This window comes from Garra rufa, chromosome 3, assembly GCF_049309525.1.
Source record: "Garra rufa chromosome 3, GarRuf1.0, whole genome shotgun sequence".
Classification (NCBI taxonomy): Eukaryota; Metazoa; Chordata; class Actinopteri; order Cypriniformes; family Cyprinidae; genus Garra; species Garra rufa.
In genome coordinates this window covers 18,034,720-18,158,330 of record NC_133363.1, presented here as the reverse complement: position 1 = coordinate 18,158,330, position 123,611 = coordinate 18,034,720, and the positions used below count along the sequence as shown (strand labels likewise).

At 36.3% G+C, this 123,611-nt stretch overlaps 4 protein-coding genes across 4 annotated transcripts in view; 2 read left to right on the top strand and 2 right to left on the bottom strand.

Annotated features, from left to right (window-relative positions):
• The first annotated feature begins 2,558 nt into the window (after positions 1–2,558).
• On the top strand, positions 2,559–32,603 carry LOC141331997 (uncharacterized). The gene is made up of 3 exons (XM_073837059.1): positions 2,559–2,898; positions 22,114–22,166; positions 29,721–32,603. Exons 2-3 carry the CDS (start codon positions 22,135–22,137, stop codon positions 30,451–30,453), a joined length of 765 nt encoding a protein of 254 aa, XP_073693160.1. The 5' UTR covers positions 2,559–2,898; positions 22,114–22,134; the 3' UTR covers positions 30,454–32,603.
• A 2,313-nt stretch (positions 32,604–34,916) lies between these two features.
• Positions 34,917–69,689, bottom strand: rell1 (RELT like 1). Its single transcript, XM_073836880.1, has 7 exons — positions 69,352–69,689; positions 56,386–56,577; positions 51,953–52,027; positions 49,198–49,249; positions 41,236–41,481; positions 36,447–36,582; positions 34,917–36,368 (listed from the first exon to the last, which is right to left on the bottom strand). The coding sequence occupies exons 1-7, from the start codon at positions 69,377–69,379 to the stop codon at positions 36,345–36,347; spliced, it is 753 nt and encodes a 250-aa protein (XP_073692981.1). The 5' UTR covers positions 69,380–69,689; the 3' UTR covers positions 34,917–36,344.
• Positions 69,690–72,736: 3,047 nt separating this feature from the next.
• Positions 72,737–78,461, bottom strand: rwdd (RWD domain containing 4). The gene is made up of 7 exons (XM_073836573.1): positions 78,273–78,461; positions 77,946–78,026; positions 77,387–77,496; positions 76,280–76,430; positions 75,926–76,037; positions 75,790–75,839; positions 72,737–72,769 (listed from the first exon to the last, which is right to left on the bottom strand). The coding sequence occupies exons 1-7, from the start codon at positions 78,294–78,296 to the stop codon at positions 72,737–72,739; spliced, it is 561 nt and encodes a 186-aa protein (XP_073692674.1). The 5' UTR covers positions 78,297–78,461.
• A 5,091-nt stretch (positions 78,462–83,552) lies between these two features.
• The window catches only part of adam19a (ADAM metallopeptidase domain 19a), a 134,352-nt gene continuing 94,293 nt past the window's right edge, over positions 83,553–123,611 (top strand). Inside the window, exons 1-3 of the mRNA XM_073836879.1 lie at positions 83,553–83,895; positions 96,560–96,639; positions 119,195–119,271. Coding sequence (XP_073692980.1) covers positions 83,772–83,895; positions 96,560–96,639; positions 119,195–119,271 — 281 coding nt within the window. The 5' untranslated portion in view covers positions 83,553–83,771. The remainder of the gene's footprint in view (positions 83,896–96,559; positions 96,640–119,194; positions 119,272–123,611) is intronic.

Sequence of the window (123,611 nt, the reverse complement as noted above, 5' to 3'; positions counted from 1 at the left end):
CACTAAATAAAAATATTACATGTATTTTGTATGATCTCTCTTATTTTGTTAAAATTATTCACATTTTCACAGATTCTGCAAGGGGTTCCCAAACTTTTGCATGCCACTGTATGTATGTGTGTATATATATATATAATTATTTTATTAATTTTTGAGATGTCAACACTGAATTTTCAGCAGTCATTACTCCAGTTTTCAGTGTCATATGATCCTTCAGAAATCATTCCAATATGTTGACTTTGTGCTTAAGAAGCATTTTTAATTTTAGAATTCTTCATGACATCATGACCAATTGACAATTTAATGAGAAAAAAAACACAAACAAAATTATTATCATCTAACATTGCTATGAAGTCTTTTACTAATTAGAGTGTCTCAACTCACATCATAGTACAACTTTTTAGTGAGACTGGGATCAGGATGTGACATAAACTTAGCGGTTGTAAAATACACTCATATCATGTCAGATGCCCATTATGTTGCACTTACCTTAAAGGATTAGTTCACCCAAAAATGAAAATTGTCTCTTTAATTACTTCATTATCCTCATGCTGTTCCAAACCCATAAAACCTTTGTTCATCTTCGGAACACAAATTAAGACAGCAAGACAGCATTGAATGTGGTTCTTCCACATTCAATGCCCAGAAAGGTACCAAGAACATCAGTGGTTCAACTGTAATTTTATGAAGCTATGAGCGAACTAAATTAAAATAACTACAAATAACTACATTATTTGACAATTATAATCCTCTGCATCAGTGCATGCATGTGCACGCTTTTCAGAAAGCTCTCGGATTTCATCAAAAGTATCTCAGTTTGTGTTCCGAAGATGAACAAAGGTCTTACGGGTTTGGAACAGCATGAAGGTGGATAATTAATGACAGAATTTTCTTTAACATTTATGGTTGTTTAATAATTCCATAGTATTCACAATCTTAAATAAGGAATGTTGTCTTAGTGTGGACTACATTGGAATATGACTCCCATTTCCCATTGGAAAATCTATCATGATAAGAACATTTGAACAACAAGCTTGAAAAGGTGTGGAGCATTTACTTACGGCATACACCGAATGCTTTCATGTTGTACTACTGTAAAAGTAATTGTACAGTGCTGTTCAGTATCAAAGGATATCAGGCAGCTGTGATCATCTGTAAAAGGTCATGGCCTTATTAAAAAAAAATTATGTAACTTGAATAAATAAAAGTCTAACCAACCAATGGGTAGAGGAGACAAAAACAATAAACACAACCATGTAAGACTGTGAAAACGTGTGTCCTGTTGTCATCTTCTCCATGTACCATGGTCACATGGACATTATTTTGAGTGATAATCAAACCTGTGTTTTGATGTACAATTTTCAATACTCCCAGAAGTGTTATGTATACTGTACTCAATCTAAAACTGCTGAATAAATTCTGACATATTAAATAAATTAAAAGAGAAAAGAGGCACCAATAATACATGTACTGTACACATGTATATGTTTGTTTTTCTACCAAAGTGAGGACTTTCCATTGACTTCTGTTGTTTTTATATTGAGAACTAAGGTAATACTTCTCCTAAACCTGAAATGAACCCTCAGAAAAGCCTGTTGAGATTGCTAGATGTAATGAGAAAATGTATTTATCTGATTTATGGGCACTTTAAATAATGAGCACCATTTCAAATATTCTCACAAGCCATTTGGATATATTTAACTAGTGAGGACACAATTCCCTCACAAGTAGAACTAAACCTGTACACTGGCTAAACATACACGTTTAGTAATCTAATTCCATAACCCACACCCTAAAACTAATATAAACCTATATAAAAATACTTGATTTTAATACTATTTTTTATATTTATACTATTTTTTTACAAACAAGGTGTCCAAAAAAAGTATGGTTGGTAGATTTAGTTCACTTCTAGGTACAAATTTACAGTTAAGTAGGTACAAAAGCAAACACAATCATGTGAGAAGAAACAGCAAGGATGTTTTGACTTAAAATAGATACTCAGAAATGAACTTGTCACTCATTTACATGAAGCTTCCGTTGAAAGTTACACAAAGACCCTACTGTCACCTTCAGCTGCCATTCAAAGGTGAGAAGATCACCTCACAACAATTAAACCTATTGTCGATCACATTATTGCTTACCCCTCACACTCTTCCTGACTACTGATTAATTTTAAGCAAACACTGGGAGCAAAAGTATCCAATAATAGAGGGAATGCTAAGATAAAGCCCATGTAGTAGGCTAGCTATCTGGCTGGTTGATCATAACATGGTGGCCCCCATCCCATGAGGTGACCAGCTCCTTAAAATAACAGTAATAAATGTTATATTTAATACATTATATTTTATTGCAATAAACTAATATGTGCATAGTAGTTGTGTTTTTGTTGATTTACTGTTCATATGCACTTGAATGCACCTGCCCAATCTGTCTAACACCTGCTTAGACTGCATGACGGTCATTTGCGCTGCTGTAATTATTTTGCCTGCGTGCCAAACTGTGTTTCCCAGTCCGCTGAGTTTCCCTGATCCCTCGTCACATGGTTTGTCATTACCGTGCCGAGCACAGGCCCTTCCTTGGACTGCCATCTAAAATTCAAATGGACGTGTGGAGGAGGCACGGCAGAGCGGAGTCACGGGGGACCTTCCTTTACTCGGAAGCAGTAGCACAGGGGGAAAAAAAATAAACATAAGGAAGGAGGAGGAAGCGGCTGCGATGTACGCGCGATGTCTCCTGGTCATGGAAGAAGTTTTTGGGACACTTCGCTTCTTGGGATCGCTTCTGTTTTAACTATTAGGAGATACGAATTGGGAAAATAAATGAACGCCGGAGTTATCCGTGAAATTGTAGCCCCTCTGGCAAAGAACTGCCACACCTTCATCATCAGTGTAACAGGTAAAGGTTTTCTCTTAAGGCGCTACATCATATAGCTAAAGTTTGTCCTCGCACCTGTTGCGCAGAGCTCAATATAGACGGATTTAACATTTGGACAATATGAAGTAAATAAAGTCTACTTTATTGCCATTAAAACTACATTTTGGCTGTATCATCCCTGTTTGGGGGGAATTTGAAGGAGTTAAACAACAATAACTGAGTCAGATCGATAACCTGGAGTTATTACCTGATTATTATTTGTTTGTTTAGTTGAAGTTTGTACTTGTACTGTGACGGCAGAAGAAACACGGTTTACCTTGTTAGATGGCGGTGTTGCGGTAAACAGGGTGTAGTTTTTCTTTTGCATTTTTAAAAGGATAGTTCACCTCAAAATAATAATTCTGTCGCCTTCTCACCCTCATGCCAAAACCACATGACTTTTTCTTCTGTGGAACAAAAGTGGAGAAGGTTATCTAACGTTTTCCATGCAATTACAGTGAACAGTGAACAGTGACTAAAGACGTAAGCTTAAAAACGGAAACATAAGTTGTCCATGAGATTTGTCTGCTGTATTTTAAGTCTTCTGAAGCCATGTGGTAGTTTTGTGGGAAGAGCAGATTGAAATTTAATATTGTTATTTACTGAAAATATTCAGCAAGCTATTGACTGTAAATGAATTATTAAATCACCAGTATCGCTTCTCTTTTGAGTCACCATTTGTTGTCATTGCATGATAAAAAACAAACAAAGCATTCTTTAGAATTTTTTTTAAAGGGTTCAAGGAAAAAAGATGAGTTTGAAACAACATGAGGTAGTGAATAGTTGCTTAAGTCTGTCTTTCTGCTTTGTTTTAGGAATATAAGTGAGTTGAACAACACAGGTGATTCAGACGAGCTGGTGTTTGGTTAATATTTGTATAATTTTAAATGCGGTTAAAGCCATTACTTTTACTTGAACCGATGGCAGAAGAGACTTGTACGTGACTTTTACCTTGTGTGTGAAGGTGTGTATTTGTAAAAGGTGTAGTTTTTCTGGCTTTGGTCAGTTACGGTTTGAACTAATTAAAAATATATAAGCACTAGACTGCTGCTTCTAAGTGCTTTCTAAAGAAAGCAGATATTAAGATGAGGAAGAAAGAGCATAACATGTTTGAAAATGTTTTGCTTTTAGCAATAATGTTTTGTCAGGTAACTTAAGTGCTTCATCTGATAACATCTGCTGTATATTAGCTTTTTTTAATCTAAATAATCATAACACATGATATACACTACAGTTCTCACTGTAGTGCTCAAAAGTGACAATACAAAGTTTGACATTCTTTTTTACTTTTTGTTTTTGAACAAATAAACACAGCCTTGGTGAGCATATGATACTTTCAAAAACATACAAATAAATATTAAATAACAACACATGAAACACTTCAGACTGCTTTACAGACAAAACTTAAGCCTAGTCCCAGACTACACTCTTAAAAATTAAGTTTCCAAAAGGGTGTTTTTGTAGTGATGCCATAGAAGAACCATTTTTGGTTCCCCAAAGAACCTTTCAGTGAACAGTTCGTAAAAGACCCATTTTAAAAATCTAAAAAAACCTTCAACTATAAAGAATCTTTTCTGCATTCAAGGTTCAATGGATGTTCAAGGTTATTCAAAGGACCATTGATGCCAATAAAGAACCTTTATTTTTAAGAGTGTAAAATAGAAATGTGCACTAATTGATCTTAAAACATGTCAGTGCAAACATGTATTTTGTCTGAAGATGCACACTAATAATGTTTTGTTTTTTGTTTTTTTTGTACTAATTGAACTATGGTCTAATCTCGGTTTAAGTCTAAGCCCTGTCTGTGAAACCAGGCCTTAATGTTAAACTAAAAGCTCCTAAGCATGTTTTGTTATTTTTATGTAGCTTTCACGTTGTAAAGTCCAATCTAGACTTAGACTATATAGGCTCTTTAGGCTTGTGTTACTGTTTATTGTAGCTGTGAGGGGGGCTAAGCAGGTTTATGCAGTTTGTCTAGGTGTTTACAGTCAGACTCATTGTTTACTTTTGAGCAAGGTCTACTGTGCTGAGTAAGGTGTGGTCTGAGGTGCCCTACAAAGGGCCACTGGGCCTTGTGCTCTGTCAGACTCCGGCATTTTACCTTGATATTTACTCTACTATGTGTGTACACAGACTAGCCTATATTGTACATCTGAGTGTGACGTTATGTAGCACAAAGCAGCACCTTTTTCCATGGTCCACTGTTCAGTTTTAATCTCTCCATCTCTTTCCTCTGAGCCATTTCCCACTTTGTAAGCATGACTCTGTTTGAAGGGCAGCACATTTAAGAGTGATAAGGATTTTTTTTTAAAGTACGTGGTACACCCAGGGCCTGTATGTTAACACATCTTCCATCTTTTGCGATCTTATGACTGTTGATCCCTGAGTGTGATCGTCAGTGTTGCATAGACTTCATTTGTAGGCCATGTAATGACGCAACATTCACTATAACGTATTTGTATGTAAACACTTGTATATAATTTATGTAATATATAAATATAAATATTTTACATATAAAGCTAACATTTTTCCTTAATATATACCTTTATGTCACATATAGTATGCAAACATAAACTTTTATTTTGAACCGATTAATCGTGACTAATCATTTTGCAGCTCTAGATGTAATACTCACTGTAATTTTAATCAAGCTGAATTTTATTTTAAGTTTCTATATAGAAGCACTTAAAGCAACTATGATATTTATTTATATTTATAAATAAATTGCAGTGACATTTGTTACTTACACTACAGTTCAAATGCTTGGCGTCTGTAAAACAAGATAATGACTAAGACTACATTTATCTCATCAGTAATATAGTGAAAACAGTAATATTGTGAAATATTATAACTATTCTATTTAAATTTGTTTTCTAAATTTATATTCAGCAGCCATTATTTCAGTCTTAGGCACAACTTGGTCCTTCGAAAATCATTCTAATATGCTGATTTGGTGCATTTTTTTATTATTATTTATCAATGTTGAAAACAGTTTTGCTGTTTAATATTTTTGAGAGATTTCTTTAAATAAAAAAATGAAAAAAGATTAAAATAGATTTTGTTCTAAATTTAATATGTTTTTACTGTCTTTTATATTCAAAGCATCAATTTAAAGCATCCCTGCTGAATAAATGTATTTCTTGCTTTGAATCATTTAACTTTAGTGTATATATTAGCTATTTATTTATTAAATGTGTGATATAATATATCATCTACAGTACAACGAGGAATCCTTTGGGTGAAGCTATTCATATATATGTGTATTCCTGTATCTCTATAAGTATGTAGTAGCTCATTTACTAATTCACACTTTGCGAATTTCAGTGCTTTCTCATTTTTAGTGCACATAAAGGGAACATTTTTAACAGATATATGAAATGTGGAAGCAATCAAACATGCTCAGTTTATAACATATTTTATTACTCTCTAGCCATAATCTTCTCTAAAATGTTTGATCTGGTGACATAAACTAACTTGTTTTATTGAAATCAGAAATATTATTTATCATGCATCAACTTAACTACAACAGCAAAAGTAATTTTCAAGGTTCAGATAAGGTAAAATTTACTTCTTGAGGTAACGACTACACAGTAGTTTCTATTCTTACAGTGCTTGGTAGTTAACTAGATTTATGTAGCTACATGATTGCGATTATCAGATATTTATTCATAAGACAGTAGGCATTTGTGTAAAAGAAAGCAGCATTTAAGGACGAGATGTCGGAATTTTTGCCCTGCAAACCACTAAATACTTCACAAAGAATGACTGTCTTGTCAGCGTGACTCACAGTTTTTATAAACAAACACTAGAGCCTGCATCATAAAATGAAACAGCTGAATAATTGCTGGCAGTGACTCTTGAGTGTTCGAAAGTGCCTCACACAGGATGTAAGGTGGATCCTTGTTTTGTATATTTAGCGCTGTATTAAGTGATGATATGGGCATTCTCAGGAGGGCTGATTCTGTACTCACTGGTCTTCTGGTAATGAGGCCATGGCAACAGTGTCCAGGGCAACACGCCCATATTTGGCCACATTTCAAGCCGTATTTAAAAGGAGCTTTGAACGCATTTATATTTTACACAGATGAGATGTTTACCTGGTTTAAAAATGTGGAGAAGAGGAATGGAGTTTGTGATTAGATAGTCAGCTTTAAATAGCTAAATAAAGATACTGACAGGGAAGTATTAACTCGAATTGCACTTTTAAATGTTTCCAGCATTGTGATGGATTTTTCATGTTTCTTCATGTTAATGACCCTTGTCGATTTCAAGCCATCTGGCTGTTTCCATATGGCATAAATGAAAATGAAGAGGGGCATAACACATGCTGAGAGAAAGAGAAATGCTAAACCAGTTTTCCCACTTGTTTAAACCACACCTTCATGAATCTGATCCCTCTATGTAGTAACTCTCCACCTGTACAAGACCTACACATCATCCAATACTTAGTTACACACACGCACACACCGTATACTGGTAGATAACCTAATATCCTTTACCGTCTCTCTCTCTCTCTTTCTCGCTCTCTGTTTTCATCTCTCTCTTTCTATCCCTTTCTCTCCCTTTCTCTGTTTGGATATTAGTCAATGCACTTTGTGAAACATTGACACTATCATTAAGGTAAAAAATAGTGTTTAAGAGTAAGCCATTACCCTAGAGGAGTATATCTACATTTAAGTCCTTGTAAATGACACAGAACTCTGTGTGCTTTTGATTTGTGAAGTATAAGTTTGTCTCTTTCTTGTCTTTGGATATAGAGGTTTGTGTAATGTTTGGACTCATAACATGAACCAGGATTTTAGACAAATAAACGTAACTGATTTGCTGCCACAACAGAGATGAACTTCCTGTACACTGGTACATTAAAGGAGTAGTTCACTTTCAGAACAAAAATTTACAGATGCCCCCGAGTTTGAACTTCCAAAATGCAGTTTAAATGCAGTTTCAAAGGGCTCTAAATGACCCCAGTCGAGGAAAAAGGGTCTTATCTAGTGAAACGATCAGTTATTTTCTAAAAACACAACTTATATACTTTTTCATCTGAAATGCTTGTCTTGCCTAGCTCTGCGTGAACTCTGTGTATTCCAGTTTATGACAGTTAGGGTATGTTGAAAAACTCCCATCTCATTTTCTCCTCCAACTTCAAAATTCTCCTACATCGCTGCAGAACACGACCCAGTGTTTAGAAAGTTAACATTAAAATATGATCAAACACCCTTTACAAAAAAAAGGTAAAACAGCGATGTAGGGCGATTTTGAAGTTGGAGGAGAAAATGAGATGGGAGATTTTCGACATACCCTAACTGTCATAAACTGGAATACACCGAGTACACACAGAGACAAGACGAGCATTTTAGGTTAAAAAGTGTATAAATTGTATTTTTTTTTTTTAAATAACCAATCAATTTGCTAGATAAGACCCATCTTTCCTCGGCTGTCATCGTTGAGAACCCTTTGAAGCTGCATTTTGGAAGTTCAAACTCAGGGGCACCATAGAAGTCTATTATATGGAGAGAAATCCTGAAATCTTTTCCTCAAAAACATAATTTCTTTACGACTGAAGAAAGAAAGACATGAGCATCTTGGATGACAAGGGGGTGAGTACATTATCTGTAAATTTTTGTTCTGAAAGTGAACTACTCCTTTAGATGCATCCACACTATAACTATTAGTTGTGCGCATTTAATGTAAAGAAATTATGAATATTAAAGGTTTTTATATGCACTTTATGCCTCGTATTTGACAATCAGCTAACATAATTCAATATTTTTCTATTTTACTGTATGAGAATACTGTAACAGTCTGCACGTGCTGGACGAGCGAGACGAGGTATAAACACAAAGATATTTAATATAAAAGGTTCAAAGTACAAGCAGGAACACAGAGAATAATCCACACACAAAGTACACATAACAATCAAGGACCGACAGAGAACTCAAGATACAGACAGACTTATAAAGGGTAACTCATAATTAAACACAGGTGATGGGAATCTTGACAAACGAGGGTTAAACCAAATCACAACAGAATGACAGGGGGAGACAAAGGGAGAAACCAATGACCAAAACAGACATGAAATGTAACATAACGCCCCCTCCGAATAGGCGCGTCCTCGCGCCGTAGAAAAAAAGAAAAAAGAAAAAACAAGAGAGGGGCGGAAAACCAGAAACAAAGTCCATGAGGGAGGGGGCTTCGGCGGAGGACGTCACCGAAGGAGGGGGACCAAAACAAAAGTCCAAGGGGCAAAAAAGACAGTCCAAGGGGGCGACGACGGTGGGAGGAGCCAGGGAGGAGACAGGAGGGACCTGAAGCAGGAGGAAATCAGCAGGACCCAGACCACAGCCATGATGACGGCCTGGCGCGGATTAACGCACAGGCTTACATAGGCTGCAGCCTAGGGGCCTCATGTGTTCAGGGGGCCTCGGATTGGCCAGACAATTTTTTTTTTTTTTTTTTTATACTTAAGCGCGAACCAGGCACGGCACGGCGCAGGGATTCCAGTTTGGATGGGCCAGACCAATTGTGAACGTTAAATTAAAAACGTTATCTAATCACTGTTTAACCTTATAAAAATTACTGACTAATATACTGTTAAATTATCTGTGACTATACATAATATAGATTTTAATAGCTTGCTCTTTAAATATTTTGTTGCATTGTAAAAAAGTTTCGGTGCATAGGACGGACTAGAGGTCTGCATTCCTGCAAACCGTGGACCCAACCACATTTCTTGCGGCGCGGGAATAAATTTCCAAATAAAAGCGGTTGCGGTTGGTAACTCTGGTGTAATTCGAACGGGAGCGGGCGGTAACAATATCCCGTTCCCGACGTCTTTTCTGAACAGCAAATCTGCGCTTTACTCACTCTTACCGAGCACCTGTAGGCTACAGCCTGCGCTCAAAACTGTTATACACTCGCTGCACTCATAGACCAGTGCTTTCTGCTTCATGCATTTTATTGGCAAGGTCTCATAGGCGCGGGAAGTGCGGGTACTGATGGTGTTTTTTTCTGTGGACAACTGTTTATCAGTTTATCAGCGTTACTCCAGAGCGCAAAGCCATGTTTGGAGTGCCCCCCCCCCCCCTTTGCCAAAACAACTTATACTACTGTTTTGGCAATTAAAATAGTTCAGTTTTGCATGTAATGGCAAAGTGGTTATAATTTTGTTTCTTTTTTATTAAGTTAATTTAGAAAAAAAAACGTTTGGAGCATTTTTTGTTCGTTAAACGTAAGCTTTTTGTTTCTTAAAGTAATGACCAAAGTTGACCTACTCTATGTTTGACTTTGCCTTCTCAAATCACGAATTGGCAAAAAAAAAAAAAAAAAAAAAAAAGTGTGTGTGTGTATATATATATATATATATATATATATATATATATAAATATATAATATATAATGTATATGTGCACTATTAGGCGCATATCCAATCGTTTGTGCGGAGAGTGGAAACGCGTTTTATATGGAGGCGCCAGCGTGATCAGTTACATTTTCAGTGGAAAGTATTTAACCGTTATTTTTTTTGTCAGACATGATAAATATATGTAGAAAGCTTAAACTTAGTACTTAACGAAATAAAACAAATAGAAAACAAAAACTCTTTTATTATGTAGCTAATCTGTAAAGATGTATCTCTCTCTAATGAGGAGATGGATGAGGACGATTGTTAACTTCATCATCACTGACTCAGAAAACACTAGTTTATAAATAAATAATTTAAATATCTCCTTGCTATTTCACAGTCATGGTAATTACTTTTGCCGGTGCTTTGTGGCAAGCTTTAGCCTATTGCATGCACTTGAACGCAGAACCCTTCTGGCTGCGCTGAAGATGCGCTCAATGCTGCTGACAGGACAGTCCGAGCCGCTCTTGATCATATTCATCGTAGTCATGCTAACATGGTCTGGTGTTTCCACCAGTGCTGCAATTTTTTTTAATCACCATTGAATGTCTAAAATATAATTTTGTTGCAACAGGGCCGAGGGCTGGGTTGGAAAATATGTGACGTCATTATGTTTTTTAATTTAATCAATGTTGATTATGAAAGTGAGCATGCAGTGAGAAAGATATGATACATCATGAGATGTGCAATATGTCTGGAGACATGGGTAAAACATTTTGACCACTTCATTAAGTTTTGTTTTGTAGTCTCTTTTTTAAAAGATTTTCGTTTTGTATAAATTGTATCTTAATTTTGATCAATGTTTTATCAACCAATTGCCTGTATTTAATAAATAACAAGCAAATATATAGCAGACAATGTAATAAGGCGCCGACACGATCTATACTAGTCGACTAGAAAAAACTTTAGTCGGAGGCAGCCCTTATTCCACATATTTGCAGTCCATTCTGGGTTGAGCCAGCGACCCTGAGTGGAATGAGCAAGCGGAATATTCAGAAATGCACTCTCCGCTCACATGCTCTGATCGGAACAAACCCGAACCACTGTCTGCTGAACTTGCGCAGAAACATCAAAGACAGGTTAGACATAACCAGCTTTTTAAAATTAACTTTTTAAAACTAATATTTAGACTATTTTAGCACAAATTATGAGCTTACTGACGATTTTTTTTATAATTCTTGACAAAATTAGAATATATTTTTTTGAAGAAAAATTTTGGATGGGCCTGTTGAAAAGTGGGTGGGCCTAGGCCCGTCAGGGCGCGAACAAAAGAAGACCCTAATTGGCCAATAAGAAACATTTAAAAAAAACAAGCAGGTGATTGGGTAGATGTGAATTGGTTATCCAATCAGCTGCTGCTGGTCAAATCATGTCAATCATTTTCATTTACGTCACTGCTATTGCTGGACGGCATAGTGGCAGAATGGCTGAAAGAAAGCATGAAAGTGGAGCACAAAAACGTAAATTACTAAAGTTACACTTGAAGGAAAGGGGGGGGGGGGGCTCACACAAAGAGCAGCCTAGGGGCCCCTGACGACCTTAATCCGCCCCTGATGACGGCCCACGGTGGAGCCGACGGAGGGAGGAGCCATGGTGGAGGGAGAACCGCCGACTCCATGGGGCCGAACGACAGAGGCGGAGCAGATGGAGGAGGAGCCCGAGGCGGAGACGGAGAGGATCCGGAGGGCCAAGGTGGAACGTGAGGCTCTGGCGCCCAAGGCGGAGGCGGAGATCCGGAGGTCCGCGGCGGAGCCGGTGCGACAGAGGATGGAGGCTGTGCCCGCAGGAGGGAGGAGTCCCTAGGAGCTGGTGGGATGGCGTGACGAGGTGCAGCCGGAGGAGCAGAGTCCTGAGGTGACGTTGGGGTGACGACTGACCAGGGCGGAGCCGGAAAGACGATGGAGCTGGTGGACTGACAGGCGACGATGTAGACGAGGGCGTCGAGAGCCGTGGTGGAACCGCAGGGTCGAAGGGCCAAGACGGAGTCCTGGACTCAGGAGGCTGGAGGCGGAGCAGAGGGATCCTCCAGCCTAGACACCGATGGAAGCTGGCAGCCCCGCGGCGAGCCCACTGCACAGGTGTTGGGCTGAGGGTGAGCTGAGGGGCTGTCAGGGGATAGCGGCGGCCAGACCGACATGGATGTGGATGACAGAGGGAGGGTGGGTGGGAATTCCGGGCAGACAGGACAGAAGGATATTTCCGTGAAAAAGTCAATCAAATCCCCAGAATGATGCTCAAGCTCACCCCCAGTGGTGGTGCAGTGGGCAGGGCTCTCTATCGCCCTCTCTTGCTCCACGTGGTAATCCACCGTCACGGATGTTGTAGTCGGCTCTCGCACCTGGTCAGATGGTTCAGGCTCTGGCTCTGTCGCTCTCGGCTCTGGTTCTCCATCTGCGGTGGGCACGGGCTGCAACTCCGCTTGTCGGGGTGATGTTTGGCTGGCTTCTGGGTCAGGAGTGGGGCTGACGTCCTCTTCGATGAAGTCGATGGTCCAGGATGATTGGCAGGACGCCAGCACCCACTCGATGTAATCCGGCAGGCTCTCTTGAGGACCCTCCCCGGATAGCAGCGCTTTGGTGGTGGAATTCAGTCCGATGTAGAGGAACTTACTGAGGCTGCTATCCGGAAAGTGTGAGTTTTCCGCCAGGAGGAGAAAGTCACGGATGTGGTCCTCAAGAGAGCATTCCTCCTGCCTAAGGAGGATGAGGAGAACAGTAGGGTCCATGGGGAGGAAATCAAAAAAAAAAAAACACTGAGACTAACAAACGGGAAAATAAACGTAGGGGAAGGTGCCGGATAAACTGTTTGCGGTCGGTCTTTCTGTAACGGTCTGCACGTCCTGGACGAACGAGACGAGATCCGAGATATAATCACAAAGATATTTAATATAAAAGGTCCAAAGTACAAGCAGGAACACAGAGAATAATCCACACACGAAGTACACGTAACATAATCAAAGACCAACAGAGAACTCAAGATACAGACAGACTTATAAAGGGTAACTCATAATTAAACACAGGTATCGGGAATCTTGACAAACGAGGGTTAAACCAAATCACAACAGAATGACAGGGGGAGACAAAGGGAGAAACCAATGACCAAAACAGACATGAAATGTAACAAATACATTATATATGGGCCATTCCACAGAACCAAAACCAACCAAAAACACATTTAAAAAGCATTTAAGTATTCAAATCTTAGATGTTTACTAAGATCCTGAAATTATTTATTGAATTATTATTTACTGATAATATTTAAAATATCAGTAAGTTCCAAACCTAACCCCTAATTTTCAACTTATTGAAAAAAGATATTGAAATTATTTTTGTATTTTACTCCGTTTCTATTCCATTGTTTTTCAAAAATGTTTTGATACATTGTTTTTTAACTTAAGTTACAAAAAAAAACTTTCTAAAAAAAACTTTCTAAAAATACAATATGAGAATTAACTGCACAATAACAAAAAAAGTACCTTGAATATTATACACTTTGCATAAAAAAAGATTGTGAAAAAATGCTTTTTTTTTCAAGACGTTTCCAATTCTGTAGAATAGCCCATATACTGTACATAATGTAACTTTCATAAAAAATATAAATGATTGCATATTGTGTACGTTAAGTGAAGTGAAATAATAGTGTAATTATTGTATGAAAATTATTTCTATAATTTTTTTGGTCACACTTTATTCACTTACTGTTAACTACAACCTTTGCCTCAAAACTCCTAATTTGCTGCTTATTAATAGTTAGTAAGGTATTTGTTAAATTTAGGAATGGAGTAGGATCAAGGAATAAACAAAATATGGATATGCAGATTAAGGCATTAAAATGCTTTCTAAGTGCGAATACACAGCCAATATGCTAGTGATATGCATGCTAGTTAATGGAGAGAATTGCTCCTTAAAATAAAAAATGTAAAATAAAAAAATTGACCCAATAATGCTTTGTCATAATGTGGTTGGTTATCAAGGAGTCAACAGTGACAGTAAAATATGAGACTTGATTAAAAATAAAAGTCAGTCATACATCATTTCCAATCAAGCTGTCAAATTATGCAAACAAATGTGGATTTTTTTTCATTATGTTTATGCAGGAATCATAAATTTCAAAGAATTCTTGAGTGATGCATATCTGTACTAGTGAGAAAAATTCAGTTATTATTTGCAGATTTCTCTGAAGCACCAATAAAAAGAGGACAATTTCTTACAGGTGTTTGTGAAAAGATTTGAGTGTGTAAGTGAAATCAGCTGGTCATTGATAGCTCTAATTATCTCTTGACACTGGTCTATCTGTCTGTTTCGCTTTGTTCTCAACAAATTGAAAGGAAATGAACCGTTAGTTGCTTTTGTGTTTGTTTGTCTTGGCTGTGGAAGGCCAGCGCATGTGTGTAGGTTTGTGTTGGCACACACATGGCAGCTGAACCAGTTAGGGGGATTTAAACATTTGAGTAATGCTCAGAGCAGAGCACCAAAAAGTGTGCTTGTGTCGATCAGTAATACTGTGTGTCTGCCTTTGAGCTTAAATACGTAAGTCTGTGATTTAATGCTGTGTGCATGCCTACCTGTTTGTGTGTGTGTCTTGAGTAGGTTAAGGGCTGAGGAATGGAAAAGCCCCCTCATTTTGTTGCAGGAGATTAAGCATTTGTCACTTTCAAAGCACAGGCCAGAAAGCTAAGCTTGAGGGCACGCATTCTACAGTGATGAGAAATTCCCTTCTCCAATTTATTCCAATGGCGAAATGTCTGCCAATGGCATATAGCTCAGATTTCAATCTGCCTCGGTTTCAGCCCGCAATCTCTGGTAATCTCTCCAGGAATCACCTTTCTCCAAATGGAACATTTCAATTCTTTTGATATAGAGTCCTGGATATGCCATCCATCTTAACTTCATATTAAATTCTCTTGCAAATCGTTTAATCTTCGGGTCATCTTTGTTGAGACTGTTCAGTAAAACCAGTAATGTGTTTCATAAAGAGCATGATTAGGGATGGAATTCATTATTTGGCAACCTAGCGCTGAGTAAATATTAGACGGAACACATGCTGGGTTATTTTGACCCAGCTGGTTGGGTTAAATGTTTATTTAAGTCAAATATTGTTTTAAAATTATTATGTGGCTGGCTTAAATCACACACAGAATTATAAAGGCAACAGGAATAATCAAAAGATAAACATTTATTATTAAGCAAGAACATCCATGGACAAAAATATAAGACAAATTGAATTTATTTGGGTAAATACATCATAGTTTACAATATTACATACAGTTAAACTCGTTTAACAATCTTTTTTTTTTAAATAAAAATGTAACATTTAAAAGTTGTTTTAATTTAAGTGTATATAACATTCTCTGTAATCATTTTTTTACCAAAATAGTGCTAATAGTGCTGGTGTGTCGGCGAAACCTAATCTGGCTGCTGTTTGCTGGAGGAACTTTGAAGCTCAAACCACCGCCTTGCGTTTCACTCGTAGCTGAAAGATGCCGTGACTGACTCCAAAACCTGCACATAAATAAACAGTACTGAGATTAGAGAACATATTTTAACATGAAATTAAATTAAATTTAGTATTATAAGGTAAAAATCAATTTATGCAAGGCAAAAGGCGTTTCCATCATGTGAAGCGATCGCTGATGGCACAGCTAACTGACATCTCAACTTTGTATGTTGCGTTGGGTAAAATAATATAATTTAGAGCATAGTAAAGACTTTATAAATAAAATAAAACATTTACAAACCTTTATTTCACTGAAAAAGTGCACCAAATCGGCAGCGTTGAAAACCGCTTTCTTCTGTAGAGGATGCAAAAAGCCAACACGCTGACTGTAACTGGGCAGCTGGGTTGTTTCGTCGGAGACCCAATATTAAATAACCCATTAAAAATGACCCAGCATCTTAGTTACAGAAAAACTCCCCAAGCCAATAAAACAAGCTGAACCCAGCATTTGGGTAAAGGAGTAGTTCACTTTCAGAACAAAAATTTACAGATAATGTACTCTTGTCATCCAAGATGTTCATGTCCTTCTTTCTTCAGTCGTAAAGAAATTGTGTTTTTTGAGGAAAACATTTCAGAACTCTCCATATAATGGACTTCTATGGTGCCCAAAAGTTTGAACTTCCAAAATGCAGTTTTAAATGCAGCTTGAAAGGGCTCTAAATGATCCCAGCCGAGGAAGAAGGGTCTTATCTAGCGAAACGATCAGTTATTTTCTAAAAACATTTGCAATTTATATACTTTTTAATCTCTACACAGAGACCAGACGAGCATTTGAGGTTAAAAAGTATATAAATTGATTTTTTTTTTTTTTTTTTTTTTGAAAATAACCATTAATAATCATTTTGCTAGATAAGACCCTTCTTTCCTTGGCTGCGATCGTTTAGAGCCATTTGAAGCTGTAGTTTGGAAGTTCAAACTCAGGGGCACCATAGAAGTCTATTATATGGAGAGAAATCCTGAAATGTTTTCCTCAAAAAACATAATTTCCATACTACTGAAGACAGAAAGACATGAACATCTTGGATGACAAGGGGGTGAGTACATTATCTTTAAATTTTAGTTCTGAAAGTGAACTACTTCTTTAAAAAAAATAGCCCAGCAATGATAAAAACTACTGATTATTTCCATATCATCGTTGGAAATATTGCCTTTGCATCTAAGCTGACCTGAAATAAGTTTAATTCATAATACTAATATTACTATAACTAAAACTGGAATAAAAAAATACATTAAAACTACAACTAAAAAAAAAAAAAAAAAAAGGAATGTGAAATTAATAAGAATGACAAAAACTAATAAAAAATTATTTACCCAAAATATTAAAACTCAATTTTTAGTGAAAACAACTTATCCAATAATTTATTCAGGGGTTTAGGTTTACAAAATCAGTGGTTCTCAATGTCCCTCTAGCCTGATTCAGGTCATCAGTTTATTAGCAGAGACTCTAACACCTGAAATGGTTGTCAGACTAAGAAGATATTCAAAATGGCCATTTCTCAATATGCTTTCTTAAGTACGTCTTTGTATTCTCATACTACATTATCATCAACCATCAAGGTTGAATTCCAATACTCAAGAACACAAGTACAGAGGATGCATGAAAGCGCCCGGATGGTGTTCTTGATGTTGAGGATGCATTAAATGCTGATTTAAGAGAATCGAACCACTAGAAATTCCCAAAGACAATGTGAGCGGTCGATGTACGGAAGCCTTTAAAAGCTTTCCTTCTCACTCAAGAGATTCCCACTGCAAGATTGGAGATATCTGATTGTGTGTTAAAGTAAAGGTTTTTTCTTACTGTATGAAGTAAACTTATTTATTTTATTCTGATTATAATTGTATTGTTACATTATAGAATAACCACACGATAAACTGTTTGTCACTGTATTTGGAAAGGAAGACTGCTATGTTGACTGCTGTAAAATGAAATAATCTCTAGCAGCTGACAAAGAGGTTGCCAGGTGCCTGTGTCATACTCCTGCTGTCAAACAGGTGTCTGCTGCGTACCACATCTGGCTGCTAATCACCTAGCAAAACTCAGTCCTTTTTTTCCTGTGTCCATGGCAATGGCCTGAAAGCTGTGAAGTGTGAGTTAAAAGTTTTAGGATCATTTTTGTAAAAAGAAAAATCCAAATTTTTTCTTAAAGGTCCCATATTGTCAAAATCGAAATTTCCTGGCTTTTTTCATGATAACTGAGGTCTAGGGGCTATGTAACTACCATATGAGTTTCAAAACAGTCAATCCACAGTAAACTGCACACAGCCTGCTTAAAGTAGCTGTTCATTTTCAGGAGCCGCTGTGACTTCCGTAAAGATGTGACGTCCGATCTACTCAGTCACCGCCTTCAGTCACCACCCCGAGCACCAATCACGTCCCACCCTCCTTTTGTCAAACCCAGACAATATCGTGTCCATAACATTGCTAAGCAACAACAACATGAAAACAAGTCGAGAAAACCCTGTTCAGTCGATAGATGTCGAAACTATTGCACAGGCTTCAGAACAACGTGAATATAAGAGACCACTGGCACGTCAACTTCAGCCTCTTTCACACAGCGATTCCGGTAAATACACGGATAATCTGTCCCATGATTTGTTCCGGAGTTGTTTGATTTGGTTCATTCACAGTTGTTTTCCGGAATCTGTGCGTGCTTTACACACAACCCATAAAGACATGTGACGTTTGGATGTGAGATGTAATGCGACGCGTACGTTTCACTAAACTGAAACTAACCTGAGCAAACTGTGCTTCAGCGCTGATAGTGAGGAGCTGGCTCTGCCCGATCGCTGCTTCATTCCACTTTGCATGTATTTTTTCGTTGTGAAGAGTCGCATGATAACGTGCATCATCACTACAACACTGCCTTTATGGTTCTGGCTTTTGTTCACACAGCGCTCGTTCCCGTAATTTTCCAGAATCAGCACGCATTGTGAAAGGTGCTTTACTAAAGCAACAGTTATGTAGCTTACTGCATTCGGTGTTTGAAAAAGAAAAAACATTAATTATCATTCTGAAATATCCTGTTGAGTATCAGCAGGCTAGGCTCTCTCTATGGCTCTGGGCTCGGCTAAAGCATACATGACCGTAGTTACCTATGGTTGGCCTGGCTGTGCGTCACTCAGAAAACAACAGGCCAATCAGAAGAGAGGCTCATGAATATTAATTAGATGGGCCAAAATCGACCTGTTTTTGACAGAGCTCCTAAAAAAGGAGCTGTAAAAATATATTGAGATGGATTTTGGCACTTATACCGCAAATATATATTCTTAAGGACATCAACAACTAAAATAAACCTCCAGAAATGTGTACAATATGGGACCTTTAATAGAGCAGCTCAGTAATACAGTAGTGCATTTTAAATTAGATTAATGTCACATATACATCAAAAACCAATGTGTAATTTAGTAGTAGAAGGCAAAACCAGTCTTAAGTAGCATGGGTATATTTGTAGCAATAGCCAAAAATACATTGTATGGGTCAAAATGATCGATTTCTCATTTATGACAAAAGTCTTTAGGATATTAAGTACAGATCATGTTCCATGAAGATATTTTGTACATTTCATACCATAAATATATAAAAACTTAATTTTTGATTAGTAATATGCTTTGCTAAGAACTTCATTTGGACAACTTTAAAGGCGATTTTCTCAGTATTTTGATGGTTTTGCACCCTCAGATTACAGATTTTCAAATGGTTGTATTTCAGTCAAATATTGTCCGAACTAACCATACATCAATGTAAAGCTTATTTATTCTGCTTTCAGATGATGTATAAATCTCAATTTTTTTTAAAAATGACTCTTATGACTGGTTTTGAGGTCAAAGGTCACATATATAAACTCCAAAAAAACACTGCTCATAGTGAAGAGTGTTGTATGTCGACGTCTTGTCTACGTGCAGTGTGTTTTGAATTTTTCCACTTGTTAAACCATTTGCCTTTCTGTCACAGTGACTGGCTCTTCAGTAAACCTGTACAACAAATATTGCCTAACTTGATATACCTGTTAAATTTTTCTTATTTGTCTTAGTTTCAAGCACATGTGATGCCACGAGTAAATGACGTAGGACTTGCTTCCTTAATACTAAACTATAAACATTTAATTGCATTCAGTTCTGGCTCAGATTATTGCTTTTACCTTTTATTGTTACTTAATTAAATGGAAATGTTGCATAAATCCGTTCTGTTAACAAAAATGAAAAGTATTACAAAACATGGCCAATTAAAAATCAGATAAAATCAGCCTGGTCTCATTGTTTATATGTAGGTATTAGTATGTATTGTTTAGAAGCATAAAACATGCATTTTTGTACGTTTTTATTGATGCCGAAATGTACAATTTGGACTTATTTTAATGTTCAAAATGTAAAAAATGTTTTAGCTGTGTATTTTTAGCTAAAAAGCATAAAATATATACAAACCTTTTATATAATTTAGATATGTGCATTTTTATCATTTTTATCGCCCCCTATAGATTTTCGCCCCTTATAGATTTTTAAACCCCCTAACCTACCCCCAAACTTAAACCTACCCATTTTATAAACGAATATAAAAAGATATATAAAATATAATTGACCGAAATATGCAGGAAAATAATCATTTTAGTAACAATATAGCATTAAAAAGATATTTCTTATAGTCGCTAATCCCACTCCTATACCTCTAAACCTAACCATAACTATTTCTGTACAGAAAAACATGACAGACAAATATATGTTCAATCACAATCATTTATTTATTGCAAAAATATCAAAAGCAGTACTAAAAGTAATAGTAATAAAATGAATGCAGTGATTTCAAGATTCAAAATGATTAATCTATAAGTCAGTAAAGTTGTTTATACGCAAATTTTAAGGTGTCATCAATATTAGACATAAAAATGATGAAAATACGTCAGTATTGTACGTTTAGATTTACATTTTAGTTAGATTTCCACATTTTAGTTAAAATACACTGTAAAAAGTTTTCACCAGTTTCATTTTAAAAGTTAAGTTTAGCAGCTGCCTTAAAATGTTAAGTTAAATCAACTTAAGTCATTTAAACTCACAAGTTAAACTAATTTTGATTTTAATAAGTTAAAATGACTTGACTTGTTGTTTTAAGCTGATTTAACTTAAAAATTTAAGGCAGCTGCTGAACATAGGTTTTTAAGTTGAATCTGGTGCAAACTTTTTAGAGTGTACAAATTATCATCACGTTGATAATATAAATATTACATAAAACATTTAACAAAAAGGACTGAAATTTCTAAAAATGAAAAAACTGAATAGAAATATTAAAAAAGCAAACTAATAAATCAACAAAAACACAAAATTACACAAAACTTAAATGAAATAATATCAAAACAGTGATGTAAATGATCGTCACTGTATGATTATATTGGCTTCTACTGCATTACTCTATTAGCTTCAAATGTTTGTTGATCTCGAACACATCGAAACACGTGAGGTGACTGTTTTCCATGCTGCTTTCCGTCTCAGGAGAAATAGAAGGAGTCTGGGAGTGTCTTTGTCCTATTAGACGGATCTTTTCCCAGACTGAACTATCAATTATTTACAAGGCTACTTGCTCATATAAAGAGCACAAGAAATGCCAACGCCTGAAGTGGTGCGACAGACCGTGGAAAGGTCAATCCATCTTTGTTGCTTTTCGCAAAATGAGGATGTATTAATAACATTTTATTTGACTGGCCACTGTGAGGAGTAATCCAAAATGTCACGAACACATGTGTGACTGTCCTTGTGTCCTGAAGCCACATACCTGACAATTTCATATGTCAAGTTAACTCCATATGTCACGTCAATATGAAACCAAATAAAAAAAAAACCTTTGGCCTAGCAGATATCACCGATATAGTTGTTCTGATAGAACAGAATCTGAACACATTAGCCAATCTGTCTGACATTGGATGGTGAAATGTAACTGGGTCCACTTGTAATAATAGTCTGCAATGGTTTGCAGTTGTTGGCAAGCAGGCTTTATCCTTGAGTATAAGATTTCTTTGAGTTTCTTAGTTCCCGTGTCAGCAGGTCTATTTACACAAATATAACCGTGATCACGTCCTTATGTTCCAACAGCTGAAGTGAAGAATTACCACAGTTACTGAATGGCCCTTTGTTGAAATCATGTTCACTCTCCTAAGCACTGATTCAGCAGCCAAGCTCTGGATTTTTCAAATACCTTTTTAACAAATGTATCTTGTGTATTTCAATCCACACAATAGTGGTATCTAATTGACTTTATTCAATTATGTATATATTTACAGACTAACACACACTAAACCTGTTTTGCCTTTCCACAGGTTGCCTACACAACTGTCCAGATGGGTTGCAGTTGCTGTAGGATGATAAAAAGGTAAGACGGAGAGTATTAACAGTAGAGATTCTTTATTTTCAAGTATTCTGTCTTGAAGAGCCTAGATATTTCTCACATAACTGCTGTTGTTCAACAGCTCAGTCAGACTCCAGTTTCTCTAAAGCTGACCTTGGATCGGTTTTTGCTTGAAACTGTGATTCAGTCTGCCAGCACTGCTCTGTCCTCTATCAATAGATGTATTATTTTAGTTTGTATTTTTCACTTCAAGATTTATGTCGGTTGTTTCAATGCAGGAAGTTAATTTCACGCTAAATACACACAGATATTCACACTCTTTCAAACCGCCCTTTAATTGCTCAGAATGTCACATTTCTGGGCTTAGTTTGAGCTGCAAGAATTGCCTCATAACAGAAATACATGCCTTCTTTTGGCATTTAACATTAGTGTGTAGTCTGATTGGCTTTGTGTCAAATCTGCTGAACAACACCCACACATTTTAACTTGATTTATGTGCGCAAAGTACATCAATCGAAGTGTTTAGTAAGATAGGCCTTTTTTACCTACTGCAAGTGTTTACTTTGACCCTAATCAAACATACCTGAACCAGAAAGTCAAGGTTTTCACAATCACAAGAAACATCTAGGCAGGTTTGTGGAGCAGGGTAGATATCTATAGAAATGTGGCCCTCCAGGAGCAGAATTAGAAACCCTTGACGTAATGTTCACACATCACAAAAACTCCTTTTCACATTGCGCAAATGGTTGTGGGAAATATTCGCTGAAAAGATACACATTTTCGAACACATTCCCCTGGGCAAAGTATATAATCCGGGCAACTGTTTAGGGTGAATAGAATATGAGTTCCCAGGCTTTTCTTGGATTATGTCAGATCCTGCTTCTGATAAACATTAGCATTCTATTCTGTTGCAACGTCTACCAGGCTAAAAAGAAATGCCTCGCATTGCTAGGCAGTGTGTGTAGTTTAAATGGGGGTAATGTTTACTACGGGTAAAATTTCTCATTCTGTTAGGTAGAGTGGAAAATTCCACTTTATCCACCCTCAAACTGTTAAAATGGAATGGATTACAACTTAAACGTGGAGCATTTATAATGAAGCTGTATGGGTCTATTGAAAATCGTCTCATGTGATACAGGTTTACATCCCCCTTTCAGAATCTGCAAAATGTTTAAATAAGGTAAAATAATTATTTTACCAAAATAAAAACCATGCATTAAGAGCCGGGGGTGAAAACTTTTTGAATTTGAAGATCAGGGTAAATTTAACTTATTTTGTCTTCTGGGAAACATGTAACTTCCTTCTGTAGCCTCTGAAGGGCAGTACTAAAGGAAAAAATATGATATTTAGGCAAAATAAGAAAAAAATTGTCAGAAAAAAAATAAGAAAAAAGGTTTTCACCCCCCAGATCTTAATGCATGGTTTTCCCTTCAGGAGCATCAGTGAGCATTTAATCCTTCTGTAATAGTTGCATATGAGTCCCTCTGTTGTCCTCAAAATAAAAAATGGATCTCAAAATCATACAGTCATTGTTACAAAGGAATTAAAATACACAAAAATGCAAAAAAGTTTGTGGGACCTGAAGGATTTTTCTAAAGAACAGCAGACGGTTTAAATGATCAGGACAAAGAAAACAAAAAAACACAGCTGTGGATCATTCAGATAAGAACACATTATTAGGAAAACTTTTGAACAGGGTCATTTTTATAAATTTATTGTTTTCTCTTGTGGACTATATGTAAACATATTTTATGTAAAATATCTTATTCAGGTCAGTACTAAATAAACAATAACATGCATTTTGTATGATCCTTTTTATTTTGGTAAAATAATTAACATTTTGCAGATTCTGAAAGGGGGGTGTAAACTTTTGACCTCAACTGGAATATGATAGAGGAGACATACAAAGACAGACAGATAAAAACATGAACACCTGAGTTTGACATTGGCTGAATAACCTGGTTATCTTTTTCCATGTGGATTTTCGTCTGACAAGGGACGTGAAAAACAGAAGGATCTCAGCAGGAAGTGTCTGACACAAACACACCAGGCACACACACAAGTTGGGATTCGTGTCTTTCATTCATATGTGGGATTCACACCTTTTCCTCTTTCCTTATTTAATACCTGTTTGTTATCTAATTTGGTGTAAATATAGAAATGTAAATATTGTTATGTAGTAGTTGAACAAAAAAAATCCTAAATAAGGAAAGAGGATACCATATGATAATATCATTCAATAGACTTGTATTTTCAAATGTTGTTTCGATTCACTGGCTGTGCTTTCGTCAGTAAGGCCCTTTGCCTGTGCTATGCAAATTATGTGTGCATTCAAATGTCCTGCACATATCAGGTTGCAGAACAACCTTAAAGAGGAAAAACATTTTGTATATTATGATGACATTGACAACGAGAGGGAACTGATATAGATGAAGATTAGGAAGGTTGGTCAAGATTGGAGGCCGGATAAATGGAAAACAATTTGGTTTGTTTGTCTACAGACTTTTAAATATTATTATTTTATTGCAGATTATTATACGGAAGACTTTTGACATGTTTTTACATGTTATTTAGAGACTGAATCTGAAATAAATCATACTGCAAAAACAGGCTGCCATGGAAAAACTAAACTATTATTCAAAATAATGTCTGCACAAACAACTATGTAGAAACACCAAAGAAACTCATGAGACTCTGAATTACAGAATTACTGATTATTTCACAGTCAGAAAACAATGATCTGAAAGTGAATGTACAATATGAATATAATACAGAAATGTCCATTCTGGAGGACCATCGTGCAGCTCTCAGTCGCATTGGCACATTGCTCTGAATTATTGCAACTGCTCTCAAAACAATTAACACAGCAAAGTAAACACTCTGTAACGTCTGCCAAACTGTTTAATTTTACTACATAATGAAGCACTGCATTGCAGTAATTCTAGTAATGCACTTAAAAATAGATACTATCATCAACACTAAAATGTGTGATCTGTTGATTTGATAACATATTCAACTCCATACACAAAGATATGAATTAAAATACATGTTTAACATTTTTTTAATGAGTTTATATCAATAGGTTTCCAGCAAAAAATAAATTATATAATTAAATATAAAAATTAATAATAATGTATAGCAGTCACGGAATTAACTTATTATGCTTCTCAATTACATCTGGTCAGAGAATTTCATGTGGGAATGCAATGTGGGGGAAAAATGGTATGAATGTTGAATCAATCCTTGACAAGCTTCTGCCACAACATTTCCACATGCTTTTATCATTGCTTGAAAAAAAAAACTTGGTTGTAAGGATTGAGACTATCCGCCTTTTTCTTCCCGGAAGAGTAGACGCCGACATTTCTAAATTTGATGGGTCTGGCTTTTGGTCTCATCTGTGTCCAGCTATTTTTAGCTGTACAAAACAGCTCGTTTTGCTGCTTGATATTGCAAATTGGTGTGTCTTACCATATTATTTTAATGCATTATCTTAATTGTAAAGACACAGCTTTACTGCACTTATTCTTCGCGTTATTGCCCTGTTGCAGCTAATGAACCGTAAATCTTACCCACAGGCTTACTTCCACGTTGAGGAAAAAGGTGGATACTTTATTTTCAAGAGGAGAACTCCTCAGCTAGTTTCATAAAAATGAATATGGTGAAAGGAAACCCATCATAAAACATAGGTGATGTTCAAACCAATCTTGCACAAGTGCTGAATAGTAAAATTGGAAATTTTCCCGAAAAACTAAAACATTTTGCTCTGTTTGCTTCTGATTGGCCTGTGGTAAGAAGATTTCATTAAGGGAGTTTAAAAATGTGTTGTATGGGCTCAAGACAACATTGTGTGCCACAGCACTAGTGGTTGAAATTGCGGCACACATGATGATGTCTCCTCTTGTCTAGAGACATTGACTATGGCATGATGGCTAATCAAATTCCATCTTTATCTTCTTTTTTTGTTGAGATTAAAGCCAGCTTCATAAAAAGACAGCTCTAAAATCCTCTAGAGTAAAAAGAACAGAAGGTACAGTATTGTAGTGGTTTGACAGCGGTGGTATTGATTGTGAACTTGACACTGTAACTGTTGCCGAACTTTGAGTTCTCACTCAGACACAGCCACTAGGCTTAGAGATGCCTGCGTTTTTCCAGAGTGTAATAGTATATGGATACATAATGCCCATGAAATACATATTGTTGTATTTACAGTAAAAGTGCAGTAATTGTGTGCCGTGCATGTACCTGAACAAACTGGTATCGCGGCTCTTTTAGTCTATCTGAGTTCTTCATTTTGTATACTTGCTTCATCTTGAAGTAGTTTCTTCTTAGAACATGATCAGTTGGTGAATTTTTTTTGAGGCATTGTTGGTGTTGTTCTGGACCACCATGTCAACAATGGCATGTTCTGTTCAAATGAAAATAGTCCTGTTCGTCCACCTCAATGTTCTCAAACTTCAATTATGAATTTTTTTTTTGGACAAGTATCAAATTTGCATTTCCTTTGTTGTTTGTTTTACTCACTCAGCAGATATTAGTTTAGGGCTAATTGAAAACACACCAAGTACATCTGAGAATTTAACAAATAAAAGAGTTTCTGCCGGTTCTCTCCTACTAAGGAATTAGCATTTTCAAGAAGTTCGTCTGCTGTTTTCTTTCAGACCAATGCTAAAATCGACCCATATTTTTATGCAGTTTTAAATGTGAACCAGTGGATCGACAAGAAGCTAATATGCTTTCAAAATATAATATAATAATATTTATATTCATATATCCAAATATACGCAAAAAAAATGTGGCTGGAGTGTGAAGTCCATGAATCGTTGCTCTTTGGGTGCGGGATTCTTTTAATAAAGGCTAGTTTCTTTTTCTGAAATGTCATGTTTATCATTTTATAAGACTTCTTGTTTTGTCTGCATCTGAACATTTTACAGTTTAATATGTTACCATAGTCATTGCCCTACCTGCTCATATAGTATTAATTTTATTTGCATAGGTCTTAAAAAGAGTCATAAAAGGCCTTACATTTAATTGTAAAAATCCTGCAGTACCCTGTAAATAGTGAAATAAAATTCCCTCCTTGAAATTTTGTTTTTAAAACATTTTTAATTGATGTTTCAGCCCCTATCCAGTTTTTTATTATTTTCTTTTTAATTTTGGCTAGGTAAATTAATGTTGGGCTACTAAAATCTAAAGAGTGCTGGTTCAAAGGATACCAGGAATTATAAAATACATCAGTAAAATGCTACATGTGATTTTTAAGAAAAAGGTGGTTGCTAACAAATGGCTAAATGGGACAACAGAGGTTGCCATAATACAGAGCAGAAAAACTCACCTACTCAGGCTCTGTTCTGCGATTACAACCTCACTGTTTATAATCATACTCTTTCCAACTCATAGATTTTAAAGATTATAAGATGTTGCCGTTCATTTATAGCCTAGCTTTAAATACAGTAGCCAGAAGAAAAAAGTTAGTTTATTTAGGGAACTAAGGTAATACTAACTTGGGTTGGACTACAAAATTACGTCAGTTTAGTGGTTAAACTATATGCATTTTTTGAATGCCAATGCTGGTATTATTAGAGAGCATTGTGGCTGATGGACAATATAATGCTGATATATGATATCCATCCATCTCTTCTGTAAGCTTGTTGGGGTTGCAGCAAAATATCATGTCACACCATTTAATTTAAAATGATAGTTCACCCAGAAATTAAAGTTCTGTCATTAATTACTTACCCTTGTGTCATTCCAAACCTGTAAGACCTTTGTTCATCTTCAGAACACAAAGTAAGATATTTTTGATGAAATACAAAAGCTTTCTGACCATGTTCAAGGCCCAGAAAGGTAGTAAGGATATCAATAAAATAGTCCATGTGACATCAGTGGTTTAACCTTAATTTTATGAAGCCACTAATACTTTTTGTGTGCCGTTCTAATGGAAACATCTCTCTTAGTTTACTGTGTATATTCTGGTTCAAATAAGTAAGCGTGGAAAAAAATTGCAAGTCATCCTCTCTGTTGAAATCTTCATACATGTTTACAAAGACTGTTTTATGTTCACCATGCATCTTGCTCTGCTTGTAAAGAAGGCACAGCGCATCCGGGTTGAGGTACTCTCGTGAACGTGCGGCAGAGACTGACACAGAATAAAGTTTTTTTTTAAATTATTATAATTTGATTTTAATTATTATTTACTATTTTAACAATGTCCTTACTACGTTTCTGGGCCTTAGTAGATGCGTTGCTGTCTATGCAGGGTCAGAAAGCTCTCGGATTTCATCAAAGATATCTTAATTTGTGTTCTGAAGATGAATAAAGGTCAGGTTTGGAACAACATGAGGGTGAGTAATTAATGACAGAATTTAAATTTTTGGGTGAAGTATGCCTTTATGTTAGATACACTATATTGCCAAAAGTAATGGGACACCCCCTACTAATGAACAGGTTTGACTACTTTAGTCATTTCCATGAGTACAAATCTTAAAGTTTAAGCATATAATGATATTCTAGGGAATTGTGTGCTTCTATTTTTATAGCAACAGTTTGGACAGTCAGGACCCTTTTCTATTCTAACATGACAATGCATCTGTGCATAAGGCAAGGTTAAAAAATAAAAGATTGATTCAGTCAGTGTGGTCTGTATAAAGCTAAGTCCTATTCCTGGCTGAACACCTCTGTTGTGACTTTAAATGCAGACCTTGAGCCAAAAACTCTAATGACTTGTACATACACTACATGGGACAAAAGTATTGGGACACCCCCTTCTTAAGAACAGAAAAAGGCACTTTCAAAACGGTGGCAACAAATATGGAAACGCATATTGCATTTAAAAATTGTATTTCCATCTCTGTTGCAACAGTTTGGGATTTGTCTAAAATGACTGTACATATACATACAAGTCATTGGTGTTTGTTGATTAGTTTTTTTAGCTCAAGGTCTGCATTTAAAGGCACTCCAGAGGTGTTCAGCTGGGATTATGACTTGGCTTTATGCAGACCAGTCAAATTCTTTCACACTGACTGAATCAATCATTTTTCTGTTAACATTGCCTTACACAGAGGCTTTGTCATGTTAGAATAGAAAAAAACTCCTATCCAAACTGTTGCTGTAAAATTAGAAGCACACAGTTCCCTAGAATATCATTATATGCTTAAAAAAATTGAGATTTGTACTCATGGAAATGACTAAAATAGTCAAACCTGTTCATTAGAAGGGGGTGTACCAATACTTTTGGCAAAATATTGTACATTTGAAAATGAGTCACTTTTTAAAAATATGGAAAATACACCCAGTAATATTTTACAGAGCAACTTCTGTAATCTTATAAGTATTTTCACAGTAAACAAATAGGAAAAATGGGAGCTCTTGTGAATCTACGCTCAGGAACTTCCATTCTTAAAATTAAAAAATTAAAGTCCTTTTCTGAGACTCATCAGCCAAACAGAAAATATCATAAAGGCCAATGTATTGGTTGACCACAGTGTCATTTGAGATATTTGACCTTCGTTAGAATCTTAACTGGATTACTTCCAACAAACATTTCATTAAACCCTCTCCTCAACCCTCTCTCTGTTTCAGTTACATCTATGACCCCTCAGTCCCTGTAGAAGTTCCCGGTCGGAAGAGGGACCCCACCAGCAGCTCTCTGTATCAATCTCACAGATTCCCTGAGGAGGCGGACCACATTCAAAAGAAGCAGGGCTTCCACAACTTGGCATACAGCACTCACCCCAGCCCAACCAAACTCGACATAGACAACAACCACATCAACCGGCTCCATGCTAACATTCCAGGCGAGCAGATCCGACCGAGCCCAGCGGAGGGTGACCCGAGTCGTTACATCCTGCAGCCTGAGGGTCAGGGGACACCCATAAAATCAGCCCCCACCTTACGCGACAACCCACCTGTACAAAATGAGTCATTGTTGGGAACGGAAGCAGGTAAGCGAGAGGAGCGATTCCGAGACTCTGGGCTTGGCGGCGGAGGGATAATAGACGGGACTGAAGGATCGGATGGATACCCCTATGGACAGGAGGATGAAGATGAGGACAGGAAGAGCAGGTTGGCCGGTACTCCGGACACGGCTGATGAGGAGAGTGTGCTCTCTGTGGACATACACACAAGCAGTACGAGCCTCTCCTCAGCAGACACAAAGCTCATGATAGAGGATCGAGAAAAGAAAGAGCCTTCGATCGTGAGAGGAGAGCAACCGAGAGAAAAAGAGATTGATAGTGTGAGCGTCACAGACTCTATGGTGGCAGAGGCCTTGGCCGCTCTTGATGCGGCGACTGCAGGAGAGGATTCTGAGTGACGCACTAGCTAATGCCGACTACATGGAAGATTTCCATACTCATTCTCTCACTCACCCTCCATATTTGAATACAGCCAAATATTAGCACTCATGAGATGAAGCTTTCCTGCAGCCTGCCTGTAGGTACTTTTATTTTGAATGGAAAAAATCAAATGAAGACTGATAACAGGAACTGCTGCTTGTTTACACAACAAAAACTAACCACTTCTAAGACTTACTTGAGCAAATGAAGGTCGTCTGTGCGATTCAGAAGCATGGGCAAACTCGATTCTCAGACCAAACAGAAAAGACTGTTTTCAAACCTCATGATGAAATAAGCTCGGTTTCTTATCCTCAAATATTATTTCTGCTCCATAACATAATGAAAGTAATCATCTTCTTCTTCTGTAGCGACTGTTTGGAGGTGGGGCTAATTTAATCTAAGCAGTACATAATTATTTTCATACATTTTCTATACAAAGAGGTGGTGAAAAACAAGCCAGTGTCCTGGTGTGGGCTTACTTCTGTGCTTATTGCACTTTTAGAGATGTTATATGATTATATGATCAAACTGCTTCCTACAGTAAAATCGAGTTCATTCAGTCTTAATTGATCAATATGCCATTTCTTAAATTACACTGTGAAAACATCATCAGTACCCTCATAGAGATGTAGGATGACGTGCTTTATTTTTACACATAAATGTACAGCAAGAATTGTGGGTGAATCTCATGAAAACAGATTTCAAACTTAAAAAGGGAAATAATATTTTGCATAAAATGCACGTTTATTCTGTATTTTTAATGTATGTATGTATGTATAATCTATAATATATAAATACATTATAAATAATGTATCTTGATTTTTACAATTCAGAAAACACAATGATACAATGGTGGCTTTATTTATGCAAAATATGATTTCTTTTTTTCTTTAGATTTTGAAATATCTAGACTTCAGGAGATTTATCCTTGTATATTTATGTTCACGTTGCAATTTGTACATTTTATAAATGGTAGCATGTTGAGGAATCAGGCCAGTGATGGTAGTTGATGCTCTATGCTCAGAGGTTAAGCTCTTAACTAGTCCTGGTTAACTATCAGAGGCCTGATGGAAAGAATCCTACTAATTTAACTGTACCATATTTCTATAAGTTAGTTTATAAATGTTTTTAGAAAAGATCTTCTACAAAAATGAATGTAATCCCCATATACAAGAAATTATTTTTTTAAATCTTTCTAAAGGTCATTGAGTATTTTCAGTTGTGACCCTGGACCACAAAACTAGTCTTGAGTAGCATGGGTATATTTGTAGCAATAGGCAAAAATACATCGATTGCGTCACAATCAATGTATTTTAAAATTATAATTAAAATAGGATATTAAGTAAAGATCATGTTTCATGTAGATACTTTAGAAGTTTCCTACCATAAATATATCGAAACTTCATTTTTGATTAGTAATATGCATTCCTATAAACTTCGCAATATTTCAATTTTTTTGCACCCTCAGATTGCAGATTTTCATTTAGTTGCATCTCGGCCAAGATCAACGTAAACAAATTTACCCTTATGGCTGGTTTTGTGCTCCAGGGTCACAAGTATTTTTTCCAAGTATCCATTGGTTGAACTTTATGTGTTGGTCAGAATCATTTCTTTTAAACCTGTTAATGAGTAAATATTATTGACAGGAAATGATTTTCTAATGATATGACATGCATTGAATAATTTAAATCCAGTGCACATTCACAGTGAATATGCTGTTTAGATTTTATTCTTTCTGCCTTTACCAGAGGACAGAATTGTCACATGAACCAGGGGAAAATAAAAAAACGATGTGCTTGATCATAAGACTTGCGATGTAATCTGTTGACATTTCTGTCTTGTGGATAACAATGCCGTAGGGCCTTTTATGTAACTTAATGATATCTCCCTCCAGCCCTTACTGGCCAGTAAGACGTGTCCTAAAGTGTGTATGACTTCTATATTGTGCTGAAATCCAAAGAGATCAGATATTGGGAATTGTGAGATCTGTGCAATTCTACAAATGTCTCACGACAAAATACTAAAACATGATTAAGATACAAATGTGTGTGAGGGTGAAAATACACCAACTTTGACTGGGTATAACATATGCAACTATTAAATGACTTGTATTATGAGTTGTTTCTAAGACTTTAGTCCTGTTTTCTGAGTCTGTTTCAGATTCCATTGGTTTGTCTTTTTCATTGTCAGTGGTTTGGATACAGCAAAAAAAAAAAATTGAATGATTTGCTTTTCAAATTCAACATGAAACAGTACAAGAGGGCATACTGACAGCAGAGTTTAGGATAAAAGAGAATCGTATCTGGTTTGATGAGTAGGAGCAAGTCATATTATTTGTATCTGGCATTTAGAGAGCCCTGACTTGTGTTGATCAGCCATAGACAACAGAAGCCAAAAAAAAATCAATGAAAGGAACATAGACTTTTATGCCAATGCAAATGTGGTTATTAAAATTCCAAATAATATATATTTTTTATGCAAAGCCGTTTCACAAGTGTCTCAAAAATGTCATTATACACTGCTGTTCAAAGATTTAGGATTTTTTTAATTCTTTGAAAAGAAGTCTCTAATGTGCAACAAGGCTGCAATTATTTGATCAAATATAGTAAAACACTAATGTGAAATTATTTAAAGTAATTCTTTTTTATCTTAATACACTAAAATGTAAAATTAAAACATAATTTATTCGTGTGATGACAAAGCTTTTAGAAGCCGTTACTCAAGTTTTCAGTGTCACACGTTTCTTCAGAAATCATTTGAATAATGATTTGGTACTCAAGAAACATTTCCTATCAATGTTGGAAACAGTAGAACAAACCATTTGTGTGGACATCATGATACAATGTTTTTTAATGAAAAGAAAGTTCAGGAAAACATCAGTTCAATGCATCCTTGCTGAATAAAAGTATTCATTTCTTTAAAAATCGTACTGTTCAAAATTTGAGTGGTAGTGTAACTTATAATACTTGGTATCATTTCTATTTTTCTTTTCTATAATTTTTATGCTGCTCAGCAAGCATGCATTTATTTGATCAAAAGTACAGCAAAAACAGTACAATTCTGAAATATTTTTACTATTTAAAATAACTATTTTCTATTTGAATTATTTAAAAATGTAATTTATTTCTGTGATTTCAAAGCTGAAATTTTAGCATCATTACTCCAGTCACATGATCCTTCAGAAATCATTGTAATATTCTTATTTGCTGCTCAAAAACATTATGATTATTAATATTATTATTATTTTGACAACAGCTGAAAAGATTTTTTTTTCAGGTTTCTCTGATGAATGGAATTTTTTTTATCTAAAATCATAATCTTTCGATTACTTTTAGAAATCACTTTTGATCCAGTTAAAGCATCCATTACGTTTCATCCATTTAAAAAGTTACTCAACCATTTTAAAAATACTAATATTAATAATAATAATAATAATAATAATGTTTCTTGAACAGCAAATCAGCATATTAGAATAATTTCTGAAGGACTGTGTGACACTGAAGACTGGAATGATAATGCTGAAAATTTAGCTTTGATCACAGGAATAAATTACATTTTAAAATATATTCAAACAGAAAGCTGTCATTTTAAATAGTAAAAACATTCACAATGTTACTGCTTTTGCTATTTTTTAAATCACATAAATGCAGGCTTGGTAAGCAAAAAATAATTCTTTAAAAATAAAAAAAAACCTTACTGTTCAAAAACTTTTGACTGGACATGTAAAAACACCATTTGTGCAAAAAACTAAAAACCTGATCACAGTTTTCTCTATAGCCAAACACAAATGCTCAATACCAAAGGTCCAGCTGTTTCTACATACACCACAGGCAACCAACTACCTGAATAGATCTTCCGCTGCATGGCTAAGCATTCACATCTCTTTAAAGTCTGTGTGGGCTTGAGTTAATGATTCACAAATCCCAAAACACATCCAGACTAATAATACTCTACAGCAAGTTAACCATTTATATGCTTTTTGTTTAATGATTCATTCTTCCTAGAAATATCCTGACGCATAAAGTGCAAAAATAGTCCTCAACTCAAAAATAAAATTGTAAATAATGGACAAGGTCACATACTTTCCAGTAGGTCATGGGTAAGTAGGCAGCAGTCACAGAGAGATGGGAACGATAGGCCTTTAGCGTTCGACTTTTGGAAAAGCTACAGACCTGAAGGTCATTAGTGCTGCACCAGTCACCTATTAACAGACTCTTACTGATCTTTAACCTCAGTCCGACTCTAGAAATAATGCAGATCCAAGCCTCACTACGGATGAAGGCTCGTGCTGAGAACGTTCGAAGGACATACAAAAGTTAAAGTTTCCTAAAGCCATTACCTTTGAGCTACATTGAGGTCAGTGTAGCAAAAAGTACAAAGCGTGTGGGAAAGTGTGTCCTAATCGTGTATGTAAAGCAGAATCAAAACGACCAGTCCAATGCGTGTTTAATCTTTTTAATGTATAAATTCTGGGTACAAAACTCAGTAAAATTTAACAGCACATTCTCTTTAATTTTCTTTAAACAGCTCAGTATAATTCTTCAATTGTTCTGTTTACACATCTACATTTCTTCAATTCTTGTCAATTTCAGAAATAACGGTACTTGAAGTGACCATTTCTGTACACGTCAAGGCATAAGGTTAATATAATTTCAGTATGAATATCTTTAAATAAAATTTGAACATGAAGGCTATGTGCAACATTTATTTAAACTACTCTTTCCAGCACTTCAAGCTCATATAAATATCTTGAGGACTACCTGTTTGGTGTTTGAGCAAAAAAAGGCAAAAGTGATGGCACAAATATAAATAAAAGGAAAATACGTTTAAAAAAAAATGTCAACTGTTTATTTATTTTTGGTTAAAATACTCAAAATACTAAAAATTTCGTCCCTCTTTGCCTAAGCTTGGCACTAAAGCAAGGACACTTTTACTTTTTTTTTTTTTGTTGAGGCACCATACTTTTTTTTTTTCCAAAGATAATAATATTAAGTATAGTTAAGGATATAGTCTTATCTATTGTATACGCCTGACATTATATTAATATATGAGCTATAGACTTGATAGAGCTTCTAAACTCTGTGGACACATGCAAGCTATAACGAATCATGAAACGTTTCTAAACCGCTGAGTGTTCGGCCGACTGGTGAATTGATCGCAGTGCTCCGACCCAGATTAATCGAGATATCACCAAGCAATCCGGTTGGTTAAGGTGTACTAGGTTGATAAATTAATGTATTAAACATGCAAGGTCCATGATTTACAGAAAAATGTTGTCAAAACACAAGTTAAGTCTTTAAAAACCCAAAGGTGAAAAGGTGTATTTAGTGAAGAGATCAAGCCCAGTCCATTTAAGATGGCAACAGTTTAAGCAAAACATTTAGTCTGGATTGTAACCAGTGAGATATTTCATGGCTCTGTTTTCCGTGTTCATCACAGCTTGCAATAAAAAGAAAAAAGGCAAAAAAAAACATAGAACAAAACTTCTCACTTCCTGGAAGTAACCCAAAGAGGCACATGGCGGAGATCTAGGACCACGACGCCAGGTTGGATTAAACATTGACACGATCATAGTCATTAACAAGCACAAATGAAGCCGTCCGCCACTGATAATGACACAAGGATGTTTGAGAAAGGTGGGTTCGCATGGTGACAGGTTAATGTATATAAAATGGCTTCTGCTTTTCCACAACTGACGTGTCACGTGACAGAAAAGAGGGTTCGCATCCATCATCTTCCTTTCCTCCTCCATTATCACATCTCGCATTTTACTTTGAAGTGTTTTCCCTCTCTTACGTCCTATTTGGAAGTGTGACTTCCAGATGAAAATCTTTTTAAAATGTCACCTGAGAAGCTGCTGGAACAGATGTCACTTTTCAGTGTCTCCTTTCTCCTAAAGACAAACGACACACAAAATGATTAAAATACTGCATTAGGAATGCGAGTTTTCTTCCACACCAAAGCCACTCACGTGTAACTTTGGGCCTGGGCTGCGTTCAGGAGGGTCAACGCTAGCAGGTGAAGGGGGGACACTACCATTGGGCTCAGTGATCAACAACGTCCGCCTATCCCGGGCTGATTTGGGGTCACACTTCGTCACCCGGAATCTAGAGAAAGAAAGAAGATCTCATGCAATATCGATATTTATCATTGCATACCAGTAATTGGGAAGAAAATGTATTACACATATTTGTTAGACATCAAGAAAGAATGTAAACAATTTGTTTGCATTCACAAACAGAGTAGCTACCTTTTAATTTTGGGCCCTATGAAATACATTATATTGCCAAAAGTATTGGCACACCCCTGCTAGAACTACAAATCTTAATGTTTAATCATATAATGATATTCTGGGGAATTGTGTGCTTTTAATTTCATAGCAACAGTTTGGACATGACCCATTTCTATTGTAACATGACAATGCATCTGTGTATAAGGCAAGGTTCAATGAAACGATTGATTCAGTCAGTGTGGAAGAACTTGATACTTGAAACTGCATAAAAGTCCTAATCCCAGCTGAAAACCTCTGGTGTGACTTTAAATCAGGGTTCTCACTCTCTCATGAACACCAGATTCAAGGACTTTTAAGCACTTTAAGCACCAATTATTATCAAATTCACACCCCCAGCATATGTAGTGTCATGAAAGGGCTTACTGTACAGAACATTTCACTTAAACTTAACATTTACATGAAAAATGTCAGAGTCATAAAGATGTTTTTAACTGTGTAGGTTTGATAAATTTAAACAGTCGTGTTCAAGGGAATTTAATGAAATACAATGAATTCAATACTGGTAATATTCAAATGCTATTTCTAAAATATTGATAAAACATGCATTCAAATGGTTTTTGCTGTAGTTCTTGTACAATAATTTGCGATCAAGTTAGACACAGTTTCCGTCATATTAAAAACATTTCATGACATGACACTAGGAGCGTTTCCATTATAGACTTGCGCAAAACTCTGGCACTATTTTATAAATGTTGATTAAAAAGTATTGCAAAATGACGGCGTTTCCATTAACTGATGTTATGTGACTAAAACATAATTTTATTTCCTCTTGCAGTAAGTCATGGCAACGGATTTTTGTGGGATTTTGGCTATATTTAATCGAATGTGACCTGTGAATGCGAAGAAAAAAAAAAAACATTTCCATTGCTGTATTGCAAAATATTCCTTTTTGGAATTGCCTGAAAAACTCCCTCATGAGAGTGCTTTTCCATTAGGTATATTTTTAATTCGCAATTTAATTTTGCGCAATTTAAGGGGTAATTGAAACGCAGCTACTCATTATCTGGTACTTGTCTAAAAAGATGGGTACGTAATGTGGGAGCGGCTTAAGAAAACTGTCCCAAACAGGGCTCAAGGCTGCGCAAGTGTTTTTTCTCGCCACCCCATCTCCACCCCCACAATCATTAGTGCGGTTTCATTCTGTTTTTGAAAGCAGCACATATAGGACAATTTTTAAAATAGCACCATAAACACAATTTATTGAAGCACTTTCAAGGACCTATGTTTGTTTTTAAATACTTTCCAGGCCTTGAATCCATATGTCTGAGCGGGAACCCTGTTAAAGGATAACTATTGCCAAAATGCAAACCTGGGCTGTTTTTTTTTTTTTTTTTACTGTAAACGAGACAAACTTATATCTAAAAGCATAATTACGACAAACGAGCCGTTTTTCGAGACCGTGATTTCGTTTTGTGGTCAATGGCTGGTAAGTGGGAGAACTAGGGGCACTACTTTGAGTGCATCAAAATCGATATTTTTACAACACTAAGAAGGCTCGACACACCCTGAAACTTTGCTTGAAGTATCGCCTGGGTCTCTACACATGAACTCGAGCATTGAGAACATTGTTTGTGTACACAGAGTTTACTAAAAAGAAAGGTTTTGAACAACTCACTTACACTGTTTGCGTTTCCGCTCCTGGCCTTCTTGCCAGTCAAGAAGTGTCGATCTCCGAATGCGAGGAGAGTAAAGATGGATAGCTCCTAAAGCATATTTCCATATAAGTGCATGGCTAATTCATTTTGTCGCAAGTGAAAAACAATATTAACCTTCTAGTTGTAAAAAGAGCCTCATATAAGCCTAATATTTCGTCCTATGGAGTCCAATCATTCGCATTCAGAGATCGACACCTCTTGACTGGCAAGATGGCTGCGAGAACGGAAACCCAAACAGTGTAAGTGAGTTGTTCAAAACCTTTCTTTTTAGTAAACTCTGTGTACACAATGTTCTCAATGCTCGAGTTCATGTGTAGAGACCCAGGCGATACTTCGAGCAAAGTTTCATGGTGTGTCGAGCCTTCTTAGTGTTGTAAAAATATCGATTTTGATGCGCTCAAAGTTATGCCCTTAGTACTTCCATTCACCAGCCATTGACCACAAAACGAAATCACGGTCAATCTTAAAAACGGCTCGTTTGTTGTAATTATGCTTTTAGGTATAAGTTTGTCCCGTTTACAGTAAAAAAAAAAAAACAGCCCAGGTTGCATTTTGGCAATAGTTATCATTTAAATGCATACCTTGAGCCAAAAACTGTTCACCAAACACCAATGACTTGTACATATGGGTACAGTCATTTTAGACATTTCCAAAACTGTTAAAGCAAAAATGGAAATACATTTTTTTAATACATGAATCATGTTTTCATCTTTGTTGCCACAGTTTTGGAAGTGTCTGATCTGAAGGAGGGGGTGTCCCAATGTTTTTGTCCATAGTGTATGTACAAGTCATTAAGTTTATGGCTCAAAGTCTGCATTTAAAGTCACACCAGAGGTGTTCAACTGGGATTAGGACTTTGCTAACTACAGACCAGTCAAGTTCTTCCACACTGACTGAATTAATCATTTCTTTTAGAACATTGCCTTATACACAGTTGTATTCTCATGTTAGAACTGAAAAGGGTCCTGTCCAAACTGCTGCTATAAAATTAGAAGCACACAATTCCCTAGATTATCGTTATATGCTTAAACATTACGCTCATGGAAATTACTAAAGTAGTCAAATCTGTTCATTAGAAGGGGGTGTCCCAATACTTTTGGCAATATAGTGTATGTATTTGTCCTTCCAACTGTTGTGGTTTCTGCTTTCTTTTTTTTTTTTTAAATAATACATTTATATAAAAATCATAAAACACACAATCCAGAAAAAAATTGTGTCCAATGAAATTAATTCACAGAATCTTTCAAAATCTAAGCAAATGAAAAGAGAACAATTAAATTGAATTTGTTGCTTTAAACAAAAAGTATGAAAATGCAGCTACTTACTAGTCCACACTTTAGTAACTGGGTCAATATCACTGTTGGGTGCCTTTTGGTGTCCTGTACATAAATAACTAATTTGCCGTGATAACATAATTATGACTATGAAAGGGTGTGTTATATTAGGCTAAGTGTTTATATTCTTATTTATTTATACTTATTTGTTTAAGAGGATGCTTGTTATTTTGTCCCATACACTTCTCATTAAATTTGAATTAGAGTAGAATATAGTCAAATCATAAAATTTTGTTTTCTTAAAAACGATATTTTTATTTAATACAAAATAATAGTTTGTCCAAGTCCCTTGAATGGTTGTCCAATGGTGGGTTTTTTTTCGAAGTTAAATAAATGTTTCATTGTCATATTTTGTCATGCTTGGTTTGTTCTGCTTTATGTGTCCACCCTGTCATCTTGATATTTTAAATAATAATTCAATCATATATATATAATTCAGTGTGTTCAACAGCTGGGTGTGGGGACAATAACATGCAAGCAAAAAACTGCATCCAAATATCATAGTTTTCTCCAAATAAGAAAAAATACATACTGAAATTCAATTGTACGAGTTTCTTTAAGAAACACTTGGTTTACATAAAATCTTTTATGCATTTATCATTTGAAAGCAAACAAATAAACCCTGTTCAGGAAACTGACATTATACCTTTCAGAAAATATCATTTGCATCTTTATATTGAAATGAAAACGTATGTAACAGTAATATATATGTCCATGACAAGGTCGACATATCTTATGGTTTATGCTTTGAATAATGGCCCATAATTATCTAAAAAAAAAAAAAAAAAAAAAAATGTGTGGGAGCTCAGCTAATATGTTTCTATAGTACTTGAGTGTCTACTATTTATGACATGACATAAAGCGAATGGGAAATTAACATTTCAACTACATGTCAATTGACTCATTAATTTGTAACTGCATGTTAACTGACTCTTATTAGAGTATAAGTACACTGTAAGGTCAGGGTTAGTAGAAAAAAAAATGATTGCAAAGTATCTTATAATCAGTAGACTGACAGTAAATTATTACATTTGATCATTTCAATAAATCAATGTAAAATGTATCAAAATGTTCAATATTAATATTATCATTATTTCTTGTTATTAATATTACGGTAACACTTTACAGTAATGTGTCATTTGTTAACATTAGTTGATGCATTCACTAACATAAATAGACAGTGAACAATACATTTATTACATTATTTATCAATCTTTGTTAAGATTAGTTAATAAAAAAATACTATCATTCATTGTTTGTTCATGTTAGGGATTGAAAAACAAGCTAAAATGTGATTTTCATCATGAGATCAGGTTGCAATTTATCGCTAACCTCTAACCTCACTGACAGCTTTGGGCCGAATGCCATGAGCTAGAGCCAGTTCAGTTTTTTCCCACCAGGTTTGTCTCCTTCGTCTTAATCCTGACTAATCCCTTACATGTAATTCTGCATTTATAAAGTGTTGTATGTAGCACACACCTGCCTACAGACAGCACTGTGACCTCTCCTATGTGACTGCGTCTGTCCAGTTTCTTGCTAGACGAGCGTCTCATCAGAGGCCATTTTTTTTGGTTGCAGCGGTTACATATGTTCTTATGTCCTCCGACTCCTCCGATGGTGTGCAGGTGGTTGCAGGTGTGTTTGGCTGCACTGGGCGGCAACACTGGCAGCACAGGGCTCTCTGGGCTGGTGGGTGTGTTCGGAGAGGTGGGCGTCACAGCGCCACTGTGGGAAATTGAACAGAAATATTAGCTTAACTACATGAAATACCAGGAAGCGTTATTTGCATTTGCCAAAATTTGGTATATGGGCCATTCTACAGAATTGGTGAAAACTGCTGTCCCACAACCAAAACACATTTGAAAAGCATTTAAATATTCAAATCTAAGTTGTTTACCAAGATCCTTTTATTAGTGAAGTTAAGTTAAAACAAACATTTTTTGTAAATTATGAAACTTTACGTAAAAAGACTGATTTTAACTACACCCCTACATTTATGATCAGGAAATATTTATGTGCCACTCTCTCAGGAAATATTTATCCCTCACACTCTTATAGCTACATGGTAAGCAGATCATCATTTTAAGGTAAATGTATTCAAAAAAAAAAAAAAATCAGTGTGTAACTTTAAAGGAACACTCCACTTTTTTTGGAAATAGGCTCATTCTCCAACTCCCCCCCCGAGTTAATAAGTTGAGTTTTACCGTTTTGAAATCCATTCAGCCGTTCTCCTGTTCTGGCGATATCACTTTTAGCATAGCTTAGCATAGATCATTGAATCCTATGAGACCAATAGCATCGCGTTCAAAAATGACCAACGAGTTTCCATATTTGTCCTATTTAAAACTTGACTCTTCTGTAGTTATATCGTGTACTAAGACCGGTGGAAATGCAAAGCTTAAATTTTCTAGGCTGATAAGATTAGGAACTACACTCCCATTCCGGCGTAATAGTCAAGGAAGTTTGCTGCCGTAATATGGCCGAAGCAGGAGCAGTAATACCACGCAGCACATGTGCAAATGCTAAACTAGCTGGGAACTCATTTCTGATAATACTCCGCCTGCTTCGGCCATGTTACGGCAGCAAACTTCCTTGACTATTACGCCAGAATGGGAGTGTAGTTCCTAATCTTATCAGCCTAGAAACTCACAGCTTTGCATTTCCACCGGTCTTAGTACACGATATAACTACAGAATAGTCAAGTTTTAAATACAACAAATATGGAAACTCGTTGGTCATTTTTGAACGCGATGCTATTGGTCTAATAGGATTCAATGATCTATGCTAAGCTATGCTAAAAGTGATATCGCCAGAACAGGAGAACGGCTGAATGGATTTCAAAACGGTAAAAATCAACTTATTAACTCGGGGGGAGTGGGAGAATGAGCCCATTTCCAAAAAAAATGGAGTGTTCCTTTAAAGAATGTCAGTACCGAACACCATTTTTCTATAACTAAACACTTTAGGAGTTATTCCATAACATTTAGTTTTTATATGTGTACAACTGTTCAGAACTGTGCTAGTTAACCATGTGCTGATTAGCATCTTTGAGTTTGGTTCAAAGTATCTAAAAAGTATTTAAAATGGTCACTACCGAAACAGTCACGACTGAAACCTGTCATCGTTGTTTTAGTTGTGACAAAAGGGAATGCAAAATCTTTTATTTGGGGGAAATAAACAACGTTTTTGTTCAGTGATGCAAATTATTAGTATATTAGTATGTTTTAGTAGTGTTTTAATATGTGGGTGGTCGCTACTAAAGCATAACTGTCACTACTGAAAATGTCACGACAGTAACATGGGATGTATTGTCAAAAATAAAGTATACTGAATTGCCAACTAATATGCTATGACAATGTACAATAGATGATTTAATGTATATTCAAACTAATGAATCCTTTAGTTTGAAATCAGTATGATCAACTTTTTGCCTCTTACAAAGTAAGTGTGTTTTGAAATTTTAAAATACAACAAATCTCATAAATCACAGTTGAAATATTGTCAAAACTATAAATGTTATTGATTCACCTCTGAAAACATTAATAAAATAGACAGACACACATGCACACACACACACACATACATATATACATATATATATATATATATATATATATATAAAATTTATTTATTTATTTATTTACTTACTTTATTCTATTTATTTATTTATTTTTCAAAAAAGATCAATAGGTCAATATAACCCTTCTTATTAATGATATATTACTGTATTTTTCGGTAGTGTCAAAATTGGGGAGAGAACAAATATTCCAAAACTTTCTGAAAATACAATATGAGAATAAACTGCACAATTACTACAAATGTGTACCTTGGATATTATACAATTTGCATACATACATAATTTGTGGAAAAAGACATTGCAAGACATTTCAAACTTTGACTTTGAACCAATTCTGTAGAATGGCCCATATACAACAGAGAATTCTGCCCTGGGTTCTGCGGCCCACAAAGAGTTCGACTTGACCTATTTCAAGCATACTAATTTTGAAAAGTGTATCATAGCATACTACACACGTTCACGTAGTATTTGATCAAAATAACTATTTTTATTATAGCCTAGTCCTTGTGTCATGACTTGTTATAGTGAATGCATTGGTATCAAGTATTTTTAAAACATCTGTTTAAGCAGCACCACAATTAGTAAGTTTGATTAATTCTGTGAATCTGTCTATAGATCGAAACTCGAACACCTAATCAGCAAATTAGATCATTTCTGAAGGATCAAAAATGTTGAAAATTCAGCTTTGCCATCACAGGAAAAAACATTGAACACTAAATAAAAGGTTGAAATACTGCACAATTGGAGCAGTTACTTTAAAAGACAGACCAACTCTCTCCCCTGCTGCTTTATCTGTTTTACCACCTCCTCGTCTCCCTCTATTTATTTCGTCCTTCCACTCTGCCAACTTAAAAAAATAAGAAGGGAAATGCAGTGGTCCTTCTCTTATCTGTCTTCATTACACTGCGGGATGTTGTTCTGCTCTGTGTGCATATGCACGTGTTCCTCACTTGAAAGGCAGAGGAAGAGCAGGACAAAGATACTTCAATTGCTACCTGCAAGAGGGACTACAAGGAACATAAAAAAAGCAGGAGACACATGGAAACACACCAGTGTTGTTTTTGACAACCATCTTAGATTTAGTCTTAGTTTTAGTCTTTTGGACTAAAATGCTTATTAGTTTTAGTCAAATTTTAGTCACTTCTATATGTGATAGTTTTAGTCCAATTTTAGTCAACGAAAAGTCAAAAAGGTTTTAGTCTAGTTTTAGTCAAAAAAAAAAAAAAATGGGAAAAAGTACTCTTTTAACAAATTAATGTAGGTCAGTAAGTATTTTGCTGTTGGGTAGTGTCACTTATAAGTTGTGAAAATAGCAGATAGCACATTGTGAGCTTCCGGATCGACTATTTTCACCAATAACTACAATAATGAAGGAATGGTTTTAGACATAATAGACATATATTTGAAATACACCCATAGGTCCTCTCGCCATTTGCGACCACCCTGTGTGCAAACTGCCGCCATCATGGTTAATCGTCTGTCTGTCTGTCTGAGTGACAACAATGTGACGTGTTGACCACGTTGTGCGCTGCACGCCAGGTGGTTGGCGTAACCAAACAAGGATAGAATGCTAAAACGGCTTGCCATACTAGTATGGCAAAGAGTATTTAATGCTAAAACGGCTTGCCATAGCGGCAGATACTTTTTAGGTTTTAATTGGCATGCACAATAAGCAGAAATGTCATGCATTTTAAACATCTGACGGACCACCCACTAACATTTGTCTATTCTCGTCTCGTCAACGAAAACTCACACACGTCTCGTCATGTTTTAGTCATCAAAGAGCCATTTTTATCTCGTCGTCGTCTCGTTATCGTCATGAAAAAAGTGGCGTGAAATGATTTCGTCATCGTCATCGTTGACAAAAACAACACTGAAACACACACACACACACACACTCTACACAAGAAGTGTATTCAGTGTGTTCTGTAATGGAAAGCCACAACTAAAATTAAAGTTAGTTTGACCATTTACTGTATAAACATTGAATTAAAAAGGTATGGCCACTTTAACGCAGTCTTTAGGGGGTCAAGGTTCTGCTTGTTGCCAAGGTCTCATTAGCCTCTACTGGTAGATACCATAACTACACATTCTAGCCGGCAGTGTTGAGTTAACGACATGTTACTATCTGAACTACATTTTTCAGCTTGACAGTAACGAGTCTACTTCTAAAATAGTGCAGCATTTTCAGTAGCAAGCATTTGTTAACCAAGCAGCAGTGAAGCAATACAAAACGCTATGTCACTATGCTTAAAATATGAAATGAAATGGCCAGCTGGCAAAAGATTCATCCATTTGAGTCAGTTTTCAAGGAACACATCAAAATGATGATTTAAGATTCAGTCTGATTCATTCAGCCTGTTTGGGGTAAAACAGTACAGAGTTGTATTTATAACGCAGAAAACAACAGCTACTGACTTCTAACAAAGCAAATTTTTCATAAATCTCAAAGCCTTCTACTTATAAGCCCCACCCCCAGACTCGTTTCCCCATGGATGCTCTGTGTGCTCAGCAAGTGTCTGGAGAATGGACAGCACAGCATGTCCTCTCCAGAACACCCAATCACCCTTCATTCTGAGCACCACTCCTTATTTTCCTCTTCATCGCTCGAGTTCCTAATCACTCCAACCTGAGCTCCTTTCGTCACAGCATCTGATTGCTCTAAACCTTTCACCTTCCCTATGCTGTGCTCCTCTTCTCAGCACCTCTATTTTGGTCTCAATCTCGTGCTTAAGACAGTAGGAATCAGATTCACTCTGCTGCTTATACAGTGTGTCAAGCAGAGTGACCTCATTGTTCAACCCAAATCTGTTATTCACATGAATGCTCAGACCAACTGAAAATCATACACAACACACACACACACACACACACACACACGCAATGTCAGAGGAGGACATTTAGGGAAGAGGAAGTATTAAAGAAATTCCCTGAATTGAAAGGAGAATTCTTGTACTCGTTTACTCACATTCCTCTGGGCCAAACCCACATGGCTTTTATCTTCGGTGGAACTCAAAAGGAAACATGTTGAAGAACTCTTCTATATCCTTCAATAAAAGTCACCATAAAGGCATTACAAAATACTTTTTTGTATATATTTAATATTTAGCATTTTACCCTTTTTATTTATGTATATTAAAAAATATGTATAGCTAGAAGAATTATGTTTTTTTTTACTTTTATGACTGTTATAGCGGCAGCTGTCGTCCGATCTCCCTAAAATTTGCGTGCTTGTTTAGAATCACCTGTCGCATATGCTCACAAGGTTTTGTGAAGTTTTGAGTTTTCTTTTAGGCTTTAGGCTATATTTGGACCCAAAATAGCTTCCCAAAGGGTAAATTTCTATTTTTTTTTTATTTTTTATTTTTTTGGATAATTATTTACCTAGAGAGTCCAGAGAATTTACCTGCAGTGTTTTTTCCCAGATTTAGTGAAAAACCTAGTTTGCAAAAGTCATTTTTTTTTTACATTTTCTCAATTATTTAACAAACGGTTTGATTGACAGCAGTGGTTCTATAAGCAAACTTGTTCAGAATGAGGTCTGTGTGAAAAAACATGCACTATACAATCGTTTATACAATTGGACCCAAGTGGTCAATTTCTTTAAAAAAATTTTACAGACCTTTAGGGCTGTGGGTCCAACAGTCCCACCGAGTGTCATTCTGATAGACATCCGTTAACAAATGTTTAATAGCTGCTCAAAGTTTATTGGCCTATGTCGGCAATGTTTTTTGAGATACACAAATGTCCTTATAGCCACTTGTGGCACTTTTTCTTGTCGATAGGACAAAAGAATATTCATATTATACGATAGACCTCCTCATTCTGAGCAAGTTTGCCTATAGAACCACTGCTGTTAATCAAACCGTTTGTTTAATAATTGAGAAAATGTAAAAAAATAAAATAAAAAAAAAACTGTTGTGCAGTTATGGCTGCATTGTTTTTGTTTTTTGCTTCTTTTAGCACCACCAAGTGGCCAAGCTCTGTGATTTTGTTTACGTGACCTTAAGGTCCCATATTGTCAAAATCAAAATTTCCTGGCTTTTTTCATGATAACTGAGGTCTAGGGGCTATGTAACTACCATATGAGTTTCAAAACAGTCAATCCACAGTAAACTGCACACAGCCTGCTTAAAGTAGCTGTTTATTTTCAGGAGCCGCTGTGACTTCCGCAAAGATGTGACGTCCGATCTACTCAGTCACCGCTAAAGTAAAGGCACCGTTTTGGCGCCCCTTTGCGACTCAGAGTCGAAAGTTAAACTTTTTTGATAATTATTGATATTAACTCTCTGAAGAATCTTCCTGCATTGGTGTGGTTCCAATTGGGTGAAAAACCTAGGACTAGTTCGCAACAGTATGTTTTTAAAAAAATTCAAAATACCCCAAAATTTGGCCAGGGGCGAATCCAAGGCCAAGGCGATTTGTCTGGTGTGAGCTTGCAACAAACCATTTAGGAGTTAACTTTTTCAATCGCTGTAGCACCCTCGTCAGGCCGAATGACGTTGTAGATGGTAGGAGTAGTTCCAAGTTTCAAGTATCAACAACTTTTGGTTTGGTCTGCCCAGTCAGTTTTACATGGAGATTGCTGATCCTTGGCCATTCTAACAATTACAGCAGGGTTTTAGTGCTATAAGCTTGAACCTATAAATATCATTATTTCAAGAGTAACATTTTCAGTGAATTAGTTTAATGAGAATGATTCATTCAGGTTCTCTCACTGATTTGATTTTGTCCCAACAGTTTTCTTAAGTTAAAGGCTCACAGGAGGGAACATTATCATTGAATAATGGCTAAAATAAGATTTCAGAAGTCTTAAAGTACACATGTAGGACCACTTTAGAGATTGTATGGCCTTTTTGAAATCTAGTTGAGGCTTGAAATCAACCAGTACATTTATCTTCTTTTAGTTCCACTCCAGAAATAAAACCACAGATTTGGAATGACATGAGAGTGAGTAAATGATGACAGAATGTTCATTTTTTTATGAGTGAACTATCCCTTTAATCTAGTGATTGATGTGTAAGACTGCAAATTACATAAACTGAATAAAACAGAGTTAATATACAACATTACAGGATGAAGAGTCATGCATTTCGAAATGTTTCAGGAATAAGATGTAGTATAGCTGAGGTATATGAGCAACCGATTTGAATAAAGTGAAAAATTCCCTGGTAAGATTTTTAGTCAAAGCATTACTGAACAATGAATTATAAACTGACTATCTATAAACTGATAATCATAAAGCTGATAAAATAGAGTATGATAACATTTGTGTATATCTTAAGGTCAAACCAGTGTTCCACCCAAACTCATATTCCATGACTTCTCTGTATATACGGTTTTGAAAGCCTTCCTGGATCTAATTCTGGCTTGCAGCAGTGTCAGTGATTGATGCTTTTGTGCTTCATGGTGATTTCCCCCACGATGTGTCATATGAGACAGACAGAACCACCTCTATACCTCAACAATACCCTGCCCTCAAGTGCTGCTGTTGTTATTTGAGAAGTGACAGCGCCATCTTGTGGAGGGATGGGGCACTGCTTTACAAAACACCTATTGTGTTTCATAAGCTAACAATACATTCATGTCTAGTGAAACATTCATACTTGTTTTACTGTTTCTTTATATAGAATGAGGATCAAATAATTTGGGACTAATAGTGATAATACTTCAACTTAGCTTTTCGTTCTAACTAAAAACATACTGAATTACCACCATAATAAATTGAATTAAAATGAACATTACAGATAACACACTAAAAAAAAAATATAAATATAAATATAAATATATAAATATATAAATATATATATATATATATATATATATATATATATATATATATAGGACAGACATAAAGGACTTACCCCTCCGATTCTATACTGTCCTGAACCATGGCTTTGAGTGCATCGGAGTTGGCTGGTGATAAAGAATGAAAGAGAGAGAGTTCATTAAATGTCTTCTTAAATTAGCACAGAAAAGAGTCTGCAGCTTCAGATGCAGAACCATTAAGCAAACTGAAGCCTTCTGACTAATGAAATCAGCTGACTGGCTTTTGATGCAACTACTCCTGCAGCACATTCGCAATAACAGTGGACAGAGGGTAGTTTCAGGCCATCTTTTAGTATCAATTTGAAATGCCTTCAAAAAGGCAGGCAACTTTAAAATGTTAATATTTTCACAGTGACACACGGATTGTGCAACCACTGGCAATGAAAGTGACTAGCACTTCACAAAACTTTCAGTTCCTTCCGTTTGCACAGAAGAACATCTTATTCATTTTAAGAAGTTGACTGCTATGTACCTTATTAAACACTTCCACTAGATATACAGAAATACGTCCGTTTTTGAAACCATAATGTGTTGCTAGTCATACTAGGAAAAGAAACTGTTTAAAATGGTTTAAGTTTAAAGTTTAAGACAGTGTCACCATGGAGTGACTATGGATGTTTTTCTAAACAGGATCAAACAGAACGAAACCATAGTTCTGCTTTTTTATATCTGTTTTTCATTCTCAGATCAGTTTTCCCCTTTTATGTACAAATGAACTTTTCTTGGACACTTTGAAGTTAAGATGAAATGTTACACATTCACCTGAAGTGAACCGGACATCATCTACAGGTGCCAACAAGAAATCAAGATGAGCAAACTCATAACTAGTTCACAACATGAGTGTTTTTTTTTGTTTTTTTTTTTTTAACAAGCTTAATCAGCATTGCATTAAAATACAGTGCATTAAAAAAAGTATCCAATTTTTTTAATTTTGTTATGTTGCAGCCTGATACAATTGTTTAAATATTTTTTTTTCCTCATTAATCTGCACTCCTTACCTCATAATGACAAAGTTCAAACTGAATTTTAGAAATGTCTGTAAATTTATTAAAAAGAAAAAAAAACTGAAATAATCACATTTACATAAGTATTCAGACACTTTACTCAGTGCATAGTTGAAGTACCAGCAATTACAGCATCAAGTCTTTTTGGTTCCTTCAAGTCTTTTTTGGTCTTTTTGGTTCCTTCAAGCTTCGTACACATGGATTCAGGTATTTTCTGCCATTCTTCTTTGCAAATCCTCTCAAGCATGGTCAGGTTGGATGGGGACCGTCTGTGGACAACCATCAGGTCTCTCCAGAGATGTTCGATAAAGTTCAAGTCAGGGCTCTAACTGGGCCAATCTAGGACATTCACAGTCTGGGACATTTACAACACTTTTGTGTGGCCTTGGCTGTGTGTTTAGGGTCATTGTCATGTTGAAAGATGAACCTTCTGAGGTTCTGAAAGCTCTGGACTAGGTTTGTGTTAAGACTTTCTCAATATTTTGGTGTATTAAGCTTTTCTTCTACTCTGATGAGTCCCTCAGTCCCTGCCTTTGAAAAACAGCCCCACAGCATGAGGCTGCTACCAGCACACTTTACTTTTGAGATGGTGTTCTGCAGGTGATGAGCAGAGCTGGTTTCCTTCAAACATGATGCTTAGAATTGGTTCATCAGACCAGATAATCTTGTTTCTCAGCGTCTGAGGGTACATTAGATACTGTTAGGCAAAACCCAAGTGTGTTTTCATGCGTCTTCAACTGAGGAGACGATTGAGTTTGGCCTCACTGCCATAAAGCCCAGATCGGAGGAGTATTGCAGTGATGTTTGTCCTTCTGTGGTTTCTCCCATCTGCATATATGATCATGGAGCTCAACTAGAGTGACCATCAGGTTCTTGGTCACCAGTCTAGTCAAGGCCATTCTCCATCAATTGCTCAGTTTGGCTGGGCAACCAGCTCTTGGAAAATGTTGTACCAAACTTCTTCCATTAGAGAATTATGGAAGCCACTGTGCTCTTGGGAACCTTCAGTGCAGCAGAACATTTTGGAGCCTTCCTCAGATCTGTGCCTCTATACAACACCATCTCTGAGCTCTGCAGGCAGTTCCTTTGACCTCATGGCTTGGTTTTCGCTCTGATGTGCATTGTCAGTTGAGGCCTTTTATAGAGAGGTGTGTGCCTTTCCAAATCACGTCCAATCAATTTAACTTACCACATGTGGACTCCAATCAAGGTGTAGAAACATCTCAGCAATGATCAAGAGAAATGGGAGGCACCTGAGCTAAATTTCGAATATTGTTGCAAAGGGTCTGAATACTAAATGTGTAGATTAATGAGAAAAAAAAACTGATTTAGACAATTGTAGTATCAGGCTGCAACCTAAAATTGAAAGAAGTGAAGGGGTCTGAATACTTTCTGAATGCACTGCAGATGTCCAACCTAGACACCCAACAAGTGTCAATTCATCTTTGGAGATGTTTTGGAGATGAATCAACCTTGATAAACACTCTGTAACTGAGGGAACATGTTGTCTGGTGTGACCTCATTATGATTCACTGCTCTGAGGTCAGCTGAGGATGCTGTCACAATCAATTCTGCATTACAATCAATGTGACTGACTGGTCACCACACCTCATATTTCCCTTGGTAAATTAAATCAATAAAGGACACGTCATCAGTTCTGAGATGCCTTATGTTCTGGAGTAATCTTAACCAGGGTCTGTCAAGCTGGTCATATGACCTTTAAGTGCAATGATTATGCAATGCAGTGACAACTAAAAATCTTTATTCACACATTCATTCAGCTTACCTTCATTTTTCATGATGTAGTGAACAATTTGGCCCACTGTGTCAGTGTTGCCTTCACTGAAGGTGTCATTCAGATCTGACAGACAGAGAAAAAGATTGGTTGAGTTAAAGATGAAAGAATAATACTCTGAGCTATTGAATACTGGTCAACTTGCCTTTGTTAGAAAAAGAAAATAATTAAGTGAAAACTGAATTAACCCCACTCAGTTTGTTTAGTGTTTTATGTAAAGCAAGACCAAAGCAGAAATGCGACACAAAACATTCAAAAATACGTGCGGGTTTAACAGCCTTTGTCTCAAACTGTCATCACAAACCAACTGTTATTAGCGTTTGTTATTTCATGACACCCAATATGCTGGTGAGATGAAAGATTACATTTGCTGACACGGTAAGGCTAAAAGGGCTTGCTTATGATAGCAGAAAACACAAACATTTACAATACTAACAATAAATATGGACTGTTGACTTCAGTGAAAGACTTCATAAAGGCATGTGGAGATGGAAGGGTATTTCTGAAAATCTTCAGCTCAGAGGGGGCCGCTTACAGAAAACACACAACACCCATGTCCTTCCTGAAGCCATGGACCCCTGTTGGAAAGGACAGACTTCCTGTGTTGGATTTGCTCTCACAGCTGGGGATCAGACAGGGAAATTTGTAGTTCTGGAGTTATATAAAGTTTATGATCTTTTTGTTTTTTTATTGTACTAATCTACAGCTAAATAGTTTCCATACACACTTTCAAAATACTTACAGTCTAGGTTTACTAGCAACAAAAAATACAAAATGACACCGCAATTATCACACTAAATCTGCATTTGAGTTTCTTTCTAATCAGAGCCACAATCATTCTACGTAAATACACTGAGCCCAAAGATCCTGATCAGAGCACAAGCTTATAGAAGAGGGTGAGTGGCTTTGATTACTCTCACTAGCTCAAAAAGACATTTTGTTAAATCAATCAAAACGAAATATAATATTAGCCTAAAAAAAAAGATACTAGCAATAAAGACTTTTATGGAAGCCTGTTTCCACCACTGAATAAACAATAAAAGGTTATTGCGATTTTTTTTTATCTCACAATTCAGATTTTTTTCTCAGAATTGTGTGATACAAACTCACATTTCTGACTTTTTTTCTCAGAACTGTGATATAAACTTGAAATGTGATTTATAAAGTCAGAACTGTGAGATATAAACTCACAATTTTGACTTATTTTCTCAGAATTGTAATATAAACTCACAATTGCAAGGAAGTCTTTCACACAAATGTTAGTTTAGATCTTGAAATTCTGACTTTTTCATGCAATTATGAATTTTATTCTCAGAATTGCGAGATATAAACTCACAATTGAGAGTTATAGAGTCCAATTTTGAGGGGAAAAATGACTGACATGTTCTCAGAATTGTGAGCTTATATCTATAAAAAAAATCACAATTGCATGAAAAAAGTCCGAATTTAAAGATATAAACTTATAAAATGACTTTATTTCTCAGAATTGAAACTTTATTTCTCAGAATTTCAAATGTTTGTCTCCCAATTCTGACTTTGTAACAATTGCGAGTTCATATCTCAATTCTGAGAACAAAGGTCAAAATTGTGAGTTTGTATCATGCAATTCTGAAAAAAAAAAAGTCTGAACTGTGAGATGTAAACTTGCACTTGCAAGAAATAAAGTCAGAATTATGATATAAAAACCACTTCTGATAACTGTAACAATGCTAATATAAAATAAAATATAGATGAAATTAGATGAAAAAATCTGGCTATATACAGCTATATAGAAATATAAAAAGAAAAATGACAAAAGCAGATCAAATTACTAAAATTACAATTTAATTGAAAGCAAAAAATATCATTCAAAATAGTAATAAATATTATAATGTATAAATAATACCAATAACACTGCTCATCCAAATGGCTTTGTATAAATAAAAATACATATTAATTTGTAATAATAAATATATCTAGTGCTGAATCACAAGCAATAAGATATGGGTGGATCCAAAGATTTGAAAACAAAAAGAGGAGTAGAGCGCGCGCAAGAAAGAAAGAGGATTGTGTCAGGTTGAACAAGTCCACACACACACTTTTAAGGTTCCTAGAATTCAGACAATGCCACGTGAACATTCCTAGAAAAGCATTTAAACGATCATAGACTTGCATTTGAAAATAAACAAAAAAAAAATTATAATGTAAAACAAATTACAAGGTATATCCTTTAGCTTAAATGAGGATAGTAAGACGATAAGAGAACACATCACATTTTCCTGGAGCTAAACCACCTCCTAGACACAACCACAGCAGCAGCACACAAACAAATATAGAATTTTTCAACAACGCAAAGACAAACACGGCTACAAACAGTAATGCGCAAGCAAGGTAAACACTGAGAACAATACAATACAATTTGTACTGCTCGCTTCTCTGGCCAGCCCAGTTCTTAACCATAGGGTGTGTCAAGTTGTATTTCTCTTACTATAGCTGTTAAAAATAACCTTTTGCTTTAGCCTTCGTGATGCATCTTTGGCAGGGCCATATACAGTATGTCACAAGTGCACCCCTCAAATTTCAGCAACCATTTTAGTATATCTTCTCAAAGGGGCAATACTATAGAAATAAAACTTGAATATATTTTAGAGTAGTCAATGTGCAGCTTGTATAGCAGTATAGATTAACTGTCCCCTGAAAATTACTCAACATACAACCATTATTGTCAAAATAGCTGGCAACAAAAATGAGTACACCCTAAGTGAACTTGTCCAAAGTGTCAATATATTGTGTTAGCAGTATTATTATCTGGCACTGCCTTAATCATCCTGGGCATGGAATTGACCAGAGCTTCACAGGTTGTTGCGGGGATCCTCCTCCACTCCTCACAGAGCTGCTGGACATTAGACACAAGGTGCTTTTCCACCTTATGCTTGAGGATGCCCCACAGGTGCTTTATAAGGTTGAGGTCTGGAGACATACTTGGCCACCCAATCACCTTCAGCTTCCTCAGCGAGGCAGTTGTCACCTTGCTGGTGTGTTTGGGATTGTTATCAGTTGGAAAACTGCCATTCGGCCTAGTTTCTTGACGGACGGAACGTGTGCTCAACTTCGTTGATCGACCCTTGCAAGGCCCGTTTCGAATGGAACTCATCTTGGAAAACCACTTTATGACCCTGACCACTGTAGTGTAACTTGGTTTCAGGGTGTTACTGAACCTCTAATAGCCTTGGCCATCTTTGTGGAGAGCAACAATTCTAATTCTCAAATCCTCAAAAGAGAGTTCTTTGCCATGAGATGCCATGTTGAACATCCAGTGGTCAGTATGAGAGAATTGTACTTTAAGCACCTAATTTTAACTGCTCTAATAGAAGATACACAAGTTTGTATGGCCCTGTCAAGCAGACAAAAACATAAACATGATGAACAGGACATGTGGCTTTGCATGGTTAAACAACATACTGCTGTTATCACTATTAACTGTACTCACTTTTGTTGTCAGCTATTTTGACAATAATGGCTGTTGAGTACAAGCTGCACATTGACTTCACTAAAATATATCCAAGTTTCATTTTTTATAGTATTGTCCCTTGAGAAGATATATTAAAATGGTTGCTGAAATGTGAGGGGAGTACTCACTTTTGTGAGATACTGTATACTATAGCCGACTCCCAATACCTTCCTGACAGAGTGATAGGAAGGATGATGAAGAAACACGACTCACCAGCACAGTATAATGTAATGTCTGTTATCCAATCTAAAAATGATGATACTAAAACTGATTACTGTGAATTCTTAAGATACAATCACAGACGTGTCAAAATAACAAGAAGATGAGCAACTTAAATGAGATAAAATTCTTATTTTATCTCATTAAAGTTGCTCATCTTCTCGTTATTTTGACATGTATGTGACAGCATGATAGTGAATGTGTTAACAGAAGGGGCTACATTTCTGGGAGAATTTCTTTTCCATGACATTTCATCACCTCACTTCCTAAAGAATGTCTGAAAATGAAAAAACAAAGCTGCCTCCAAGTGGGCCGAATATAAATCTCAGCTTAAATCCACCATCCCACGAGCACTTGAAACACCATGGAATGAGGTCACGCATCCGCTTTTAACCTTCAGTGGCCCTTCAATTGATTGCTAAGAGGAAAGTGGTTTAAACATATTTACTTCTTAATCTTTACTTTCACTTTATTCCATTTTTTATATACACCACAGCTTTCAGAGCATTTCCATACACAAACCAACAATAAAGAGCCAATTAAAAAAAATATCACCTGTTCCAATGGTCATTTTAAGATCTTTGTCAAAACATTTCCCGAAATTGTATTGTCCATATTAAAATTACCGGAACTGCATGATCAAGTGCCATTTGTCTGGGAGGAAGTTTAATCTAAGAATCTAATGTTACCAAATTTCAACCAACCAAATTCTCACCTCCTTTCTCTAGATCTTTCTCCTCTTCATCCTCCGCTTTGTCCAGCTCCTCATCATCCTCTGCCTCAGTTGTACAGCGGTAGCCCTTCCTTTTCAGGATGTGGCAGATAAGGACTCCCAGAAGCCCCAGCAGGAAGAAGAAAGGCACCAGAACAAAGGCGATATACTCTGGGTTCACATCACCCTTGCCAGCTGAAGAGAAGAGACATCGATCAATACAAAAAAGTTATATACGAACAGTACAAAATCATAGATCAATTAAGACAGTTTGACCCACTACAACACCCAGCTAAAACAGATCTTGTACTTAAGTGTAAGTATGAAGACATCTACTCCCGCCGTCTCATCCTCATCTGTCTCTGGCTAAGTCCGAAATCTTATACTTCCCTACTTTTCAGTATTCAAAAAACAGCATGAGACTAGTAGTATGTCTGAATTCACAGTATTTATAAAACAGTAGGCAAAAGGTACTTGGATGACTCACTACTTTCCAGCGAGATTCTGAAGTGTGTATACAGTATGATGGACACTTACTATTCCATGAGGCCACAGAAGAGGATTTGTGAATGGCAGTGATTTAATGCAACTGACCCTGGTAGGTCACATGACAATTGACAACATGATAGATGTAGTATGTCCAGATTACAGTTATACCTTATAGAACATTCTTTTTTTTTTAAATCCAACTTTGTGTGAACTGAACAAGAATACTCTAAGCATATTGCCAGCAAAAGTTACTTTGTTTACTTTACTTGTATACTTAAGGATTTGTTCACAAGATGACCACATGTTTTCCTAACTTTCTAAATTGAATCATCGGAAGAACCAATTTTAGGTTTCCACCTCCCATTATGCAATGCAGCTTGAAAACATTTTATGTGGAAATGATTATTACATTTTATTGTTTTACATTTTATTGTCAGTTAGTTGTCATACAGATCAGAGTTTATATTGATTGGCTTGTTCAGGTGTGTTTGATTAGGGTTGGAGCTAAACTTTGCAGGGATACCGGCTCTATGGCATCGTGAAGCACCTTTATTTTTAAGTGTGTATGCTGGTCAGAATGGTTAGGTAGCTGGTTTATGCTTGTCCCTAGCTGGTTTAACCTGTTCATGTGCTGGTCCTAAGCTGGTCCCTCCTGCTCAGGACCAGCACATGACCAGCATAAACCAGCTAAGGACCACCTAAAACCAGCATCCCAGCATCAATACCTACCTAACCAGCATATGCAGTTTTTTTCAACAGGGTTTTAAAAGTAATGCATTGCAATATTGCATTACTCCTTAAAAAGTAACTAATTACGTTATTTACTTTTTATGGAAAGTAATGGGTTACATTATTTTTGTGTTACTTTTTAAATCTGGACAGGGTTTGCTTGTTTGTCTTTAATATAAAAAGCTCTATTTTTGGCAAATGTAATGCTTTAGCCCCAAGACTGAAGCTAACTGCCTTGCTTCAGGAAATAGTTTTGCCAGTAGTGTTACAAGACATGAATCAACCATAAAAAACAAAACAAAACAAAACAAAAAAAGAAACATTCCATTTAAAGATGTTGATTATGTATAAAGAAACAATATTCTTTACATTTATTGGAAAATATGCATTGTGTGTGTATTGTATGTATTGTATTGAGTGGGTTAGCGATAAAGAGTTCTTATGGTGTGATTTGATTGTTGGAGATTTCTTTGCAGAATCATATTATGTAATGTAGTTTTTCTTCAAGAATTTCACTGTTAAACAATTATTTTACAAAAATAGTTGCTGGTTTGTTTCCAACTAAAGAAGATTCCACCTATTAACAACCTTGTAGTTCACAGTAGGACTCTCTTAAAAGGTTTACAAGTTATTGTTGAAAATCAATTCTCCTACAGAGAAAATAAACAGAATTTTTACTGTTGTTAAAAAAGGGAAAATCCATTTGATAACAAGGAACAAGGAAGACAACTGAGTTTGTCAAGTAATTGTAATGTTTAAGCAAATGGTATGCACCATTGCTAAAAAAAAAAAAAACCTAGATGAACTAGCCGAATTTACTAATAGACCATTTAGTTCATATATCTTAAGATTAAACCATAACTTCATTGAATTACTATACTTTGAAACTTTAGCCACAGAACAGAGCTAACAGCAGAGCTTATTCAATAAGTGCTGAGAGCTAATGTCTGCACAGACAGAGAAACACATTACACAGCTCAAAATGAGACAGGCCAAGTCTTTGGTTAGGCAGATACATAGAGAATGACAGAAAGGGCAAGACTGAATGAAAGCGAGGGCTGCGGAGGGAAAGAATGACCTCGGAGAACAGCACGGAGGACAGACACTGGCATGGTACCCTGCAGTGAATGACTCAGGGGACGCAGTAATCCCTGTAAATTTCCACTGTACAGTTGCGCTCTCTTATTTCATCACTCTCTTCATCTTTCACTCTCAACCCTTTATGTGTGGGGTATTTTAAAATATTGCACAATATTAAATCATTTCCATGTATACCAAGGACTTGTTTACTTGTTTCTCATGAGTACTTTAAAGAGTTAGTTCACCCAAAAATGAAAATTCTGTCTTTAATTACTCACCCTCATGTCGTTCCAAACCCATAAGACCTTCATTCATCTTCAGAATAACACAAATTAAGATATTTCTGATGAAATCTGAGAGCTCTGTGACCCTCCATAGACAGCAAGTGTCATTTCACGATCAAATTCCATAAAGGTACCCAGAACATTGGCAAAATATTTCATGTGACATCAGGAAAGGAGGAAAGGAAAGGAAAGGAAGTGAAGTGAGGCCAAGTATGGTGACCCATACAAGGAATTTGTGCTCTGCATTTAACCCATCCAAGTGCACCCACACAGTAGTGAACACACACACACCGTGAACACACACCCGGAGCAGTGGGCAGCCATTGCTGCGGCGCCCGGGGAGCAGTTGGGGGATCGGTGCCTTGCTCAAGGGACTCACCTCAGTCGTGGTATTGAGGGTGGAGAGAGTGCTGTACATTCACTCCCCCCACCTACAATCCCTGCCGGACCTGAGACTCGAACCTGCAACCTTTGGGTTACAAGTCTGACTCTCTAACCATTAGGCCACGGCTGCCATCAGTAGTTCAACTGTAATTTTATGAAGCTACAAGAATACTTGTGCGCAAAAAAACACAAAGGGTCAGAGAAGTTTTGTGTTCCGAAGATGAACGAAGGTCTTACAGGTTTGGAACGACATAAGGGTGAGTAATTAATGACAGAATTTTAATTTTTGGGTACTATCCCTTTAAGAAAACAAACAAACACAAAATAACATGTGGTAAAACCACGCAGAACACCCTAGCAATCCTATACAAACACTCTGGCCACCACCAACATCACATTATAACATCATATCACTCAAATGTCTCAAAAATTTCTTCCCAGAATTCCTGTTATTCCTTCTACCACAAAAGATCACATCGGGTTCTGAAACTAGTAGATTTTATCACAAGCGTCTGGGGAAAAGTGTTTGTTTCTCTCTCAGAATTTAAGTGGAGTAGGAGTAGTGAAAGCTGAAATGTCTTCATTGATCCCATTCAAAATTCAATAACCTTTTCCAAACAATTCCCTCAGTTTCTGAGGATCCATGAACAGGATTTCACTCTTTCACAACACTTGTCTTTCACCCAGCAATCTCTATCTGTGAAATCTAACGTCAAATGGAGAATTCTTTGTTTAAACATGTCTTGAGAACACCAGAGGTCAAAGAGTTATTCAGTCTGTGAATAAACTATATACTGGGCTTTCTTCCTCAATGCCTGGGCTCTGGGACTGAACTTTGACCCCTAACAAGTTATGAGCCAAGCACACATGCAGACAAAGAGCCAATTGTGATGTGTCACTGCATGTTTGTATATCACATGCACTGATGATTGGACTTACAGATTGCATTTACAGAACGCAAAAGCCCAGAATACAGTGTAGTAAGAAAGGGACGTACACTAGTAACTGACTAAATGACTGAAACCTTTGTCTGTTGAAGATGTCAATGAAATGTACTCATCCAAATCCCACCATTACAATAGAATAGACTGTGGTGGAGCTGTAAATATGTCACATCATATCACAGGTAATGAGAGGTGTGCTTTTAGGCAAGGTTTTAATTCTTATTGATACATTCTGTTTTTATTACATGTTACACGTTATGTAACCCCATGGAAGATAATGTTAAAAAGTTACTCCACCCCAAAATGAAAACGTTGACTTTAATCATTTACCCCCATGTCATTCCAAACCCGTAAAAGCTTTGCTCGTCTTCGGAACACAATTTATGATATTTTGGATGAAAACCGGGAGCTTTGTGGCTGTCCCATTGACTGACAAGTAAATAACACCGTCAAGGCACAGAAAAGTATAAAAGACGTCGTCAAAACAGTACATCTGCCATTAGCGGTTCAACCATCATTTTACAAAGCTACGAGAACACTTTTTGTACACAAAGGAAACAAAAATAAGGGCTTTATTCAACAATTTGTCTCCTCTGCATCACCATAGCGCCATTTTGGAGAGTATCATTTGGACGCAAACAGCGTACATTATTCTGTGTTAAAATTCTGTTCCGAAGACTTAAGATTTATAGGTTTGGAACGTCATGGGGGTAAGTGATTAATTTCAAAATGTTCATTTTAAGGTGAAGTAACCCTTTAAAAGTAGAGAAAAAAACTCAAATGTGTAACCCTGGGTGCTTTTCATTTCTTATTTTTGCATCCTCGTTTCCTTTCCTTGCGTCTTAGCTCCACCCCCTTAGGATACGAAGGAAGGATTTAAGGAAAGGAGATGAGGACGGAGGAATCAAAGGAGTAACACTGGAATATTCTTGACCACTCAAGCGTCACTTCAAAGCGTCATCAGCTGCGCTAAAGGGATCTGCCCATATGTTGTTAAAGTTCGTTATTTAAGGCATTCATAATAATTATGAACAAAGCAAGATGCCCTGTTTAAATATATGACATTATTTACACTGCAAAGGTAAAATATAAATGTAAATTATTATGACACATCTGAAGGGGGAGGAGTGCGTCACGTTTAGTCGATAAAACACTTCCGCATAGGATACACCCACGTATCCTCGCTCAAGACTCCTCAGGAAGCCTCCTCACTCCTCGATCCTTGCCTCCTCACCGTGCAATTAAAGAATTGAGATGTCCTACAAGATGGCTGAGCCTGATCGGTTTCCGGGTCGTAGGATGGAGGACGGAGGAGCGAGGAAACGAGGAGGGATATTGAAAAGAACCCCCTGTTCCGCAGAGTACATTTTCTCCACTGCAGGCCATTTTTAACAAGCTAAAGGCCTGTTCACACCAGTGATGATAACTATGATGATAACTACTACATTTTAATAATCGTTCTAATTCTTTGAGAACAGAGACGTCCACACCACAACTATAAAGATAATGACACAGAGGAATGATATTGTTGGAATCACTTCAAAGCAAAATTTAACAGTTGAAAACTAGGCCAATCAGAATCCAATCCACCCAACTTTAAAGAGCTTGAGTATTTAAAGTGGTAGACATTACTGAAGTGCACGATTATAATAAATGTGACCCTGGACCACAAAACCAGTCTTATAGAATAGAATGGGTATATTTGTAGCAATAGCCAAAAATACTTTGCATGGGTCAAAATGATCTATTTTTCTTTTATGCCAAAATTCATTAGGATGTTAAGTAAAGATCACGTTTCATAAAGATATTTTGTAAATGTCCTACTGTAAATATATCAAAACTTGATTTTTGATTAGTAATATGCACTGCTAAGAACTTCATTTGGACAACTTTGAAGGCAATTTTCTCAATATTTTGCATTTTTTTGCACCCTCAGATTTCAGATTTTCAAATAGTTGTATCTAGGCCAAATATTGTCTTGGAAAGCTTATTAATTTAGCTTTTAGATAAGAATAAATCATGACTGGTTTTGTGGTCCAGGGTCACAAATAGAATGTTACTGTGTGTTTGTGTGAATGCTAATATAGTTAATGTTAAAGTTATCGTATTGGTGTGAACGGGCCTGTAATTTTTTCAATAACATGAAACAATAAAGATTTGATATCCTTTATGTGTATGTGCATCATCTAAAACCCTCTACTGTAAGTCCATTCTGACTAAACTTGATGCTTCAGGAAGTTCATAAACGCATCATAAAAGCAATCCATATAAATTGAGTTTGTCAAGCAAGCGTTTGAGCTTGTTTACCACATCTGATGAGCTCTGTGTATTTATTTGCATTGATCAGTGTTTACTGTATAAATGCATAAACATCTGTTGATCACATCAAGCAACTGTGTCTCTTGTGTAGACTTGGATTAAACTGCTTGAATCATATGGGTTTCTTTTACAATTTCTTGATGAACTTTTAGCGTTTTAACGTTTTGATTCTGTGGACTTTCAACAGTCCATAAAAATATCTTCACCTGAGTTTCAAAGAGGAGCAAAAGTCTTACAGGTTTGGAATGACATGAGAATGATTGATGACGATTTTCATTTTTAACTTACATTTTCATCTTCAAGTAACTGAAAATCACTTCGTAATTTTACGAATATAGTCATCTTGACTACAAAATTACTTGAGATGACCATCTCTATATACTAAGGTCTAGTAAGTCTACTCAGATAATAACATAGTGAGTTTGGGTGCGTAGGAAGTGACCATTCATCCTGTTGAACTGGCTCGATGCCAGAGCAATTCTGAACAGACAGGATAAATAGCAAGACCGGGATCTAACGTGACTCACATACACATGAACATTACACACTACAAACTACGTAGTAGAGTAACCGCCCACTTCTGCAATCAGGCCTAACTATCAACCAACTGGAGATAATCTCACTTATCTTAGTTTACAACAAGTGCAGTTAGAAAAATGAATTTGACTCACTCAGAAAAACTAAATGACAGCGTTAGCTAAGCGGATGTTGTTCGTTTTAAATATGAGTAATCTGTGCAATGTGTGGAACAGCATTCCAGTTAAATAATTCTCCTTTTCCATTGCGCTTGCTTACCTAAACACTAAAAAGGCACGGAAGACATGACATGTGAGCAAACAGCTAAATGACATTCAGGCAGAGTACACTTTTAATGAAAGACAGATTTAAGACTGGTAGTTTCCAATTAGAAAACCAAAGAGTTTCTTCCTAGCCATGTGACTGTTGTTTATCTGGAACATCATAATGCAGGGATGTTGTCCTTTTAGACAACAGCTGCGGATTGTGACGCTCCAGTCAGAAATAGGTGTGGTGAGAAATTCGATAAGGTTTCTATTGTATGTAATCCAAACCTATATTTGCTTAATAAAAAAACTGCATGCCACACTCCTGGCTCTAGTATTATGTAATTTCGTTCAGCAAGCAGAATGCAAGTTAGAACAATGTTGACAGCACATGCTTTAGGACGAAAGTTACCCATGTTTTATAATCTGAAAGACTTCTTTAATATCACAATTGTATTACCAAGAGATTATATGATGTTTTTTTTTTTTTTTTTTCTGGTGAAAAACAACACTACCCATGATTCTGCAAAGAAATATCCATCAATCAGAGAACAAAAACAAGCAAGTCACACCAAAAGAACTCTTTAGTACCCGCTCAACGCATTGCAAATGGCGCGATAGTCATTTACCCTTATGTTCTCATACAACTTTATTTGTAGCACAATCAACATCTTTAAGTCAGTAGTTTTGTATGTAACTGTCATTTTTAAGACAGTATGCACCCCAGGGTGCTGTAACGGTGGGAAAGTTAAGACGATTCCAAGAGCTCAGATCAAAGAGGCAGTCCAAAGCTTTTTAAAAAAAGAGGGCCAATATTGAGATTTCTACTAGGAGATTTAAATTCAAGTTTGTAATGCTGTGATTCACCTAACAGAGGACTGATTTCGCAGTGACAAAGTGACACAATCCTATTAATTTAAATAGAGAGCTGGCGATTTCCGGCTCAAGTGACAGTGACCACTGGAGAGAGGATGAATGCTTGTCCAGCGATGGGACAAAGAAGAGATATGTTTAACTTAATGCAAATGAAGAGCAACTTTCAGGAGCAACAACCAATAGGAGTGAAGTCAGTGGAGCACATGTAATCCGTCACTACATCTTGTAGTGGAGTAAGATGGAGAAGCTTATTTTTAGCAGTCAGAAATTTCTGGTATGTCTTCATAGTAGAGATGTTCCGATACCCTTTTTTCCTTCCCGATACCGATTCCGATACCTGGGCTCGGGGTATCGGCCGATACCGAGTACTAATCCGATACCTGGGTGTGTAATTGTATATACAGCTGTAGATAATACTAATAAATTATTTTATTGTGTGCTTCAGACTTATTCCTTAATAAAACAAATATACAGTGATATATACAGTGAACTAGAGTATTTTTATTATATGACATACATTTGACAGTAATATTTTTTCATATAGTTAGTATTACTAATCTGGTTTTCTGACGTACATCAGCCCTGTTTATAACAGAGAATTTTGGCCAGAATTTGAAAGATTCTCACTAGATCTCGCAGCAACCTTATTCATTGTGCGGCATTTTCAAATGCTCCTCACTGCATCTCGCAGCAGTAACAGTGTTGCAAAATCAACGTTGGCTCCCGAATAAAGCTGTTCGGGGTTTGTGCAAGTTTGTTTGCATTGCAGTCCAAGCTGATAAACGGTCAGCGCTGAGCAGCTCAAACGTGTCGTGTTAGTTTCACTTTCGTTTCGCGTGCCATTTTATGTTTCTCATCTGAGACCGAAATGGCAGAGATTATGAGTTGAACAACGCGGTGGTCGCGCCAGTGTGACCGCTCACGAAAATTAGTAACACTGGCAGAAAAATTGGTCACAGTCTGGAGCCCTTTAATATTACCGCAAGTGTCCCGCGTGCTTCAGTACAAGGAGTAAACAAACCACGCGCCTGTACAATTCATTAACACAGAACCACGCATTAATTCATATTTAAACAGTCGGTTTTGGCTTAATATTAGTCCATATCACGATTTGATTTAAGTGTAATGAACTACCTTTGATTAATGCATCAAACTTTGACAAATTCCGTGACGTTCCGCGTTAAACTGTAAATTCCATTTTGACTGGATTCCGCGATTCCATCCGTGTTTTCGGCATCGCAGAAATCATAAAGCCCTACATATGAGACATGCCAGCGTTTTAGCGGACAAACTGCTAGCACATTTGTATTTCTTCTTCGCTGCTCTAAACAGTGGTTGCTTGTGGCAACACTGTTTGCATGCTGAGCCGCGGAGAAGAACTGGCTTCTGATTTGCTAGCGGGAATAACTTATATCTTAAGAAAATGGTATCGGATCGGTACGTGGGTTCAAGTACTCGCCGATTCCGATGCTAGATTTTTTTGTGGTATCGGCGGCATTTCTGATACTAGTATCGGAATCGGAACAACTTTACTTCATAGTGCTGCATGATTCTGGATAAACTGAGAATCACAACTTTTTTTGTCTAGAAAGATAAAAGATGAATCATGATTCTCCCACGATTCTGAACTAAACAAAATAATGTATGACAAAATATTAATTGCTACAGTCTGCTACAGCATTTAAAAGTGTTTAATTTATTTAAATGAATTATGAAACATTTTAATACATACGTATTTAAAATATAACATTTAACATTAATTTAATATTACAATTATGAAAAAGTGGTTTGAACAAATGATTTATTGACTCACTCATAAATACTTCACTTTGATTTAGGGTTGCATCGATCCGATACTCTGGATCAGTATCGACGCCGATCCAAGCTTTTTGAATGGATCGGATATCGGTGATGCGTGACCGGTCCAAATTCGATACCGTTACCAGAGTTTGATTGAATAAATAGCAAGAAATAATAGTCTACTGTAAAAACTATAATAGTTCATACAAGAACACAATTATTTTAAAACATTGCCTTAAAAATAAAATACATTTAAAATACGTTGCGCTGCTTACAAAACCACACGTGACGTGAGTGTGACAGGCGAGTTCAGAGGGAACTTTTACATGCAAAGTCTACTTCAGCGCGGTAAACATGTCCCTGATTTGGAAATATTTTATTCTTGATACAGCAGCTAGTAGCACTGCAAATTATAATATTTGCAAAGCCAAAGTTTCAAGAGGTGGAAGTAGTGTTTCGAATTACAACACCACAAATTTAATCAAGCGTCTTCAGAAGCATCACGCAAAAGAACACAAGGACTTTGCGATTGTTTAATACAGCAGTTAAATAAATAAGATGTTATTATTAAATGACTTGCATTGTCTGACTATAACAATATTGCCTGAGTTTGCTCTATTTCATCGTCAAAAGTAATCTGAAACAAGTCACAACTGAGCCGCTGCGTATCTCCATTCAAACACAGCGGTGTTTCGTTTATGAATGAACTTGCGTTTTTAAACAAATCTAGTGAAATGATTCAATTTCCCATTCAAACAGAGAGTTCATGATTCAGTAATTAAATCAGTGTCTTGCCGCCATCTGCTGGCAGATCTGTTCAGTTATTTATATCTGTAATATTTCTGTTGTCAAAATGTTATTTTTAAAACATTAATCTTAATATGAATTTATGAATTTGATTACACTCATGCATGTATCGCTTTTTTCACCCTTTTTTATCCAACAATGTGCAAGCACATTTGGTATTTCTTGCTTTACCTGAAACAAATAAATCTTAATGACAAAGTGAATTGTATGCATTCTTTAGTTTTGAAGATAAAATACCCCCACTGATATCGGCCTGGTATCGGTATCGGCTGATACTCAGAATTTTTGGTATCGGATCGGTTTTGAAAAAAAATGGTATCGTTGCATCCCTACTTTGATTACTGGATGAATCAGTGTTTTTGAATAAATCTCCTGAATGAATGATTCAATGATAAATGCATTTTTAACAGTCACTTTTCACCACCTAGTGGTGATCTTTTAACGATGAATCGTGCAGTTCTATGTCTCCATGCACATATGGTGGTATTTGCCATGTTGACTCTAAATGTCAATGGTTTTGTAAATCATGGCGGTTCGCAATCGCAATATAACGTTCACTAGGGGAGGGGGGTGGGGGTTTCGTGATTGCAAAATACGTTCAGTGTTGTGATGGACCCCCCATCGTACAGGGCCAGTTATTCTGTTTCACTACCCCCTGTCCGACGCCCCTGCTCATAAATGTTACACTCAAAAAAATTTGTCAAGGGACCCGTTAAATTCAAATTTAATAATTTGATTAAACCTTTTAAAGTTGCCAACATTATTTTTATGAGTTATGTTAACATAATAATGTTGATCATTACATCAACTTAATATTGTGTGCAAAGTTAACTTAAATTTCTTTGTTATTTTATTTTATTCAAAAATTAGGTTATTATAACTTAAAGGAATAGTTCACCCTAAAATGCAAATTTTGTTATTAATTACTTTCATGTCATTCCAAACTGGTAAAACCTTTGTTCGTCTTCGGAACACAAATTAAGATATTTTTTAATGAAATACGAGAGTACTCTGACCCACCATAGACAGCAAGGGTTCTGCCATGTACAAGGTCCAGAAAGGTACCAAGAACATGGACAGATTAGTCCATGTGACATCAGTGTTTCAATCATAATTTTATAAAGCTACAAGAATACTTTTTGTTGTGCAAAAAAACTAAAATAACAATTTCTTCAACACCACTCGCTGTTTACATGCAGATCAAAACACTTGCATGAGTCTCCAAAATGGCCAAAAGGTCTTACGGGTTTGAAACGCCATAAGGGTCAGTAATTATTTATTTTGGGGTGAACTATCCCCTTAATAAAATGGTCTTGTTAACTTTAAAAAAATAGGGTAGTGGATTTCTAGATCCCAGCATGCTTAGAGTAGGACTGGATAAGGACAGTTAATGTTAAAATTAAGGGTTATTTATGCATTTTTTTTAGTGAAGGTAAAGACCTGTTAGTGATTAACTTAAAAATCTGTTTATGAAACAAATTAAGTTCTTCTAACGCAATATAGTTTGTTGGTTAAACAATTTCATTACATGTTGTTATAACTCCAAAAATTGACGCAAGCTGGAGTGTTTTTGTTTTGTTTTGTTCGTTTGTTTGTTTTTTGAGGTATGCATTATTTTTAGACAAACTGATTTCACAGCAACATGCAGCAACAGTCAATGGTAGTGTGAACACAAGCTGTCCAAGGATTTTTTTCAAAATCCATAAGGAAAATAACGAATGGAAAAAATTACTTCGGAAACTAAGGCCAGTGGTTGGCACTGCTGAAATAAATAATGGAGTGGAACGAGTCATATTAAACCCTTCAAATCAGGAATCTCTATTGCTCCACTCCACTCATACTATATTCCAGTCCAGCTTTCAGTTTGTATACCTTTCTGACGCATAAAGTTTGATGTTTTGGATGCAAGTTAACGCAAGTTACTCCATATTAACAACTTTATAGCGTTTATGGAACCAGTGTATTAAAGCAATATCAAGACTTGCTTGTTGCTATGCCTAAATAATTGTCTATTCCTTCAAACGAATTTTACGAGTTGATACTTCAATTAAAAATAGTTAAAAACTCATTCACGTCTCCTGGGTAACTAACGTTAGCAACCTCAGCAATGCCATTTCTAACTAAGTTAATTAAAAAGCAATGTTGCGAGTTTTAGAATTAATGAGAGTTGCAGATGAATGGTAATGTAAGAGTCAACGAATCTGCGCATCTGTTTACGCGACCATGGACGAATACATTTCCACACATCAGACATATGGCAGCATCAGTGCATGCTGAGTCCCAGGTCATCCGCCAATAACTTTATGACTGACAACCGCACTTTGCGTAAAAGACCCCCTTGCATTCTCCCAAATGCGCCATGAACATATGATATGGTACAAGAAAGTATGGATGCGTGATTCTCAATTTACCAGAGATGGTCTTCATCAATCGATCTGCCCTTGCATATGTCTTCATACGCGGGTAAGTACTTACGTGGCGTGATTGTTACGGTATCTGCCATCGGCCCACCTATGCAACCGGCGATCGTCGTCCACGGACGAACTCGGACTGGGACTGGAGTGTCCAAAGACTCGAGAGCTTTGAGCTGTGCTTACATTCACAGCTACTACTACTGGTGTTTCCTCATTCTTATCTCTGCTACGAGGAACATCCCACTCTTAAAGTTGTAACCCCGTTCCTCAGAGCATTGCACCACACGGTCAAGTGCGACTCAGATTCAAAAGCAGAAAATCCTCAGGACAAAAAGCGTTTGTAAAGATACATGTACATACAAAATTGTCCTGTATATGGATGGTGTCCGTTTGCATGCAGGCGTCTCCTGTCCTGCTGGGGGCGGCAGGCTTTTGCATGTGTACAAGCAGAAAGAAACAGAAGAATATGGAACCCGGAAAAAGTCTAGAATCTTCCAGTCACACGTTTGTTTATATTTTTAACGTTTCAGTTGATCCTATGCGATGTTTTTTGGTTTTACATGCAGTTTCCACTGAAATTATTTGACCTTTTTTTAGAATGTAATAATATATATATATTTTTACAATCAGTTTAAGAATTTACTTCTTGTGTTAAATTGCAGGGCAAGGATTTTCTACGTTTTGAATACAACAGAAAAAGAGAAAATTTCATATAAAATCGACTTTTTCCAGTTAAATCACTGGTACAGTGTATTAAGGTGAACATGTTTTTTTTTTATCAAATTTTCTCTGAAACTATTAATCATTAATTTTGGGAATATCCTAAGTTACAAATCTTTTGGAAAGAGTAATTATATAAAAAATGATTTCTGTTCATTTTTGTAGAAGCTGATTTTTTGTTTTTCATTTGATGGTGATGATAGTTAATGTTTGATTTTATTACTATACTTAAAGGGATAGTTCACCCAAAAATGAAAATTTGATGTTTATCTGCTTACCCCCAATGCATCCAAGATGTAGGTTACTTTGTTTCCTCAGAAAAACACAAAGATTTTTAACGAAAACCGGTGCAGTCTGCCAGCTTTATCATGGACGTGGATGGGCACCAAACCTTTAAAAGTAAACAAAAACATGCACAGACAAATCCAAATCACACCCTGTGGCTCGTGATGATACATTGATGTCTTAAGACACGAAACGATCGATTTTTGTGAGAAACTGAACAGTATTTATATAATTTTTTACCTTTGATACACAGCCACGTCCATCTGTCATGAGCACGAGTTTGGCATCAGTCACGTCACATGTGCACGCGCTCTGGCGTAGAATACGCAAAAGCCGTAAGGGGAAATCACTGAAAAGTCCCGGATGAGTTTGCGCAAACTAATGTAATCTTTTAGCTTTAAATCGGTTTAAACAATCAGGATACGCGCAAGTAATTACCATTTTGAATAGCCGCTATACCCACAATCTCTGTGCACTGTGTAAACAATGAGTGTCGTATACATGCGACAGATCGCTTCCGGCGTTTGCGTATTATAAGACAGAGCGCGTGCTCATGTGACGTGACTGATGCCAAACTCGTGCACATTACAGATGGACGTGGCTGTGTATCAAAGGTAAAAAATTATATAAATACTATTCAGTTTCTCACAAAAACCGATCGTTTCGTGTCTTAGGACATCAATGTATCATCACGAGCCGCAGGGTGTAATTTGGATTTGTCTGTGCATGTTTTTGTTTACTTTTAAAGGTTTGGTGCCCATCCACGTCCATGATAAGGCTGGCAGACTGCACCGGTTTTCATTAAAAATCTTCGTTTGTGTTTTTCTGAGGAAACAAAGTAACCTACATCTTGGATGCATTGGGGGTGAGCAGATAAACATCAAATTTTCATTTTTGGGTGAACTATCCCTTTAAAAAGTTAACTGCAATGATAAATAACCTAATTTTGAACAATTTAAATTTATATTAAAGTATATTTTGAGACAATAGAAAAAAGTAAACATTTAAAAGCAAAAAAAAACAACTATTATTTCTGTTAACAATTTAAATTTATATTAAAGTATATTTGGAGACAATAGAAAAAAGTAAACATTTAAAAGCAAAAAAACAATATTATTTCTGTTCATTTTGTAGAAGCTGATATTATGTTGTTGTTTTTTTTATTTGATGGTGATAAGATTTTTATATTGATGTTTGATGTTTTTTTATTACAATTGCCTATTATTATATTCATAAAGTTAAATGGAATGATAAATTACCAAATTCTGAACAATTTAAACTTGATATTAAAATGTATTTGGAGACAATAGAAAAAAAGTACAAATTTAAAAGCAAAAAAAAAAAACTATACAGCTGTTTAATAAGTACAAGTGGTTTACGTAAAAGCCTTTTTCTCTGTATCACATGTATGTTTGTATAATGTTTTGTTCTTATTAAAGTAACAAAAATCTAGTCACACTGTAAAATATTATGCATTTTCAAAATGTAACTTATTTTCAATAGAAATGGAAATCACTGCAAGAATCTTAATGCCATTGAACATACATTATATATATATATATATATATATATATATATATATATATATATATATTGCCTTAAACAGGTAATAAAGACAGTAACATTAAACACCACACCATCTGTCATCTTGTCTATCATATGTTTCCCACCTTTACTAAGGCGAATAACCTGGCTCTTCAACAACCTTTCTGACCTAGATCCATATTACACTATGTTGACAAGCCCTTACACACAATGTTTTCACATTAAACAAGAGTGGCACTGTTTTATCTACAAAGGACTGGGTTTAAAACACTTTATTTTTTTTTAAAAAAGCACACACTCATAAAATATCTTTATTGTATAATATCAAAATGTAAAACTCAAAGGTCACTTTTAATTTTTAGATGGTTAGTATTTATTTAGCTGTTTTAATTTGACATTGAGCGAGAGGCCTAATGAGGGTTGTCATGTTTAGATCACATGACCAGCTAAATAATATGCATTTTATTTCAGTAACCTGTGACAGTAAGGATCAACTACCGAATATCAGATTTTTTATAAGGAAAATTACACTAGATGAAACATCGCATTGATGTTAAGTTTATTAAGTCACGCCCATCTGTTCTTACCAAATCCAAAAATACAAGCATTTAAACCTGTGTTTGTTTTCTTATCACACCTCTCATGATATTCATGCGTGGCTTATTATAATTTAGCACACGCTAGTGTGGCTCTGAGAACACGTGTCTTTGTGACGCCAGAGCTCCTCGCACTCAGTGTCAAATCGGCTCTGTGGCAGCTCCAGGTGTATTGAAATCATGGCCGGAGAGAATTCATGTTCAGCTTTCATTAAAAAAAAAGACAAGTGCACAGAGACACATTTCATCAACACATTCATCCGACGCTACTTCAATCCACGTTTCTGCCCAAGCATCTCCCTAATCTTCATCTTTTCCTCCAGTTTTACTCAGCTATAAAGAAAGAAAACAAGAAATATGTAAATAAATATGAAAAAAGTCTCTAATGCTCACCAAGGATGCATTTGTTTGCACAAAAATACAATTAAAGTACCATTTGGAAAAATTATTACAATTTCAAATAACTGTTTTCTATTGTAATATTTTTTTTCCAATTGAATGCATCCATGTTTAATAAGAGTATTCTTTTCTTTAAAGGACTACTCTACTTCCAGAATAAAAACGTCCTGATAATTTACTCACCCATGTCACCCAAGATGTTCATCTCTTTCTTTCTTCAGTTGCAAGGAAATTGTTTAAGGAAAATATTCCAGGATTTTTCTCCATATAGTGGACTTCAATGGTGCTCAATGGATTGAAGGTTTTAATGCAGCTTTAAAGGGCTCTCAAATATCCCAGCAGAATAATCTATCTAATAATCTTATCTAGCTAAATTATTTTGATATTTTCTTAAATAAATTAATATGTATACACTTTTTAACCATTTATACACTTTGTAGCTCTGCAATGCACATGCATACCCTGTGCACTCCAGTTCAAGACAATAAGGGTTTGTCGAATCACCTCCTATCCCATTTTGTCCTCATTACCTTTTTTTTTGTAAGGAGCATTTGATCTTCTTTGCATGTTTGCTTTGTAAACAGTGAGTCGGTACTTCTGCAGCGATGTAGGACGATTTTAAAGTTGGAGGAGAAAATGAGATATGAGTTTTTCGACATACCCTAACTGTATTAAACTGGAATGCACAGAGACAAGCATTTGAGGTTAAAAAGTTGTTTTTTTTTTTTTTTAAATAACTGATTGTTTCATTAGCTATAACCCTTATTCCTAGGCTGGGATTGTGTAGAGCCCTTTGAAACTTTTTTTTTTAGAAAATAACTGATTGTTTCATTAGATATAACCCTTATTCCTAGGCTGGGATTGTGTAGAGCCCTTTGAAACTGCACTGAAACGGCATTTTTAACCTTTTTAACCATTGAAGTCCACTATATGGAGAAAAATCCTGGAATGTTTTTCTCAAAAAACGTACTTTCTTTGCAACTGAAGAAAGACACGAACATGACATGGGGATGAGTAAATTATCAGGACATTTTTATTTTAGAACTGGAGTAATCCTTTTAAAAAGCAATTTTCTTTTTTGTTTTTTTATTTTATTTAATGTCACAAAAATGTGGCTTAAATATGACCTTAGAGTGCAAATACTTCTTGGGCCACTGTATGATATACAGGTGCTGGTCATATAATTAGAATATCTTCGAAAAGTTGATTTATTTCACTAATTCCATTAAAGAAGTGAAACTTGTTTAATGTATACATTCATTCCACACAGACTGATATATTGCAAGTGTTTATTTCTTTTAATTTTGATGATTATAACTAACAACCAATTAAAACCCCAATTCAGTATCTCAGAAAATTAGAATATTGTGAAAAGGTCCAGTATTGAAGACACCTGGTGCCACACTCTAATCAGCTAATTAATTCAAAACACCTGCAAAGGCCTTTAAAATGGTCTCTCAGTCTAGTTCTGTAGGCTGCACAATCATGGGGAAGACTGCTGATTTGACAGTTGTACAAAAGACAACCATTGACATCTTGCACAAGGAGGGCAAGACACAAAAGGTCATTGCAAAAGAGGCTGGCTGTTCACAGAGCTCTGTGTCCAAGCACATTAATAGAGAGGCGAAGGGAAGGAAAAGATGTGCTAGAAAAAAAAAAAAAAGTGTACAAGCAATAGGGATAACCACACCCTGGAGAGAATTGTGAAACAAAACCCATTCAAAAATGTGGGGGAGATTCACAAAGAGTGGACTGCAGCTGGAGTCAAGAACCACTACGCACAGATGTATGCAAGACCTGGGTTTCAGCTGTCGCATTCCTTGTGTCAAGCCACTCTTGAACAACAGACAGCGTCAGAAGCGTCTCGCCTGGGCTAAAGACAAAAATGACTGGACTGCTGCTGAGTGGTCCAAAGTTATGTTCTCTGATGAAAGTAAATTTTGCATTTCCTCTGGAAATCAGGGTCCCAGAGTCTGGAGGAAGAGAGGACAGGCACAGAATCCACGTTGCTTGAGGTCCAGTGTAAAGTTTCCACAGTCAGTGATGGTTTGAGGTGCCATGTCATCTGCTGGTGTTGGTCCACTGTGTTTTCTGAGGTCCAAGGTCAACGCAGCTGTATACCAGGACGTTTTAGAGCACTTCATGCTTCCTGCTGCTGACCAACTTTATGGAGATGCAGATTTCATTTTTCAACAGGACTTGGCACCTGCACACAGTGCCAAAGCTACCAGTACCTGGTTTAAGGACCATGGTATCCCTGTTCTTAATTGACCAGCAAACTCGTCTGACCTTAACCCCATAGAAAATCTATGAGGTATTATGAAGAGGAAGATGCGATATTCCAGACCCAACAATGCAGAAGAGCTGAAGGCCACTGTCAGAGCAACCTGGGCTCTAATATCACCTGAGCAGAGCCACAGACTGATCGTCTCCACGCCACGCTGCATTGCTGCAGTAATTCAGGCAAAAGGAGCCCCAACTACGTATTGAGTGCTGTACATGCTCATACTTTTCAGTTGGCCAAGATTTCTAAAAATCCTTTCTTTGTATTGGTCTTAAGTAATATTATAATTTTCTGAGATACTGAATTTGGGGTTTTCATTAGTTGTCAGTTATAATCATCCAAATTAAAAGATATAAACACTTGAAATATATCAGTCTGTGTGGAATTAATGTATACATTATACAAGTTTCACTTCTTTAATGGAATTAGTGAAATAAATCAACTTTTTGAAGATATTCTAATTATATGACCAGAACCTGTATATTGCATATTAAACAAACTGCATGTGAAACTGATTAACTACTTACATGCTGTTTGTTGGACAGAAAAGGTGGCAATGTATGGACGAGATCCCCATGCAAAAGAGAAAAAGACAGACATTACAAAACAAATCTAAAATATTTCAGAATGTCAAAAGGCATTTGTAGTAAACCTTTTCATTTTAACTTACCTTAATAACATCTACCCAATTCCAGCCTCTTGGCAGTTCACCCTTATTATCTGTTCGTTGCAAAGAGCAGTTTCACATCAGTGTGCATTCAAACAACAAAGCCAAACTTATTTCTTTTTTCTCCAACAATACTAACCTGTTCTTCCAATCAGTTTCCTCTTCTGTGCTTTGGTTAGTTGCTCTTTCTTCTCCTTCTTCTTACTAACAGAGGTGGAATTATTCATGACATCGCTGTTGGATATCAGGGTCTGAGAAACAATAGAGTTGTTACATTATTTACAGGAGCCGTGACAAAGTCATTCTGAACAATCTGAATGCAGCAAGGCAGTTTCCATAGCTACCAGAGACCTTCAGTTGTTACAGTGATATGCTACTGTATTCTTTGAGGTGAAGTGATTGTATAAATACATAAAGTTAAATAAATTAGAAAGTCCTAGGTCTAGAGATTGCACAATACATTCAGACAGCCCAACACTTCAAAAATACAGACCACAGCGGATGTCACTGGCTGGTGGTTTTCCATGAGTGTTTCCTGGTTTTCTTTGGCCCACTCAAAGAGTGTGTACATCATGGCAGCACCCAGGTTGGCCTCTACCTGTTCACTCAACTTCGAGAGAATGTACTGCTTTGTCTCCGGGGATCTAAAAATAGATATATTTTTAACAGATTCTTAATTCTGTTAAACCTAATGGCATACGCTATTCTATATGCATCTAATACAAGAAATAACACATATATTTAGCAATGGCTGCATAAAAGGTGACAGTATAAGTGATATAAAATTGAGTGTTATAAAAATTGAACTTTCTATTCAGATTTTTTTTTAACATATTAGCATGATTTCTGAAGGAACATGTAGCAATAAAGACTGGAGTAATGGCTGCTGAAAGAATTTCATTTTAAGACATATTCTAATAGATTAATTAATTTTCTAATAGATAGTATTACTGATAAAATAAATGATCCTCGGCGAGCATAAGAGATCTTTCAAAAACTTTTACAATGATTGTGTATATTAAAGATAAAATATACCACTGCTAACAATCCATCACATCTAAAATACCAGACAAAAGTTTTGGGACAGTTAGATTTTTAATGTTTTTTTAAAGAAATATTTTCTGCTCATAAAGCAGTTTAAAATATTTTATATATATATATATATATATATATATATATATTACTATTCAAAATAACTGCTTTCTATTTGAATATATTTTAAAATGTAATTTATTCCTGTGATTTTAAAGCTGAATTTTTAGCATCATTACTCCAGTTACATGATACTTCAGAAATTATTCTAATATTCTGATTTGCTGCTCAAGACATTTATTATTACTATTATTATGTTGAAAACAGCAGAGTAGAATTTTTCAAGTTTCTATGATGAATAGAAAGTTCAAAAGAACAGAATTTATCTGAAAAAGAAATCTTTTGTAACACCATAAATGCCTTTCTATAAGCTTACTAATGTTACAAAAGCTTTTTATTGCAGATAAATGGTGATCTTTGGATCTTTCTATTCATCAAAGAATCTTAAAAAAAAAAAGAAAGAAAGCCATAATTACACGCTAACACAATTATACTGAGAACAACTTACATTCTGTTGTTGAAAAATGCTTCTAATGATATGTCCGGGGCAGTTTCAGGATAGTTCTCTGGCCATGACACTTCTAGCAAGAAGGATTTGGAGTCCTCAAGATCTCCTATCTACAAAAACACAGCATTCAGACACAAAACAAGGCATTACCACAAACTTCTGGAGATGAGGCAACAGTAGCGATGAAAGGTTTTGGAATTGAATGAATACAGCATCATCTCAATACAACAATATATGAATATGGTAGTATTTTAATTCCATTATGCAATAAAGTACCATAATATTACCACATCATACCATCCACATTTAATTTCTCTAACTTGTTTACTAAACCAGTTGTCTTACTATGTAACCAGCGTGCTTTATGACAAATCGCTTATGATGTTCCTCATTTGTAATGTATTTTGGATAAAAGTGTGTTAAACTAATAAACATAAATAATCCTGGTATCTATACGTCCTAAATAAATCATCTCTGTAAGCCAACGTAAGCAGTATTTGGTGTTTTTATTACATGTGTCACAACACTAAAAAAAATTGTGTTGAGAAGCAGTTCTTACCCTGAATTGAAAGGAAACAGGGCTGAGCTCTTTAAAGCAGTCATCTCCTTCATAGATGGAGCGCAGAGCCTCCAACTCCATCTGCACAAAAACACTTTAAGTACTTTTCCAATATATTAAAATACAATAATACTGTACCATGATACAACAACTGTATTTTTTGTATAGTGTTAAATGTTACATTTGGGAACTAAATGTGGGTATGCACGTGACGTTCATTAAGTTTGTCATTAGGTTACAATACACAGCCTTCATAAAACCTCCACACTGTACTTAAATGAGCATCTTTTAGCTCATGTGCGTTAGCTTTAGCTCTATCTCTCTCACCTCCTGGTCTTCATTGGCAGTCATGTTTTTCGCTTATCCAACACTTTGAACCACTCATAAACAACGCTGTTTTACCAGCTGTGGCCAAAATAACGTTTAGACATTTAAGAATATCAACATGCTTTAAAAACCCCTAGTATATCTCTGCTATGCTTTTACAGATTCACCAGTCTCCACAACACAGAAGAAAGTCATTTTACAGGATACAGTCAGATTAACTGCCACCTGCAGGACTGGAGTACAGAAAAAAATAGCCTACTGGCACTGCAACGACTCTTAATATACAACAGATGGCAGTAAAACACTGTAGTATGGCATTGCGCATTGTGGTACTTCTCAAAAGATTGTGGGTAATGGCGAATGAGTGTAGTCTACATAACGAAAACTAAGGGGGAAAATACTAAAATTCGAAGAAAATATACATCTACTCTTTAAAACCGTTCCCTGGCCAGTTCAAAAGCATTGCATTGCCAAATATTTACGACTTGCATACACATAGCCTGTGACTACAAAGTTTTAGAAGTCCAAATGTTTTTCTTTTCTTATCTAGCAGTCATTTTGTACACTCTGAAAAAGAAAGGTTCTTTATTGGCATCAGTGGTTCTATATAGAACCTTGAACATCCATGGAACCTTTCAAAGGCAGAAAGGGTTCTTTATTGTTGAAAAAGGTTCTTTAGATTGTATGGCATCACTGCAAAAACACCCTTTTGGAACCTTTATTTTTAAGAGTGTGTGTTGATTCAAAACCCTCTTAAATAATAGCAATTTTGTGAATTTATACATCCTAGATTTTGTTTATCTTAAAATTTTTAGGTTAGCATATTTTAGCCTGAAAAGTTGGACTGGCTTAAGAATATTTCATGAATGTCAGATGGTGGAAAAGTTGGCACAAATGTAATGTTTTTATTTATTAATTACAATATTCGTTGCACGATTTTGACACTTTTCTTCTACATATTTTTCATGATTTTGTGTGTATCAGAATGATAGAGTGTTTACTCATAATAGGCTGTTTAAAGAAACATATATTTTGTGATCATTACTCTCCCTTATGTTGTTCCATCCATAAGGGTGTTTTTTTCTTCTGTGGAACATAAAAGAAAATATTATGAGAAATGTCTCAGTAGTTTTGTTGTTATTTTGTCCATACAATGGACGTCAACTCTAAACAGACCTGTTTGATTACAAATATTCTTCAAAATATCTCCTTTCATGTTCTGCAGAAGAATTCCTGCTGAAGAAAACAGATAAAACCAGCCTAGGCTGGTTGGCTGGTTTTAGCTGGTCAATCAGGTTGGTTTTAGCTGGTCAGCAGGCTGGTTTTAGAGGGGTTTTGTCCACTTTCAGGCTGGGAAACCACCAGCTGGTTTTAGCTGGGGGGGGGGGGGGGGGGGGGTTTCAGCAGGGATGTCACAGGACTGGAACAACATGACAGAGACTAAATTATGACTTTTTTGTGACAACATTTTGACATCTTAAATTGAAGTAATCTGCTAAATGTAACAGAGGCCAGCCAGTAGGTGCTGTGCAGGTAAACCTCACTCCCCTGATCTCAAGAGACGCACTAGCGATTGACGCTAGAGGTTGCAGCCTTTTAGCCTCCTTGTTAGTGCGTCCGCCTCCCGTGCCGGAGACCCCGGTTCGAGACCTGCTCGGAGTGGGTGCGGTAGGACCCGGGTGTGAGAAGTTACATTGGTGCCGTGACCCGGACGGGAGTGAGGTTTAGGGGGGTGAGTGTAACGGAGGCCAGCCAGTAGGTGCGTGCAGGTAAACCTCACTCCCCTGATCTCAAGAGACGCACTAGCGACTGACGCTAGAGGTTGCAGCCTCCTTGTAAGTGTGTCCGCCTCCTGTGCCGGAGACCAGGGTTCGAGACCCGCTCGGAGCGGGTGCGGTAGGACCCGGGTGTGAGGGGTTACATAAATATCTACTTGGAAAACTCAGATCATGTTTTATTCAAAATTTTACATTATGCATTATTTGAAGCTCATCATTTCTCATTTGCATTCTAATGAATGTGGCTTCGCTACTTACATAATCTAATCAGAACAAAACAAAATAATTTAACACCTTTCACTTAATAGTTCACATTTACATAGTAATCATAAGCACCTTCATGGCGACGTGAATGTTGATTATTTGCACTCATTTACATGTGGAACTCCTAAGGGTTTACGGGTCAACAAGACGTCCTCATTGAGTCATGATTAAAGCCCTCTATGATTATTGAGAAAGACTGAGCTGAGGTGCAGCAGAGAGTTGGGGGCAGAAGATTATATCCTAGCTCACATCTGACAGCCCGATAGCCAAATTACCTGTTGGGAAGATTTACTGTTCTAATTTCAGATCTATTTCACCGGACCTCTGCGTGCTTTTCCATTAAATAAGCCATCCAAAAACGAGTTTATGAAAGACGCAACTCAGGGTCAAAAATAAATAATTTATCATCTGTCTGCAAATGCAATATTTATCATAGCTTCATTGGCGAAATATCTTGTATACAGTGGCATGACCCTAGAAGATGGGATATTGCTCAAGGTTTTCACCGATCTGCGTCCATTGAACTTATATAAATATATAAAACATATATACAATATATATATATATATATATATATATATATATATATATATATATATATATATATATAAAATATGAAAAACAATATTTTTCCTTAGAATTTGTGTCTTGATTTCCAGTACAAATTTCTACACATTCTTAAATCAAGATACAATTAAGGAAGCAATATTAAAAACAAGTCTTGTTTTTTGACAAATGTAGTGAAATGAACTAATACCGTTTAAAAGTGTATGATCAAAAGAAAGGTCTTTTTGATGTGGGGAAGCAAGAAGCCATTTCATGGCACACCACCCTCATGCGTTCTGTTATATGCATTAACTTTTGAGCACTCTGAAGGCTTGATTCAGTTCTGGGGCTTGTTTTGTATTCCCTAAGCTTACGTGGCAGAGCATATGGCACCACAGAGCCAAAAGTATATATTACACCATTGTATGTTTCTTTAGGCAAGGAACTGCAGGCAGCTGGCCAAAGCTTTAACTCCCACAGTTTGAATTACATGACTGGTTGGCTCCACACAATCTCTTTTACAGCTTGGACGTACGAAGTTGCAGGAGGCCTATTGTGTGTGTGTTGTAAACCGTTTGTATGCTTTGTTTTGACGATATTGCAGTGTTTCAAATCTGAATGGATATAACATTTCCTGACAACTGAGTAATGATAAAGTCACAGAAACCACAACATTGTTTCATTGTAGGGCTTTTTTCTTTCTAGACCCACAGCCGTTCTGCCAGCATTACATTTTGGATCACAAATGCTGTTATGTGCCTACCGGAAGGAAAGAAAAAAAATGGTTTATGCAGAATTGTGGAAACATTTTCAGCAGAATGCATAATATAACATATTATAGTATGTAGATTTTAGTAGTAGCCTGCATTTATTTAATCCAAAGTACAATAAAAGCAGTACATTTTTAAAATATTTGTACTATTTAAAATAACAGTTTTCTATTTGAATATATTAAAATGTAAATGTAAATTGAAATTGAAATGTAATTTATTCCTGTGATTTCAAGGATGAATTTTTAGCATCATTACACCAGTCACATGATTCTTCAGAAATCATTCTAATATTCTGATCTGCTGCTCAAATGAAACATTTATCATTATTAATATAAATAATAATATGAAAACAGCGGTGTAGATTTTTTTGTCAGGTTTCTTTGATGAATAGAAAGTTCAGAAAAAAGCATTTATCTGAAATAGAAATCTTTTGTAACATTAAAAATGTCTTTATGGTCACTTTTGATCAATTTAAAGCATCCTTGCTAAATAAAAGTATTAATTTCTATAACTACTTAAAAAAAATTTGTTTTCTATAACAATATATTTTAAAATGTAATTTATCCCTGTGGTTAAAACTATTTTTTAGCATCATTACTCCAGTCTTCAGTGTCCAGTCATGATTCAAAAATCATTCTAATATGCTAATTTGCTGTTTAAGAAATATTTATTATTATTATTAATTATTATTTATTATCATCAATATTTAAAACAGTTGAGTACATTTGTTTTTTAGGATTATTTGATGGATAGAAAGATCCAAAGATCAGCATTTATCTGAAATAAAAAGCTTGTGTAATATTATACACTATACCATTTTTTTTTTTTTTTGAGGAAAGAAATTAGTGGTGGTAAAGAAATGTATAATGTTAAAAAAATATTTTTATTTCAGATAAATGCTGTTCTTCTGAACTTTCTTTTTGTCAATGAAACCTGAAAAAATTCTACTCAGCTGTTTTAAACATAATAATAATAATAATAATAATAATAATAATAATAATAATAATAATAATAATAACAATAATAATAGTAGTAGTAATAATAATAATAATAATAATAATATCACATATATCACGATTTAAAATATATTCATACAGAAAACAGTTATTTTAAATAGTAAAATATTTCAAATTTTTACTATTTTTGCTGTACTTTGGATCAAATAAATGCAGGCTTGGTGAGCAGAAGAGACTTCTATTAAAAACATTAAAAATCTTACTGTTCAAAAACTTTTGATTGGTAGTTAGGTTAGTTTAAAAAATAGTAAATATTGCAGTAAAATATAGTATTTTTTAATATTTATGTTTTTAATGCAGTATTACTTTTACGGTAAAATGCTTTCGAAAACATGTTTCTAGAATGAATCATTCAGAATTCAAGAACAGTCACATTAGTATGGAAGATTATTTCCCTGTGGAAGCCTATCTCTGCCACATAAGAAAAATATCATGTGGGTAAATCAATTATGAGATTAAAAAGTTAAAATAGACATACTAACTCATAATTGTGACATAAAAGTAAACATTACAACATACTAAGTAATAATTCTGAAATTTAACAGTCAAACGTGCATCTCAAATATGACTTTTATATCATAATTTTTACTTTTTAATGTCTTTTTATCTTGGTTTTACTAGGATTTACTATCTCGTAATTTATGTCACAATTATGACTTTTTATGTCATAATTGTGATTTACCAAAGAATGTTTTTTTTTTCTTATATGGTGAAAATGGGTTTCCACACATCAGTCATATAAACCAAGCATCTAAAACGAGCCTGACTTGACCGAGAGACCATTTCAGACCAGCCTAGGCTGTTTTAAGCTATTTTACTCAGCAGGGGTCTGCTGAATACAGTGATCAATGAGTCATAAATTCACTATGCCCGGAGGAAAGCCTGGCGCGTGCTTTCAAGTGCCCGCAAGGCTTCACAGTTCTCACCCTTCCTTCCTTGGTTGTGTTCTGTCTGCTCTTACTAGGACAGTTTAACGAACATATAATGGTTCGTGTGGCTCACGCAAATCGAGAGGGCAGAGCTTAGCTGACTCAATTACATCTATTTCTTCTTGTTTCCTCTCAAGCTGGCGAGTGAATACAGCGAGAGGCGAGACGGAGAACAGCACCGACCGCCACAGGGATGTATACCAAACACAGACAGAAAAACGGACACATTTCATCGACACGATATGTGCTTGTATTGCTATCGCTTTTTCTCTTTAACGGTTTACTGGAAATTGTAGGCGGAAATCCTCGGGAGGAAGGTAAGACACTGCTTTCTTACACAGAACATACTTGGAAAGTTGCTCTCCTTTATCAACCAGTTGCGCGCATCCGTGAAGAAGTTTTCTTGCGGGCAAAACGCATTTAAATATCTTTAGAAAGTGTAGATTTGATGCATAAATACGTTGTTTGCTTAGGTTATTGTGTAAACAAATTCTTCTGAGCAATAATACATCAGTGATTTCTCTTCCATATAAGGATGGCGATGTTGCCCACGTTGACTAAAGCAAGACCACTTTATTCTCAGCTGATTGTTTACATTATTGTTGCTGATACACGCTTCAGGACATAATTAGATGTGATAGCAGCTTTATATTGATCTCAACTGATCTCAAATGTGACATATAGCTAAGCTCGTAGCATAATGATTCTAACATTTACAGCTCGAACGACTGAGGGCTAGAGATCGAGAACTGCTTCTTTTTCACAACCGGCTGCATTTTTAAAGCACAAGAATCGAATGATTCTCATGCCTAAAATTATCATGCTTCCGAAGTTCCGAACTCAAATATTCTGCGAGTATACTGAATACAATTCATCAGCACAGCGCTGATATACTAAAATCCACATCTTGAATCAACAGCGCAGCGCGCCGCCCAGTGTAGTAAGATTCTCTAACGAATGACTCTTATCAGTCGAATCTTTTTGGTGAATCAAAAACAATCAAGCGATACCAGTGTAATCAGATTCCCAAATGAGTGAGTCAGAGTCGGTTCTTTTTAGTGGATCAAGTCTGAACTCCAATGACTGACTTACATAGTCGGTTATTTTCATTTAATAAAAAAAAACATGCATCGTAAATCAAAGCAAATTTAGTGAATAAAAGAAATACATGTCGAACGACAAAAATAGCGTGACGATTCTCGAACGAATGACTCTTATGAACCGATTCTTCTAGTGAATCTAAACCATTTATGAATGATTTGGAGTGGTTATTTAATTTAGAAACTCTTGCAGCAACTACAACATAACAAAGATAGTTAAATCACAGTATACTGAGGCAGTTTACAACAAAGAGCAGTTGGTGATAATAAACATTATTTATTTATTTATTTATTTATTTATTTATTTATTAGTAAATGAATGCATTAAATTTGTTACGACGCTCTTTGATTGTAGTATTTTTATTCATTATATTATTCATTTAATTGTTGAGCTGATATTAAAAAAAGTATTTTCAAGTCATTATGTTTAAACAAACTTTATAAGAGAACCGTATTAAATATATGTCAAATTTTGTATAGCCTATATGTGACCCTGGATCACAAAACCAGTCATAAGGGTAATTTTAATTTAAAAAATGCATATGTCATCTGAAAGCTGAATAAATACGATTTTCATCAATGTATGGTTTGTTAGGATAGAACAATATTTGGAGAGACAACTGTTGGAATATGGAATCTGAGGGTGCAAAAAAATCTAAATATTGAGAAAATCGCCTTTAAAGCTGTCCAGATAAAGTTCTTAGCAATGCATATTACTAATCAAAAATTAATTTGTTATATTTACGGTAGGGACTTTACAAAATATCTTCACAGAACATCTTTACAAACTTTACTTAATATTCTAGAGGTTTATGGCATTAAATAAAAATCATTTTGACCCATACAATGTATTCTTGTCTATTGCTACAAATATACCTTTGCTACTTAAGACTACTTAAGGTTTTGTGGTCCAGGGTCACATATGTTCTTTTCCTTCAACTATTTCTTGTTCAAAAGTGCTTTAACCCCTTAGTGTTCCTGTCAAATTTAATTCAATGCAAAACATTCCGCGGGTGGAACTTTGGAACGCTAAGAGGTTAGTAAGTAAATGACCAGGGTTGTTTAGGGGACCGCGACCAGAATTCCTATATAAAAGCGACACATTTCAAACATGGATTTGATTTTTAGACATAAGGCATTCTTTCAGTTGTGTAAAGCAATGATGTGATGTCAGTCTTAATGCCAGGACTTCATTAAAACCAAACTGTTATTGATGCTGCAGATCCATTACTGCCAATATTATAAACCACAGGTTACTTTACTCAGCATTATTAACACTGAGCAACAAATGTAAAAGAAAAAGGAAGACCACTGACCATTTTTTCCATCAGAATATTTCATCACAGGCATCACTATTCTGTCATTTAAACACTGTGTGTTTTCAAGAAACTCAAACAGGCTGTTGGTCTCAGGATATCAGGTTCACTACTGTTCCAACAGAAACTACACAAGCTCTCCGCGTGTTCTGCGTGTTTGGAGAAGTTGCTACATCTCTCTGAGATTTGACCGGGGACTCTGGGACCTGCACTGAGCTTCGGTCTCCATATTGCGTGACAGACCTTTAATGCATTTATAACAAGGCTAGTGATATTATCTACGACAAGCAAGAGCTATTAGCGAGAGCAAATATTCTGCTGAGCTGAGAAGTTGATGTTAAAATATACTTATGGCTTGTTTATCCTACATGTGGATTTTAAATGATGCACAAAGCAAGCTTATTGTTGTGTCTACTTAAACTGGTAGAAATCTTGTGACATAATAATAAAAAAAGGAAATTTGGTGCTTGCTTCATTTGCATATGTAATGAGGAAAAGACCAACAGCAATTTTGAATGCAAATAAATCCAAGATATGAGAATGCAGTCTATTCAGTGTTCAATAGAGAACATTTTAAATACTAATTCTAATGCTGGGAATATTAGGACAAAAGAGGCTAAACAAAAAACTTTTTTACACACGATTATTACACACAGCTTCCTAAGTTAAATATTTTTTGTAATGACTGTTGTCTGTGATAACTGACCGCTCATCTGGACAATCGATTTCCTACGTAATAGTGTCTATTGTACCTCTGCAGTCTCCTTTTCTCTCTCTCTCTTTCTCCTTTTATACAATGCAAGTTGTTAATTGATGCCATCTTTCATCTCAAAACAGATATCGACCATAGTAAAGCTGGCCTTGGAGGACTTCAGGATTACTTTTATGCTGAACATAAAACTTTATTCATTTGTTTGGGTGCAATCTCCGGTTTGTTCAGTTTGTTCACAAAATGTGCTTTTCCTTGCCTGTCAATCAGATACACATGCTGTGTCAAATATTTATTACAAACATTGACCAGTCTAGCATTCACAGATGAATGGATTTACTTTCAATTTCTTGCAGCTATTAAAAAGAAAAAACTATAATGTTTATGTTATAGTCATTTTCATAAATAATTGCAAAAACTGGCAAATAAGTCAAAAGACTCAAATTTGATTTAAAACTTCAAAAATATTTTTCACAGTGTTGTTGGAAAAGGGTTCTGTACTTTGGGCAGTCCATGCTGAATTAATTGCAGAAAATTGTAGAGAAACAGAATATAAAGAGAAATATCAATAGTGTAGCAATTAAATAATAAATAGTCTGTAAACAGTCCTATTGTGTGTTTTTGACTAAAGACCAGTTTGTGTTTTCTCTGTACTCTACTATTTGTTGCAGAATGATTTGAAAAACTAAAAAAGACAAATGCTGCAAGATAATAATGCTCACATCAGAATTAAGTACAAACCACGCTACAGTATAAAATTTGAAAGAACTTCTCTTCGAGGAAGGCACGGGTTCGTGCATTGTAGACTTATTTGAAATATGCACATAATAGCACAGGAGGTATAAATAAGGCAGGCTTTTTGCAGTGGTCTACTCAGAGCGCTTTGTGCTTGCCACAGCTGCATGGGTTAGTTATATTGCCATTATTCATTTATACGCCTTATGTTTATGCGATGAGAAGAAAGATGGATGACTTTGGGTTTCATCAGTATGTCTAAAAAGCCCCTTGTTCCTGGAATGTTCCATTAGTCCCTGGACTACAGTTTTTCTATCAAGATAATGACTTTCATAAATTGGCTCACACAATAGATAATGGTTGTTTTTCCTTGTGAAAGCGACTTTTGTGGCATGGAATCTTATTATAACGCCATCTTTTCTCAAGCTGTAGTCCCACTGTACGTCGTTATAAATCCTCTCTGTATTTTAAAATGCAGCATAAATTTCAAATTCTGTATATTCTTGTAAAAATTGTCTTGAATATGCAGTACACTCGTAGTGTGCTTACTATAATATACTTAAAAGTAAATTTAAAAAACTGAACTTTCAGAAAATATAATATTAATGAAATAAAAGGCCTCTTATGTGTAGTTAAATTACAGTTTCATGACTGTTTAACACACTTAAGTAACCTAACTTTGACATGCATTGTAAATCTTTGTTTTAATTTTTTTCTTTTAATTTGTCTAAATTTTTAGTTTTTTTTTTTTTCAAATGTAACCATGATTACAAATGTGTAATTACAAAATAATACATGACATATACCATTTTACCATAAGTGTAGTAAATAAAAGATGTAAGTAAGTGCTATTTTAGTTGGTCAAACTAACTGCATGTAATATACAGTTGAAGTCAAAAGTTTACATAAACCAGAATCTGTAAAATGTTAATTATTTTACCAAAATAAGAGGGATCGTACAAAATGCATGTTATTTTTTATTTAGTACTGACCTGAATAAGAAATTTCACATAAAATATGTTTACATATAGTCCACAAAAGAAAATAATAGTTGAATTTATAAAAAATTACCCCGTTCAAAAGTTTACATACACTTGATTCTTAAAACTGTGTTGTTACCTGAATGAGCCACAGCTGCGTTTTTTTTTTAGTGATAGTTATTCATATTCATGAGTCTCTTGTTTGTCCTGAACAGTTAAACTGCCCGTTGTTCTTCTGAAATCCTTCAGGTCCCACAAATTCTTTGGTTTTTCAGCATTTTTGTGTATTTGAACCCTTTCCAACAACTTTCTCTAATAGTTGCATATGAGTCCCTCAGTTGTCCTCTGTGTGAAAAGATGGATCTCAAAATCATACAGTCATTGTTGGAAAGGGTTCAAATACACAGAAATGCTGGAAAACCAAAGAATTTGTGGGACCTGAAGAATTTTTCTGAAGAACAGCGGGCAGATTAGTTGTTTAGGCCAAACAAGGGACTCATGAACAACTATCACTAAACCAACAACTGTGATCATTCACATAACAACACAGTATTAAGAATCAAGTGTATGTAAACTTTTGAATGAGATTATTTTTATAAATTCAAATATTTTCTGTTGTGGACTATATGTTTTATGTGAAATATCTTAAAAAATAAAAAATAAAATGCATTTTTTATGATCCCTCTTATTTTGGTAAAATAATTAACATTTAGCAGATTCTGTAAGGTGTATGTAAACATTTGACTATAATGCATTTTCATTAAATTGTAAATAACATGCACTGTTAACATGCAACTTAGTGTCTGAAAACATTCAATCTCAACCCGATTTCATGACAAAAACGTACCTGTGGAAACTTTTTCGCAAGATGCAAAATACGTACCAATAAGTACATATCACTGCAGTTTCCAACAGAAATTACCACTACAGGCAGTAAAACAGTGAGCACTTGTAATAGTTTTCATACACAGTTATGATTACAACTATATATGTTTCTCTTTCTGGACATAAAAAGTTTGCCTGGTAACTCAGCTGGCATGGAATTGGACTTTAGGATGTGGAATCCTTGGGTATGAATCCTGTGAAAAACAAGACTCACGATGAAAGAGCTGAAAGATGACAGATTGAAAAACAAGCTAAAACGGCATGCTTGTGATTGCATTTTTACACCACATTCACTTTTGTTCATACTGTCGGATAGGTTTAGGTGTAGTGCAGATGGTGTGTTATTTTAAAACTTCACGAAGCATTAGACTTATAGTCAGAACTGCGGAGACAGAAACTGAACACTCTTTTAATGCCTCTCAGCAGACGTACATGGCACTCTTAAGTTTTATTCATACTTAAATATATTACTTTTAAAGTATATTATTTCTAATTAACTACCATTTTTACAAGTATGCCGAATTGCACTTCTTTTACAAGAGTCCAAACATTGTTAGCATTTCAAATAGTATTCATGCTTTGTGTGTCCATTGCGCATCAACTAGAGCAGCATAAACTTCTTTGATAAAGACCAAAGAACATAAATCAGTGTATCTCAGAACAGTTTGAAGTGTGAGGAGACTTTAGTGCACTCCTACACAAGCAACACTTATGGCATTTGAACAAAAAAAAAAAAAAATATTGAAGGCTGTATGAGTCAGATTGCATTATAAATTGACATTCTCATGTGCTATATAATGAGCGAGAGAGACGGAGTGTGTGTTAGAGAGAGAGAGAAAGAGATACAGAGAGACAAAGATAATCAGAGAGTGGATCAGAGAGACAAAAAGCTGCAGACAGAAATGGGGAGTGTGGCGGAGCTGTTAGTTGGAAGGTAAGGGAGGAGTTTGCCTGTGTTGTTTAGAGCTGTCACTGAAGACGCCCGGTCCCTGCAGCGCTTTGTGATTGCATTTGGTTTAAAACGGCACCCTGGAAACAGTGATAGAAACAGTTCCATTCAAACCGCTCTATCTCTCTTTCTTTCTGTCTTCTCTCTCACATGCACCAGGCACAATTCAGAGAAGAGATCCCCCACACAGAAGCAACATTCAGTCTTGTGCCAGCTTATCTCACGCACACACACACACACACACACACGCGCACAATCATAGTCCGTCATCTGCAGCATGCAGCATCTTTTAGAGTGTTTTGGACTTACTAAATTGCAGATGCTTCCTGTCAATCTGATACTGACATGTTTTTTTTTCTTCCCCTGTCTCTCAGCAATGGTCTATGGATTGGTCAATCACACAGATGATGTGTAGAATTCCTCACATAGTCAGACAGCTGTTGTGATAGACTGATATATTGGCTAGGCCAGTAAATTGCTTTATTTTAGACTATTTTAAACAAAGTTTTTTAGTTTCATACTAGATTTTACACAGTTTTACCTTTTTTCGTACGCCCAATTTCTCAAATGCCTGTATCGTGGGATACAGACACCATTTAATGGTTAAATAATCTTCCCTTGTGCGCATCCTTGCCAATAAACAATTTTGACAATTTATTGCAATTAAAGTTGAAGTGCATAATTTATAACAGTATCATTTCTGAAGTCACCGAAAAGAACAGATAGTCACGTTCCAAACGCACGTCGTTAGTTGCGCTAATGTTTCTATGTAAAGCTAGATTTTTTTTGCACCACATTACCACAGTGTTTGCACTTTTCTGAGAAGTCAACTTACACATGACAGATTATAAAACATTAAGCTGGGATAGGAAACTATTGTAACATAAAATTTCAGCAAATAATGTATTATGCACAATACATTCCCTAAAATAAAAATACTAAAATTTATGAACAATACATTTATTTTATGGTAAGTATACTGCAAATACATTTACATATTACAGTTGAAGTCAAAAGTTTACACACCCCTTTCAGAATCTGCAAACCAAAATAAGAGGAATCATACAAAATGCATATTATTATTTATTTAGTACTGACCTGAATAAGATAACTTCACATAAAAAAAATTACTTATAGTCCACAAGAGAAAATAATAGTTTTAATAATTTTAATATAATTTTATAATAATTTATAAAAATGTCCCTGTTTAAAAGTTTACATCCCCTTGATTCTTAATACAGTGTTCTTACCTAAATGATCCACAGTTGTGTTTTAAATAGTTGTAATAGTTGTTAATGAGTCCCTTGTTTGTCCTGAACAGTTAAACCACCTGCTGTTCTTCAGAAAAATCCTTCAGGTCCCTCAGCAGGCAGTTTAACTGTTCAGGACAAACAAGGGACTCATGAACAACTATCACTAAACAAAAAAACAAAGCTATGGATCATTCAGGTAACAACACAGTATTAAGAATCAAGGGGTTGTAAACATTTGAACAAGCTCATGTCATTTTTATAAATTCAGCTATTACTATTATTTTCTTTTATGTAAAATATCTTATTCAGGTCAGTACTAAAAAAACAATAACATGCATTTTGTATGATCCCTCTTATTTTGGTAAAATAATTAACATTTTGCAGATTCTGAAAGGGGGATGTAAACTTTTGACCTCAACTGTATGTACTTAATAAAAATACCCTGCAGTTGTACTTTTAGCATATTAACTGTATGCTTAAAGTCTGCTTAATTGAAACAACCAATTTTGCTCTTAATGCACTTTAATTGTGCTAAAGTAGTGCTGAAGTCCAACTAAAGATATACTGAAGTATTTGATTGTTAAAGTGGAACTATTGCAAGTATACTTTAATATTTTGCATTTAAAGACAGATATTATTTAAAGATCATACAGTCCTCATCAGTAGTGATATTAAAACATATTTAGGCTTGATATTAAGAAATGTACATTGTGCACAAGTAGTACTCCAAATAAATTTTAATTACAATTTTTATATCACAAGCGATATGTCAGTAAATATGTTAAGCGACTTAAACTACACTTAGTATAAAATAAATGCATTGCACTTTACTTCATTTAAGCAATTTTGTGTTTCATTTTCAGTTATTAAATTGCATTAGGTCGGCTATATATCAGCATACCGTCCATTTGGCCACTCAAATCAGTCGTAAATTTTTAAATACCCCTTTCATCTCTCTTCCCTTCTATCTCTCTCAGTACTGACAGGAAATCATAATCATCTCATCTGTTTTTCTCTCTATTTGTATTCTGTCCTCACTCGGTGATCGATACGTAATCCTAACAGCAATGTTGCTTTATAGATCTTATGTGCTTTTTTACATCTGTGCTGGATATCTGGATCTCATTAGGCCTCATACTGTATGGGTGTAACCTGGTTTTGTAACATCTGGTGCAATATTTCATTTGTGACATTTGAAAGCTGACATCCGGTCAGATCTGTCAGTTATACTCAACCTATCCCATCCTCAGGTCTGACCTCAATATTGTTCAGGAAATCAAAGATTTTACACACATTCCTGTGTGGAGGTGTTAAAATGGGAGGAAATCACAAATGTTAAATGTTGCTTTCTTTGTAAGGTGTACATAAATAAGAGAAAATGTAAGTTAATTTTTGAAGTAATTTATAATTTTTTCTTTGTATTAATGAGACTCCAAAGGAAAGCAAGACAGGAAAGTGAACAGATAGCAAAAAGAGGAAGAATGCTAATCCTCTTGTCCTTCAGACTTCTACTTTTCTCCTGAGGTCTGTTCCTAAAACGCCTGGTAAGAGAGGAAGTGGAAAAAGTAAGGCTCTTTGGGACCCCCATGGCAGTTGAGTGACTTGACAGGCAGATAATTGTCAACCAGAGGAAGGTCAATTTCGCTGTGTTTGAAGAGCAAGTGCCCTCAAGCCAGCTCTGGCCTTCTTAGATCATTCTTTGGGAACAATGTCTTAGGCTGGCTTGCAGCTAATGCCTTCTCTAAACCTATTAGTTTTGGAAAATGGTTTTCTCTAGAGGGCCATAGTCTGCGTTGATGGATTCTCTGGATTTATGTTGTGCAGGCGACAGGCTGATTATTTTACGTCCCCAGAACTCAAACTTGGCCTTTGATGATGTTTATTGAGAACTGCGGTTACGACCAAAATAGACTTTGCGAAACATTGCATTGTGATTGACAAGCCGCAGTGAAATCGTGCTGATTTTAGGCGAGTCAGATATTTTAGCATTAGAAGAGATGAGACCATTACAATTTGGAAATAGAAAAGCAAATTGGAAAAAGGATGGTCTTGTGAGGAGCGTGCCGACACTCTACCTTCCCGATCAATTCTATTGCTTCCTTTTACCGCGTGTCATATTTTATAAACTCCAGTCATAAATGGATATGGCGAGGTCAGTAATGATCTTATTTTTCCACATTTGTGTGCATGACAGCTCTGTGTGGGACCCCAAATGTCTAGGATCAAGCTGAGAGGGAATGCTTATTTGTTTCTTTTTTGTAAAGAAAAGTGCTATCGTTGAGGAAAAGAGAAGGAGGTAAGAGAAAAATCCAACTCTCATTACCTCTCTCCTCCTGTCTCCTCTTTATCGGAGAAAATGAATAGCCAGTTTTGCTGTGCTGATAATCAACTTGTAAAAGCTTGTAATTTTAGTGTCTAATTTTGGATCCGTCGAGAGGTTTAAATCAAGTGCATGAAAGCTGAGACGTAGAAAATGATTTATGAGGATGATTATTCCTCTTAATCATGAGTGATTGAGGGAGATTAATAGTCTGACCTATTGCCCACTTTCAGCTGCCTCTCTAGAGTTGATTAACTTAATACCAGGCCTAGATCGCCAAACTGTATTGTACTCTCATAAGTAACACATCCATGTTCAACTTTCATAAGGTTTCAGGCTTAATGAAAGCACAAACATAGTTAGTAGTCTGGGGCGCCTGCAGGATTTCATCTCGGGGTACACGCTGAAACAGACCATGCCCCTAATTCAATTCAAGTCTCAGATCATTTGGCTTTTTTGTTGTGATACAAAACAAGGTCAGGAAAAGTGTCCTATGATATAACCACTCAAAACTTTATCGAAATGAATTATTCAAGTTTGTTAAACTTCCGTTCAAATGTTTAGGATCAGTAATCATTTTATTGTTTTTAAAAGAAGTCTCTTATGTTTTCCAAGGCTTCTTTTTTGTGAATTATTATCAAAGCAAGTTCAAATGCTAATTTATTCCTGCTAAATGTTTACCACAGTAATATAACCCCCCAGAAGCATGGAAGCCTATTTCCATCACTGAATAAAAAATAAAAAAATGTTATTGCGACTATGTATCTCACAATTCTGACTTTATCCTCAGATTTGCTTCATACAAACTCGCAATTCTGACATTTCTCTCAAAATTGTGTTATATAAACTCGCAATTCCAAGTTATAAAGTTAGAATTGTGAGATTTTTTTTTTTAAATTGTGTGATATAAACTCAGAATTATTAGAAATAAAGTCAGAATTGTGAGGATTTTTTTTGCAAATGCAAGTTTGTGTCTCGCAATTCTAACTTTTTTCTTACAATTGCGAGTTTATATCTCGCAATTCTGATTTTTTTCTCAGGATTTTGAGATATCAACTCCCAATTGTGACTTATAAAGCCCAAATTTGAGAATTCTGAGAAGAAAAGTCATAGTTGCGAGAAATAAACTCAGAAATAAAGTCAGAATTGTGAGTTTATGTCTCAGAATTGCAAGTTTATGTCTCAGAAATGCAAGTTTATGTATCGCAATTCTGACTTTATAACTCACAATTGTGAGTTTATATCAAGCGATTCTGAGAAAAAAAGTCAGAATTGCGAGGTAAAAACTTTTTTCTCACAAATGCAAGTTTGTGTCTCGCAATTCTAACTTTTTTCTCACAATTGCGAGTTTGTATCTCGCAATTCAGAATTTTTTCTCAGAATATTGAGATATAAACTCCCAATTGTGATGTATAAAGTCCAAATTTGTTCTCAGAATTGCAAGTTTATGTCTCACAATTCTGACTTAATAACTCGTAATTGCGTGTTATAAAGTCAGAATTGTGAGATATAAACACAATTCTGAGAACATATCAGTCTTTTTCCCCTCAGTCAGAATTGTGATTTTGTGTCTCAGAATTGCGAGTTTATGTCTCAGAAATGCAAGTTTATGTATCGCATTTCTGACTTTATAACTTACAATTGTGAGTTTATATCACACGATTTTTGAGAAAAAAAAATGCAAGTTTGTGTCTCACAATTCTAACTTTTTTCTCACAATTGCAAGTTTATATCTCGCAATTCCGAATTTTTTCTCAGAATATTGAGATATAAACTCGCAATTCTGACTTTGTAACTCACAATTGCGAGTTTATATCACACAATTCTGAGAAAAAAAGTCACAATTGCAAGATATAACCTCGCAATTTTAAGGAAAAATATGTCAGAATTTGTCAGTATATTTCTTAATTCTGACTTTTTTCTTAGAATTGCAAGTTTATTTCATAGAATTGTGAAGTTAATTCTGACTTTAAACTCACAATTGTGAGTTTGTATCACAAAATTCTGACTTAATTTCTCAGAATTGTGATTTTATGTCTCACAATTATGCCTTTATAACTCACAACTGCAAGTTTATACCTCACAGAAAAAAGTCAGAGTTGTGTGATGTAAACATGCAAGTGCGAGGAAAAAAATCAGGATTGTGAGATTAAAAGTCCTTAAAATTACCTTTTTTATCTTTTATTCAGTTGCGGAAACAGGCTTCCATTCAGAAGTGATGCTAATATGCTGGTGTGGTGTTCAAGAAACATTTCTTATGTGAAAGTTGTGCTATTTAATATTTTTGTGGAAACTGCATACAGATTTTATTCAGGATTTTTGACAGGTAGAAATTCAAATGAACAGCTTTTATTAGACATGGACGTCATTATGAATGACTTTAAAAAAAAAGTACTGTAAACAAAAAACGTTGAACAGTAGTGTAATTTTTAAACTTTGATAGTAATGATCACATGTAGGCTCACATGTATTCAAGATTTAAGGAAAATGTTGTTCCTTGTACATTTTTCTTGATGGTTATACCACATGACTTTTCGAGTCATTGTTTATGGCAAGCTGAAATCAAGATTAATATTTCTAAGAACGTATCACATGCATTTTAAACTGTTTGGAAAAGATTTGTCCTTTTCTTTGTCATGGACACTCTGATATGTCTTTGACCCTAAAAGTGAGGCTTAAATGTCAGTAAACATTTATTCCCTTCCATCATCTCAGTGTATCTCTTTCTTTTCAGTGGAAGACAGAGGACAGAGAGTGACAGCACACTGGATCTCTCACAGAACTGCACAGCAAGAGAGTGAAACAGCATTTAAGGTAACGATAATAAAAAAAAAAATGAAATATTCAGCACATACATATTTTTATATAACATTAAATATTCATCAGTTTTATTTATGCGAACTGTCAGGACACTCCACACTAGGGTGACGTTTAGTTCGATGGTGTACTAAAAACATGCTGTTGTGGTTTCAGCAGCAAGTTTCCAAACAATGTGGTATGTTGTGCAATAATTGATGTTTGTGGAATTCAGCATTGTGGCAAAGGTTTTTCGTGAACTGTAATCTGACGGACAACATAGTGATTTTTTTCTTCATGAAGATGGTCAAGCCAGTGTCTTACAAGCCATTCCATCGGGTACTTAGAAGGATGTAGTTGTTGCCTCTTGCAGCTGGCGGTGGCAGCGTGACTGCCAGAAAGCAGCTCCTGATAAGCACCCTAGGGTTCTGGTTCTTGTTATCTGAGTTACGAAAGCTTGTAGAGAAACTCTGCTGGTGTGTATTTTAGACTCTTCCATTATGAGGAAGGCCTGGAATCCAGACAGACCCTTGTGTTTGGTCGCTGCAGGTGTTCTAACATTCAGAGTTTCTAACAAGCAACTAAAAAGGTTTCCCTTCATGTTCTCTTGGAAGAGCTTGATGATTCTGTGCAGTCTAGGCGACCGCCTGCCTTCTGAAGCGTCTAAAAGAGGCTCCTCTTTTGTTTAAATCAATGACAACAATGTAGTGGGGTTTCAGGCAGCTGCTCTAATCATGGCTCCTGGTTCTGTGTCCAGTTGTCGCATGATGAGCATTCAGTGGTGACAGTTCTAGATTGTAGCTTGGAGTCATTTTCTACACGTCTATTTACCCATCTATTCTATTTATCCATCTGGATGGTTTTTAAAGTGCCCCTATTATGCCTTTTCAATTATGATATTTCATGTAGTGTGTCATGTAGCTGTATGTGAACATAAACTATCTGCAAAGTTGTGACGCCGACAGTGCACGATAAATGAAGTTTTTGTCTGTCAAAAAAAAGAGTCGGCTCACATTCGCCTAAACGAGTCGTCAGCAATTCGAATCTTTTTCTGTTACGGCCACACGGCACGAACTACACATTTGCATAATGTCCGCCCACGTTCTATGTCGCGAACAACTTGCCCGCCCACAAACAGTACAATTTTCACGTGGATTACATCATGTCACGAAGACGCTGTATCCTGCGCTGTGAGAGTAAATTTGTTTTATATGCCCTTCCGAAAGATGAATCTACAAAGAATGAGTGGTTAACATTCATTTTTTCAACAACACCTCAGCAGTACAATTCCAATCTTGTGTTGTGTTCGCGTCATTTTACTGATGACTGCTTTTCCAATCTTGGGGAGTAACGTTACAACGTGGGATTCACCAAACGCTTGAAAAAAAAATGGATCAGTGCCCAGTTTATTTGGACCGGCTTGCTCCTCTGAACTTCTACCTGTAAGTATGATTAATAATTGATGATTGTATTTTCTAGCGATCGTTCAAAATACGTCTTTGTGTACGTTATGTTGTGTAACAACCCCGCCCATGTCTTGGTAACCGGCTAACTTGCGTTTCTGTAGTTCTGTTGTTCAGCTGTGAGTGCAATGTGGTCTAAAAATTGTGATTGATGCAGCTTGACTGTCTGTCTGCCTTATTAGTTTAAGTAATGATAATGATAAACAATGGCTTAACGCAGTGTTATGCATTATACAATGTTGAAGTTCACAACGTAGAGGTGTGCCCGGTTCGCTTACAAAAGCAAATTGCAAGCACTTTCCACAGTTAACATATGACACTTACCACTGAGAAACGTCCTACTCCAGTCGTGCTTGCAAAACAGTTTCTTGTCGATGTGCCACTTCAACCGTTTCATCGTCAGACTCCGGCTCAAATTGATAGGGTAAAATCAAGGCCATCTTTTCTATGTATTGACAGGTCTCCACAGCTGTCATTCAGTTATGGCAATGGGCGTTTCGTTTTGTGCTGTAGCGGTAGACCAATCATGAAGGACTGCACCATCTGACCAATCACAGCAGTGAGGGCTCACGGAAAGGAGGGGTTTAGAGAGACTGATTCTTCGAACTGCTTCACACGAGTCGTTTACAAATCATTTAGAAACGGGGTAAAAGTAAATCTATTTTTGGAGAAAACTTAAGTGTTTTTTGAACTTGCATACATGTAAACCTGTTTTAAGAGACTCATAAAACAATATTAGCTACCTTTAAAATGGCATAATAGGGGCACTTTAAAAACCATATGAATATTATATACCATATATATCAGCCACCCACTCTCCAGTTGTCTATATTAGCCACTGAAAACCTCATATAAATATTGCAGAGCATATAAATAATCTATAAAGTTCACTAGTGAAATTTGACCTGAACAGAAGAATCAATTCCCATTGGCTGATTTAAAGTCCCAGCTCCCTCTGCTAAATTTTTTTCTCCTAATAGATCTTCCCTACCCTTGAATAGTGCAGCTGCAATCCACAGCCAGACACATGTGAGTGCGCACACATCCTTGTGCACTTCTCTGGAGCATCCACTCAGTCTGATTTCTCTGTTATATTGACATCTGTGCTCCGTCTGCCCTTCGGATGCATCTAACCTTCTTGGCTTGTTGTGAAATCCTGAGACAGACTGAAAATGTCAAGCTAAATGCCCCAACACAGGTCCAGTTGAACCGACATGAGAACAATGATTAACATACAAGTAATAAACATTAAAGGGTTAGTTTACCCAAAAATGAAAATTCCGCACACACATGCATTGTGGTACTCTTGCAAATGCCTGTCCACAAACTGATGCTGTAGAGGCGAAAATGTGGAATAAAGTCATTATTTTTGTTCTCTTTATTCTTGTAGCTTCATTTTCATCAGTCTCAACTTAAAAACTTAAGTTTAGCAGCTGCCTTAAGATTTTAAGTTAAATCAACTTAAGTCATTTAAACTCACAAGTTATATCAACTCATTTTTATTGTAAAAACTCAAAAACTTAAGGCAGCTGCTGAACTTAGGTTTTTTAGTTAAATCTGGTGAAAATGTTTACAGTGTATCGGAGGGTCAGATAATTCTCGGATTATATCAAAAAATTGTCTTCGAAGATGGATGAAGGTCTTACGGGTTTGGAACGACACGAGGGTGAGTAATTAACGACTGAATTTTTGTTTTTGGGAGAACTAACACTTTAACATGTTTACCTCTATGCATAGAGATCCTGTAATTTTGTTGTGAGAGATATATTTTGCTTATAATATGTTGCGTAATACGAAATTATGAACATCAGGTCCTGTGTGTGTGGCTCACCATGGGAAGTTTGTCAGGCTGTGTTCACATTAATCTGCTCAAAACAGTGTTTTTATTTTAAAACACTTTCCGTCCACACTAGCATTTACGAAAAGTTTGCATCCACACTTAAATGTCAGAAAATGTTGAATTCGCTTTATTACGCAAGTGTACAGCCCCAAAAAAGCTCACTGAGGTGATACAGATGGATCAGACTTGATATTTCTTCTGGCAGGATAATTTTATTTAGAAAAATATCTCACCATTCACTTGTTCAGGTCGCAATCACTTCCGATTGTAAGTCTGGTCTAAAACTCAACTGCCCTCAACAGAAAGAAAGACATGAATATCTTGGATGACATTGGGGTGAGTATATTATCAGGACATTTTTATTTTGGAAGTGGAGTAATCCTTTAAGCAAATTATCTGTGTATGATGCAACTAAATTGGACAGACCAAAGTTCATCTGATAAAATGTATGTAAGATTTACAGATTTAAAAATCAATTATCTGAAACCCACAGAAAATTGAGGGAAGCATGTGCTCAGTTTGAACACACATGGCGCTTTTGACTCCAGTATCTGGGAGCCAAACAGATTTTGTCAGCTGTTGTTTTGCCACTGGTGCTGACTATTGATGTGGTAGCAACTTCTTGACATTTAGGTCCAGCCTGTGAATATGTCACCATCTGTAGAGAGGAATAACCAATCACATTGCCATCTTTCATGGATGTGGTAAGATTAGTCATTTCCTTGAACATGAATTACTAAATACAGCGCATCAAAGCGATCGGATGTTCATTTTCTATAAGAGTTGTCGATTTCCTGAAACACTGGCTACAGCGACTGTTACAACTATCAGTGAGAGCGAGGAGATTCCTACTAGAAACCAACAGCTCGTAGGCTCTGCGATCTCAAGCGATTTAATAGCTGTCAGTGTGAACACAGCTTTGTCGATTCACCATCACTGCTGGTGTCTCTCACAGGCTCTCATGTTCACTTAATAGTTGACTTCACAATTCGACAGAAAAACACGTTTGTTTGTGCACTCACTCACAGGCCATGAGAATCTGGACGTTTGATTGAACTTCTGGCTCTTCTGGTGATGATGTAATGAGTCACTGTGCTGTTTGGAGCTCGGCTGAATGCATGTCAGGCGGATGTAATTTTATTCGCTGAAACAAAGACACACACAGACACTCTCCCCTAAGGATCGGGGCAGGGGAACAGGCCGCCTGCCAGAGCGAGTGTATGAAGGAAAAATGTTAGCAACTTATAGCAAAAGAAAATCTCTTTCTGGCTCTTTATGAATGCGAATGAATGGACTCCATAGGACGAAATATTAGGCTTATATGAGGCTAGAAGGTTAATATTGTTTTTCACTTGCGACAAAACAACGAATTAGCCGTGCATTTATATGGAAATATGCTTTAGGAGCTATCCATCTTTACTCTCCTCGCATTCGGAGATCGACACTTCTTGACTGGCAAGAAGGCCGCGAGCGGAAACCCAAACAGTGTAAGTGAGTTGTTCAAAACCTTTCTTTTTTAGTAAACTCTGTGTACAGTCGTGGCCAAAAGTTTTGAGAATGACACAAATATTAGTTTTCACAAAGTTTGCTGCTCAACTGCTTTTAGATCTTTGTTTCAGTTGTTTCTGTGATGTACTGAAATATAATTACAAGCACTTCATACGTTTCAAAGGCTTTTATCGACAATTACATGACATTTATGCAAAGAGTCAGTATTTGCAGTGTTGGCCCTTCTTTTTCAGGACCTCTGCAATTCAACTGGGCATGCTCTCAATCAACTTCTGGGCCAAATCCTGACTGATAGCAACCCATTCTTTTATAATCACTTCTTGGAGTTTGTCAGAATTAGTGGGTTTGTGTTTGTCCACCCGCCTCTTGAGGATTGACCACAAGTTCTCAATGGGATTAAGATCTGGGGAGTTTCCAGGCCATGGACCCAAAATTTCAACGCTTTGGTCCCCGAGCCACTTAGTTATCACTTTTGCCTTATGGCAAGGTGCTCCATCATGCTGGAAAATGCATTGTTCTTCACCAAACTGTTGTTGGATTGTTGAAAGAAGTTGCTGTTGGAGGGTGTTTTGGTACCATTCTTTATTCATGGCTGTGTTTTTGAGCAAAATTGTGAGTGAGCCCACTCCCTTGGATGAGAAGCAACCCCACACATGAATGGTCTCAGGATGCTTTACTGTTGGCATGACACAGGACTGATGGTAGTGCTCACCTTTTCTTCTCCGGACAAGCCTTTTTCCAGATGCCCCAAACAATCGGAAAGAGGCTTCATCGGAGAATATGACTTTGCCCCAGTCTTCAGCAGTCCATTCGCCATACTTTTTGCAGAAGATCAATCTGTCCCTGATGTTTTTTTTTTGGAGAGAAGTGGCTTCTTTGCTGCCCTTCTTGACACCAGGCCATCTTCCAAAAGTCTTGGCCTCACTGTGCGTGCAGATGCACTCACACCTGCCTGCTGCCATTCCTGAGCAAGCTCTGCACTGGTGGCACTCCGATCCCGCAGCTGAATTCTCTTTAGGAGACGATCCTGGCGCTTGCTGGACTTTCTTGGAAGCCCTGAAGCCTTCTTAACAATGCAGTGGAAAGTTTTTTTTCGGGATTAAGTTCATTTTCATGGCAAAGAAGGACTATGCAATTCATCTGATCACTCTTCATAACATTCTGGAGTATATGCAAATTGCTATTATAAAAACTTAAGCAGCAACTTTTCCAATTTCCAATATTTATGTAATTCTCAAAACTTTTGGCCACGACTGTACACAAACAATGTTCTCAATGCTCGAGTTCATGTGTAGAGACCCAGGCGATACTTCGAGCAAAGTTTCATGGTGTGTCGAGCCTTCTTAGTGTTGTAAAAATATCGATTTTGATGCGCTCAAAGTTATGCCCCTAGTACTCCCATTCACCGGCCATTGACCACAAAACGAAATCACGGTCAATCTCAAAAACGGCTCGTTTGTCTTAATTATGCTTTTAGATACAAGTTTGTCTCGTTTACAGTAAAAAAAAAACAGCCCAGGTTGCATTTTGGCAATAGTTATATTTGTGACCCTGGACCACAAAACCAGCCATAAGTAGCACAGGTATATTTGCAGCAATAACTAACAAAACATTGTATGGGTCAAAATTATCGATTTTTCTTTTATGCCAAAAATCATTAAGATATTAAGTAAAGATCATGTTCCATGGGGATATTTTGTAAAATCCCTACCGTAAATATATCAATATATGCATTTTTGATTAGTAATATGCATTGCTAAGAGCTTAATTTGGACAACTTTAAAGGCGATTTTCTTAATATTTAAATTTTTTTGCACCATCAAATTCCAAACAATTGTATCCTAGCCAAATATTGTCCTATCCTAACAAGCCATCAATAGAAAGCTTATTTATTCAATAGATGATGAATAAATCTCAATTTCAAAAAAATTTACCCTTTTGACTATGGTCCAGGGTCACGTTTTGTATCAAATCTAATGAAATTCTGACATTTTAGAGTGACTTCAGTGTCCAAAAGAGTCTTTCAATGTCCAGATATTTAGAACTTTCTGGTATTCTAGTGATTTCTGGTATTCCCAGAGTCAGAGAAGCTGTAAATCTCGTTTTTCTAACTAAGATGTTTAAAATATTTTTCAGGCACTACGCTGAGCTATTTATAATGAGCACACCAACATGAGCCAAGGCTAATGAGTTATGTTTGATATCTGAGATAATTGCAAGGTTTGTTTTGGCTAACACTTAACATTTACCACATTCATGATGAGTGCAATATATATAACTGTTATGGTTTTGAGTCATACAGAAATTATTTCAGAATACAGTAACACTTTAATATAGAGACCAATTCTCACTAACAACTAGTTGCTTATTAGCACGAATAATACTAACATATTGGCGTATTAATACTTATAAAGCACACACATATTCTACATTCCTATTCCTACCCAAAACTATAAGCAGCAAATTAGTTTATTAAGAGAAAATTTGTAGTTATAATGGTTTGTTAATAGCGAGAATTGGACCTTAAAATAAAGTGTGACCCAGAATACTAAGCGTTTTATTCAATTTCTCACAGTTTATCTTTTTTGCTATGTAAGAGAATATTCTCAGGGATCTGCCAGTTATGCTTCAACCATACAGCCCTCAATGACAACAAATTTTCCAGTCCCTCCTGCTGAAAGCAACCCAGAGCATGATGGTGCTACCAGCATGCATGACAGTAGGAATGATGTTCCTGGCTGTTGAGCTGTGTGTGATTTTTGACTAACTTTCCTAGTTTCAAATAGAGAAAAAATATGAAGCATTCTTTAAAATTGTGTGAATCATTAATGTGTGTTGGCAGATTGTGTACACAACCACCCTACAATGATAAAAATCCATGCAGTGGTATTTTATCTTTAAAAGTAATATCCCCTTTTTAAAATCAGGTCATTCTCAACTTCCGACAGAGGCCGCTCCCATGATAGTTGATTGACATGAACACCTTACCTTAGACCCGCCCTCACCGAGCTGAACCGAACAGTCCGACGTCGATCGCCATTGTATTGACTTGGGTGCAGGGGAAGACAAGAATATCTCTAATTAAGCGATTGAGGTGTTCTGTTGTTGGATGTGGTAATGAACATAGCAGTCGTCATTTACTCTCGACACCTGAGCTGCTGAAGACGCAGAGGATTAACGTTACTTTCTTTTTTAAAAGGAAAGCGCCGATCCCGATCTACATATGCATCTACGTTCGTGCGAATCATTCGTGATGCAACTTCAACCACAGCAGAAGTGAATATAAGGGTTTTTCATGCATCTTTGCAAATGGCAAAATGTGCTAGATAGCAAGTTCCGCAGCTAAACGCAGCTAAATGCAGCTAAAGTAAACATTGCGGCTCGTCATCCCATGGCAGAGAGGCAATAGCCAAAAATATGTTGTATAGGTCAAAATTATTAATTATTCATGCCAAAAATCGTAAGGATTTTAAATAAAGATCATGTTCCATTAAGATATTTTCTACTGTAAAAATATCAAAACTTATTTTTTTAATCATTAAATTAATATGCATTGTTAAGAATTTTATTTGGACCAATTTAAAGGTGATTTTCTCAATATTTTGATTATTTTGCACCCTCAGAAACCAGATTTTCAAATAGTTGTATCTTGGCCAAATATTGTCTTATACATCAATGGAAAGCTTATTTATAAATCTAAATTTTAAAAAAATTGACCCTTATGACTGCTTTTGTGGTGCAGGGTTGCATATAAAGCTAAAATATAACTTATGCAACACAGCAGAATGAGAAATAATCAATGTGTTTGAATACCTTCTGAAGCCTCTGAAGTTTATGCCATTTTAACTGTTTAATGTTTCGCGTTGGGGCTTGTTTATACCTGAAAATAAAGCTCTGAATAAAAGGCAAAATATATTGGAATGGACAGAATTTACAGCAAGTATGCTTTTACAGAATGTAACAATCAATGGTAATATGTATACATAACTGTGAGTTTCGTAATAAAAAACCCCATGTCAATATTATTTTTTCCTCCTCCCAGAGAATAAATGGCCCAGAACTTGAAAATGCAATGTGCTTATAGTGTCAGAACTCCTCAGATAGTTCTAGATATCTGATCTGAAAAATAAACCTTATCTCCTTAAAACTGGAAGATGGATGAACAGAGGAAAGAATGAGAGACTAAAGGAGGACTATGAAAAGACTGAGCTTCCCAAAACCATGGCACCTTGCAAATGATGATGAATTCTGCTAATTAATTATTTTCATTTTAATTTCAATTTTGAGACTGGAGGTAAAGAAGTTATGAGTGTTATGCCTAATTTTCAGTGTTTTTCATCCTATGTAGAATAGAATTTAGTAGACATACAACAATTGACAGAGATAATATTTTCAGAGTTCAGTCAAAGAGCAATAGCCAAAAGAATGAGAGTGGAAAGTTACATGGGAGGACGCCTATGAAACAAAAATAAGCACGTTTGACACCAGCAATCCTGCGAGGAATTAGATTTGTTTTCCCCCACCCTACGTTACTCTTTCTTCTCTCCTCTATCTCTCTCTGGCTTTCACTCTCAATCATTCTCTCCTCCCTTTCATTCGCCGCTCCATCACAGTCACTCTCCGTATGGCTCTATCTTTTTTATTCTATCCTTCTAACTCGCTCATCCCCTGTCCTTTCTCAGTTTTTTTCAGTTTTTCCTCTTGTTTCCAGTTTTGCACTGAAAGTGTTGTACTTTTTGACCTCCAGAAGTAAAACCAACATTGAATGGAACTGAATTGAGTCTGAAGTCCCACTAAGTGCAGTAGTTGCTGAATTTGCAGCTCTAGGCTCGTTTGTCTTAGGACGTGGGTCCCCAAGATGAACCTGCCTGGCATTTGGGTCACGCTCGCAAGTAGGTGAATACGTGCTCCTTGTATAAAAAAGAAAAAGAAAAATGTGATTACGAACTTCTATTAACTGGTTTAATAGGATTTTTATGTGAGTATTTGTTTGTGGGTGTATTCTAGTCCGAAGGTAGGTCGATGTGTTAAAGAATTGATAAGCCACATAATAAGACAGTCTGGCACAGTCCTCATACTCCAGCTGAAGTCGCCTTTTGTATGGTTCAGCAATTCCTATATAAAATGATGTAGGGAGTTTAGAAAAGCAGCACTGAATGCTCAGACATCTACACACTGAACATCGGCACACAAAGCAGCATACAAAAACTAGCTTAGACATGGCCATTTTTATTATTTAATAATGTTTCTTCATTCAGTGTTGTTTTGTTGGACAGATGAGTCACTTTTGGTGAGAGGTGGATGTGCGTGAGGACGCCTGGCCAAATATATATCCATTTTAATGATTCTTTTGGAGGACATCAGACTTTTTATTCAAGTAATGGCAGGTTATTATTTTGTGAGTCATGCTTTCATTCCAAAATGGTCTGGACATATGCGTAAAAAGATGGACAGTCAGAGATATTGCAGGTCTTTGTGAGGGGAATGTGAAAAATGTGCGTAATTAAGTCATAGAACGCATTCTGCTTTCTGTGCCAATGTTAAATTTAAGTACGTGTATATGCATCATTGTGTTTGTTTGTGTGTCCTTCCTACTGTGAAACGTCTCATCTGAATTATAAGTCTATGGATGTATTTTCAGTTGGGTCTTTCGTTAGATGCTTCAGTGCCATTATTCTCAATGACATTGAAATGGGTAAAAACTGCTGTAAAGAATTATCTCAGTGTCAGGTATTCTTGAGAAAGATGCTTTTATTATATGTTCAGCATAAAGGCCATTGAACACTAGAAATATAAAGAAGATTGAAGGTCATTTATTTTATAACTAAAGCATAAAGTTTTGAATTCCCAGAAATATTGCTTAGGAATATACAGTCATTCTGTAATTATTCATACCCCTGGCAAATACTGATTTGAAGTTACTTTTATTCAAACAGCAATTATTATTTTTTTGACCGGAAATGACACAGGCTTCTTCCAAAAGATAATAAGATGGGAAAATCCAAAGTTCTATACCATTCCAAAAATTCAAGCGGGTCTAAAGCATCTTAATTACCCTGATTCATTGAGAACAGCTGTTTTAATCAACTCAACAGGTGAAAAACAAGTCATGGACAGTCATGGCTAAGACAAAGGAGCTCACTGAGGACCTGCGGCTGTGCGTTGTGGCTGCTCACAATTCAGGAAAGGGCTATAAGACCATATCTAAATGTTTTGAAGTTCCAGCGGCTACAGTGCCGTATGAAGTATTATTAAAAAATACAAGTCATTCCACACTGTGAAAAATCTCGGAGGACATGGTTGGAAAAGTGACACCTGTGCTGGCCAGGAGGATAGTGAGTGAGGTAAAAAAAGAATTCAAGGATCACCACCAAGGCCATCCTGATGAATCTGGGCTCTGCTGGTGGCAACATCTCAAGGCAGACAGTCCAACAGACACTGCACACCGCTGGGTTCCACAGACACAGAGCAAGGAGGACACCACTTCTCCAGATAAGGCACACAAAAGCCTGCTTGGCTTTTGCAAATGCTCATCTGGACAAAGAAGAAGACTTCTGGTCTTCTGTTTTATGGTCAGATGAAACAAAAATGTAATTGTTTGGCCACAAGGAGGTGGCCTTCATTTGGCATAAGAAAGGAGAAGCCTTCAACCCTAAGAACACCATCCCCACTGTCAAACATAGTGGTGGGAACCAAATGTTTTAGGTATTTCTTTTAGCTGGTGGACCAGGGAAACTGATTACAGTAAATGACACCATGAAAAAGGAGCAATACATCAAAATTCTCAACAACAACATCAGGCAGTCTGCAGAGAAACTTGGCCTTGGGCACCAGTGGACATTTCAGCACGACAATGACCCAAAACACACAGCAAAAGTGGTGAAGAAATGGTTAGCAGACAAAAACATTAGCGTTTTGCAGTGGCCCAGCCAGAGTCCTGACTTAAATCCAATTGAGAATCTGTGGAGGGAGCTAAAGATCAGGGTGATGACAAGGAGACCCTCCAACCTGAAAGAGTTGGAGCTCATCGGTAAAGATGAATGGGCAAAAATACCAGTGGAGACGTGCAAAAAGCTGGTCAGCAATTATAGGAAGCGTTTGTTTGCTGTAATAGCCAAAAAAAGGCTTTTCTATTGATTATTGAGAAATGTAAGATGTTTAAATTTATTGGGCTGATTCAAATAATAAGCATGGCTACAATACACTGTCGCTCAAAAGTTTGGGATCAGTACGATTTTTAAAGTTTTTTTAAAGACGTTTCTTATGCTCATCAAGGCTGCATTTATTTGATCAAAAATACAGACAAAAACTGTAATATTGTGAAATATTATGTAACTGTTTTCTATGTGAATATATTTTAAAATGTAATTTATTCCTGTGATACAAAGCTGAATTTTCAGCATCATTACTGAATTTTTCAGTGTCACATGATCCTTCAGAAATCATTCTAATATGCTGATTTATTATCAATGTTGAAAACAATTGTGCTGCCTAATATTTTGTTGGAACCTGTGTTTTTTAACAAATAAATCCAGGATTCTTTAACAAATAAAAAGTTGAAAAGCATAGTGTTTATTTAAAATAGAAATATTTATAAAATAGAAAACTACCATATAAAAGTTCGGGGTCAGTATATTTTTATTCTTTCTTTATTTTTTACTTAATACTTTTATTCAGCAAGGATGTGTTGAATTGATCAAAAGTGATATAAGTGAATATTTTAAAATAAATTATTATATAACATTTTATTATTAATTATTTTCTGTATTTTTAATCAAGTAAATGCAGCCTTGATGAACATATAAGAATTCTTTAAAAAACATTAAAAATCTTACTGATCCCAAACTTTTGAGTGGCAGTGTATAATCCAAGTTTCTATTACGGATGTGCAGGAGTACTCTGAATTGACGTCAATGATCAGTCATGATTATGCCTGGCATGACTTTTTGCTGAATTCAAAATTCAGTAAAACTCAACACATATCTGAGAACATAATTTATTGTTAAAAATGTCTTCTTTACTAAGAGGATGTTTTGTGAATCTAACCCCAGCTTCCACTGGCTTTAAAAAAAAAAAAAAAAATTGGAAAAACATTCTAACCTTTTGCAGTATTAAGCATTTGAAACTTTCTACTTTAATTTGCTAAATGAGAAAGTCTAAATGTAATCTCAAAATACAGAAAGCACTTTCTAGATCTGGCAATCTCTAATCTGATTGGCTATTTTTACATAGTTTCTGGGAGTCACAATGCTTGAGTCTGTCTCAAAATCAAGCAGTGTTTACAACACACAAAAGTAGAAGAACTAAATACAAATTGCCATGTCATCAAATTAACTATATATCCGTGAGTTGTACATAATTTTAAGATATTTCTGATCAACCTGCCTCAGCATGTAAAACAAAAAGAAATTCTGAGTCGCTGACATGTCAGTCAGACTGTCTCTTTTCTGGTTAAGCAGACAGTCCTTGGCCAGAACAAACTAAACAAAGTCTGAGTTCTTAGATAAATATAGAAGAGTAACCTCTATCACACTCCTATTTTTGATGGCCAGGAGGCGATGGTTTGAACCATCGGGATGTGGCTAGCTGCCTTTAGCCCCAGTTAATTTCCCCCAAATCATCTTTGCTGCGTCTCTTGTGTGACTCCTCTTCGACATAGTCACACGCGAAGAATGAACGATGATGAGTCCGCCAGGATGGAATGTCATGAGGAGACTGTGGTAAATTTGATCTGGTGCTCACAACTCCCTTAATGGCAGACAGGCTATATTAAAAAGATTGTCCTCATAGCTGATTCCACATCTCTCAAAGTCGTCTGTCTACAAAAGCTGATAACTGCACTATGAAAGGTCTCATGCCTGGAAGCTCAATAATTTCTTACCCCATTAGTCAAAATGTGTCCAGTCAGTTCAAAGGAAAATGTATGCACAAGGAAATACAGTTACCGAAAATTAGCTTCCTTACCAAGTGAATATGAAACTAGGACAATTTGTCACAAAGAGAAGTGCGTGGATTTAATGCGAAATCACATTTCCTTTGATTCCCTTTGCTGATGTAAACACACTTTCATGAGGTTTCTCTGTGGTCCCAGTCTACTATTATGAGCTATCATGGTCTCATCTCTGAAAAAGGATGTCATGTTTCTAAACCTATCCGAATATTTACCGAAGCAAAGCACAAGTTGCCGTTCCGTGAAGCAGGCTGTGTGAAACTATTTCCAATTTTAATGCATCTCTATACGTTCAATGTTTTCAAATCAGCTCACATGGCAATACATTATTTTCAGCCCCTCCAGCTCTCATTGCTGCATCCAGAATTCATTATATCAGTTTGGGATTGCCTAACCTTAAAATGTATTGATACAAATCATTACATCATTTGGAAGAGTAATTGTTTAAAAGTCAACACTGTTCAATTTTTATACAGGGATACAGTAGTTCACGCTTAGTTCACCCATTTGACTGACTTTCTTCTTTCATGAAACACAAAAGGAGAAGTTTAGCAAAATATCACAGTTGCTCTTTCTTTTTTCCATACAATAGAAGTGAATAAAAATGGATTCAAGCCTCAAAAGTGACAAAATACAAAAAAAGAGTACAAATTTGAACTATATTTAAAGACATCTGAAGCCATTTGATATTGCGAGCACCACATGGACTCTTGTTTATTTTTCATTCCTCGAAGCTCCTCTATGCAGATTTATTGTTATTGTGTGGATTAATTAAAGATTGTTTTCTGTCAACTTCGTGAGTGTTCATTTACACCGTTACTGTTGATAGAATACCTGACCCTTGAAAAAGATATTGGAAATAGCATCCATTAACGTTGCCCCATAGTGGGGCAACTCTCTACTAAGAGGATGGACAGTTTTTATTTTCCAAAACAGCCGTAATCTGGAAGAATACATGGAGATGTTCCTCAACACATGCCATCATGCCGGCTGCGACAATGTCTGCTTGATGGAGGTATTTTGGTGTGGTCTGGACAAGGACATCTACTTTGTCCTGCCCAGGAGAGATCCATACGAGACTCTAAAAGATTACATCAGATTGTGCTGTGGGTGAATGGATCCACAATTATAGTGGACGAAGCGGATGTCGATGACCAGCGCACGGAGCTTCAGCCAGAACCCACCACAGACGGACAGCCAGAACCCGCCGCAACCAACAAGCCATAGCTAAGAGGAGCGACAGAGCTGAGGATCGCCCTGGGGCATTCTACACCTGACCAGGTGCATGGGCTGGCAATAAAGCCCGCCATGGAGGATTACACAGTGGTGAGAGCACGGAGGAAAGCCCCGCCCACTGTACCACCACTGAGGTTGAGCTGAGGCAGGACTCTAAGCACTTGGTAGTATTTTATTCTACCTAGATACCCAGTCATCTTCCATCATTGTTTGAACTATTTGCCTGTCCGAATGTGGACAAGGAGGCTGCCCTGAACTGTCTGTTTGTTCCATCACAACCACAGAGGTCATTCTCCTATCCTCTGCATTCCCTGTGATGACAGTTGCTATTTGGTGTGTGTGGGCAGCATACACTTGTCATGAAGTCATAAAACTGTCATGAATTACCACCCAGCCTCCTTCTCCCTCCTCTCCTGAGCATATTGCTATACTTTGCTTCACTGTCACTGCATCCTGCCAGTCCCTCAGCTCATCCTCAACCTCCCATCTGTGGATCAGAGTCACTGTGGGCCAGTCAGTCTCCAGCTCCATCGAGGTCGGAGGTACCCCGGTCTCCGCCTTTCAACCGCCTAGACCCGGAGTCCGCCTTGGCCTGTTGACTCATCTGCTCCACTATGGCTCACAGCTCCCTTGTCTCCGCCGTGGCCCGTCAGTCCACCAGCTCTGCTGGGCTCCTTCATTCCTCCAGCTCCACCTCGGTAAGTTTTCAACCATCTGGCTTCGCCTTGTCACTCCATCCCCTGTGCCTCAGTCTCCTGAGCCATCTCCTCCACCTTGGCCTTCCGGGCCCTCTGTGTCACCAGGGCTCTGCGGCTTTCTGTCTCCACTCTGGGCTCCTCTCCCACCTGCTCCGCCACTGTCAATTGGCCCCCTGGAGTTGTCAGCCCTTCGTCCACCATGGCTGCTTTCTCCATTGTCTCCATTGTAGGCTGTCTCCCTGGCTGGGCTCTGGAGCGTCTCCTGTTGTCTCCTGCTCCGGGCTCCTCCCTCCATCTGTTCCATCCTGGCTCCTTCTTCTGTCCGTTCATCCCTGTCTCCTCCCTCCTTCATCACCACCCTGGACTCTGTTTGTCGTCCTCCTCCCAGGTGTCTGTCCTTCTTCTGAACCTCCTAGTTTTCTGTCATCTTCAACTTTGTGAGTGCTCATCTACACCATTACGTGACAGATAACACTGTGACAAACAAGCTGAAATATATTTCTTTATTCCCTGAAAATCTGCTGCAGCACTCAAATTTCATTCAGATTTATGTACAGTATTTTCAGTCATCACACATTAGGCCAGTGATGCCAAATGTTATTGGTTTTAATCTTCAGAAGCTATGATGGGGGAAGAATATATAAATATATATATAGATATTGATATGCTAAATGTCTCCTTCTGTATTCCAGAAAATAAATAAATAAATAAGTCTTACAGGTTTGGAAGCATGAGCAACTATTCCTTTACATTTTTTTATTTTCAATACGTTCTTTTATGTATGAAAATGTACAGCTGATATGCATGCTTTGGCAAAAATGCAAAGTCCCAGTATGGTGCAGTCTTTCACAAGACTACAAGCTTGCAGCCCAGCATGAGCTCTGGGATTGCAGATACCACGCGCCTGAGTGCCCACCTCCCTGGCTTTGTGTTGCTCTTTCATTTATCATTCAGATGTAATCATGTCAACAGAGGAACAACTGATTCCCCTCATATAAATATTTAAAGTGAGGTGATGAAGAGTCTAGAGAGGTGTCCGAAAGGGTTTGCTTAATCTAAACTTTTTTAAAGGTAAGAGATTGTCATTAGAGAAAGGTGTCTGGGGAAATAAGTTAATTTTATTTCTAGCTACTATTCAGGATATATATATATTTTGTCCAGAGTGACCTAAACTGAATTGGCTATGGCTGTGACATAGAGTGCAAACAAAACCAACACAAATCAAGCATTTGACAAGAATGAAATGTTAAACGATAACAGATTTAGGGTGTGCCGACATGTTTTGACTTCTAAGTCTCGGGATCTGAATTCCAGTGGGATTACTTACGAGACTTCATGCAAAACATTACGACAACATGTGTCATCTACACTTCTAAGCAGTCTGTCTTTATGTCTCCATCTTTCGTCTTTTTATCTCCCCTTTTCTTCTATCCATTTCTCCTGTTGTCCTCTGACATCTTCTCTCGTCCCTTCACCTGTCTCTTTGACAGCGACATGAAACTCTTGGGGTTGGTAAGTGATTGCATGTTGAGGAAAAGTGACCCCCTCCGAAACTCCTCATTTCTTCCATCTCAACCTTTCCCCATTTGATTTGTGAGATGTGAACTTGTCTGAAACCTCCCTATCTCCGCTTTATCCCGTCGAGCGAAACTCCCCCTCAGCCTAGAGCATTCTGACAGATGTCTGTATGTGTAGTCCTGTGGTTTCTAATGCATTTCCTTTCTTCACGTAGAAAATATGTCTTTATGTTCCAATAATTTCTCCACAGTTGCATCAGAAACTAGATTTTTACTTGTTGGGAAGAAAATGTGAGTGGTTCTTGCCCATGCAAAAGTCGCAAGGGTCTTATACAAGGTTGCCAGGGCGTTTCTGTAGGTGATGTGTGATTCCTACATTTTTTGGGGGGAAAATTCAGTGTAAGTTGCACTTGTTAGGGTATTGCTAGGTGGTTGCTACATTTCCTAAAGAAAATACAAGTGGTGCTTGCCCATGCAAAAGTCTACAAACCCTTTTACAAAAAAGTCTACAAAAATTTTATTAGTTGCTTAGTCACAGAAAAAAAAAAATTCCACCTAGCAATTGCCGCTTAATCTAATGTTAACCTTGAAAAATGTGCGCTATTCAAGTGTCTGTGCGAAGTGTGGAAGCTGAATAGTAGTGCGCCTACAGCATGACTGATGGAAGCGCCGGTGCGATCACTTGCTCTTAAAATACTCCATCATTTTTGGTCATACGGATAAAAGTAATACATCTTTCAAATCTGTAAAGACTCTACATTTATTTGTGTGCACTCAGAATAACAATGAAACATTGCGCTTTTGTAAAATAATGAAAGCAAACAGGACTGCTTTCTACTGTCTCTGTGAACTTTAGCGCAAAACTTCATAACTTTGTGTATACTTGTCTTACAGACATGAAAAATATATCTATAAAGAGTAAAATGTCTTCAAATGAACCAATTGAAATGGAAAACAAGTTTTTATGTACATAAAAACATTATGTAATCCGTATGAAACATGCATACAGGTGCATCCACTCCTGCAAAGATGACGAGTCGCCGACTTCATTTCTAAAGCCCAAAACAAAGAAAGCACTAGTTTATCAATATTTCTTTAAAATGCAGCCTCCGTACTGTTTATTTTCCTGACACATTCATAATAATGTGTACTGTGGAAAGCTTAATGCATGAGCTTAAGCACATATTAGGGTATGTAGGCAATTAAAGGCTCATTATTATTATTTTTATTGTTTATTAATAAACGTGCAACTAATAGTCGACTAAAGCTTAAAATGAATGACTACTAGACGTCCAGAAAAATCTTTATTCAAGGGCAGCCCTAATGTTTAGAATATTAATTTAATTAGTTAATTTCATCATATTTACCATTCTGCACTTTCAGAGGGATGTGGGACACAAGCAGGACAGAGACAATTGCTTGTCCATTTTCTTCATGTCTTCTTCATCCATTCTTCGTCCAATGTTCTAAAGCTACTGACACTTGATGTAAAAGGTCATAAAATAAATTTTAATCTTCTGCACATGCAAAACATTAAGACTATATTTGATATTGCGTTGTCAGAGAAATCGAAACTAAATTTCTGGTGCATGTGAAACTCGCTATAAAAAAACTCGCCTTACCAAAGTCTAACAAGCAGAAAGTGTGTTAAATAGAATGTGACGTGCAGGTAAAAAGGTTTTTGTACTACAGCATTTTCTGCTTTACCACTGTAAAGGATGCAAATAATAAAATTTAAGAGTGGAAGAAGCATTTATAATCTCCAGCAAATGTTGTGAGTGAAGATTTGGTAAAGGAAACCAGAGTGGCAAGGCCCTGCTATAGGTTATGTTACATAAAAATGAATAAATAACTACTGTGTACAGCAGCTGTGGAAACGGTCTGTCCGTCACAGACTGCGTGACTTCCCTACTTCCTGTTAAGTTTTTTTTTTTTTTTTTTTTTTTTTCCTGTAAGCCTTTTCTAGTCAACTAACGACTGGTCGACTATTAGGGGCATCCCTACAATATGCAGTTGAAAATATGAGTAGTAAGTGACTTGCAAAAGTCGCTAGGGTGATGTGTGTTGTTGCTTGGGCATTACTGTGCAGTTACTAAGAGTGTTAAAGGAGAACTCCGGTGTGATATTGACCTAAAGTGTATTGAATCATGATACCGAGTGTGAACGTACCTTGCATATTTCATCTCGGTTTGTGTCCAGCTGTCCGAAATCTGGGGTCAGTTAGCCGATGCTCACAACAGCTTGTCAATGAGAGTCAATGGGGCATCGAGGCAGTCATGTAAATAAATCACTGTTTTACGCCATTTACGAGGCACAAAGTAGCGCCACACTTCATCGGTAGACTTCCAAGGGCCCCGACATTTAAAACGAGACATTGAGAACTCAGAAAAAGCACCGGTAGTTTATTTACGAGAAGATTTATACAGACAGTAACTGCAAGATGTTTAGCGGCCGCCGCCATCTTGAATGTAGTCACGTTAAGTCGAGTGACGAGCAGGAAGGAACGTATCAGGTTTTCAACTTATCAGGTTGTAGTTTCCTTCCTGCTCGTCACTCGACTTAACGTGACTACATTCAAGAAGGCGGCGGCCGCTAAACATCTTGCAGTTACTGTCTGCATAAATCTTCTCGTAAATAAACTACCGGTGCTTTTTCTGAGTTCTCAATGTCTCGTTTTAAATGTCGGGGCCCTTGGAAGTCTACCGATGAAGTGTGGCGCTACTTTGTGCCTCGTAAATGGCGTAAAACAGTGATTTATTTACATGACTGCCTCGATGCCCCATTGACTCTCATTGACAAGCTGTTGTGAGCATCGGCTAACTGACCCCAGATTTCGGACAGCAGTGGACAAGACGAGATGAGATATGCAAGGTACGTTCACACTCGGTATCATGATTCAATACACTTTAGGTCAATATCACACCGGAGTTCTCCTTTAAATTGTGGTTACATTTTCCAAAGAAAATATACAGTGCCTTGCGAAAGTATTAATACCCCATCATTTTTTTACATTTTATGTTGCTGCCTTATGTTAAACTGCTTTAAATAACTTTTTTCCCCCATATCAATCTACACTTCATACACCATAATGATGAAGCAAAAACAGAATTGTCACAACTTCATAAATTTATTTAAAAAGAAAAAAACACTGAAATAAGTACATTACATAAGTATTCATACCCATAACTCAATCTCAATATATTTGATGCATTGAGTTTTTCTTTTACTCTGGCGAGTTCCTCAGTCCTGCCACTGAAAAACAGCCCCACAGCATGAGGCTGCTAACAGCACACTTTACTTTGGGGATGGTACTCTGCAGGTGATGAGCAATGCCTGGTTTCCTTCAAAAATGATGCTTGGAATTAAGGTTTTTCAGAGCACAGAATCTTGTTTCTTACAGTCTAACGGTTCATCAGATGCTTTTTTTGCAAATTCCATGCGTTTTCATGTGTCTTCACTAAGGTGAAGATTACGTTTGGCCAGCTCTAGGAAAAATCGTGGTTGTTTCAAACTTCTTCCATTAAGGGTAACGGAGACCTTCAATGCAGGAGAATTTTTTTCTGAACTTTTCCACAGGTATGTGGCTTGATGCAATCATTTTTCTGATCTCAACAGGCATATATTTTTTTTACCTCAGGTTTTTTACCTCTTGCATTTTCAGCTGTGCCTTTCCAAATCATACCCATTCAGTTGAATTTGCCACAGGTTAACTTCACTCAAAGTGTAGTAACATCTACAAGCAATATCAATGCTACTGAGCTTAATTTCAACTGCCCCAGATAAGGGTATGAATACTTATGCAACGGAATCATTTAATTTTTTTATTTTGAATACATTCGCAAAGATGTTAAAAAATTGCTTTTTGCTTTGCCATTCTGGTGTATGGAGTGTAGACTCATGTGAAAAAAAAGCAATTTAAAGCAGTTTAACACAAGACAGCAACATAACAAAATGTGAAAAAAATGAAAGGGTATGAATACTTTTGCAAGGCACTGTACGTGATGGCTTGGCTATGCAAAAGGTGTTGTGGTTAGTCTCCAGGGTCATTGTTATGCAGTTTCTAAGGTGTTCTGGTCTATTTAATACTCCTGTCCCTGATATATCTCAAGAACATAATCATAAAGTGAAAAATGTATGACTACTTAAAAAAGTAAACACACATCTCTCTATCAAGCTGCTCAATTTTAGGTATCATGTTCGTCCTTAGCACTAACACTGTTTGGAAAAACCTCAAACCTTATGTATGAGCAATAGCAAGCAGGACAGTAATAATTCACAAACGCTGCCACCTTCGAATTACTTTCTCAGAATGCGCTAGCAGCAAGATGTTTCACATTTGGAATCATTCTTTTTCTCTGCTGCTCCAGTCATTTCATGTGTGGTCCCTATAGGGTACTGTTTATACAACATTCTCCCCAAGGTCTGTAGAACATCTTACTGACTTTAGTTGCCGCTGGACTAAGAGATTTTCCATTTGTATCGCAGGACTTTTGATGGCTGGAGGGAGGAGTTTGTGTCTACTGATGTCTGACTTCTTGGAAAGGGTTTACATGGAGGATCAAAGTCCTCAGCCTCCTACCCATTTTATCTGCTAGCACAGCTAACCACAAGCAGTGCAAGCAGAGCAAACACATGCTAGATGCGAGCTCTGGTCTGTTGGCTTCAAAACTGTTTGTTCTCTTAATGGCAGGGTTTAAGTGTGCAGCTGAATTTTTTTGGAGAGTGTGCTTTACTGAGGATTTGACTTCTATATTTTTGAAGTTTTGAAAAACAATCAATAACACTTAGGCTTAGAGTGTTTTGAAGTAAACATTAGTTTAACATTTAATATATTTATTAAAAAAATACTCTTCCATTCAAAAGTTTGGAGTCTGTAAGATTTTTTTCATTTAAAAGAATTCACTAAGGCTGCATTTATTTAATCAGAAATACAGCAAAAACTGCAGTATTGTGAAATATTATTAAACAATTATTGAGCAGTTTACTCCAGACAAATCATTCTAATCTACTGGTTTGGCATTTGAAGCAAAATATGATTACCGTTGAAAATAGTTGCTGCTTAATAAAAAAAATGTTGCCAGTCTTGTTGTGCAGAATGCATCAGTACACATTATTCCAAAGACAAATTGGAAAAAAATCTTTTATTAAATTGTTTCGTCTATGAAAATACTTTTCTGTTGATCATTAACTTTTTTGCACTATTAGATGATATTAAGTCCTGACTTGCATTTAAAGTAATAATCAACTTATTGGCAACTCAGCTAATTGTCTTATGCCAGCAGTTATTTTGATAGAAATAAAATAGACAGCTCTGGTTTTTAAATTGAGCAGAGTTATATTTCAATTTTCTCTTTCATCAGGAGCAGTTCCCAGAGACAGGAGAGATTCTAGTCTCAGCCCAGGACTTGAAATTGGTTCTACAAGTTGAAAGAAATCAGTAAGTAACCTTGTTAAATGACTAACGCATACACATAATTGAAGAAAAATGTATCTGATTACAAGGCACTGACAGACTGACATTTGCAAAACACCCTCAAACAGCCTTTGAAATGACTCTTATTTTGTTTCTTTCACACTTCTGAATGAGTAACAGGAGGATTTCATAATTCCCATCTCAGCAATCATGAGTGGACTACTCTGAGTAAATAATAAGCCTTTATTAAAGATTTTAGCATAAGTGCATACTATGCAAGAGGAGCATTTAAAATCTTAATATACTGCTGACAGATTTTTATTGCGAACTGTCTTTCAAATTGCTGTGCAGTTAGTTGAATACATATCCACTGAAATATAAAAACTGCATCTAGATCCAGCTAATAAGGTGGAGATTTGGGAGTGGTGCTGAATCTGCAACTGGTAAAACTGTCCAGGAAGTGTGCTAGAGTTTAGACAGTTAAATAATGACTTGAGCCGCAGATCTTCTGAGAAAAGGAGATCTTCATCACCTTCTGATTGTTGTGCCAAATGCAGAAATGAACCATTGCAATAGAGTCACAGTCTGAGTCTGACTGTACTGGAAGCCTTTGGGGATAGATTGCCTTTTCCTCCTTAGAAATTGCAAGACCACATTAATGTTACTTGGCAGACATAATGTTTATTTTAACCACATATGAACCTTGCATTCCCTTGCCGTCTTGGCCAGTCTGGTTTTCCAAATGTAGGTCAGAAGAAAGGACACACGCGCTGACACACATAAACACAGAGCAGCCTGACTTCCTGAGTATCGTCGAGGCTCGAAGGAACCCTCAAAGCAGTCCGGCAGTCTTTTTTGGACTTTTTACAAGACAAAGTACTCTCCAAGCAGGTCGAAGTGAAGAAAATGAGGAGAGTCAGGGCATTGAGGACTGGCATAGAATCTAGATCACAGCCGCATTGTAATGGGCCCAGGAAATGGAGGATAGCTTGAGGACTTTTTAATGAATACACTCAATCTATAGACTAAGCTTTTCTTGAAATAGATAAAAGAAGCTGCATTACTTGAGTGTATATGCCATTTGTCTAATTGCTTCTTTACATTGCAGTAAAGTGCTTTCAACACACAACAGGAAGCAGAGCGTATAGACGCTGGAAGGTTATTCTCAGAAGGAAAGGCAGAAGGTGTTTGCTTTGTGAAAAGGGCTATTTTAAAAAAAACACACCTGTTTTTTTTGGTGCAGCATAGGGAAGAATAATTATAGAATGTATGTATTAAAGGAGTAGTTCACGTCCAGAAAAAAATGTACAGATAGTGTACTCACCCCCTTGTCATCCAAGATGTTTATGTCTTTCTTTCTTCAGTCAAAAGAAATGTAGTTTTTTAAGGAAAACATTTCAGGATTTCTCTCCATATAGTGGACGTCTATGGTGCCCCTGAGTTTCAACTTCCAAAACGCAGTTTAAATGCAGCTTCAAAGGTCTCTAAACAATCCCAGGCAAGGAAGAAGGGTCTTATCTAGCGAAACAATTTGTTTTTTTTCTCAAAAAATGTACAATTGTAAACTTTTTAACCGGAAACGCTCGTCTTAGTATAGCTCTGTGTGAACTGTGTATTCCTGTTTATGACAGTTAGGGTATGTCGAAAAACTCACATCTCATTTTCTCCTCCTACTTCAAAATCGTCCTACATCACTGCAGAAGTACCGACCAAGTGTTTACAAAGTGAACATGCAAAGAAGGTCAAACGCCCTTTACAAAAAAGGTAAAACAGCGATGTAGGACAATTTTGAAGTTGGAGGAAAAATGAGGAAACAGGAATACACACAGTTCACACAGAAATTGTAAATCTTTTAGAAAATAATTAATCATTTCACTAGATAAGACCCTTTTTCCTCAGCTGGGATCGTTAGAACCCTTTGAAGCTGCATTTAAACTGCATTTTGGAAGTTCAAACTCGGGGGCACCATAGATATCCATTATATGGAGAGAAATCCTTAAAATGTTTTCCTTAAAAAACATAATTTCTTTACCACTGAAGAAAGAAAGACATGAACATCTTGAATGACAAGGGGGTAATATATAATGACACATTATCTGTAATTTTTTGTTCTGGAAGTGAACTACTCCTTTAATGCACTTATTTTGTATATAGAAACTGAATGTCAAAGCAAGCAGAGATGTATGTCTCTATTTATTATTTTATTGCCGTTTATGATTCAGTAGTCAAGACAACCTTTCACTGGCTCTTTAAGTAGAATGAAAAACAGCTGACCCATCATGCTCACAGTGTTATGAATTCTCGCAAAGGTTGCCATTATAATCAATGTGTAATGTAAATCGTGCAATGAATCCCCTGTTTACAAAAGTGGTCACATTAGCGAATCTATATTGAAATTTTGCAGAAAAAAGGTCAATTGCATTGCCAATAATGTAGTAATATATGAAGCACTACAGCTTTATATCGGTCAAGGAAGCAACACAGCAAATGGAAGTGCAAAAAACGCATCTGTGGATGAGACTGTTTTAACGCCGCTTAGGAAAAAAGCTACAAATTACAAAATGATGACATAGAGGTAAATTTGAATGAAATGCTGTAATAACACTTTTTCAACATAGATGCAACTATGCATTGTGCAGCTCTTATACACTATCCACCTCAATAAAATGTTAAGTAAACAGAATGAAAGAATTGGCATAGGCCATACTGGTGGTTTAACCCTGAACTCTTTTTTTAAAACAACAGCAAAGGCCAACTTTAGATTGCTTTCCTGACCTCTGTCAGCTGGGGTTAAAGGTCACCAGTCTTATAGCTGTGTTGCATTCCACGTGATCCATAACGTGACCATAAAAACCTTTAGAAAACCTCCAGGCATATTTTTTCCTTATATGGGAAATCGTTTTCTAAGTAAACGATTTTGAATAGCTCCATTGTGTATTGCATACAGCAAACTCCTCTATCCCACAGTTTTTGTCTTTATGAGCATGAAGTAAGAGCCTCTCATTCTACAAATGACAATAACACACAACGCACACACACCATTTCTGACAAGTGCAAGGTTTTGGCATTTTATTCGTAGCCAGGCTATTTGTGATGTAAATGAGCATGTTTGTGTGTGTTTGCATCTGAGCTGGTATTTAATTGAACGGCTGAGAGACAGTTTAAAGAGAGTGAATGAGCAGATACAGGCGGATGACAGGCATGCTTTAGGCAGTGTTTATAACCTGGAGTAATGAGTTTTAATCTCTTCGGGGGAGGATCTTACCACATATTTTAATTAAATTTTACACTGAATTATGCAGAAGTTTGTCCTTTAACATTTGATATTTTAAGGTACTACAGTGATTATGTCAGTCATCTCATTTTTAGCGACGGCATTGTGGAGCGGTCTGTGGGTTTCTTTTAAGGTCAAGTGGTTTGTGAAAAGGTTGTTTTACGTCACCTAAAGAGCATTTTAGAGAGAGACTGGAGGAGATCATGGTGTATTGGGGGTGAAAGAGATTAATAGAGTTTATATTGCCTAATATGAGAGAGAGAAACTGGAAGGAAAGAATGATTAGAGAGAGTGTGAGCGGGAATGTATTTGAGGAGTATAAACTGATGGTGTGAAGGAGAAAGGATGCAGAAGCATGGAGGACGAGAGGGGTTTAGGGCATGGAGAGCGGTGATAAGGAGACAGAGGATAGAGAGCTGAAAAGAACATGAAAAGGCAGATGAAGAGTCCAAACAGGTGGTTGTGGTTCAGATCCAGCGGTAGTTTAACTCCCAAGAGCCAAACCTCATATTCCCATCAGAGCTGAAATGATTGACCTACATATTTTATTATGAATATTTTAATGTATTCATCCCAGAGGATATGATATTTAAAATATTTTTTTCTGGAATTGCAGCACATTTTCGGGATTAAGCCAACAGCTGTCTGTATAATTCAACACAGTCATATCTCATGAACTTTTAAAACCTTGCCAGAGGTGTCATGGTATCTCTAATAATTAGGGCGGTCAATCAAATGAAATTTTTAATCAACTGAATCACATGTATGACTAATTGTGAAAAGTCTCCAAATTAATCACGTTTTTAACATTGTTTATATGTCTGTCTGGTGTTTTTAATATGCTTAAAGCCAAAACATTGCAAATTCTTTAGTCAACACAGTTGCTGAGCGTTTTCTCCTTAAGGGATTAGTTCACTTCCAGAATAAAAATGTACTGATAATTTACACCCCAGTGTAAAAAGAAATTAAGGGTTTTGAGAAAAACATTCCAAGATTTTTCTTCATATAGTGGACTTCAATGGTGGCCAGTGGGTTGAAGGCAGTGTTGGGTGTAACTAATTACTAAGTAATTAGTTACTGTAATTTAATT

Bases quoted from the DNA above. Each gene is read 5' to 3' on its own strand.
- LOC141331997 (XM_073837059.1), top strand. From the start codon at position 22,135: ATGGGTTGCAGTTGCTGTAGGATGATAAAAAG. The intron at 22,167-29,720 runs GTAAGACGGAGA...TCTCTGTTTCAG, and splicing joins TGCTGTAGGATGATAAAAAG to TTACATCTATGACCCCTCAG.
- rell1 (XM_073836880.1), bottom strand. From the start codon at position 69,379: ATGGCAGATACCGTAACAATCACGCCAC. The intron at 52,028-56,385 runs GTGAGAATTTGG...TCTGTCTGTCAG, and splicing joins GAAAGATCTAGAGAAAGGAG to ATCTGAATGACACCTTCAGT. The intron at 36,369-36,446 runs GTGAGTGGCTTT...GTTTGTCTTTAG, and splicing joins GCCCAGGCCCAAAGTTACAC to GAGAAAGGAGACACTGAAAA.
- rwdd (XM_073836573.1), bottom strand. From the start codon at position 78,296: ATGACTGCCAATGAAGACCAGGAG. The intron at 77,497-77,945 runs GTAAGAACTGCT...GTGTTTTTGTAG, and splicing joins CTGTTTCCTTTCAATTCAGG to ATAGGAGATCTTGAGGACTC. The intron at 72,770-75,789 runs GTAAGTTAAAAT...CTTTCTTTATAG, and splicing joins ATTGGGTAGATGTTATTAAG to CTGAGTAAAACTGGAGGAAA.